Source organism: Aquarana catesbeiana, linkage group LG06, assembly GCF_042186555.1.
Source record: "Aquarana catesbeiana isolate 2022-GZ linkage group LG06, ASM4218655v1, whole genome shotgun sequence".
Lineage (NCBI taxonomy): Eukaryota > Metazoa > Chordata > Amphibia > Anura > Ranidae > Aquarana > Aquarana catesbeiana.
In genome coordinates, this window is record NC_133329.1 from 108,894,050 (window position 1) to 109,023,786 (window position 129,737).

Here is a 129,737-nt window from a genome sequence, read left to right on the forward strand (position 1 = left end):
GGACCCACACAAACACCACCCCATCTTAAAAAAATTTTTTTTTTTCTTCTTAATTTGCAAATAAGGATCATCTCTTCCTCATAGGACTTAGCAGCAGTACAAGCAACTTCCTGTAGGGGCGTGAATGTCATTCCTGTGTGCTGGCCACCGCTTTCCGAGAACCACATACCTGTGCACACACAGCAGTTGCGCATCTACATGCATTTGGCGCATCTAGCTGCAGAAACACAATTTTTATGGAAATTAATAGTAAAGCAGATGCAGATTTCCAGGACTGGACTAACAAATATTTCTAGTGAAAGGCAACTGTTGTTGTTTTCTATTAAACAAGGTCTAAATGGGCCATTGACATGCATCACAGTTGTACTTCAGAACGTGTCTTTGCAAAGTTCAACTAAATGAAATCCTTTCTTGTTTTTGCTTGGGGATAGAGTGCAGAAGGATTAGAAGTCTGGTCAGTTTTTGGGGATGTCTGCACCCCTGATAGGGTGAAGACACCTCCCAAATGTTGCCACTTTCTCCTTCAAATGAGAGCCTCTTGAGCCCATCGGGAAAGAGAGCCCTGACTGATGGGGGCATGGCCAGGGAGGAGTTGCAGGAAAATTGTTATAACTCAGGATTGGTACAAGGGGGAAAAGGGTTGGGCCTGAGCTCAGGAGTTTGGCACCCCAGGGGATTATGGTCCTTTTCGGACGGAAGCATGGAAGAGCTCGGACCTGACCCTGCGGCTCCAGCTATGGACACGGATCACCTCCTGGCTAAGGTCCGTGAGCTGGCCCTCAGGGGTCAGGCTGACTGGCTCTTTGCCCTCTTATCCCCTGGGGTGCCCTCTCCTGCCCCTTCCACTGCCCCTTCCCCTGTTCCTCCTCCCGTGTCGGATGGACGCAGGGCCCGCAGACGTGCCCGTCCACCTTCTCGTTTCAGCCCCAGCCCCTCTGCGGCCTCTCACTGCTCCCCCCCTCCTCCCCCCATCCATCCCTCTCCGGTTCGGGTTCCCAGGGCTCCAGCAGCCAGGAAGCGGGGGTCGGCCGCCCACTCTCGGCGTGCCCCCCCTCGTCGGTCGCCTTCCCCAGCCATCCAGAATGACGTGCGGCCCCCCCCCCTCGGTGTCCCCGTTCTCGTAGCCCCCGCTCAGCAGCCCTCCCCTCGCCCCCCTCCCCTTCCCTGTGTATGGCGCGAGGCCTGGATGGAGCTGGAGCACTCCGGCCCACGGCCTCGCGTTGCATGGTACCTGCTTCCGCCCCCGCTAGCAGCGGGGGGGGCGGCGGGTGGGCGGCCGCTCCGCTCCTCGGCCAGGCTGTCCTCTCGCAGGGCGGCTGGAGGGGGCCGGAGCTGCTCGCCTGCTCCGGCGGCTTTCGATCCCTCGGACGGCGGCGTGTGCAGCGGCGGCGCCTCGGTACCGGCTCCCCCTAGCGGCCAGTTCACTCCCTGCGCCTAGCCAGGCGGGAGTATTCGAACTGGCCGTGCACAACACAAAAAATGCACGCGCCCAGCACCCCTCTGCGCCCGGCTGGGCGGGGGGTGATTGTGGGGGCAATCATAGGGGAGCATATGGGTGCGGGCTGCCTCATCCTGCTCCCTCCTGGGTGGGGTCGCAGCTGGCCCAGGATTCATATGGCCAGGGTGCCTTGCAAAACGCGTCCCTTTCAGCACCCGGCTGGGTGGGGGGTAATTCTTCCCGGGACGGGAATCATACAGACGTGGCCAGGTCGCAAGGTCCCCCTGCGCCTCTATGGGCGGGGCACTCGGCGGCTTCTGGGCCATCGGGAGCGGGCTTTTCACAGGGCAGGACTCCCATTGCGCCCGGACGGGTGGGGGACAGGTCCCAGACCCAGGCCGCGCCATGCCATTTAGCATCCCGGATGGGATATGCCCCCTCTGCACCCGGCAGGGCGGGTGCGGGTTTTTCGGCCCTCACGGATGCCATTCCCCCCCGTGCTCTCGGACGCCCTCCAGTGCCCGGTCGGGCGGAGGGCTCGCGGATTCCCCCCCGCCAGTCACCGGGGTTTAACCCCTCCTACGCGGTCAACATGGCGGGTAACGCCAGTCTCCCTGCGCCCGGCTGGGCGGGAGATTCCGGATCCGGGCTGGCGGCAGCTTCCGCCCTGGATCAGCCGGTCAGAATCCAGAGACACTCCTGCACCTGCACAGTCACTGCCCTCGGCCAAGAGGACCCTTCAGTGTCCGTGGCGGGACCCCCGCCTTTGGATCTATCAGTCGGCCGAGACGGCCCGAACATACACGGCCCCGTTGCTCCTCACGGTGCTGGCCGTTCCAACCTGCAGTCTTCCGGAGTCGCATGGGACACCGCCTCGCCCGTTGATCGCCCGTCATCGGTGATGCCCCCAAGGATCAGTGAGTATGATTGTAAATTGATTTGGGGGAGGTCAGTTGATTCCGTATCGGGCCCTGAAGACCGTATAGCGTCGGTGGTTAGGTCGGTTCTCTCTAGTATGGGCGTTTCGGGCGCGGCGGCAAATTTTTCCCCTCCTTCCGGAGGGGCCTTGTGGGCTGTAGCTCCCACGGGTTCCCACATACCGGAGGAGACGAAGGAAAGAATATGGCGTCGGGATTTCGTTGATTTCCTCGCTCTAGTTCCGTCAGACAGGGAAACGGTCGACAAATCCCGGCGGGTAGACGTCGCTACACAGGGCGATAAGGTCAAGCAGCTTCCTAGAACATTTGGGAACTGGCTGCAAGGTTTTTGTGCCTACGCGGGTGTGCTCTGTGAGCGTTACCCAGAGTTGGCGACCTCCTTGTTCTGCTACCTGGACCTTATCTGGGGAGCGTACAAGGTTTATGGGGGTCAATGCTGGTTCCAGTATGACACCCAGTTTCGACAGAAGATGGCGGCGCGCAAGGAGCTTCGTTTCGACTGTCAGGATGGTAGCCTATGGTTGTTGCTAATGTGCCCTCATAGGCCAGCGTCCTTTCAGTCCGCGGTCGGCGCTCCTCAACCCGGAGCGTCGGCCGCCTCCAAAAAAGGTGTCTGTTGGCTTTTCAACGAAAGCCACTGTAAGTGGTACTCCGCCTGTCGCTTCAGGCATGAGTGCTCTAGCTGTGGGGGTGCACACCCCTCCAGCCGGTGCTTCAGGAAGGGAAAACAGACATTTTCCAGAGCGGGAGCCAAGACCGACCTTCCTAAGCCGGAGGACGCCGGTGAACGTCCTAGAGATGTTGCCCTGGCTAGACCGGTACCCCCTTCGTAGGGAGGCCCTGATCCTAAAGGATGGCCTGGATCGAGGTTTTTGGATACCGTTTTCCCCGTCGGACGCTCCTACCATGTCGGCTAATTTAAAATCGGCTGTGGAATTTGAATCCGTAGTGGCCGAGAAACTCCAGAAAGAGCTGGAGATGGGGCGCATGGCGGGCCCCTTTGATCTTCCCCCATTCCACAACCTGCGGGTGTCCCCACTCGGCGTGGTCCCCAAAAAAGCGAGTGGTAAATTTCGTTTAATTCATCACTTATCGTACCCTTCCGGCTCCTCTGTCAACGACGGAATTGATCGCGAGGAATCGCGGGTGCATTATGCGTCATTTGATAAGGCTCTTCACCTCGTCAGGGCAGCAGGGCGTTCCGCTCTTTTGGCAAAAGCGGACATTGAATCCGCTTTTCGCCTTCTCCCGGTCCACCCGGATTGTTTCCACCTCCTGGGTTGCTACTTTCAGGGAAGCTATTTCTTCGATATGTGCCTGCCTATGGGTTGCGCCATTTCGTGTTACTTCTTCGAGTTATTCAGTAGCTTCCTTGAGTGGGTAGTCGCCCGGGAGGCCGGGTCTCAGTCCATGCTGCACTACTTGGATGATTTCCTTTTTGTGGGTCCCTCGGACAGTGGGCAGTGTCAATGCTTGCTCTCTGTTTTTCAAGATGTTTGTCGGCGTTTCGCCGTCCCGCTGTCCGTGGACAAGACCGAGGGTCCGGTAACGGTACTATCTTTTTTGGGTATTGAGATCGACACAGTGGCCATGGTTTTTCGCCTGCCGAGGGAGAAGCTGACCAGGCTTCTATCCCTGGTTCGTTTGGCGAAAGGGTCCAAAAAACTGCAGCTGAAACAGCTACAGTCTCTGCTGGGGCACCTAGTATTCGCGTGCAGGGTCATACGCATGGGGAGGGCTTTCTGCAGGCGATTGTCTTGGGCCACGAAGGGCGTTACGGCCCCGCACCATTACGTTCGGATCACCAAGCCCATGCGGGCGGATTTGAACATTTGGCTAACCTTTTTGCAATCCTACAACGGACAGTCTTGTTGGTTGCAGGAGGAGGTACCGAACTCACAGCTGGAGTTGTACACTGACGCGGCAGGCTCCTGTGGTTTCGGTGCCTTCTTTCGGGGGGAGTGGTCTGCGGAATGTTGGCCGGCCTCATGGGCCCGCATGGACTTATTGCGCAATCTCACCCTTTTGGAGCTTTTCCCGATCATTGTAGCGGTGGAGCTTTGGGGCGAACAGTTGCGCAATCGTCAGGTGATCTTTTGGTCAGACAATATGAGCGTAGTGCAGGTAGTGAACAAGCAATCGGCCAGTCCCCCCCCGGTTGTGTCACTGTTGCGTTTTTTGGTTTTAAGATGTTTGCATTTTAACATTTATGTTAGGGCAAAACACGTTCCGGGAGTTTCCAATGACATTGCCGATGCTCTTTCCCGCCAACAGTACCCCCGTTTTCGTTCCCTGGCTCCGTCGGCTTCGCTGGAGGGCCTCCCCTGTCCGGCCCACTTATGGAACCTCGTTTCCGGGGATTGTTAGAACTGCTTCGGTCGTCGTTTTCTCCGCGGACGTGGGCGTCGTATTGTCGGGTCTGGCACGAGTGGTCACAAGCGTCGGGCGGTGAGTTCTCTATTTCATCTCCGGATGATAGACGTTTGATATTATTTGCTTACCTGGTCCAGTTACAGGATAAGGGAGTGTCGGGTTCCACTGTCTCTTCGGCTATGTCCGCCTTATCCTTTTGGTTTCAGCTCCTGGGATGGGGGGATGTCACAAAAGCCTTTCCAGTGCGTCGGATATTGAGGGGCTGGAAACGCATCACTCATCTGCCTGATTCCAGGCGCCCCATTTCTTTACAGATCTTATCGGATGTTTTGGCTATGTTGCCGGAGGTGTGCTCATCCGAGTTTGAGATTTTGCTGTTCCAAGTAGCTTTCTTATGGGCGTTTTTTGGGGCTTTTCGCATCGGGGAATTAGTTGCGAAATCCAGGTCTTCTACTGGGGGTATTCGATCGGAGGATGTTGCCCTGTCGGAGCGCAGTGTCACCATTTTATTGCGCTCCTCGAAGACTGACAGTCTTGGCAGGGGCCGCCGAGTGGTGCTGCACCACTGTGGCGGCCCATTCTGTCCTGTGTCTCTGGCCTTTCCTTTTCTTTCCGCGCGCCCCCCATCCCCTACGTTTTTCGTGCACGCTGACTCCTCCTCTTTGAGTCGCTTCCAATTTTTGAAAGTTTTTCGTTTTTGCCTCGAGGCTTTAGGCTTACCAGCGGGCGATTTTTCGACTCACTCATTTCGCATAGGCGCTGCCACCGCCGCTTCTGGCTTAGGGTTTTCCGATACGGAACTTCAGCGGCTGGGTAGATGGGAGTCGTCTCGTTTTTCGCTGTATGTTCGCCCTCACCTTTTGTGTTAATTTCAGGTTTCCCCCCGACTCAAGTATGGATACTGGGCGATTCCTTTGTCTTCTGGGCGGCTCGTCGCGCAGGGATCCGAAAATATGGGAGAAATTTGGGACTCTCTTCAGAAGTGGCAAGGATTCGCTGGCTGGGCCTGCGCGGGCTGCGTTGACATCAGGTACTGTGGGAATGTTGGCACCTCCGTACCCGCGTGTCCGGTCACATTGTCCTTGTGGTTCACGCCGGCGGGAATGACGTAGGTTACACCCGGTCCGTGGACCTAATTGCTGCCATAAAGAGCGATATTGCTCAATGCCTTGCGATGTTTACCAGCGTGACTTTCGTATGGTCAGAGATTGTCCCTCGTTCTATTTGGGCTAGAGAAGTTCCGGGACCCTGTTTAGAAAATTTTCGGAGGAAGGTCAACGCCCAAGTGTCCAAATTTGTTCGGAGGATCGGGGGGGTCGTTGTCCGTCATAAAGATTTGGAGGGAAATAACAATGACTTGTTGAGGAGGGATGGTGTTCATCTCAACGACATTGGCATGGACATATTTAACCTGGGACTTCAGAGGGGGGTGGAACAGGCGCTGGCTGCGGTGGGGCGCCCGTCAGTGGATCACTGACTGGCTGGTGGCGGTTTTGGTGACCTTGCCAGAAAATATGGAACCCCTTTGATGCCCGGATGGTAATTGGGAGATTGACGGCTGGTCCGGCACTGATGGTAAGGATAGGCCCCTCCTTCATCTCCCTTTTACATTTGTAGTTGAGTGCTCACAGTACAACTGTGACTGGCACGGTCCTAAAGGTTAATGTTGATTTAAATAAAGCTGTGGCCTTGCCCTTTCCAACGTTAATGGTTGTATGTGGTTTTTATTGGATGAGAAGAAGGGGTAAGGTATGACAAGTGGTATGGTTGGGACCTGGGCTTATTGCACCTCAGCAGTCATGAGAGCCTCTTGAGCCCATCGGGAAAGAGAGCCCTGACTGATGGGGGCATGGCCAGGGAGGAGTTGCAGGAAAATTGTTATAACTCAGGATTGGTACAAGGGGGAAAAGGGTTGGGCCTGAGCTCAGGAGTTTGGCACCCCAGGGGATTATGGTCCTTTTCGGACGGAAGCATGGAAGAGCTGCCCACCCTCCCGCCCTAATTTTTGATGGTATGTCACAGCGTGTTGCGGTTTTGGTGACCTTGCCAGAAAATATGGAACCCCTTTGATGCCCGGATGGTAATTGGGAGATTGACGGCCGGTCCGGCACTGATGGTAAGGATAGGCCCCTCCTTCATCTCCCTTTTACATTTGTAGTTGAGTGCTCACAGTACAACTGTGACTGGCACGGTCCTAAAGGTTAATGTTAATGTTGATTTAAATAAAGCTGTGGCCTTGCCCTTTCCAACGTTAATGGTTGTATGTGGTTTTTATTGGATGAGAAGAAGGGGTAAGGTATGACAAGTGGTATGGTTGGGACCTGGGCTTATTGCACCTCAGCAGTCATGTATTCACTTCCTGTCATATAGCCAAACAGGAAGTGAGGGTCAAACCCTACCAATGTCCTTCCTAGGGGACACATAGGTCAATCTAAATAGCACTCTAGCATTTTGCTGTGTACACCCCAAATTATTAGGTATCTTGGACTTTGGGGTTTATTTACTAAAGGCAAATCCACTTTGCTCTACAAGTGCACTTGCTGGAGATCCGAGGGGGACATGCAAGGAAAAGAAAAAAACACCATCTTTGCTTCTACATGATTGGATGTTAAAATCACCAGTGCTTCCTCTCAGATTCAGCGACTACACTTGTACTGCAGAGTGGATTTTCCTTTTACTAAACCCTAAACCAGTGTTTCTCAACTCCAGTCCTCAAGGCGCCCCAACAGGTCATGTTTTCAGGATTTCCATTATTTTGCACAGGTGATTTGATCAGTTTCACTTCCTTAGTAATTACCACAGCTGTTTCATCTGAGGGAAATCCTGAAAACATGACCTGTTGGGGCGCCTTGAGGACTGGAGTTGAGAAACACTGCCCTAAACTGCCTAATCATTTGTGGTGTACACAGCAAAGTGCTAGAGTGCAATTTGCTTAATGGGGACACTAGTTAGATTGATCTGTGTGTACGCGAGAAAAGACATTGGTAGACATTGGACCCTCACTTCCTGTTTGGCTATGTGACAGGAAATTAAGCCAATTTTAAGAAAAGGGACACAAAGCCCAACCTAAAAAAAGCAGGGGTTCTAACACTCACTTGGTTTCCCTCAAATGCCCACAATTAAAATAGGATTGCCTTGAGCTAGAGTTTAGCGCAGTGCTCTAAATCAGTGCTTATCAAGCCTGTCCTCAAGTACCCCCAACAGGCCATGTTTGCAGGTTTTCCTTCATCTTGCACAGATGCTTTAAATCACAGTCAATGGCTTGGTATTTTGGACAGCTATTCTAGAGAAGATAAATTCACAAAACATGTCCTGTCGGGGGTACTTGAGGACTGAGGCAGTGAACCACTGCAGTAAAAAGGAAAATTGAATACTTACCGCTCTAAAATTCCTCTTTCCTGGTGCCTATCCATGGCAGCATACACACAATCCATGCATATGCTACCGTGAAGGCACCAGGAAAGTAACTTAGACACCTGTTTTGTTTTGACATGCCAATCAGCCTAGTTAAGCTGCAGCTGGGAAATCTGTTGCATGAAAAACAAAAAACAAACATCTAAATTTGCATTAAATTTTATTGGTCAACAAAACAGGAAAAGAGCAAGGAAAGCAAAAAAACAAAACAAAACACACATGTATGTTACTTTGGGACACTAACAGAAAATGGTTTTTGAGAGGTCTGATCATTTTGCATTGGAAATTAACAGGAGATAAAAGGAAATGCTCTTTTTGCCCACAGACATGCTCTAAAATCTTGTGTAAAATCTTCCCAGAAGGGCAGGGGCTGTTAAAGCCGCACAGAGAAAGGCGAGGCCCATTTTCTATTAACTCCCATAATTTTTGAATTGGATGTCCAAAAAACGTATATAGGGGGAATGACTGGGTGTCCACAAACTTCTGGCCATATAGTGTATTTATAAGGTCTGATTCCTCATAGCATTCTCTAGGCGTGACCTTCGCTTCTCCTCTAGTTCCTTTTGGATTTTATAAATTTTCTCTGCGATCAAATGGTAGTAATGATCCTGGATGAAATGAAATAGACAGGAGGTAAACAGACCAGCAGAAAATGTAAAACTCTAATTCCACTATTGCACAATCATTATATTTAAACTCCATGGCTCCATGAGTAGAACACAGGTTCACTTTAAGCAGTTAAAGACCGCCTACCACAGATGTACTGCGGCAGGGCGGCTGTATTGCGCGAAACGACGTACCTGTACGTCATTTTGTGCAAAGGATAGCTGGGGCACCTGCACACCGCTGGAGGCGAGCCAATCAGCAGGTCCGGCAGAAGCGATGTTCGCCGGCACCCGCCGATTGTTCCCCAGAGAGGCAGGAATGAGATCTGCCTATGTAAACAAGGCAGATCGCCGTTCTGACAGGGGAGAACATGGATCTCTGTGTTCTCCCAACCAGTCCATCCCCCACACAGTTAGTAAGCATCCCCTAGAGACACAGTTAACCCTTTGATCACCCCTGGTGTTAACCCCTTCCCCGCCAGTGTCCTTAGTACAGTAACAGTGCATATTTTTAGCACTGACAACTGTAATAATGTCACTGGTTCCCAAAAAAGTGTTAAAAATGTCATGTGTCCGCCACAATGTTGTAGTCCCGCTAAAAATCGCTGATCGCCACCATTACTAGTAAAAAAATTAAAATGCCATAAAAATATCCTATAGTTTGTAGACACTATAACTTTTGCGCAAACCAATCAATATACGCTTATTGGGATTTTTTTTTTACCAAAAATATCTAGCAGAATACATATTGGCCTAAATTGATGAAGAAATTCGATTTGTAAAATTTTTTTATTGGATATGTTTTATAGCAGAAAGCAAAAAATATATATATTTTCTTTTTCAAAATTGTCACACTTTTTTTTTGTTTATAGCGCAAAAACTAAAAACCGCAGAGGTGATCCAATACCAACAAAAGAAAGGTCTATTTGTGGTAAAAAAAGGACATCAATTTCATTTGGGTACAGTGTCGCACGACTGCACAAATCTGTTAAAATAACGCAGTGCCGTATCGCAAAAAATGGCCTGATCATGAAGGGGGTAAAACCTTCTGGGGCTCAAGTGGTATAAAAATAGTTAGACAAACTATATAGCAAAAGTGGTATTGTATACTGTAGATTGCCGTGCTGAATGTGATACTGTACCAACAAACAAAACTTCAATCTAGTGATATGAAATTTAAAATCTAAAGTCAGTCTAAATGCATGTAAGTGAAAAAATATAAAAACAGTGATGAATCTTCAAAACACTGCTGTGACACTTGACAAAGACTGTAGTGTATTCAATCCAATTTTGTGATCACCACATGAGCCGTCATCATTTATAAGAAATTGGCTCTTACCAGAATGGAATGACTCCATTACAGAGTCAGATGAGCCAGTTAATGACAATCCTCTTATAGAGAAAGCCGGCTCACAATACTTGGCTGGAGTTCCACAGTGTAGCTCACTCTCCAAAATATGGTAACATTAATGGTAACCATATAGTACACAAAATTCCACATGAAATCAAAATGGAACAATCCACAGTGTAAATCCGACTAAAACCCTTAGGCTTGGTTCACATTAGTGCGAATTTCCCCGCATCCAATTCGCATGTCAGGAGAATGTGACCGGCTCTCAATAGAGCAGGTTCACACATCTCCGTGACCGCTACGGAACAGTTTGCAGAAGAGTCCTGTGCGTCTTCTGGTCCATTTCAGGTCCGAATCTAGCCAAAAATCCTGGCCTGATTGGTCCCTGAAACGGAGAACAGTCCAGAGAGGCGTGGCAATGTTTGGTGCATTAGCTCCGCCCAACGTGTTTCATCTTGGTTGACACCGATGTCATCTTTGTCAAGCATCATAGCTTTTTTTGAAGATTCTTGGACCGTTTTCATATTTTTTCACTCACATGCATTTATGTGGAATTTAGATTTTGTATTTCATATCACTAGACTAGAGTTTTGTTTGTACAGTATCACATTCAGCGCAGCAATCTATATAATACCACTGTTGCTAAGCTTATACACCCTGCACTCAGAGTGATGATAATGCTGGGGTGAAGAGGTTGAAGGAGGAGATGCGCTTCCAATCTAGAGTTGGATTTTAAACAGAGAGAAAGTCACAATTCTGCTTCATCAAATGTAGTCATGCATGTAGGGATCCCTGAACATAATACACCAGAAAAAAATCAGATACAAAACTGTATACTTAAATGTAAATACAGTATAACACAATATCCAGACTACTTTCAGAAGAAGGTCAGTATTTGAAGCCTTCATAGCTCTTTCATGACATTCTTATCTTAACAAAGCCCTGTAAAACACTGTAGGACTACCTTAACCGCTTCAGCTCCGGAAGATTTAAAATAGGGGATAGTTTTATGGCATTTTTATTAATATTTTTTTTTACTAGTAACGGCGGCGATCAGATATTTTTATTGTAACTGCGACGTTATGGTGGACATGTCGGACATTTTTGACACATTTTTGGGACCATTGTCATTTATACAGCGATCAGTGCGATTAAAAATGCACTGATTACTGTGTAAATGACACTGGCAGTGAAGGGGTTAACCACTAGGGGGCGGGGAGGGGTTAAGTATGTCCTAGAGGAGTGATTCTAACTGTAGGGGGGATGGGCTGTGTGTGTCACTACGCTGATCACAGCTCCCGATGACAGGGAGCTGTGATCAGTGACACTTGTCACTAGGCAGAACGGGGAGATGCTGTTTACATCAGCATCTCCCCGTCTGTCCTCTCCGTGAGGCGATCGCGGGTATCCCCGCGGCAATCGAGTCCGCGGGACCCGCGACCCCGACTCACGAAGCTCCCGGCCGGCGCCATCGGCGGTGCGCACGCAATGGCACGGCGGGGAATTCAAATGAACGTACCTGTAAGTCCATTTGCCCAGCCATGCCATTCTGCGCCGGTCGGGAAGTGGTTAAGGCGCTCTTGGAAACTTTAGGGCTAGGCCCCCACATGTTCCAATGGATTATGGCACTTTACACGACTCCCAGTGCGAAGGTCAAGGTAAATGGCCATCTGTCCTCGGAGTTCCCCATACAGAATGGCATGAGGCAGGGGTGCCCCCTCTCCCCCCTCATGTTCGCTCTAGCTATGGGCCTCTGCTTAGAACAATACGGGCGAGTGGTGACATCAGAGGGGTGATGGTGGGGTCTACGGAACACAAACTGTCAGCTTATGCCGATGACGTGCTCTTCCACCTGACTCAACCTCGCTGCCAAACCTTATGAGGGAACTCAAAATTTTCGGACAAATATCAAATTTTAAGATTAATTATACCAAATCCGAAATTCTACCCATAACCATTCCCGTGAAGATGGCCACTGATCTACAGCAAGCTTTCCCATTCAGCTGGGCCAAAACCTCTATTAAATATCTGGGTCTCCAACTCACAAACCAGTTCGACACCATATACTCTGCTAATTTCCGCACTCTTTTGAGCATGGTGCGAAGGGATTTGCAAAATTGGGCCAAGACCTCCTTCACGTGGCTAGGCAAACTTAACATACTTAAAAAGAACATCCTCCCTAGGGTGCTTTTCTACCTACAGATGTTACCTATCCCCCTCCCCAAAAGCTTTATTACACAGCTTCAAAGCTTAATGATCAATTTCATTTGGCACGGTAAAAAACCAAGGCTGGCCGTGTCCCTACTGCAGAAACCCAAAGAGATGGGTGGCTTAGGCCTTCCAGACGTACGACGTTATTACAGAGCTATTGCGATCCAACACATCCTAAACTGGCGCCACCATGCTGGCTCAAAAAATGTGGGTCTCCCTGGAGAAGAGCCTAGCCGGTCGCAACTTGTCATAAGCCCCTTGGCTCCCCCGCGAATATAGAGGACTCTCACAGACGTCTTCCCTGCTGACCACCCACACCCTATGGGTCTGGGACCGTACAAGCCCTCTGTATGCCCTGGCTCCCCACTGGCACCGCTGGGGGGATTCAGGTGGTTCCTTCCTGGGGAGCAGGTAGCCTTCTTTGGGTCCTGGGTGAACCACGGTAACTATAGCTGTGGCAAATTTGTTGATAAAGGTAAATTGATACCCGTAGATGCCTTGAGGGATAGTCACGGAAGATTCCCAATGGATTGGTGGAGACACAAACCGCTCCAACACTTCATTGCGACTCAGGGTGCTTCGATGAGAGGGTTAGACACTATCACTTCACTGGAACGATTGTTCATAGAAGAAGAGCCCACTCCCCATCTGATGTCTAAAATATATCAGCTTCTGGCATCTGTCTCTGCTGTCAGCAAGCCGGCTTTTATACGAAAATGGGAGCGAGATCTAGAGGTGGAGTTCCCACCAGACCAACGTTCGCACATGTTTAGACTAACACACTCCAGCTCCATAGAGTTCAGGACACAAGAAACTAACTACAAGCTTTTGACTCACTGGTACCGCGTACCAGCAGCCATATCACGCATTTATCCCTCGGTTACGGATCGATGCTGGCGGGGCTGTGGTCAGAAAGGCACTCTCCTCCATATTTGGTGGGATTGCCCAGCAATTAACCCATTTTGGGTATAAATACATACTTTTATAAAAAATGCCCTGCAGATCGAAATCCCATTCTCCCCAGCACACTTTCTCTTGCACCTCCCTGCCCTTCCTTTGAGCCGTTACAAGAAAAGCGTCCTCCCCCATTTACTAAATGCAGCTAAATGGCTTATACCTCTCTACTGGAAACATCCGCAGATCCCTACTATAACAGAATGGCTCAAAAAGGTGGACGATATTAGAGAGGCGGAGGAGTGGGTGGCGAGGTGCAAAGACAGGAGTGAGCGTTTCAATGGTGTTTGGGCCCAGTGGCGGAAATATTCTGCTGACACTAACCCTGTGTCATCTAGCCTGGACGTTGCGCTGCTGGAGTTAGCGGAGCCCTTCCTGAAGCTAAGGAGGCCTGTGAATGGTGATGTGCGTGCCTGATTATCCTGTCTCACTGCCCGGATGGTGAAGCGGTGACCTGTTCCCCTCTTTTTCCTTTGCGCGGCTCATAAGGTGGACAACAGAGGGTTAATTTGAGGAGCTACGCGCTGCTTGCGGTTAATGGCATGTTAATATGTTTTTCACCCTAGCAATCATTATGTGATTACCCGGCTGGGTGTATTAGACAAGGGTCCTGCCTGGCGATCCTGTTACCCCTGTGAAACCTGCAGCTGAGACGGACGCAGGGGAGACCTGGGGTCGTGGAGGCAGGAAATTTTCTATAATTCTTTTATGATGTGAAATGGTGTAGAGATAACCCTTTTCCACACTTCCCTCCCCCTCCCTTCCCTTATCCCCCCTTTTTTTTCACTTTTTTTTTTCTTCTTTCCCCTTTTTTTTTTTTTCCTTTTTATCTTCTCTCTGCCTTATTTAGACTAAGTTGTTGTACAACGTCTGACTCTCAGGTTTATAATGCACAGCCTACAATGTCATGTGATGGGACCTATTGTACATTATGTGTTTTGTATGTTCTATATAAAATAAAATAAAGATTACATAAAAAAAAAAACACTGTAGGACTATACATACCCGGCTATTGGCAGACTCAAACATGTCCCCCTCAACCTTCTTAGCATATGCCACCAGGTTCTCCATGCGCGGATCTCTAAGGGCAGCTGGATCAGGTATAGGGAAGATTGCCTGGACCCTGTAATTAGAACCACATTGATTTTACTATCTCAGGGAAATGGAGGACAATTCACTTCTTAAACCTACAGTATAGCCCAACATCAATTCTATATTGAGATTCACTTACAGTTTGTGAACAAGGTGGCTTCGAAGATCCTGAGTAACGTGTTGGTGCCAGGCTTTGCTCACCTCAGCAGTTGGCATAGTTCCCATGTTGCCATCTTGTCTGTGATTATTTCCATAATTCAGTAAAGAAGTGAAATGAGAAAAATGGACAAGCATTAGCTATGGGCATTTTTCATAAGCAGCAATATACAGCAGCCATTGTGAATAGATGAAGAGGACCAGTTACCTATATATAGATCACATGTAATAAAGGATGATTTTGGCAATTGTCTCAGGCTCTGCCAGGTGCTGTTGGGTGGGGAGTGTCAGTACACCCCTACAGCTTCATACTCTGCATTTGGGCCAATTCAGGGACAGAAATGGAACCCAGCCTTGATTTAGAGTCTGCAGTTGGCAGCTGTGCTGTGACTGCTGCAGAATATGAATCTGGCTGGCTGTCGTTTCCTCCCATTGTGCTGAATAAAAGAGGCTAATGCCGCGTACACACGGTCAGACTTTTCGGCTACAAAAGTCCGACAGCTCGTCCGACAGACTTTCGACAGACTTTTGGCGGACTTGCGGCAGACTTTCTAACGAACGGACTTGCCTACATACGATCACACAAAAGTCAGACGGATTCGTACGTGATGACGTACACCGGACTAAAATAAGGAAGTTTATAGCCAGTAGCCAATAGCTGCCCTAGCGTGGGTTTTTGTGTGTCGGACTAGCATACAGATGAGCGGATTTCTGGGTCCGGCGGAGTTACGATGTAAAGATTTGAAGCATGTTCCAAATCTAAAGTCCGTCAGATTTGCGGCTGGAAAAGTCAGCTGAAAGTCCAGGAAAGCCCACAAACGATCGGATTGTCCTCCGGATTTGGTCCGTCGGCGTCCGTCGGACTTTTGTAGACGAAAAGTCCAACCGTGTGTACGCGGCATTAGATTATAGCTGGCTGGATTCAGCCTGTAGCCATGCTGAGCTTGGGGCAGACTCTAAAGCTGGGTACACAGTATTTGTTTTTTTTTTTCTTCAACTCCTAGGGTTGAAGAAAAAAAAAAAAAGTGTCAGCTACGGTTGGAGTCGCTGTACTAACCATGTGAGGTTAGTCCAGCGATCTTCCCCGCTGAGCTGTTGTGTTCTGAGAGGGGGATAGCCCCCCCGCCAGAACATTCCGATCAGCGCTCTCTCTGCCATTGGCTGAGAGCGCTGATCAGGAGTCGATCGGATATTGGTTTTCCATCATGCACATCCGACAGAAGCCAGCCACATGACCGGCTTCCGTTGGACAGACCGGCATACACACAGGCAGAATGTTGGCTTTTTTTTCTGAACCAGACATTTTGTCCGTGTTTATGGGGCTTTAATGGAGCCTATTGCCACTTCCTTCAGGCCACTGTACAGACACCTGGAGTAAAAGGATGAAAGAGGTGTGACACAACACAGTGGTGCTACGGAAAGTGAGGCAACTGGCCCATGGTCACTGATTTTTTTCCTACCTTTCCACCTCCTTATTGAAGAAGAAATAAAGTAAGGGTAGCATGACGGTAGGGCAGGGCCTGGACTGGACATAGGTAAGCAAGACTAAGGGAAGCAGGGCCAATCCTAGGGTCACAGACGCCTGGGTGCAGAAATATTTCTGGCGCCCCCACGTGGGCGTGGTCATCTTACCAACTCCTCCCCTTTACAAATGTTACTATGGCAACGACTCAAACACAGAGATGCTCTCCTAAGAAGTCTTCATTACCCTAGGATCCTCCCATGAGCTTTTAACAATAAAGAAAATACAGGAAGAGCATACACTAATGAGACCTGGAGGGGAGTCTCTCTGATGCACACAGAGAGGGCTTCTGTTAGACAGTCTGTTAGAAAGAGCCCCCAGACATAGTACAGGAGATGGTCAGAGACTGCAGATATACTACAGGAGATGGTCAGAGACTGCAGAAATGATACAAGAGATGGTCAGAGACTGCAGACATACTACAGGAGATGGTCAGAGACTGCAGACATGTTACAAGAGATTGTCAGACAATTCTTAAGTTACTAATTTCCTTCCTTCTCTTCTATGCAAAAAAGGAGATCCTAATGAAATGGATTGACTCTTCCCCTCCATCTTTTTCAGCCTGGGAGGCACAGATTGAGGCAGTTATCCCCATGTATAAAATCGTGGTTGCCCATGGAAATTTGAAAAAGTGTGGGCTCCATGGATGGCCTCATAGAGGCGTTCAGTACATTTTGGTCTTGTGCTTAAATGGGGGGAGGGCTCTAGGGGGAGGGAGGGTGGACGGTGCTTGGTATGTATGGTACTACTACCCTTGTATGTTACCCTACAGGTTGTTCACACTAATTCTCTATGATAAGTATGTATTTCCTCCATGAAGTGTATTGTACTGTGTCAGTTGGTATTTTGTAATTTTTACCTCTTTTACAACAATAAAGCACCACTGTTTTTGTTAAAAAAAAAAAAAAAGGGAAACAATTTTTGAGAGATAAAATAGTTAATTTTATATACAACTATACAGATCAGACCAAAATAAGGAACAAATGAGGGTGAAAGAAGGATAGAGGGACTTTGTTCCCAATCAGGGACAGTCCCTCAAAATCAGGAACAATTGGGAGCTATGCCTTTGCACAGGGGTACCAATGTAGCAAGTAAATAAATAAACCTCCCAGTAATTATATTATTAGGTTGCAGCTAGAGGGAGCTCTAATGAGTTGTAGTGTGACTTCAGGGGACTAACAACACACAAGCTCACATTAAAGTGTTACTAAAGGCAGGGCCGGCCCTACCATGGGTCCCGGTGGGTCCATTGGACCTGAGCGGCACGTTCAGAAGGGCAGCAAATTGACGCCCAAGACAGTGGCGGAACTCCCGCCCGTCCACCCGCTCTGCTGCTTGTTTAACTGTGGGGGGACCGTTGCCTATCCCACTGTGAGGGGGCCCGGCGCCACTGCTGTTAGAGGTAATGGCAGAAGTCTGCAGAGCACTCGCTGCCATACCCACACAGCAGACCTCCCGCGCATCCTATCCACGGCTCCCCACCACCGCTGCTGCCTCTGTCTGTACCCCCCCACCACATCTGCCTCTGACTGAACCCCCCACCACCACATCTGCCTCTGACTGAACCCCCCCCACCACATCTGACTCTGACTGAACCCCCCCACCACATCTGCCTCTGACTGAACCCCCCCCACAACCATCACCGCCTGTGACTGAACCCCCCCACCACCACATCTGCCTCTGACTGATATCCCCAGCCACCACTGCCTCTGACTGAACCCCCCCCCCCCCCACAACCACCACCGCCTGTGACTGAACCCCCCCACCACCACACCTGCCTCTGACTGATATCCCCAGCCACCACTGCCTCTGTCTAAACCCCTCACCACCACTGCCTCTGTCTAAACCCCTCACCACTGCTGCCTCTGGCTGAACCCCGCCTACCAGCACATCTGCCTCTGACTGAACCCACCCCACCACCACTGCTTCTGACTGAACCCCCCCACCACCACCACATCTGCCTCTGACTGAACCCCCCACCAATGCCACCTCTGTCTAAACCCCCCCACCACAGCTGCTTTGGACTGAAACCCCCCCCCACCACCACCACTGTTGCATGTATATCGGAATTTCTGATCAATGTAATTTTAGTTTTAATTGTCATGATATAAAATAATGGATGTAGGGGTCTTTTGGTGGGCGTAATTTTTTTTTTTTGGGGGGGGGGGCAGCATTTCATTCTTGGACCCAGGCAGCACATTGTCTTGGGCCAGCCCTGACTAAAGGCATAATTTTTTTTAATTAAAATAAATATGTTATACTTACCTGCTCTGCGGGGCCGGATTTTTGACACCCTAGGCAAAACTTAATTTTGCCGCCCCCCTTGGCTCCACCCCTGACTCCACCCCTTTGCCCTGCCCATGTATACCCTACCTTTTTAATGAAGCACCCATCAAATGCAGCCCACCAGCACCCATCAAATGCAGCCTACCAGCGCCCATCAAATGCAGCCTCACCATTGCACATCAATGCAGCCTACCAGTGCCCATCAATGCAGCTTCACCAGCACCCATCAAATGCAGCCTACCAGTGCCTATCAATGCAGCCTACCAGTGCCCATCAATGAATGTTTGCTTGCTTCCATTCATTTGGGAGTCAGGACACAGACACAGTCCTCTGCCGCCTCTGTGCCTCTGACACTATGCGCAAACAGAGCAGCGGCTGCCTGCTAATGCTTGCTGCAGAGAGAAGAGAGTAGGAATACCAGTGCCCGGGCGCCCTAGGTGTCTGCCTAGTTTGCCTAGTGATAGCACCAGCCCTGCTGCTCTGTGCAGTGTTATTGCTCAGAGCAGCCCCTCCTCTTCTCAGGTCCCAGGCGGCGATCTTGGCTCCTCTTCTTTTGGGACCACCATAGCCGCTGGCTATGGGGAGAGCATAGTCCCGGCGCTCCCGACCTGTGTGTCTATGGAGCCGTGCTGCATAGACTTACACAGTGGGACTTAGGCCCGCCCCCTACTTCCTCCTCACTGCATTTGATTGACAGCAACAAGAGCCAATGGCTCCTGCTGCTGCTCGAAAGCTGTGTAAAGAGGAAGTAAGGGAAGAAAAGATGCAGCCATGCACAGCGCTGATCTCTTCTCCCTTCTCTTCCCCTTCAGATAGGGAAGGGGGGCACAGGGACACTGAAAATGTTTTTTTAACTTAATGCAAAACAATGCATTAAGGTAAAAAACATTTTTAGGTTTAGTGACACTTTAAACTCACAATGCAAGTGAGCAACTTGTGTTTTCTGTCTCCTGTTTGAAGCAGAACTTTTTTCCATGTCCTTGTTGCTGATCTCCTACCTTCACTAACTTTGCCATCCATGTTCTTTTGAGCTCTGTAGTTCCTCTGCAATAGCCTGCTGTTCTTGCTGAAAAACCGTTATTGCCTGCTGAAATCCTGTTTGTAAGACCGCTGGCTTCTATCCCTCCCCTAAGCTCAGCCAGTGGTCTGACACTCCCCCTTGTAGTTCAATCCACAGCGAGCAGGGAGTTCTATTTCCTGTAGTGGGTGGAGGGGTCTCACAGCCCCCCGGTCTGTGCCACCCATGGAGGTGGTGTCCTCCTCCTCCTCTGCTCCCTGCCAGTCTCCGCCCCTCCACTCGGCCCGCTATCTCCGTGTATAGCCTGATCGTTATCAGATGACCGGATGACACAGCATGGATCTCTGGCTGTAACAGGTATTGTATGCGAGAACACCGATCACTGTAATTACTGAGATTACAGTGATCGGTGTTCTCGCATACAATACCTGTCACAGCCAGAGATCCCTGCTGTGTCATCCGGTCATCTGATAACGATCAGGCTATACACGGAGATAGCGGGCCGAGTGGAGGGGCGGAGACTGGCAGGGAGCAGAGGAGGAGGACACCACCTCCATGGGTGGCACAGACCGGGGGCTGTGAGACCCCTCCACCCACTAGTGCTAACGATCCCACTATGCACTGGTAGGTCACTGATGAGCTGCACTGGGAGCCACTGAGGGGGCCATTGATGAGCTGCACTGGGGTCACTGATGAGCTACACTAGGTGACTAGGGGCCACCGATGAGCTACACTAGGGGCCACTGATTGCTGTTAGAACAATCTCAAAGTGGCAGCAGGAGCAATATTTCTAATACTGAATTACAGTACAGTGTGTATAATATATAGTTATAGGATGTGTCTACAGTTCAGTAATGATTACATTAATTAAGTAAGGGCAATATGATTATCTCCTGTTGCGTAGTTGCCAACATTGTAAAAAAAATTTTAGGGACACTTTTTTGGCTGTAGGCAAAGTCACATTATAATTAGGGGGCGGGGCATGTGTTAGTAGGTGCGGCATAGATAAAAGTAAAGATGCGGTGCGTGGGGGGGGGGAGTGATGGAGGGACAGCAGCTCCAGATCCTACACTACAATAGAAATGTGTATTCCAGAGTTTAACAATCAGCAGCTAAAGATACTCCAAACACCTGGTGTTAGCGCTTCAATCATCCCGGCATCATGGTTGTTATGGTGTCAAGATGATTGAAGCGCATTATTTCTATTACATTGTAATATAGAATGAAATCATTCAACTCACCATAATGCAGAATCAGTGGGACCCCTGAGTGTGTCACCTGCCACGTCACCTGCCACCAGGTGCCCCCAGCAGAGTCCGTCCTTGCATCAGGTGCCCCCAGCAGAGTCTGTCTTTACATCAGGTACCCCTAGAAGCAGAGGCCCTCCTTACAGATCTGTGTCCCTGGCAGCAGAGCCCCTCCTTACATCTGGTGTCCCCAGCAGCGGAGCCCTCCTTTACATCTGGTGTCCCTGGCAGCGGAGCCCTCCTTACAGATCTGTGTCCCCCAGCAACAATGCCCTCCTTACTTCAGTGTCACCAGCAGCTGGCAGCCCTCCTTAGAGCGATCTGTGCCCCCAAGCAACAGAGCCCACCTTACTTCAGTGGCCCTGGCAGCAGCAGCTGAGCCCTCCTTACGGAGCGATCTGTGTCCCCCAGCAGTGCGACAGCTACAGTTCCCGGCTTTCCCGTGTGTTCAGTGGAGAGGGAAGCAGCCGATTGGCTGTCCCTCCCCTCTCCACTGAACACAAGGGGAATGTTTTTTCCTCAAACAATCCCGATTTTCCCGGGACAAAGGCAAAATCCTGGGAAATTAATCGGGATGAGCTCCAATTGGGAAAAAAATAAGAAATTGGGACTGTTGGCAAGTATGCAGTCATCCTGACACCATACCAACCATGGTGCCGTGATAACTGAAGTGCATTATTTCTATTACATTGCAAAGAAAGAAAGAAAGAAAGAAAGAAAGAAAGAAAGAAGAAAGAAAGAAAGAAAGAAGAAAGAAAGAAAGAAAGAAAGAAAGAAGGACAGAGAGAAAGAAAGAGAAAGAAAGAACAGAGAGAAAGAAATGACCTAAAGGACAGAAAGAAAGAACAGAAAGGACAGAAAGAAAGAAAGGACAGAAAGAAAGAAAGGACAGAGAAAGACAGAGAGAAAGAAAGAAAGAGAAAGAAAGAAGGAGGAGGACAGAAAGCACGAAAGAAAGAATGAAAGAAAGAAAGAAAGAAATGACAGGAAGAAAAGAAGAAAGGACAGTGAAAGGAAGAAAGGACAGTGAAAGAAAGAAAGGACAGAGAGAAAGAAAAGGACAGTGAAAGAAAGAAAGGACAGAGAGAAAGAAAGGACAGTGAAAGAAAGAAAGGACAGAGAGAAAGAAAGGACAGAGAAAGACAGAGAGAAAGAAAGAAAGAGGAGGACAGAAAGAAAGGACAGAGAGAAAGAAAGGACCTAAAGGCAGAAAGAAAAAACAGAAAGGAAAGAAAGAAGAAAGAAAGAAAGAAAGAAGAAAGAAAGAAAGAAAGAAAGAAAGAAAGAAAGAAGAAAGAAAGAAAGAAAGAAAGAAAGAAAAACAGAAAGGAAAGAAAGAAAGAAAGAAAGAAAGAAAGAAAGAAAGAAAGAAAGAAAGAAAGAAAGAAAGAAAGAAAGAAAGAAAGAAGAAAGAAGAAAGAAAGAAAGAAAGAAAGAAAGAAAGAAAGAAAGAAAGAAAGAAAGAAAGAAATGACAGGAAGAAAAGAAGAAAGGACAGTGAAAGGAAGAAAGGACAGTGAAAGAAAGAAAGGACAGAGAGAAAGAAAGGACAGTTGAAAGAAAGAAAGGACAGAGAGAAAGAAAGGACAGAGAAAGACAGAGAGAAAGAAAGAAAGAGGAGGACAGAAAGAAAGGACAGAGAGAAAGAAAGAACCTAAAGGACAGAAAGAAAGAACAGAAAGGACAGAAAGAAATAGAAAGAAGGAAAGAAAGAACAGAAAGAAAGGAAGAAAAGAAGAAAGAAAGAACAGCGAAAGAAAGAAAGAGGACAGAAAGAAAGAGGACAGAAAGAAGGGACAGAAAGAAGGAAGAAAGAAAGAAGGAGGAGGACAGAAAGAAAGAAAGGACTGAGAGAAAGAAAGAAAGAAAGAAAGAAAGAAAGAAAGAAAGAAAGAAAGAAAGAAAGAAAGAAAGAAAGAAAGAAAGAAGAAAGAAAGAAAGAAAGAAAGAAAGAAAGAAAGAAAGAAAGAAAGAAAGGAAAGAAAGAAAGAAAGAAAGAAAGGACCTAAAGGAAAGAAAGAAAGAACAGAAAGGACAGAAAGAAGGGACAGAAAGAAGGAAAGAAAGAAAGAAAGAAAGAAAGAAAGAAAGAAAGAAAGAAAGAAAGAAAGAAAGAAAGAAAGAAAGAAAGAAAAGAAAGAAAGAAAGGACCTAAAGGAAAGAAAGAAAGAACAGAAAGAAAGAAAGATAGAAAGATAGAAAGAAAGAAAGAAGACAGAAAGAAGGGACAGAAAGAAGGAAAAAAGAAAGAAGGACAGAAAGAAAAGAAAGAAAGAAAGGACAGAGAGAAAGAAAGAGGACAGAAAGAATGGACAGAAAGAAGTAAGGAAGAAAGAAAGAAAGAAAGAAAGAAAGAAAGAAAGAACAGAAAGAAAGAACAGAAAGAAGGGACAAATAGAAGGAGGACAGAAAGAAGGGACAGAAAGAAGGAAGAAAGAAAGAAGGACAGAAAGAAAGAAAGAAAGAAAGAAAGAAAGAAAGAAAGAAAGAAAGAAAGAAAGAAAGAAAGAAAGAAAGAAAGAAAGAAAGAAAGAAAGAAAGAAAGAAAGAAAGAAAAAGGAGGAGGACAGAAAGAAAGAAAGGACAGAGAGGAAGAAAGAAAGGACAGAGAGAAAGAGAAAGAACGAAAGGACAGAAAGAAAGAAAGGACTGACATTGGGTGTGATAGGAAGCGACAGTGAGCACGGCCCTTGATGGGTTTATTTTTTTTGGGGGGGGGATAGGAAGTGGCAGTGGGTGACCCCCCTTATGGAGACAAATAGCTGATGGTAGCTCGGTTAATTTTTAAATACACAAAAATCTAACCGGGCCACCATCAGCTATTTGTCCCCATAGGGGGGGTCACCCACTTCCTATCTCCCCCCCCCAAAAAAAAAACAAAAACATCAAGGCCGTGCTCACTGGTTGCTTCCTATCACACCCCCCCCCCCAAAATGTGAAAAAAAGAAAAAAGAGGGGGTCCACCTTCAGCCATCCAACCGCATAAAGGCCACCCCACTGCCGCTTCCTATTACCGCCCCCCCACCTCCCTAGATTTTTGTGTATTTAAAAAAATAAAATAAAAATTAGGGGGTGGGGGGGCGGTAATAGGAAGCGGTAGTGGGTGGCCTTTATGGGGTTGGATGGCTGAAGGTGGACCCCTCCTTTTCTTTTTCCATTTTGGGGGGGTGTGATAGGAAGTGACAGTGAGCATGGCCTTGATGGGGGGGAGGTAGATAACAAGTGGTGGTGGGTGACCCCCTTGTGGGGACAAATAGCTGATGGTGGCCCGGTTAATTTTTTAAATACACAAAAATCTAACCACTTCCTATCTCCCCCCCCCAAAAAAAACAAAAACAAAAGAAAAACCCATCAAGGCCGTGCTCACTGTCGCTTCCTATCACACCCCCCCACCCCCAAAAACTGAACTCCCAAAAAAAATATCACTGTCGCTTCCTATCACACCCCCCCACCCCCAAAAACTGAACTCCCAAAAAAAATATATATATTTTGTACAAGCCTAGTGTACCTCCCACATTCATTATAATTTGCAAAGCATGATGGAAAATGTAGTCTGATTACAGTGTAAAGAGAGGAGAGAGGATATGATGCAATCCCTGTTCTAAGAGATCCTCCCTGCCAGAAAAGATGATGCATTTTTTGAATCACAGAGCTGACTTCCTGAAAATTCAATCAGTCATATCTCTTAAACTGTAAGAAATTTCACAAATGTAATAACTGTTTAGTGTGTAGCGCTGGTAGATTTTCAATCTACCGCTTATAGGTAAATTTAGTGGGTTACCTGTTCATAGATAGGTCAGATTTAGCCTCTGTTCCAGTTTGGCTGTGTTGCATGTAGTTTCAAACTGTGCCTGTGGGTGTCGTTGTTACCATGGGTCGGTGTTGGAAAGGCAACACATTAAAGTGTATGAGTGCTCCTCTGTCACGGAGATAACTCGGTGGAGGTGGTCCTCCGAGTTGCATTCTGGGAGAGGGTATTTATGGGACAGACGCCATGTTCTAGGGTCTTTCGTTCCACCTGCTGGCCCTCCTGGCCGACAGGTATGTGTTAGGAGAACTACCACGTGGTCCTCAGATCGGGAGGACCAGAAGCTTGTCTAGGGCCTACCACAGTGGCGAGGGAATGGTCCTGTGCTGTCTGTCCTATGGGAAGAAGCTGGACAACTGAGAAGATCCCAGGGGAGGACCCGTCATGGAAGGATCATGCAGAGTGCTGGTCTGGAGAGGGGCCTGGTGACTCGGTTGGAGGACGCATCCTAAAGTTAACTTACCGCATAGTGCTGCCGGGTCGGCCTAAAGGTTGAGTGCTGTGTTTTGCTATTCATCGTAAACCATTACATCCTGTGGCAGAGGATCGTACGGGTTTCTATTCCATTCAAGTCTGTGCAGAGACTTTTGTTCGTGCTGCGTATCGGCTGTTAGGTTAGTGAGAGAAACCTATCCGGGCGGGGCAAAGATTTAACTCTAAAAGGAGAGTACATTCATTTACAAGATTCCAATTCCTAATACTACACTAAGAAAAGGTATTTGAGCTTCCCTGCAACTCTTCTTCTACCTCTTTCCTGCTACTTCCTTCAGTTATACTTTATTAAAACATTGGAAAAGATACTCATGTGTCCAGTGCCTACATTGTCTGGTATTAAGCTCAACGGGACCCTAGACCCGGTTCTGGTGAAACTGAGGTAACGAAGGTGACGGTAACCAAGCCCGCTTTAAAACCGGCAGCTCCACCGAGAGCTATTGCTACATGTGGGGGCGTCGTCTGGGATTGTTAGCCATCAACCTCCCGCAACCCTGAGAAGTATTTCCACCGGGAGTTTATGTTAAAGAAGTTTTTGGACTTTGTCACTTTTTTCAGGAAAAAGAAGGGGTTAAGTTGCAGGACTTTATTATTGACTGCGTAGGCTGTGGGTGAGAAGTAAAAGCTCGGGAGCTACGTGATCAGGAGAACAAGTGGGAGGAGCCTAACCTACTTGTTACCGCGTGGGACGCGGGTGTGTGTTTTTGGCGCCAAAGGAGAAGAGAGGCCTCGTGATCATGCTGAGAGGATCAGAGTGCAGCCATGTCTTCTTTTCCATTGGTATCGTCAACTATGGAATATATGATGTTCCCTACAAGTACCGCTGCGGGTGCTATGCTGAACGGGACCCTGCTGACAGATACCGGCATTCGTCTGATGCCGCAGGGGCGGTTCGTGTTATACACTGTTGGAGATATCGAAGGGCTGGGCATGCTTTGCCACAAGTGTGAAGGACTGGCCATACATCTCTGTCCATTTGTTCGATGTTTGCAGTGTGGAGAATATTTATTCACAGTGAAGCAACCTACCTTGTCACCCCATGCTTTTCGTGTGGATTGGGCTACAGGAATTGCCACAGTGGAAACTCCTGCCATTGCTGCTGGAGAGCAACAGGCCGTAATCTCGCCTGCTACCGTGAGTAATTCCGAGGAAGATGTCGCTGTCACCGCTTCATCAGCAGACATCACCTTCATTTCTACTTCTACCACACCTATCCCCGTTGCACCTGTCCAGAGGAAGGTGGAATATGTGAAGGCTTCCCGCGGCCGTGGTCGAGGCCTACCCCAGAGACTACCCGAACCGGAGCCGGAGAAATACATGGATCCAGGGAAGTCCACGTCAGGAATGGGTGAGAGATCAAAGGGGAACATGTCTGGGACTCTTTGTAAATATTTGCCAGCAGAAGAGTTGAGAGACTGGGAGATAGATTCTATGTCAGCTCTCTCTGGTGATGATGATTTGTTTGAAACAATGTCACAGGAACTATTGTGGGCCCAGGGTGAAGATGTTGCTTCTGCCCTTACTTTTTCAGAGTGGACAGCCCTGGATTCTGGAAAGACATCACCTTGTGTGGAGTCACACAGTACTACCAAAGAGACATTGTCTAAAGTTGCTAGTTTGCTTCCGACACCCGTCGGATCTATGGTGAGTAAATCACCGAATTCTTGTGTGCCTCCTGGTTTGGGAAAAAAAAATAGACCTTTGCCTAAATTTGCCCGTTTACAGAGAGTGCTCATCAAACGAGTTGCCACAGAATATGTTCTGGAATTTCCCTATGTTACTCAGGAAATTATGCAGGAAATTGAGGCCAACCGGGAACAGTGGTACAGTGAAGCTGTTTGGGACTATTTGTCTGTGCCAAAACCTTTCCAGAGAGCTGGGTATTCTGTTGCCATGGATAAACGCTTCAGTGGATGTTTCCTACATTGGAACTATGGTCGGCACATCTATGCTGACAAAGTGGTCATTTGCAGACCAGGAAAAGATGATGTTGTGTACTTTATCACTACCGTGGATAAACTAGGAAAGAAACTGACATTGCCAGATCCCCGGTTTTATTGGTGATTATGAAAAGGAACTTTGGGGTATGTAGTTAGAAAGTGTCAGTGTTTAGAGATCTCTGTGGTCAAGAGATAATCTTCATCTCAGTGTTTTCAAATCCAAAGACTTTTTGCTAGCTGAATTTTCTTCATTGATAGAATGTAATTCACTTAGAGATAGGGATGGACTTTTTTCAAGTTACTTTAGTTTATTTCCATTAAATGGAAAATATGTGGGAAGAGAGTGTCATTTTTCTTTTGGAATGAGGCTTTGCTCCTAAGCTGTTTAGTGATTATACTGTACATATCTAGTATGTGTTTAACTTTGTTTTTTTTCAGGAACAATTGGATCTCCTATCAAGCTGTTAGGCTTTTCAGCTAGATAGATAGTGGGGTTTGTGACAGTCATAATGTGATTTTGTTTGCAGATGTGAACATGTTGTTGTATAAATGTTGAAACTGTAATATCTCTATACTGTTTTTTCTTCTTCCTTGCCCTCATCCAAGTTTTTAAGTTCAAATACCTACTCTCGGGCTTGGGAGTTATTTTGACAGACGTTGAGGACAACGTCTATTGTAGTGGGGGGAGTATGTAGCGCTGGTAGATTTTCAATCTACCGCTTATAGGTAAATATAGTGGGGTTACCTGTTCATGCATAGTCAGATTTAGCCTCTGTTCCAGTTTGGCTGCGTTGCATGTAGTTTCACACTGTGCCTGTGGGTGTCGTTGTTACCATGGGTCGGTGTTGGAAAGGCAACACGTTAAGTGTATAAGTGTTCCTCTGTCCCGGGGATAACTCGGTGGAGGTGGTCCTCCGAGTTGCATTCTGTGAGAGGGTATTTATGGGACAGACGCCATGTTTTAGAGTCTCTTTCGTTCCACCTGCTGGCCCTCCTGGCCGACAGGTATGTGTTAGGAGTTCAGTTTGTTCAGTTTAGTGTTTGTTCCGACACCCGCTTTCTCTTTTTAGTATCCTATATGTTAGTATTTCTCTTATACAAATTGATGCGCTTTTCCATGCGGCCTGCGCTGCCACTATAAAAAAAGTAATCATCTGTATAATGTGATCCATTTCTGTTTGACTCATTAAACTGGGAAAGCAAGAGAGCAACAGTGTTTCTGCCTCCTCTTTAAATACAGATACTGCAGGCTAAATCTTTGTCATAGTTCTCACTCAGATCACTGATAATCTGTAACACCAGCGTCTGCATTAGTAAAAGTAATTTTGTGCAGGTTCTGATTCCTCCCATTGCAGGATGTTAGCAGCACTTAAAGTGGAGTTCCAGCTGCAAAAAATGTTTTTTAAAAAAAAGTCAGCAGCTACAAACACTGCAGCTGCTGACTTTTAATAAGGACACTTACCTGTCCAGGGAGCCCGCGATGTCGGCCCCCCGAGGCTCATTTGTCCATCGGATCGGGTGCAGGCGCCACCATTCCAACTAAGGGAAACCGGTGTTCTGTCGAAGTACCGATTTGCCGATCAGCTGGAGTGACGTGACCAGGGCACAAACACACATCGTAGGAGGCATCTCTCAATGGGAGAAACCATTTCACCGGCCACAATTGAAACCTATACAAACAGCGAGGGGGAGGACCGTAATTCTCACATTGTGCCTCGCTGTTGCGGGGCGGCTTTACAGTGTGCTGATGGTCCTAGTTTTGTCTGTGTTGCAGGGCGGGGTTCACTGTGTTGAACGGCTTATTTTGCCTGTGTGAAAGGGCGGGTTGCAACACAAACAAAACCAGCTCTTCAACACAGCCACTAGCCACCCTCCAGCAGCAGCTATGCACAATCTGAGAACTACGGTCTCCCCCGCTGTTTAAATTGTGCCTGTGAAATGGTAATCTCCCATTGAGAAATACCTCCCTACGATGTGCGCATGCGCCCTGGTTACATCAGCCCAGCTGATTGGCAAATCAGCTGTTGTGCTGTTCATACAGCGCATGTGCAGTACATGCCGGCCACTATTCGATGGGGGGCACTTCTTGACAAAACACCGGCAGTGGAGCCTTCAGGCTTCACTGCTGGTTTCCTTCTGCGCATGCGCGACCGCTTCCTGAATGGCCAGTTCATCTTCTGGAACACAAAGGTCACAGAAGGCATCGGTGGGAGAAGAGGACATGACACACTGGGCCACAATGTACACCAGGTACTTCATAAAAGGTAAGGAGAAAAAAAAAAAATATATATATATATATATACAAAATCGAGTGGTGGAGGGGTTGTCATTCCTTTAGGATGAAGTTGTAAAAGTGGGTGGAACTCCACTTTAAACCACTTGCGGACCGCCCACCATACATATACTCCGGCAGGGCGGCCGCTCTGTGCCAGATCACATACCTAGTACGTGATGTGACACTTCCGGGTCTGGGGCGTGTGCGCCGGCGACCCACTCCCGCTGTGATCACACATAGTGGGAGCACAGCAGCAGGTACCGCAGACTCGAGGTCCGCTGGCACCTGCTGATTATACAGTAAAAAGGCAGAATGGCAATCTGCCTATGTAAACAAGGCAGATTGCCTTTCTGTCAGTAGGGGAAAGTATTGATCCTGTGTTCCTGCAACGCAGGAACATGGATCAATGCCTTCCCCTAGTCAAAGCACCTCCCACACAGTAAGAAAGCACAGGCTAGGCACACAGTTAACCCTTTGATCACACCTGATGTTAACCCCTTTCCAGCCAGTGTCATTAGTACAGTGACAGTGTATATTTTTTAGCACTGATCACTGTATTAGTGTCACTGGTCCCCAAAAAGTGTCCGATTTTTCTGTCACAATAATGCAGTCCCCCCTATAAGTCACTGATCGCCGCCATTATTAGTAAAATAAGTAGCTGAATACATATTGGCCTAAATTGATGAAGAAATTATATTTTTTACGTTTTTTATTGGATAGGTTTTATAGCAGAATGTAAAAAATATTGTTGTTTTTTTTTTTAATTGTCAGTCTTTTTTGGTTTATAGCGCAAACAATAAAAACCACAGAGGTGATCAAATACCACCAAAAAAAGCTCTATTTGTAGAAAAAGGGACACGACCAGGCAATGGTCAGTTAACGACATGCAGTGCTGTATCACAAAAAATGGCCTGGTCATAAAGGGGATAAATCTTCTGGAGGTCAAGTGGTTTATGTGTATATAATAAAGCATCACAACGTAATTGACAGGTTTGAAGGGGGCCAACATTAATCTACAACTGTTAGGTTTCGAAATCTATTATGATTCTCTTGTTTGTATTATGAAGGTCATAACTTGCTCTACACTAGTGATATATGATTTTTGGAGGGTTCAACTTCATTATAACAAACAGGTCCACCAAAACAGACACAGAGAAAGTGCTTTTGATTCTAAAAAATCTAATCTTAGTAGTTTGGTAATTTTACAAGCATATTTTACATACTACATCTAGGAAACAGCTGCTGAAATTGTGTCTCTGAAAATATGTTTCTGATGTGTCAGTGTGGTATACGTAGACTATAACCCTATGCAAGTTTCTGGTTGCAAATGATATCAGAAATAACAGGACAGCTTCTCACTAAGCCTTTCCAGTAGAGGTAGAAATTTTGGTACCGAAACTGAAAATGCAGGATGCACTTGGCCCAAGACCAAAACCGAAAATTACAGTTTTTAAAAAATATAATTTTCTTATATATAATTGTATTATATTCGACTTTTAAATTAACACCGTGAATTAAAATAAATATGAATTTATTGCCGGCCATTATTGGCACCTTTAGTGCAAGAAAAGCTCAAGAAAAATTTATTCCTCTAAATTCTATCTATGTCTTCTCATTGGTCCCTTGCGCTTCTCTTGTGGTAAGGCACGTCCTCGTAATGCACCCATGTTATGTTTTTGATGCAGGTTTTTGAGTCACATGATCTATAAAAAACACATTATAAGCACTGTAAAATGGTGGTAAAATCGCGCCCAAACCACGTGCGTTTTCATTGCCATTATTGGCACCTTTTTCTCTTATTGGCAAAATAACACTATTTTCGGCCAATATGTTTCCGTGGCCGAAATTCTGGTGCATCTCTACTTTCCAGGAGGTAACAGGGGATGGCCAGTATATCTAGGACTCTAGAGCAGTCTCAGTCCATATAGCATCTGCTGGCAAATAAAAAACAAATAAGTGGGGAGGGCGCATGTGTACGGTGTCCAAGATGGTCACCTGAGCTTGGAGCTGTGCAACTGGCTGTGGTGGCTCTGTGGACCCTGGAGAACCAGCACACTGAAAGATTCCGCGGGGGGGGGGGGGGGGGGACACTTCTAGATTGGCAGGATAGGCAGAGGAAACAAGCGCCAGGGCCGCTCTCATCCCCGCCAACCATATGTGCCTCAGCAGCCTCCAGGAAAATGGCACCTACATCTTCCAGGCCGACCTCACAGTGCTCCAGAGCAGTGGACGGCTTGAGACATGCCGGCCCAAGCTCACAATCTCCAAGCCCACAATCTCCTGGGAGCAAATCCTCGCCACCCCAGCAGTTTCCAGCATCCACTGTATCCCTGCAGGAGCCATCTGGAGCAGACTATGGAGGGTCTCATGCCCTCACAGCTCTCTCACTTCCCTGCAAGCCCTAGTGGATCAGAATTTGTGGGCAGTCTGGCTGAAACTGATCACCGGTCTCTGAAAAATGTTCTGAACTACTGGAGAGGGGCTTAGCTAAAACTGTGACTCAGATCACCATGGCAATCAAAGCGGATCTGCAAGAAATGGGTGTCAGGATTGACGCTGTTGAACATAAGATGGAGGCTACGGTTTCCCGCACTAATCAGAACACTGCATGCATAGAAAAAGCCTATGTGTTGGAGCAGCGCTAAATCAAAATACACCAATATGCATATTAAAACTCAAAAAACATATGCAAAAACAAAGACAATGAAAAAAAAATATTTAGGGCTGTGGAAATTAACGATTAATTCCTCGATTAATCGTTAATTTTTTTGATCGATCAAAATTCTTTTGATCGGTACTAGAGTACCTAGAATCCTAGAGTACCTGCAGGGGCTTGACCTTCCAGCGGTCCCTGAAGAGGAATTGGAGCTACTAGATGCCCCAATAACACAGGAAGAAGTCCTAAGAGCAATTAAGGATATGGCAACAGGGAAGAGTCCTGGCCCCAATGGGTATTCTATTACGTACTATAAGAGGTTCCAAAAGCTACTGGCCCCTAAACTATGTGATTACTTGAAAGCTCTAGCAGAAGGGGAAAATCTTCGGGAAGAGGCATTGATGGCCTATATTACTCTGATTTTAAAAGAGGGCAAGGACCCAATGGCACCGGAGAGCTATAGACCAATATCATTACTAAACACTGACATAAACATCTTTGCAAAAATAATAGCGGGAAGATTAAAACCACTTCTGCCTTGATGAGTTCACAGTGATCAGGTGGGGTTTGTAACAGGGAGGGAAGGGAAAGACAACAGTCTTAAATCCCTGTGCCTGATACATGAGGCTAGAGAGAGTGGGGACCCGGTCGTACTACTGTCGATAGATGCCGAAAAGGCCTTCGACACAGTCGACTGGGGCTTCAAGATGGGAACACTGAGGCATTTGGGAATAAAGGAAAGGATGATGCGATGGATATCCGCATTTTACTATCACCCAACAGTTAAAATAAAAATAAATGGAAGTCTCTCTCCCTCCCTGGAACTGTTTAACGGTACAAGACAGGGCTGCCCCCTTTCACCAATGCTATTTGTACTGGCATTGGAACCCCTGCTAGCCGCGATCCAGGAAAATACCGACATAAGAGGAGTAAGAGTAGGTGAAAAGGAATATAAGGTAGCTGCATACGCAGATGATATACTATTTTATATCACAAACCCCAGAACAACAATACCAATCGTAATAAAGGAACTACAGCAGGCAATTCAACCTACATTTCGCTTCGTTTGGTGTAGAGAAGAGCTTGGCTATTTAGGCGTAAAACTTACAGCATCATTGTCAACTCTCTATGCGGCTAACTATATCCCTATACTGAATAAGGTCAAAGACCAACTAAACTATCTGAGACACAAACCCCTATCGTGGTTAGGGAGGATCAATGCTTTAAAAATGTTCATCCTGCCAAAATTACCATACATATTCCAAATGGTCCCAATAAGAGTCCCACAAGATTTCTTCGCGAAATTAAGAACTCTAGTAATAAAATATATATGGAGGCACAAACACCCTAGAATCTCATATGCAACACTTGTAAAGGGGAAACAATTAGGGGGATTATCAGCACCGGATTTTAAAAAATATTATCAGGCAACTATTATCTCACGGATAACAGGTTGGATACATGATAAAGACGGGAAAGGGTGGGTGAATATTGAAAAAGCCCAAAGCAAAGTAGACTTAGGGAAAAGGGTATGGATCCCACATCAATATCGCGAATTATCAAATAGCACAAATCCACTAACAAAAAACACTTTTAGGATATGGGATGGTTTGAGTAGATTATATCACTGGCAATATAACTCCCCTTTAATTTCTTTACTAGACACAAATTATTTTAAACCTGGGAAAGATGAGCACATGTATTTTATTAGATGGGCAAAGAAGGATGACATAACTTTACAAGATGTAATGACGGGAAATAGATTATGCACTTTCTCTGAATTAACACAAAAATGGGGAAACAGACCACTAAATAGATGGAGATATGCACAAATACTGCACTTTTCACAGACACTCCCCCAGCCACTACGGGGAAGAGGTAATATAAGGCCTATGGAGAGGCTACTCTCTTCCCCGGGGTGCTTGGGCCAGAGTATATCTAAAATATATAAAATATTGGTAGAAGAAACAGAACCTAAATACCCACCCTATTTGGGGAAATGGGAAGAGGAAATAGGTGACCTGCGGGATGAGGAACATAGGTGTAAGATTCTTAGGATTCTAGGGATATTAAGACAATAAAAATGTGTTATAAACTGATGGCGAGATGGTATGTTGTCCCGCAAATAGTACAGAAGTATAGTGTAGAGACCTCACCAAAAAAGGATAAATGGCGCTAGAACATACAAACATGCATATAAAGAGTCCAAAGTAAATGTGAAAATAGAGACCTCACCAACATGCTGGAGGGGATGTGGCGCCCTGGGGACCTTTGCACACCTATGGTGGGACTGTGTGAAGATCCAGCCTTATTGGGAAAGGATCATAGATAACATTTACCAAATAACAGGAGAGCATGTTCAGAAAGAGCCGTGGATATGTCTGTTCCATGATACGGATAAAACAGTAGCTCAATACAAGAATACCTTGGTACCTCACCTTCTGAATGCAGCCAAAAGCCTGATCCCAAGAGTGTGGAGAACTCCTGATCCCCCCATAATTAAAGAATGGATAGTAAAAATAGATTGGTTGAGATCAATAGAAGAAACAATACATAGAAGTGAAGACTCCATTGAAACATATAACAGTGTATGGGAGAGGTGGCTAGAGTTTAAAAAATCATTAGAATATATGATGATGGTGGAGTGTTAAGAGGAGTCATGAGGGTGGATGCATGGGGGGTGGGGGGGAGGGAGAGAGAGAGAAGGGGGGAGGGAGGGGTGGTTATGGGATTTATTTAATTATCTACTAAACTTTGAAATTTTCTTTTCAGGTTATGTGATGAAGGATGGTATGTCTAATATAGATTAATGTATTGAAAATGTAAGGCGGAGATACCAACTTTTGTAAAAATGTAATAATTAACAAGGCTGTTTAACCTGAATAGCCTATACCAATAAAAAGAGAATATACAAAAACAGAACACTGCATGCATAGAAAAAGCCTATGTGTTGGAGCAGCGCTAAATCAAAATACACCAATATGCATATTAAAACTCAAAAAACATATGCAAAAACAAAGACAATGAAAAAAAATATTTAGGGCTGCGAAAATTAACAATTAATTCCTCGATTAATCGTTAATTTTTTTGATCGATCAAAATTCTTTTGATCGGTACTCACCTCTCTGCCGGCTTCCGGGTCTTCATCGAGTTCCGTCGAAGATCCGGCGACGTCACGGACACCGACGTCACCGGACTCCTCCCCCCTTCCCCAAGTGCCTCAGTCTGCTAACGAAGGGAACGGGGGAGGAGTCCGGTGACGTCGATGTTCGTGACGTCACCGGACAGCCTGGACAGTCATGGTAAATATGGATGTGGTTAACTAGAATCATTCAGTGAGCTAAGTGTAGGCAAATTTGATAACCTCCGTTTTTAACATTGTTGTCCTTAGAGGCTGATAAGCTGTGATATTTTTGCCGTGTGGATCGGCTTCTGCTGATGCCATGACGGCGGCGCTTGCTTTTGATTGACATGTGACGTCCTACCCATGCCCCGCTATGTCCATTGCCATAACAACGGTGCTATTTAAATAGACTGTAGGGTGACGCCGTAGCCCCGCCCCGCTGAGGAAGTTCTGATTGAACGTGATGTGTACGGGGGGAGGAGCTACGCATGACGTCACCCGCTGCTGCCCTACGGAACTAACACGATTGTCGGCTTTACATGCTGTGTTTTTATCATCTTTATGTGAGTAGTTTGTGTTTAAACACAAAAATTAAATCTTATACTTAAACGGTGAGCATTTAGATCTTTTCTTTCTACCCATGACCTGGCGTCCTTGCTGAGATCTGTATGTGCGTTATAATTAATCGAAATTAGTCGAATAATCGATTTAAAAAAATCGATTAATCGAACACGAAAATTTTAATCAGTAACAGCCCTAAAAATATTATATAGAAAATGAATCAGATTAAAAATCCAGTGCAAAAATTATTAAAAATCAAATGGCAATAAAGTGCAGTCCTTCTTCCAAGATAAATGGTGAATGATTATCAAACAAATCCCAGTGTCAACGATCATATATTAGTGCTGAATCCCAAAAAAGGCACAACTATGCGGACCCCACTCTGCTGTGGCTACTCGCATATCTTCAATTTCAAATGTAAGGCCCCTTTCACACGGAGGGGGGGTCCCCCAGCTCAGCGGGAGATCGCTCCGTTGATCTCCGCTGAGCCGGAGGATGACAGGAGGGACCTGTCAGCGCGCCGCTGATTCCTAATGAGAGATCAGGCGAAAACGGACAGCATGTCCATTTTCATCAGATCTCACCCGATCCACCAGATGGATGGCTGAACGTATCACCATACGCCTGTCTTAAGCGGATCGGATGGCAGGCGGGTGTCATCGGACACATCTCCGCTGACATCCGCCTGCCCACAGGAGTCAATGGGTGGCCCGCTCGGATCCGCCTGAAAAACAGACAGGTGGATCAGAGCGGGCTTGTCTTGTGAAAGGGGCTTAAGTCTAACTTTGTTTTAAATAAACCATTGTTTCATACTACACCATGAGGAGATATTTTCCTTATTACATGTGCGTTGACCATTGACGGATGAGACTGCTTTGGTAGTTTGGATTTGATCCTTGGATTTGACTTGAGCGGCCATTGCACATGGTGGTGGATTTTTGCCCTTTTTGGGATTCAGCACAAATATATGATCTTCGACACTGGGATTTGTTTGATAATCATTCACCATTTATCTTGGAAGAAGGACTGCACTTTATTGCCATTTGTTTTTATATAATTTTTGCACTGGGTGTTGACTCTAAGAATGACATCACACAGGTTAGGGGCCTCAATTGATTTCCACATTTTCGTTATGGTAAATCTAGCCACTATAAGAATATTCGCCACTAATATTCTGTATTGAAATGGGAAAGTGTCAAGGTGATACCTAAAAGGGCCATAGCAGGTGATAGTTTATCAAGTTGCCTGTGAGAGAGGCAATAAAGGTGGATATCGAGTTCCAGAAACTGGTCAGATTTTTACAACTCCATAAAATGTGGAATAAGGAACCAACTTGATCCGTACAACGCCAGCATAGTGGTGATGTAGATGGATATATTTTAGCTACTGTATTTATCGGCATATAACACGCACTTTTTCCCCCTGAAAATCAGGGGAAAATCATGGGTGCGTGTTATAGGCCGATCCCCGCCGATTTTGTGTCATTGGAGCGATCGTGGAAATTGCCGCGGTTGCCGCCAACATACACAGCCGTGGGTAGATTAAAATATGGCGCCAAGACTGCAGGGATTAGTCGGAGCCGAGATACACATACCCGAGTGTTCTCGGCACCGCTCACAGTCACGCCCAGTCCCGCCCTATGATGGACATAACACAGGTCCAAGGTGCGGGACTGGGCGTGACGGCGGCGCCAAAAAAAGACGAGAACACTCGGGTATGTGTATCTCAGCTCCGACAAATCCCTGCAGTCTCAGTGCCATATTTGAATCTACCCACGGCTGTGTATGTCGGCGGCGAGTGCACAAAGCTGAACTGACATGGCTGGACTGGGGCAAAGCTGCGCTGGAGCAAGGCTACACTGGGGCAAAGCTGCACTGGGGCAAGGCTGCATTGGGGCAAGGCTGCACTGACAAGGCTGCACTGACAAGGCTGCACTGACAAAGCTGCACTGACAAAGCTGCACTGACAAAGCTGCACTGACAAGGCTGCACTGACAAGGCTGCACTGGGGCAAGGCTGCACTGACACTGAAAAGGCTGAAGATGGACAGATAAGGCTGCATTGATGGGCATATTAATGTAAGTTTTTTTTTCCTTAAACTTCCCTCCTAAAAGTTTTTTTTCCTTAAAATTCCCTTCTAAACTTGGGGTGCGTGTTATACGCCGGCGCGTGTTATACGCCGATAAATACGGTAATTTGTAAGGAGTTAGGTACTATCTATTCAATATTTTCTGAGAGTTGTCCCAATGCTCTAAGCAGGATGTTGCAGTTTGGTTTAATTTCATAGCATTGTACCAACATTCGTCTGAAAAGGATTGTCCTAAATTTTTTTCCCATTTATACATATTAGGGTTTTTCTCATATTTAGGATACTGAGAAAAAACTTTATAGAAGAAAGCTATACTTTTATATTTTACAGGTTTGTTAATGGTGAGGTGTGACCAAATTAAAGATGGAATTTCAAAATCTTGATGTGGATTAAAGCTTTGCAGATGATTAAGCTTATTTAACTTATCATCAATCGTGGCTTTGTATCCTGAGGGAAGGTGTACGTAAAAGTTAAAGCCCTCAGCAATCCATTTGTTCATCGAGAGTCGGCCTCTACAGTAGTCAAGGGCTCTGAGTGGTATAGGTATCTTTTTTAAATGCCCTAGCGCATGGAAGTTTGAGACAAGAAACTTCCATGCTAACAGGGTAGCTTTAATGGAAAGCAATTTAGGAACTATGACCTTAGGGAATATCATGTAAGCCACTGACAGGGCAAATAAATCATTTCCCTTGGTGATTTCTCTTTCAATGGATAACCACAGCTTATCGTCATTTGGGAAGAACTAGTCTTTCATTTGATCCAAAAGTGTTGCGTAGTAGTATTTATGCATATCAGGTAAGTTCATACCCACTTTGTTTTTAGAAGATGTTAAAATAGAGAAAGCTACCCTTGGTTTTTTGTTATTCCAGACCAGGTTTCTCAATTTAGTATTTAGAATCTTGAAAAAGCTTGAAGGTATTGGAATAGGTATGGCTCTAAAAAGGTAGAGTATCTTGGGTAGGGTTTGCAGTTTAAATGCTGCAATTTTGCCTATCCAGGATAGGTGCGTTTCTTTTATATTTTGAAAATCTTTAGAAATCAAGTCTAATAACTTAGAAAAATTAGCTGCATATAGTTTTTTTGCGGGAAATGTAAGGTTGATACCTAGATAGGTGAACGAAGATGCATCCCAATTGTAATTATATATTTTTTTGAGGATGGTAGAGGTATCGTTAGATATATTCATAGGTAGGGCAAAGCTTTTCCTATTGTTAATTTTGTAATAAGATACTTTACTAAAGGAGTTAAGTATTGATTGTAGCACATGCAGGGATTTGTTGGGACTAGTTAAAGATAGAATGATGTCATCGGCAAATAGCCCAATTTTATGTATTCTATCACCTATCTTTATTCCTAAAATATTTTCATTGGACCTAATGGTTTCCGCTAAGGGTTCAATTAACAAAGAAAATATAATGGGTGAGAGTGGGCAACCCTGTCTGGTGCCATTCGTGAGGTTAAAAGTCTTAGACAACATTCCCGAGGTGGAAACTTTTGCTGATGGTTGTGTATAAAGTAGCATAATTGCTTCATGGATAAATCCTGAAAATCCAAACTTCTCAAGAGTCCTGGAGATATAGTTCCAATGCACTCTATCGAATGCCTTCTCTGCGTCCAGACCTAGGAGCAGAGAAGGCGTTCGTGTGTTCTCAACGTAGTTAATCAAATTGATCATCCTTCTCGTGCTGTCTGGGGCTTGACGACCCTTAACAAAGCCTACATGGTCAGAGTCGACTAAGTAAGGGGTAATTTCTAACAAATGATTGGCCAATATTTTGGTATAAATTTTAATGTCCGAATTGAGCAACGATATTGGTCGATAGTTTAAAGGAGATGTCAAGTCTTTGTCATTTCGGGAGAGTAATTATTACCGCTTCTAATAGTTCTTTTGGGCAACATTTGGCTGTAGCTATGCAATTAAACAGGTTTGTTAAGTGCAGAGCTAAAATATTAATGAATGTTTTGTAATATTCGTTGGATAGACCGTCATTACCTAGCGATTTATGCAGCAGAAGGTCTTTTATAACTTTCTGGGTTTCCATTAACGATATGGGTTGATTTAGTGCGTCAAGTGTATTAGAGTCAATTTTGGGTAAGTTCACTTTGTCTAAGAATACTGTAATGTCTTTTAACGTTGGTTGGATAGTATCCTTGTCATTTTTTAAGTTGTATAAATCTCCATAATAATCTGAGAAAGCATCTGCTATTTCTTGTGGGTTTATTAAAGCTTTCCCAGATTTATGATGAATTAGTCTATCAATTTTTTGTGTTCTTTGGCGGTGACGTAGTGCAGAAGCCATCAATTTGCCTGCCCTATTATTTTGGGAGTAATAATTCAATTTCAGTCCTTTGAGGTATTTGTCATGGTTAGTTAATAAAGTTGTCCTAAGCCCATTCCTTTTGTTGTTGAGTTTTTGTAATAAGTTAGAATTTTCTGGAGATTGCTTATGTTCTTTTTCAAGACTAGATATAGCTTTTAAAAGGGTATCAACAAATTTTAGCCTCTCTCTTTTATCCCTAGATGCCATCTGGATAAGGATACCCCTAATAAAGGCTTTGTGTGTACATCACAGATTTGTAGTGGATGTAGAGCCATTATCACTAAAACCAAAGAATTCTGTCAATCTGTTCTTCATTGCAGACACGTATCTCTCTTGAGAGAAAAGAAATGTATTATTCTTCCAAAGGGTTGATGTTAAGCCTTGTTGGCCTGTTGTAATTGATAAAGTGATTGGTAAATGGTCCGACCAAGTGATATTATGAATTTGTGCATCTGAAATTTTTTGTAAGAGCATTTTGTCTGCAATGAAGAAATCAATTCTGGAATATGTTTTATGTACATTAGAGCAAAATGTGTAGTCTTTTTCAGTAGTATGCAAACACCTCCATGGATCATATAAATCTTCCTCAGCGAAAATATTACCAAGACTCAATCTGTTTGTGCGGTCTCTTTTAGTAGTATCTACATTAGGATCCATTGGGGCATTAAAATCTCCGCAGATGATAATATGCCCTTTCTGTATTTTCCGTACCTTTCTCAGCAGCTTACGTATGAATTTTTGTTGATGCTTGTTAGGAGTGTAAATGTTGGCTATTGTGTAAGTAACATTGTCTATAATAGCAACTAGAATTATATACCGATCATGGTCGTCTATTACTGAGTCCAAAAGGTGGAATGAGACTGTCCCTTTGATTGCCGTTATAACACCTTTCTTCTTCTTGAGGTTGTTAGAGCAGAAGATATGTGGGAAAAGAGGATGCAAAAATTTAGGTGCTTTATCTTTCGCAAAATGCGACTCTTGTACACATATGATGTCACTCTGAAGTTTGATAGCATCAGTCCAGAGAGCTTTTCTTTTATGAGGAGTGTTAAGCCCGTTGGTGTTCAGAGAAAAATTGCGACATTTTTTAAGGTGTTGATGGTAAGTAGCAGCGACATCCTATTGTGGATAAGCCAAGATATATATTGATCATGTTCCTGAGTGGAGAGACCAACCTTGAAGGAAAAAAGATAGATTCTCATAGAATGTATGAGTAATTTTGAAATCCCGTTAGAAAAAAATATAAGGAGACAAAAATAGAAACAATCATAAAAATTCAGAACGTTGAAGAAAAACTTTGAGTCGCCATGCAACTGTAGGGTGCACTTATAGATAGGGGGAAATTTACCATTTCCTTCCGGGGTAAAAGTTTCCCTGAGAACAGATAGGTTTGAGGGTTTAGCAATATAAGCAGTGAACTGTAGTAATCCAGTGAGTTTAGGCATGACCAAGTCGCTTTTCTTGTGCGATTTATACTGCAAATTATTTGCTCTGAGCGTTATCTTCATCCATAGGGAGCAATCCCCATTTCCCCAACAACTTCAGGCCGTCATCCAGTGTATGGATATTGTAGGAAACATCATTACGATCAATTTGGTTGGGAAACCCCATCTATATTTGAGATTATGAGTACGGAGTAACTTAGTAATGGAATTCAGGTTTTTCCGTGCCAATAAAGTTGCTTGTGAAAGGTCTGAGTAGAAAAAAATACCTGCATATGGATCAGGTAGTGGGACATGTTGTTGTGCGCTTTGCATCAGGAGATCTTTAATATGATAGAAATGAATTCTCGCAATAACATCTCTTGGGAGTTTTTCTGATATATGCGAAGGTTTTGGCAATCAATAAACCCTGTCAATTGTGAGCTCCTGATGCGGGATTTTGGGGAGTAGGTCAGACATCTTTTTTTTCAAAAATCCCTGTAATTCAGTATTTTTGACAGTTTCTGGGATCCCTCTGAATTTTATATTATTGCGTCTGGATCTGTCCTCGATTTCTGACACTTTCAACTTAAGTTGCCTCAGTTCTTCTATTAGCTCAAAATGGGAGTCTACCAATTCATTATGCGCGTCAGCGACATCCTCCATTTTGTTTTCCATGTCATCAATTCTTACTCCTATACCTTCTATTGCCACATTAGTTTTGTGCATATATGACTGCACATCCTGTTGAATCGCTCCTCTCAGGGACAAAAGCATTTCTTTGATATCTGTATCAAGTATAGGCTGTCCAGATGTGGGGAAGGCAAGCAGTTTATCAGCACAGGGATTATTAACAAGTGGCTGGTCATAATCAGGCAGTGAACTACTGGCATGTTCATCTGAGGGGGAAAGCCTCCTTCTTTGTCTCTGAGGTCCAATAATTTCCTCCCCATGTCAGAGTCAGACACATATCTGCCATTTTCAGTGTTACCAAGTTCACTGTCTCTGTCACTGAGGCGTGCTGGCTGCTGTTCAGCCCTAGAGTGCTGAGGTAAAGCTGTGCCATTTTTCCACACAGAATCACTATAGTGATTCTTAAATGACCCCAATTTCCTGGGTCCTCCGCGTTCTTTCCTTTTCCCCATTGTGACACGTTATTACTCCAGATATTCTAGCATCTTTTTGTGCCCTCAATACCTCTTTTAGTTGCCATGTGTCGCTTCAGGGAAAGTCAGTGCTGCAGAGCTCAGATAGATAGCAGCCATCTTCCTCCACTGCCGGCCACGCCCCCCCTATGTTTTTTGAGTTTTAATATTCATATTGGTGTATTTTTTGATTTAGCGCTGCTCCAAGATATAAATACTTTATTTACAATATTGGTGTTAGTGACACTAGAGAACTTTGGCAGCTATATCACCATTCTTTTACACCGCACTTTATTATTTGATTATAGTTGTAATCTATACACTGAGTAGCGCATAAGTTAATTTTCATTTTTCGCATGCATAGAAAGTCTACAGCATCAATTGAACCAGGCCCTAGCTAAGATTGATGACTTTGAAAACCGTCCCCACAGTATAATTTCTGTATTCGTGGATTGCCGGAATCTATTAAGGATGTTGATGCCACGATTCGCACCTTCCTCATGGAACTCATGCCTGAGTTGCCTGATCATCGACTTGATCTGGATAGGGCCCATCATGCATTACAACCTTTGCACCCAGACAGGCCTCTCCGAGACATCATTGTCAAACCTCAAAATTATAAAACAAAGAGCTGGTGATACTGAAATCCAGGGCGACTCCCTCGCTCTCCCTGCTGCTCCATCCTATACAAGTCTTTGGGGATATTTCCCCCTCCTGACCCACAAAGCCAATTCCTTCAGATAAGCATTTCCCTTTCATCTATCCTTTATGTATGCCAATCGCCAACATTCCTTCTCTACCTTCCAGGAGAAAGAGGAACTATTGCTACGCCTCGGATTGACCTCTCATGACAGTTCGTCCCCAAGGGCCTCTTCCCATGAACCGTATTGTCCCGAAGGACCTTCTCGCCCTCTGTCTCTGTTTGGGGCATCAAGCTTTATCCAGGCTCACTGGATCTGTTAAGACTCCTTGAAGATAATGATGTAGCCCTGTATGGGAATCAGGGGTTTCCCTCAGTTCAGTGTTAATTTCGTAGACAAATACATTTTAGTCAAAATTTTCATCAGTGGCCTTTTTATAGTGACGAAAACTAAACAAAAAGTACACCACATTTTTGTCTACTGATGAAAACTATGAGGAAAATCAATTCCGATTTCAGTAACCTGTGTAGAGCCCGTGAGTGCTTCCACTCCCAGCAAGCAAGCGAGTCCGTAGCATGCTTAGCGCTGGGATGGTATCATCAGCAGGAGAATAAAAATAAAATGGAGGAGAGTAAAGTTGATTTATTTTTTTACTTGACAGGTGTCTTTACCAGGGGTCTCAAACTGGCGGCCCTCCAGCTTTTTGCGGAACTACAAGTCCCATCATGCCTCTGCCTGTGGGAGTCATGCTTGTAACTGTCAGCCTTGCAATGGCTCATGGGACTTGTAGTTCTGCAACAGCTGGAGGGTCGCCAGTTTGAGACCCCTGCGTTTAAACTGACTTCATCTGCAGAGCAAAGTTTTTCCCTTTGATCTATAGATGAAGAAAAACAGTAAGATACAAAAAGAAACAATGTTTCTTTTTATCTTTTGGCTGAGGCTGAGCAATGTTGTTGATAAACATTGCCCAGCTGCTTTTTTTTGACAGCTCCAACTGCCGGTGTCCTGTCGAATACTGCTTCCCGTCGAAAAATGCTTCTGATGGGTCTGCGCATGCGCAGTTTCAAATGTCACTCCAGGTGATATGTTGATCAGTTGGCGTGACGTTAACAGAGAGGATGCGCAGATCGTTGGAGGCATTATCCAACGCTATGCAAACAGCGGAGGAAGAACGTACTTGTCAGATTCTACCTTGCTGTTGCAGGGCGGGTTTTCTGTGTGCTGAAGGACGTGTTTTGTGTGTGTTGCAGGGTGGGTTTACTGTGTTGAACGGCGGGTTTTGCCTGTGTCTAAGGGTGGTGTCAGACTTCCACGTACCTGACCGATGAGCCCGATATAGCAGGGGGAGGTCTCCCTTACGTGTCTGGTTCATGGCCCCTGGTAGTATGAACAGGAGGCACGGAAGCACAGAATGTTATGAGAGCCTGGCGGGTGACTTGCGGAAGTAAAGGCCCAGGATCCTGGTGCAGGTGGGTTGGAGATCACTAGTCAGCTGGAGCACAGGCAGCAGATGCAGAGTGGGCAGTTCTGGTCACAGGCAGAGTTGGCAACAGGCGGGCAGCACAGTACAAAGGAGCAGGCAGGTTCAGAGTCCAGGTCACAGGCAGGGTTGGCAACAGGCGAGCAGCGTAGTACAAAGGAGCAAGCAGGTTCAAGGTCAAGGACAGGCTGGGGTCAGATGCTGGCAGAAGACATAGAGTTATCCAAAGGACAAGCTGGGTAGTCAGGAGATCAAACGTTTAAACAGATTAACGGGAACACAGATACAGGGAGCTGCAGATCGGACGGCACTGAGCAAAGTGCACAGACAGTTTAAATAGGGCGATTGGCACCAAGCGTCATGTGCGCCGATGCGCACACACACACAAGCGCGCCCGTACAGTGGCGAGCACCCCAGGGCGCCTGGTACTGAGTCTGTTCCGGGAGCTTCTCTGACAGGTGGGTTGCAACACCCCCAAAACCAGCCCCCAACAGCGAGGCAGAATCTGACAAGTACGTTCTCTTGGCTCTTTGCAGATCGTCGGATACTGCCTCCGATGATCTGTGCATGCGCTGTGTTGATCAACATACCAGCTGGAGTGACGTTGCATACTGAGGCATTTTTCGATAGAACACCAGGACTTCAGTTTATACTTCAGCTGTCAACAGGGGAACCCCACAGACAGCTGAATTTGTCATCGGTTGTTAAGGACGTGGCAGCCCCATTCCTTAACAACTGATAATTGCGGGGTTTTTTTTTACATTTCAACTGTCAGTGGGGTAATCCCACTGTCAGCTGAAAGAACCGAGCCTGAAAGTATCAGTTTCAGGTATCGGAGCATTTGCACGAGTACCGATACTCAAATGCTTAGTATCGGCACCGATACCGTTATTGGTGCAACCCTACCAATCACTATTTCCTTTGGTGAGCCTCAGCACTCAGGCTTAGCTAGTGGTATCAGCAGGTGATCCATAGACATTATTTCACTGCTCAATCTGTGTTAATTCCTGGTCAAATTGAAAGGGTGAGGAGGGGGCATTTTGGCACCTTTGCTTTGAGTGCCAGAGGACCTTGTCCTGGTACTGCATGTACAGTGGCTTGTGAAAGTATTCGGCCCCCTTGAACTTTTCAACCTTTTGCCACATTTCAGGCTTCAAACATAAAGATATAAAATTTTTATTTTTTGTGAAGAATCACCAACAAGTGGGACACAATTGTGAAGTGGAACGAAATCTTTTGGATTTTTGAAACTTTTTTAACTAATAAAAAAAATGAAAAGTGGGGCGTGCAAAATTATTCGGCCCCCTTGCGTTAATACTTTGTAGAGCCGCCTTTTGCTGCGATTACAGCTGCAAGTCGCTTGGGGTATGTCTCTATCAGTTTTGCACATCGAGGGACTGAAATTCTTGCCCATTCTTCCTTGCAAAACAGCTCGAGCTCAGTGAGGTAGGATGGAGAGCGTTTGTGAACAGCAGTTTTCAGCTCTTTCCACAGATTCTCGATTGGATTCAGGTCTGGACTTTGACTTGGCCATTCTAACACCTGGATACGTTTATTTGTGAACCATTCCTTTGTAGATTTTGCTGTATGTTTGGGATCATTGTCTTGTTTGAAGATAAATCTCCGTCTCAGTTTCAGGTCTTTTGCAGACTCCAACAGGTTTTCATCCAGAATGGTCCTGTATTTGGCTGCATCCATCTTCCCCTCAATTTTAACCATCTTCCCTGTCCCTGCTGAAGAAAAGCAGGCCCAAACCATGATGCTGCCACCACCATGTTTGACAGTGGGGATGGTGTGTTGAGTGTGATGTGCTGTGTTGCTTTTACGCCAAACATATTGTTTTGCATTGTGGCCAAAAAGTTCGATTTTGGTTTCATCGGACCAGAGCACCTTCTTCCACATGTTTGGTGTGTCTCCCAGGTGGCTTGTGGCAAACTTTAGACGAGACTTTTTATGGATATCTTTGAGAAATGGCTTTCTTCTTGCCACTCTTCCATAAAGGCCAGATTTGTGCAGTATACGACTGATTGTTGTCCTATGGACAGACTCTCCCACCTCAGCTGTAGTTCTCTGCAGTTCATCCAGAGTGATCATGGGCCTCTTGGCTGCATCTCTGATCAGTCTTCTCCTTGTCTGAGCTGAAAGTTTAGAGAGACAGCCAGGTCTTGGTAGATTTGCAGTGGTCTGATACTCCTTCCATTTCAAAATGATCGCTTGCACGGTGCTCCTTGGGATGTTTAAAGCTTGGGAAATCTTTTTGTATCCAAATCTGGCTTTAAACTTCTCCACAACAGTATTACGGACCTGCCTGGTGTTCCTTGGTCTTCATGATGCTCTCTGCGCTTTCAACAGAACCCTGAGACTATCACAGAGCAGGTGCATTTATACAGAGACTTGATTACACACAGGTGGATTCTATTTATCACCATCAGTCATTTAGGACAACATTGGATCATTCAGAGATCCTCGCTGAACTTCTGGAGTGAGTTTGCTGCACTGAAAGTAAAGGGGCCGAATAATTTTGCACGCACCACTTTTCAGTTTTTTAATTGCTAAAAAAGTTTAAAATATCCAATAGATTTTGTTCCACTTCACAATTGTGTCCCACTTGTTGGTGATTCTTCACAAAAAATTTAAATATTATATCTTTATGTTTGAAGCCTGAAATGTGGCAAAAGGTTGAAAAGTATAAGGGGGCCGAATACTTTCGCAAGCCACTGTAATTTAAAGAAGAACTATGGGAAAAATTGTTGTTTTTTTTCATTTTGGATAGAGAAAGATTTTGCCATCTGTGTCCCAATGCAGGGATTTGCCTTCACTTCTGTCCCATATCCAAACAGAAAGTGAGAGTAAATCCCTGAAAATTAGGGGAATATCTTGGGGATTCCCAGTGTCATGTTTCACATGCTTTGTGATATGCCTTCAAATGTTTTATGCATTCCTTGTCCCTGGTTCCTCCCCTTCCTGTAGCTCAGTTTTATCTTGTATAGATAGCTCCACCCTTTGTTCATATTTCCAGTAATGCATCTCAGCCTCATTTCTCAAGGAGTCGATCACATTATGATCTTTTGACCTATCCGATGTTCATTACTGTAAGATCCTCACAGTTTATGGATTAAACTTCACAAGATCTTCAAGGTGTCGTCTGGATTGAGTCACTGTCTGTTAATTCAGCTAAGATTGGGTTATCGATATCTCATCACAACTGTAAGTTACAGAGATCACAATTTTAAATGCTTAGATTGGAGAGGCAGAACACCCAGGCCTCCTGAACTAGTGTCCCCATTGGAAGATTTGTTAACTCTTCTGTTACTTTTTAGGGGACAACCCAAAATTTGGGATTCTCTTTAACTTTTACTTTCAGTGATAATGGTAAACAGGACAAATAGAGAGCGCGAATCTCCCTAATGGGGGAACAGGTAGTAATAAAAATTGACAGGCATTCTAATCCATCTCAACTCTGTCCAAAACTAAAAAAAATACCTGTTGCAAGATTTTATAACAAAATATAAAACTGTTTTGTATTTTTAACAAAAAATAAAAAACCCAGAGATGATCAAATACCACCAAAAGAAAGCTCTATTTGTGGGGAAAAAAATCATAAATTTCATTTGGGTACAGTGTTATATGACCTTGCAATTGTCGTTCAAAGAGTGACAACGCTAAAAGTTGAAAATTGGTCTGGGCAGGAGGGGGGGTTTAAGTGCCCAGTAAGCAAGTGGTTAAAGTGATATTAAAGTCTTGTTTTTTTGTTTTTATTTTAAAGATAACACATTATACTTACCTGTTCTGTGCAGTTTGTTTTGCACAGAGCAGCCCGGATCCTCCTCTTCTCTGGCCCCTCTTCAGCAATCCTGGCCCCTCCCTTCTACTGAGTGCCCCCAAAGCAAGCAGCTTGCTATGGGGGCACCCGAGCCAAGCTGCTGCTCTGTTCGCCCATTCAGACAGGGAGCCATGGCTTGGACCTGTCCCCTCTCCTCATTGGCTCATTGACTTTGACAGCAGCGGGAGCCAATGTCGCCCGCTGTGTGTCTTAGCCAATCAGGAGGGAGAGTCCTGGGTAGCCGAGTCTCTCGAGCAACATTGCTGGACTGCAACAAAACACTTCTTTTATGGTAAAGTGCGGAAGGTAATGATTTATCAAATGTCAAATTATAACTTCTGTCTGTATCTTCCTGTCACTGTCTCAGGCTGTCACAGGGACAGGAAGTAAGGGGAAATTTCCCCAAGGGGGTCATAGACAGTAAAAAAAAAAAAAACCTTGGCAGAATTAGTTATTCCTCTCAAGACTATCTAGGGCATGGACAAAGTACAGATGTGAACTACCTTCTTGGTTTAAGTAGCAGACTTTTTAATTTGTCAATATTCCTTAAAGTGGAGTTCCACCCACTTTTACAACTCTTCAGCATCCCTCACTAAACTGTGCACTGTAAACAAATTGGATATTTTTTAATTTTTTTTCTCAGCGCCTGCTGTATTCATTTTTCACTTCCTCCTCCCTGGCCGCGGCCCATCGCATCATTTCCTATTTGCAATGCCTTCTGGGAAGGAGCGGCAACTTCCTCTGAAACCTATCACACTGCTTGTGCTGCACTGAGCATGTGCGAGATCTGCAAGAATGAGACCCAGGAAGAAATACAGTCTGGCTTCAGATGCCCACACTTAAGATGGCCACGGCCTGCTGTAAGTTTATAAAATAACAAACTACTTCTATAAACTAACAAAACAGACCTTAGTTTACAGACTAAGTTTACTAGAATACATTAAGCTTGTGTATTATAGGGGTATTTTTATTTTAAAAGTATAGTTTCGTCCGGAACACCACTTTAATATGTGTGACATTTAAATCTCATTCACTGAGTTCAAATGCAAAAAAAAAAACAAAGTAAGCGTATTACTCCCCATCACACAAGACTGCTTCAAACTGGATGCTACGAACAATGATGATTTGTCACTTACAGGCTGGCCTGGATATGTAGAAGAGTAGACAGATTGGACACGCTGGTCTCCTGATGATCAGTTATTGCATCAGTTGGGGGGTTAGCCTACAATACAGTATTAAACAAATAATTGTTTGTCACAAACCCTCTAGAGGGGTTTTATTACAAAGAAAATTTGCTTTGCTTTTAAATCCTTACATGTATTTTGACCCCTGATTTCTCCATATAAAGGAACATGTATACACAAAGGTAATGTCACACCGTGAAAGGTCCCATTCACACTATGTGCAGTTACCTGTGTTTTTCCATGCAGAAAAATGCAGTTAACTGCAATGACACATAGAAAACAATAGGTCACATATAAAACAATAGCTCTGCATTGCAGAGCTGTGCAATTTTATGCCACTTGTTTGCATAATATCGCACCACAAAAAATAAATATTTCCTGACGCCAAAATGGCAGCATACATGTGATATAGCTCCGCCCCTATATCCACCCACAGGACTTGTTTAAATCAATAAAAGTCTGACTGAGAGCAACCTCTGCCATTCTCCTTTTTGCCCTCAAGATATACACCTGCAAGACCGTGATGTTGCGATGAGTCCCTACCTGCCGACTCTGTCTGTGTCCGTCTGGGTTTAGCCTCTCCCAGGCGCAGTCCCACATCTTAGGTTGCTAAATGCACCACCAAGGTGGGGAGCCCCTTCTGGTGGTCTTTTGGGCCTGAGGAGTTCTCTAACTAGAGATGTCAGAACCTCATGTGGTGCACCTGAGCTGGTGTTTGGTTGCTGGAGTTTATGCTGCATGTGTTTCTCTGCACACCTGAGCTGGTGTTTGGTCACTGAAGTCCATGCTGCATGTGTTTCTCTGCACACCTGAGCTGGTGTTTGGTCACTGAAGTCCATGCTGCATGTGTTTCTCTGCACACCCGAGCTGGTGTTTGGTTGCTGGAGTCCATGCTGCATGACTCTGTTTGCATCATCAGAAAGCAATCCTCAGTGGGACTTTGCTCAAGAGGCACTCTCCTTCGATAACTTCAAGGGACAGAGTCCCAGATCTGCAAGAGCTTGGGGCTACAGAGTCTACGTCTTACTCCTCCCGGACAAGTTGGGCACAGGCACCTTTTGTGCCCAAAGTGGCTTCATTTTTCATGTTGAAAACAAAGTGGTGGTTCCATCCTTTTCAGCAGAGACAGTACCTAACATACACTGGATGTACCAAGTGTCTACAATGCCTACCCTCAAGCAGCTTCCTAGTTAAAATCCTCTGGAGGGCTGTTTGTGTTTCCAACAGGCAAATTCAGAAGAGGAAGCTACAGCAAAACCTTGTCATCTTGGAGAGTCAGGTCATCCCGAAAACATACAGTGTGACCAGGCAGGAGCCTCCAGAAATGATAGAGGCTCATTCAGCTAGGTCAATTTATACATCTTTAAATTCTGACATTTGCCTATGGAGACATCTGCAAAGCAGCAGGCTGGTTGGTGCAGTGCACCTGCCCCAGGTGCTACAGGGAAGATCCAGGGGCTTGTACATCAATGGACTTCAACGGAATGACGGTCCAGGCTTCCATGTTCTTTGTAATAAAGTTTGATTATACATTTTAGCCCTCCCTGTTTAGCTCAATATGTATCACATGTATGCTGCCATTTTGGTGTCAGGAAAACGGAAAATTGTATCAAATACTTATCATCATTTTCCTTTCCTGATTCCAATCCATGGCAGCATACGAACCCTTCCTTTTTTGATCTTGTTATTTTTACGGAGAATGGGGGAGGTTTCTCTCAGTCAGACTTTTAAAAATGTAAACAGCTCCTGTGGGTGGATATAGGGGCGGAGCTATATCACATGTATGCTGTCATGGATTGGCTTCAGGAAAGGAAAATTACGGTAAGTGTTTGATACAATTTTCTGTTATGCCGAAAGACTTGCATAAAAATGCAAGAAGACGTGCAAAAATATGCATAAAAATGCGCGGAAACACGCCAAAACTTGTAGTGTGAATGAGCCCTTAAAAATAAATGTAATTGATTACAATTAAAAACATAAAATAATTAAAAAACAGAAAAAAAAATGATGCACACATAGCACATGTACAGTATAACTTACAATATATCCTATGCAAATTAAAGCAGAACTGAACCATCAGCTGGGTCGGTGCACACTTACCTCCCTATCTGCTCCTCCACTACTACCGTGTTTCCCCCAAAAATAAGACCTACCCCGAAAATAAGCCCTAGTGTGATTTTTGGGGTGGACTGCAATATAAGCCCTACCCCGAAAATAAGCTCATGTTCGGTGCAGCGCCGCATGGCGTTCAGAAGATCTCCTCTTCTCTCAGTGGGTAATCTCGGGCGGGCCATGGAAGACAGCTCGGGCGGGCCATGGAAACGCCGAGCAGGGCTCAGTTGATCTCCTCTTCTCTTGGGTGTCAGCGGGGGATTTCCCCCTCCCTCCTTCTGCAGTGCTCAGAGCAGTGGAAGACAGCTCAGTCAGGCCATGGAAGAAGGTATTTGCACTGTTGCATTGCAGAAACGCACACCTTTTGCATTATGTGATCCTGTGATAGAGGGGGTTCTGTCATTTTGCAACCACTGGGAAGATAGCACATTGCATGGCAAGCCCTACCCTGAAAATAAGCCCTAGTGTGTTTTTGGCTGACAAAATTAATAAAAGACCCAGGCTTATTTTCGGGGAAACATGGTAGTTGGTCAATATTAACTATCATCACAATGTTAATGATTCTGCCATCTTTTCCCAGACTTTGTTTAGGACTGGTGTCTTTTCTCTTTGGCCATCGGGCATGCACTGTTACTGTAACTCCTGCACTGATTTTGCATCTCGTGTGCTGAAGTTACATCATCCTGGATCCCACCTTGTAAGAAGGGGTTAGGATCCCTTTTAGTATGGTACCACCAGGGGCATAACTAGAAATCACAGCCTCCCAGCTGGCAGCTTCCCGTCCGCTCTCTCACCCACCCACCGAAACGCCCAGCTGTGTCCACTCGCACAGTCAGTGTGACTGTGCGAGCGCCGAGCAGACGGGCAGCTCATCCACCGCACCGCAGTCACTTACACGCGGACTTACAGGACCCCACTGGGCTGCGGTCCCCATATTGCCCACGTGTGTCGCTATGGCGGTAGTTTTGCCACTGGGTACCACCCTGTTACCTACTTGGTGTGGGCTGGACTCTCTTTTTTGGAAGAAGGTATAAAAAGGGGGAGGAGTTATGGGGGAGGCAGGTAGATAAAAAGGAAAAGCCATGGAATCCTCTAGTGAGTGGTAGGAAAAATGCCATGCGTGTCTCCCCCCTGCAGGCCCTATTTGGCAGTGATTGTCATTTCAGAGTCGGCAAACATCAATCCCATTGTGTCATATAAGGTATAGGAGGATGTCCTTGGTTCAGCATGTGGTGTTATTGGCACCACTAGGAGACCTGCTTACAAGCACCAAGGCACTGCAAGGGTATTTTTTCATCAATCCCTGAGTTTAGCTTTAAATTAGATATTCATTTCCAATTATATTATTGTAACCAAAATTGGTTCTTCCATCTAGGGACTAAAGTCATTTGTAAATGGTCAAATATACAAATTTATTTTTGCAATTTATCCTATTTTTTAATGCTAGAATTATGTTTCTTTGACAATATTTAAATTCACTGTGTAGCACTCACCACCCAGAGAGGCCACCCAGGTTTTACCAGTTCAGAGGCTGCCAGATTCTGTCTAGGGGATTTATTTTCTGTAAATTTATTGCAGCAATCAACAGAAAAGTGGATGGGGTACAGGATACTCCAAAATACTAAACAGAAACAAGGAAATATAAATATGGATGAATGAATGTACTATATGAAACAGCAATTAACCCATCAAAGCAGCGCTATTTTCAGTCTTCAATGCTGACTGATAAAACAAAGTCTTTGTAAATGCAAGCAAAACACATGCAGGCAGGTAAATTCCAACAAAGACACAGCGGTTGGAGCTCGGTCTGGATTCCCTTATATGAATAGTAGATCTGATGAGTGCACCTTTCACCATCTATTGGGACACCTTGTGCTGCACACACCCCATAGGGGTCCAAACTCACCGGAGCCAGGAGGTTAACAAGCCTTGGATCAAATCCTCTCTCTGTTTACTCCCGAAGTCCTCCAGGGTTGATGATCAGATAACAGCAACAATGTCCACATGTAAAAAAGAGACCCCGAATAGTCCAGTACCGTTTTGATAATTTATTGTAAGTCACAAATAAGAGAAAAAAAAAAAAAACTAATAAAGTAAATACACTGTAAAAATCAGTGGGCGCAGTTCCTTACAAAGGATAGCCTTCTAGCTTTCAGTTGGTTGGTAATAGTGGATAACTCAAACTGCTTCTCTCAAAGCACAAGGGTACTGGTTGCAGACTGGATGGATGTTACACACTCACAGCTGATCAGTCCTTCATTCCACTAGTATACAACTACAAGCTTGGAGCGCACTGCATGTCAGCCAGGCACAGCTGATCCGCACTTCCTCCCTCTCGTGTCTGAAGCTTCAGGCTAAAAGCACACTGCATCCTCACGTGATAACGGTTGCTGTGGTATCGTGCTCTGACTAGTTTCGTCAGGAAGACTTTTTCAAAGAGCACTTTGAAGGACTGATCAGCTGTGAGTGTGTAACATCCATCCAGTCTGCAACCAGTACCCTTGTGCTTTGAGAGAAGCAGTTTGAGTTATCCACTATTACCAACCAACTGAAAGCTAGAAGGCTATCCTTTGTAAGGAACTGCGCCCACTGATTTTTACAGTGTATTTACTTTATTCGTTTTTTTTTTTTTTCTCTTATTTGTGACTTACAATAAATTATCAAAACGGTACTGGACTATTCGGGGTCTCTTTTTTACATGTGGACATTGTTGCTGTTATCTGATCATCAACCCTGGAGGACTTCGGGAGTAAACAGAGAGAGGATTTGATCCAAGGCTTGTTAACCTCCTGGCTCCGGTGAGTTTGGACCCCTATGGGGTGTGTGCAGCACAAGGTGTCCCAATAGATGGTGAAAGGTGCACTCATCAGATCTACTATTCATATAAGGGAATCCAGACCGAGCTCCAACCGCTGTGTCTTTGTTGGAATTTACCTGCCTGCATGTGTTTTGCTTGCATTTACAAAGACTTTGTTTTATCAGTCAGCATTGAAGACTGAAAATAGCGCTGCTTTGATGGGTTAATTGCTGTTTCATATAGTACATTCATTCATCCATATTTATATTTATATTTTTTTATTAAGTGGCTGCTGAGAGATATCTCACTCAGAATATGGTGACATCAGGTTAAATCACTGTGGTTTATTACCATTATTATCTTCCATCTGTATATACCGAATATCCTTTAGCGCTGAGATAGGAGGATTGGAGTAGGGCGTATTGTCTCCTTTTTGTTTGTAGAAACAAGGAAATGTCTCTTAAACATGAATCATCTGGCAACAGCCATATTTGGAGGAAGCAGGGTTCACCTGTTAATCTGAGACTCTTTATGAGAAGTCCCAGTCTTTACAGCAACTTCTGGCATTTAGTTTCCTAAGGAACATGCACACTTGGAGTCTTAAGCAAGGGTCCTACTCACACTGTCCAAGGGGCTAAGAATATGCATGCATCATACATACTAGGGGGAGTACAACTGGGGGAATCAATGGTGAAGAAGGATCTGGGTGTTCTGGTAGATCATAAGTTTAATAATAGTGTAGCACCCTGGTGCTTAGGCAGGGTTGCTCCTAAATTTACCTGCCAGGTATAGCTACCTTGGCTAATTGTTGAGGATCAATTGATTTTACTCTAATGACCTGTACACATGATCGCACATTCCGACAACAAAATCCATCGGATTTTTTCCAACGGATGTTGGCTCAAACTTGTCTTGCATACACACGGTCACACAAAGTTGGTCGGAAATATGTACGACAAGCCGAGAAAAATTAAGTACAATAGCTAGTGCTGCTCTTCTGCTTGATTCTGAGCATGAGTAGCACTTTGTGCGTTGGAATTGTCTACACACGATTGGAATTTACGCAAACGGATTTTGTTGTTGGAAAATTTTAGATCCAGCTCTCAAACTTTGTGTGTCGGAAATTCCAATGGAAAAAGTCCGATGGAGCCTACGCATGGTCGGAATTTTCGACAACAAGCTCCGATCGCACATTTTCACATTTTTTCGTGTGTACACAGCATTAGTCTGTAATTGCTGCACTTCTCTCTTTTGCCGCTAGGTGTCCAGGCACTTGGTGGCATTAGATCAGACAAGGGCACTGCAAGGTCAGATTATGGGTATATGGGGTGTCTCAGCCAATGGAAACAGGTTTTCTTAAATCCCTTGGCCTGCTGGGAGAACCTATATATTTGGGTGGAGTCAGGTGATCAGTGTTCTGTGCCACCTGGACGGCTGTCTGGTTGGACATGTGTTGTATTGCACGGGCTGCTAGGCCGGAGTTTGGGCTTATCCCGAGCAAATCTGTTCTGTGCCACCTGGATTGCTGTCTGGGTGGATGTGTGTTGTATTGCCTGGGCTGCTAGGCCAGAGTTTGGGCCTATCCCGGGCACATCTGGCTGCTAGGCTGTCTGAGGACCTATCCAGAAGCAAGAGAGCAGCTCAAGGTTGGGACTGTGGCTTGAAGTCCAATCAGAAGTGACGGTTATGCCGGCCGAAGAACCTGTCATGGTCAGAGGTAGAGGGGAAGCTGTCGCCACTAAGGGACCAACTCCTTATTACCAGGGACCAAGTGATTAGCTGAAGCAAGTACCAGAGCGGAATTCTCACCAACTGGGGATGGTGAAGAATCGGGATACTGCAGCAGGTGTCAAGACAGGGACCCAGTCAGTGGAGGCGACGCTTGCAGAGCAGACTTGTGTGTCAAGCGAGGGACCGAGCAGGCCAGTGGGGTGACACTTGAGAAGTATCTTGGATGTAAAGCTCTGGCCCTGGAGGTTCTCATTAGACTGAGGGAGGCCGGAGACCTTGCTATATTTGGCGCCCAACGTGGGGCTAAGGCGTTATCCTCGCAGCAGTCACCCATAGCAACCAGCTTCAGCTTCATCGGGATTTCGTCTGGCTTTGTGGGAAGGTGGCAAGTAACATCTGTACTTCTTATAGACTGTGTCGTGTATACTACCAATGTGGAGAAGAACCAACAAGTCTCTTTGCTCATGGGAGAGGAACAGCCTGGTCTTTTGACACTTCCCGCCAGCGCTGTGAGGGTTAATTAGACTCCAAAATGGACTCCATGGCAGTCTTGGCACACCGCAGCATGAAGGAGGCGGGCGCAAAAGTTTCCAGAGAGTGTATGCACCAATCCATTGGCGGGGGAGGAGTTCCCACATTGCAGAGGAGGATAAGGAAATGCTGCCACGTGTGTTTGATTGTGGGTTGGAGAGAAAGATGGAGCAGTTCCTGAGCGAGATGGCGGATTGGAAAAAGTATGCGCCGGGTGTTTTGGTCTAAGCGTTGCGAAACCTGTCCTGATTGACACCGGAGTGCGGTATACACCGAAGGGTAAGCTTGCCCTGTATACGGCTAGAGGCTATGAGGCCTTGGGACTTATCTGTGAGAGATGTTCCGGTCTGACCACGCAGTAGGCCTTGGATCGTCTGTGGACGTCTGTGGATGTTGCGGAGAGTTTGAAGTTGTCAACCCCCGCGGATACTACAAGTCGATTTGGACAAGAATGTCACTATCCTGGCTGGGAGTGATATCCAGAGCCCACCAGCCATCACCAGAGTCGTGCAGGAAGCCGCTACCCCTGCCTCAACGACTACCCCAGGACCCAGCTCACCAGTCGCTACTCGAGGCCGCGGTCAGGCTCAACTGCTCGCCCTAATTTCCGAACCACTAGGGGAAAGAATACCAGTTGGGTAAGCCAGTGAGGAATGCAAGTAGTGTGCCTGTAGGGGAGGTGATGCCTGTGGCCACTAAAGGGGATAATATAGTTGTGCCAGTTAAAGCAAGCGCCGAGCGCAATTGTATCCCAGCCGAATAGTGTTCTACCATAATGGTTTCAGACGGTCGTCTGATGGGCTATCAGAACTGTTTTCGGACACTTTGCCCTGTACCAGGAAGTGGAGTGACAGTGATGAGCAGCCAATGAGTGATGTGCAGGAGGGTGAAGTTCTACTGCTGCTAATGTGAAAATTAAGCTGTCTGCCAATGCAGCTCCGCTGATCAGTATCACCAGATCTTTTGAGGAAGATTGTTCGACTCAATGGGTTCCCTAAGTTTGCCCTATTACGCCCATGATTGTAATTAAGCCTGATCATAAGCCAGATGTGGTTGCTGGGTGCTCGGTTCAGTGTGCTCCAGACGCCCGGGTCCTACCCGGATATGGAGAACTTAAGACATTGCCTCGGCTGTCCAAGATACAGCGGATCATAATAAAGAAGGTAGCAGAGGAATACGGGTACCTATACCCTTACATACCTGCTCACCTGGAATAGGAAATCTTGGAGAAAGAAACCCAATGGGTGGATGAAGCTGTGCGCAGTTTCCTCCGGATCTCCCTCAAATTAGACTTTTTGAAATGGTCACCCAAGGTGGCCGAAAGATACACCTGGGGCTATGGCCGTAAGATTAACTTGGACAGTGTAGTTATCCATAGGCCAGACCGAATGGATATTAAACGCTTTGTCACTACGATGAATGCAAAGGGAGAGACCTTGATCTTGCCCGCTCCTGGGTACTATTGGTGAATACCATACAGATGCACATATTTTTTTTCTTTCCTTGTGGATTACAAATGTGTGTTGTGTGACCAAGGACGCTACGCTGATAGCCACTTCGCACTCACATACAAGTTGTTGCTAGTGGAGAATATTCCAGAGGGCTGTACTGCTAGGATTGTGCTGGACTGAATGCTGCCAGCAGATACAGGGAGTGCCCACCTGAGCCACGTCGGTTAATGTTGAAGTTGCTGGGGTGCTCCACCCTGAAAAGTGACCTGTGATCTTCAGCAGGTTGTTGTTCTTCAATTGAAGAAGGAAATCTTCTCAGTCCCTGGCTGTCATACGGACAGATTGAGGACATCTTTGCAAGGGGACCTATGTCCCAGAGTGCGGTCCCTTGCACCATGGCCTGGCTGCTTGCTACTTAAATGCATCTGTGCCTCTTGTCCCCGGAGTTGTCACTAAAGAAGGGAGACTGCTGGGAATGTTGTCCACCCTAAGTGAAATTGATGGACTGTGACAGGTCATGGACACTGGGTGTGTAGTTAGGTAGAATAGGCTGTGGCAAAGGGGCAAATTCTTACCTTTCTTTGAATAATGGACTCATCTATGCATCAGGACTGTTACTTGATTACTTGATGAAACCATAACAAAGTTTATACTTGATTAGGAAAGGGGGTGGCATTCTCGGCTGAGAATGGGGCCTGCTTTCATTATGTATATAATGCAGATATTTTCTAGGGTGTATTTACACTGCAATGCTGTCTTCAGCTGAGGACAATTGAAAAGCATTTAATCACGTATGTACATATTGCACCATGTTATTATAGGATGTTATTATTTGCATTGCTGTTTAATTTCTTTCAGGTGTGGCTGCTTTGGTACGTCTTCCTTGGACAAGGAGAGACAGGGACCTAACCTGATGACAACACTAACCCTTTTATATCTCCTTATCACTGTATGTATATATTAGCTAGACCGAAATAAGGTCATTGGTTGTGCCTATCTTAAATATCTGGGTGATACATTGCCTTTAATGTTGTAAAAAGCGTTTAATATTTCTTTGTCATAGGTGATATACCATTTCATGTGTCTAATACTATGTTTATACCTTGTGGTACGCCACATGTATTATTGTTACTGTTACTCTTTCCCTGTTTACCCATCCATCCCAGTTTTGCCAGGACATTCGCTCTCAGGCTTGAGAGCTTAAATTATTTTTTCTGCAAACTCCGAGACGTAGTTTTGTAGGGAGGGGAAGGATGTAGCACCCTGGTGTTTAGGGGTTGCTCCTAAATTTACCTGCCAGGAATAGCTACCTTGGCGAATTGTTGAGGATTAATTGATTTCATTTTAATTGCTGCACTTCTCTCTTTTGCAGCTGAGTGGCCGGGCACTTGGTGGGATTAGATAAGACAAGGGCACTGCAAGGTCAGATTATGGGTATATGGGGTGTCTCAGCCAATGGACAGGGGTTTCCTTAAATCCCTTGGCCTGCTGGGAGAACCTATATATTTGGGCGGCGTCAGGTGATCAGTGTTCTGTGCCACCTGGATTGCTGTCTGGGTGGGTGTGTGTTGTATTGCCTGGGCTGCTAGGCCAGAGTTTGGGCCTATCCCGGGCACATCTGGCTGCTAGGCTGTCTGAGGACCTATCCAGAAGCAAGAGAGCAGCTCAAGGTTGGGACTGCGGCTTGCAGTTCAATAAGAAGTGACGGTTATGCCGGCCGAAGAACCTGTCATGGTCGGAGGTAGAGGGGAAGCTGTCGCCACTAAGGGACCAACTCCTTATTACCAGGGACCACAGTGATTAGCTGAAGCAAGTACCGGAGCGGAATTCTCACAACTGGGGATGGTGAAGAATCAGGATACTGCAGCAGGTGTCAAGACAGGGACCCAGTCAGTGGAGGTGACGCTTGCAGAGCAGACTTGTGTGTCAAGCGAGGGACCGAGCAGGCCAGTGGGGTGACGCTTGAGAAATATCTTGGATGTAAAGCTTGGGACCCAGCAGGGATAAGGGGGTGACGCTTGAGGAAGATACTGAGCGAGAAGGTTTGAAGAGCTCAGGAGATCCAGTGACAGTGGATCAGCAAGTCTAGTGAGAGAGACTGGGAACTCAGTTGAGTGAAGATCTACAACAGGAGATTGTAGAGGAAGTGAAATAGTTCATTGTGACCTTTGTTAGGAACTGTTCAAGATTGTTACATAGGAGACAGTGTGTCTACACATGCAGATGTGGTGTCCAGCTGGGTGCCTTTCCATGCATGGCTGTCTACCTATAGAAGTCTCGGAATCTGCCAATTAACATTGCAACTACTAAAAGGATGTCCTGGCCCTAACCCTCTCTCCCAAAGTTCTGTTCAAGAGAAATAAAAAATCTCTTTGCATTCAAGAAGTGTCTGGCGCCCAATTAATTTACCTTGCATTACACCCACTATGCCTTACAACCCACCACATACAGAAGGATGTCAGTTATCTCTGGCCCTGGAGGTTCTCATTAGACTGAAGGAGGCCAGAGACCTTGCTACAATAGCATGCAATGCCAAGCTGAGGTTTCCAAAGCGAGCAAAGTCCTTTCTTGTATTACGAGTGGTATGGACTCCAGAGAGGAAGCTATCATTTTGCATCTGTACAAATCATTAGAAAGACCTCATCTGGAATATGCAGTTCAGTTTTGGGCACCAGTTCTGAAAAAGGATATCAGGGAACAGGAGAAAGTGCAGAGAAGGGCAATCAAAGTAATAAGGGGCATGGGGGAGCTCAGCAAAGAGGATAAATTAGAGGAACTGAATTTATTCTTTTGAGAAGAGGAGATTAGGGGAGATATGATCAACATTATGTACAAATGCATAAGGGGTCCATATAGTGAATTTGGAGGGTTATTTACGAAAGGCAAATCCACTTTGCATTACAAGTGCAAAGTGCACTTGAAATTGCACTGAAAGTGCACTTGGAAGTGCAGTCACTGTAGATCCGAGGGGGACATGCAAGGAAAATAAAAAACAGCATTTTAGCTTGCACATGATTGGATGATAAAATCAGCAGAGCTTCCTCTCATTTCAGATCTACCCCTCAGATTTACAGCGACTGCACTTCCAAGTGCACTTTCAGTGCAATTTCAATTGCACTTTGCACTTGTAGTGCAAAGTGGATTTGCCTTTCGTAAATAACCCCCTCGGTGTTGAGTTATTCACGTTAAGGTTATCAAGGACAAGGGGGCACTCTTTACGTCTAGAGGAAAATAGATTTCATCTCCAAATTCGGAAAGGTTTCTTCACAGTTAGAGTTGTGAAAATGTGGAATAGACTCACTCAAGAGCTTTTCTGGCCAGCTCAGTAGATTGCTTTAAAAAAAATGCCTGGATTCTTTCCTAAGTAAAGTTGATCTAGGGAATATCCAGTTGCCTCTGAGGGGATCAAGAAGAATTTTTTTCTCTGCTGTAGCAAATTGGAGCATGCTTTGCTGGGGGTTTTTCGCCTGCCTCTGGATCAACTGTGGGTATAGGATTGTGTATATGGGATTGTATGATTTTTTTTTCTCTTTATTGGTTGAACTAGACGGACTTGTGTCTTTTTTCAACCTGACTAACTATATGACAGCTGTCACCCACCAGCTTCCATGCAACATTCTTCTGTGATAAAAAAAGATCTTTTTTAAGGTCAGCTTCCATGCCCTTCAGCAAATATCTTTCAATCTGGATTCCTTCAGGCCCTCAGCCAAACACCTGCTGAGGCCCAACAGAAGCTCTTTAGTACACAGGCTACATCCCAGGGGCAGCAGCCCCAGGACAAGAACACTCTGGGCAAGCCTCCCAAACAGTTATCTTCTCCCTCAGCCACATTCTGGGTGCCCCTCCCAGGGTTCAGCTGAGAGCAAAAAAATATTCATAACTTCAGTAGCTGGCCTTCCCATTCCATCTCTGGAAGGTTTTACTAGAGGCAGGTGGGAGCAATCAACCACCAAACCACCAAAATTTCCCCTTGAGAGGAGTTGATCTAATGATCACTCCTCTCTAATGGGATATAGGTAAATTTTTGTTCGATCAGCACTGTAGCCAATCGGCTGCAGCGCTAAGCAGTGTATTTTGACAGCGGAGGCGTCCTGCTGTCATAATACAATAGCGCAGCGGGGAGAATTCCCTATCCACCTCACTTGTGTTTGATCAGCCAACTTTGGCTTCCACTGGAAACCCATGTAACGGTGACAGCAAAGGAGCACAACTGGGAGACAGGAATATAGGGTTGTCACCTTATAACAGGAAGTGCCAAGGCAAGGACCTTCATGGCAGGATCACCAAGTTTATTTTAATAAAAACTGCAGATTTACAAATAGTGAAAATAACTTTTAAATTACTTGAGTACATTAAACCTTTAATGTGGTTTTAGCATTTTGGAACACAGATACTTTAGCAACCAACTTTTATTTTCTAATCTATGCTAGGAAAATAAAATAAGATAAGAATACTGGGGAGTTATGAGAGATAAAAAAGACCAGTGTACTTACAGATGATGTGTTTCCTGGGGGTCCTTCAGGACACTCCTGAGAGAGGGAGTCTCCATCTAATTAGGACAAAATCACAATATGAGTATAATACACAATACTGGAAGCAGCAAAAATAGGATTTTTTATAACAGCTTACCTGTAAAATCCTTTTCTTTTGATGTATATCACGGGACACAGAGCCTCAGTAATTACTGATGGGTTATATAGGGTATCACTAGGTGATTGGACACTGGTCATACCCTAAACAGGAAGTCCAACCCCCTATATAATCCCTCCCCTTGCAGGGATACCTCAGTTTTTTAGCAAAGCAATATAAGTCTATTAGACGAGGGGCGGGACCTCTGTGTCCCGTGATGTACATCAAAAGAAAAGGATTTTACAGGTAAGCTGTTATAAAAAATCCTATTTTTTTTCTCGTACATCATGGGACACAGAGCCTCAGTAATTACTGATGGGATGTCCCAGAGCAATGCTACCTGAGGGGAGGGGAACCACAACCAAGTAGAGTGTAATCAGACCTGAGGACCTTGTACTGCTGCCTGCAGCACACTATGCCCAAAGGCGATATCCTCATGCCTTCTCACATCCACCTAATAAAATCTGGTGAATGTATGGACTGAAGACCAGGTTGCGCCCCTGCAGATTTGAGCCATAGAGGCCCGGTGATGCACTGCCCAAGAAGCACCAATAGCCCTTGTGGAATGTGCCTTGATCTGAAATGGAGGAATCTTCTGTTTCAAACCGTAAGCCTGAATAATCAGTTGTCGAATCCATTTAGAAATGGTAGCTTTTGACACTGCCTGTCCTCTATTGGGACCCTCTAGCAGCACGAACAAAACATCCGTTTTGCGAATTTGAGCAGTTGCTTCCAGATAGGTCTTGACTGCTTTTACGACATCCAAAGAATGTAGTGACCTTTCTTCCGAAGAACAGGGATCTGGAAAAAAGGAAGGCAGAACAATGTCTTGGATTAGGTTGAAAATCTGAAACCACCTTCGGTAAAAAAACTAGGATGAGCACGCAATACCACTCTATCCTTGTGTACAATCAAATAAGGCTCTTTACAGGAAAGAGCTGCTAATTCTGATACTCTTCTAGCAGAAGAAATGGCTACCAGAAAAATGTACTTTCTTGTCAACAAGACCAAGGGAATCTGACGTTATGGTTCAAAAGGCTGTTTCTGTAACACAGACAGAACCAAATTCAAGTCCCAGGGGTTTAGGGGCGCCTTAACCAGAGGATTAAGACGCGTTACCCCCTGCATAAAGTTTCGGACCAAAAAATGTGAAGCAAGTGGCCGTTGAAATAATACTGATAAGGCTGAGACCTGGCCCTTGATGGTACTCAAGGCCAGCTTCATCTCTAATCCCAATTGTAGAAATCAAGAATTCTACCAATCACATATTTTCTGGGATGCCAACCCCTGGATTCACACCAGGATACATAAGCTTTCCAGACTCCATGATAAATTACTCTGGAAGCTGGCTTCCTTGCATTGATCAAGGTAGATATCACAGGACCTGAAAGCCCACGATTCTTCAGAATGTAGGTTTCAATAGCCAAACCGTCAAATTTACCGTTTGTAAGGCAGGATGGAACACTGGACCTTGAGATAACAGGTCTGGGCGTAACGGTAGGGTCCATGGGGAACCCACCATCATCCTTACTATTTCTGCATACCACGTCCTCCTGGGCCAAGCGGGGGCTACCAGAAGTACTGACTTCCTTTCCTGCCTGATCCTGCAAAGGAGTCGTGGCAGTAGCAGAATAGGGGGGAATGCATAAATCAGTGAGAACCGAAGCCACGGAATCACCAACACATCTGTCCCGCATGCAAGAGGATCCTTTGCCACAAATCTGTCTATCTTTTTGTTAAATCGGGATGCAAAGAGATCTACATCTGGAACCCCCCATCTTTGGCATATGGCCCAAAAGACGTCGTGATGCAGAGGCCATTCCCCTGGGAGTTACTGCTGGCGACTTAAATAGTCCGCCTGCCAGCTCTCTATCCCTGGAATGAAGACTGTCGATATGCATGGCACCTGCTTCTCTGCCCAGACTAAGATCTGGTTCCCCTCTCTTTGAGCAGCTCGGCTCCTGGTGCCTCCCTGATGATTGATATAAGCCACTGCTGTGGCATTGTCAGACTGGATCCTGACTGGGCAACCCCGTAGCCTGAGAGTCCAGGCTTTTAGAGCTAGATATGCCGCACGGATCTCCAGAATGTTGATGGGTAGAGTCCTCTCAGTTTTGGACCATACCCCTTGGACCACAGACTGTTCCAGAACTGCTCCCCAACCCGAAAGACTGGCATCCGTTGTTACCACCGTCCAGGTGACCGGTAGAAAGGATTTCCCTTTCTGCAAGCTTTCGGGTATTAACCACCAATTGAGGCTCTGATGCACTGCATGAGACAGGCGCATCGGAAAATCTAATGCCTGAACCCTCTTGTTCCAGGCCGACAGGATACTGTGTTGCAACAGTCCTGAATGAAACTGAGCATAGGGAACTGCTTTGAACGAAGCTACCCTCTTTTCCAGCAGCCTCATACAAAGGCGGATAAAAGGACCCTTCTTGGTCCTGACTACCAGAATCAGCTCCCTTAAGACAGTGATCTTTGCCTGAGGTAAAAATACCTTCTTCCTGGCTTGTATCTATGATCAGACCCAAATACTCCAGTCTTCTTATTGGTTTTAGGAAAGATCTATCTAGGTTGAGGATCCAACCTAGGTGTTCCAGATACTTGACTGTGGTCCTCAAGTTTCCGTTCAAACAGGCTACCGACCGGTCTATCAAGAGCAGGTCGTCTAGGTATGCTATGACAGTTATACCTTGAGCCCTTAATCTGGCTAGAGGAGGAGCCAAGATTTTTGTAAACACTCGAGGTGCAGTGGTTAGTCCGAAAGGCAGAGCCACAAACTGGAAATGGCGCCCTCCTATCTCGAAGCCTAAGAACTTTTGATGAGCAGGAAAAATGGGCACCTGCAGATATGCATCTCTGATGTCTATCGATGCCAGAAATTCTCTGCCCTGCAGGATGGAGACTACTGTCCGAATTGATTCCCTGCGAAAGGACCGAATCCTTAGGAATCGAATTAAGATCCCTTAGATCCAGAATGGGTCTGACATCCCCATCTGGCTTTTGGACCGTAAAAGTTTGGAATAGAAGCCCAATCCTTGATCCTTCATGGGAACCACCATAATGACTTCTTGCGACAAAAGCCGCTCTAACGCTAGAAGGAGCGACTGCTTTTTCTCTGGATCTCTGGGGACATTTGATCTGAGGAAACGAGGAGAGGGAAATTCGTGGAACTCCAGTTTGTAACCTAAGGTTACCGTGGAGATTACCCATCTGCCCTAAAATCCTCCTGCCAGAGCTTTTGAGAACTGTAGCAGTCTTCCCCCCACTCGAGCGAGTGGGGGCGCCCCTTCATAAAGAGGCCTTAGAGTCCTGTCTAGCAGGCTTCTTCCCCCAGGACTTCTTTGTCCCTGGGGTTGACTCTTGCCGTTTGAAAGAGGGACGCTTACTCCTCTTCTTAACAGGTAAGAGAGTGCTCTCCCACTAGAGAACCTTTGGATATAAATATCCAAGTCTTCTCCAAACAACCTTGCACCATGAAATGGAAATCCAGCCTGAAGTTTCTTACATGGTGCTTCAGCTGACCAATCTTTGAATCATAAGATTCTACGCATATGCACCAACCCAAGTTAAAGACGAGGGGTTTGCATGATAGAATCTCTAATGGCGTCAACAGCAAAACATAAGGCCGCTGGAAGGTTAGCCAACCCCTGGGCCTGCTGTTCAGGTAGAACCTTGATGACCTGCTTAACATGGTCTCTTAAGTATTGACATACTCCGATCGCTGCCACTGCAGGTTGAACTACTGAACCTGCTAAGGAGAAAATATCCTTCAATAGGGATTCCATCTTTTTATCCACAGGATCCCTGAGCATCTGAGCATTGTCTACAGGACAAGTCAGACTTTTATTTACAGAGGAAATGGCGGCATCAACAGCCGGTATCCCCCACATCTTTATAAACATTTCTTCCATAGGATAAAGTGTTGAAAACTTTTTAGGCGGAAAAAACGTTTATCTGGGTGATCCCACTCAGAATAAATGAGCTTTTTCAAGTAAATTATGAACAGGAAAAGCATGTGTTGTTTGAGGAGGCTTCAGTGACCCCAAAGAAGTAGAGGGTTCTTTACCTGATTCAGATACGGGTACTTTAAATGTGGAGCGGACCAATCCAGCAAGGATCTGTACTAAGACTTTCTCATCCTGAGAAGCGAAGAGGGCCCTTATCCACTTGATTCCTCAGAGAAGGAATCATCCGTCCCATCCCGATCCTCTGAAAGGGATTTTTCTCCCCTATCCCAGAGCTCCTCTCCTGAGGGTCCCGGGTAACAGAGGAAGACCTAGTGCGTTTTTCTTCCACTGAGTGAAGATGCAATTACGGCCATTAATCTTTCCTTTAAACCATTAATGGTTGAGGAAAAAAACCTCCTGTGTAATGTATACAGGGGCTGAAGTGCCAGAAGCAGGTGTAGCCCCTGAACCCAACGGCTCTCCCTGGCTAGCCGTCCCTGGCCCCTAAGGGGGGGAAGGTGCCGCAGAAAGGGAGTCCTCAGAACCTGAAGGAGATCCCCTAGAGCCTCTGGTTCTTGGGGTATTTGAACCTCTTCTACCCATAGTGCAAAGCAACAAGGTGGAGGTATCACAAAATGAACACTGACTGCTGAGCGATGTAGTCCGGCAAAAGCCCTGCTACCAAATGCCCAGTCTGGTGTTTCCTTAGTAAATGCTGCCTAGGAGAATACCTGTGTCCCACCTTACATGCGACCATCAGCTCTGTGTCCCTCCAAAGGCTGTGTGCACCTGTAAAGTGTGCTTCTTATAGCCTTGCAGCCGGCATGTGGGCGTCTGAGCACGCTGGACGCCGCGCTGATGCTCCGCCCCCCCACTCTACCGCCCCCCCTAGTTTTTTTTAAAAAAACGTGCGCTTCCCGCGCGAGCCGACCCTCCTGTACAAGTGTAGAGGAAAGGCTGGGGGTGGGGAAGGAAGGAGAGAGGCTCACAGACCACCTGCGGCCTCCCCCTATTCTGGGGGGAATATCCAGAGGAGAACCCCTCATCCCATCCTACCTGGAGCTTGGCTGGAGGAGCTTGTGCAGCGTGAAACACTGAGACAGACATCAGCATGAGAAGGTATGTGCTCTTGGCAGCCCCCGGTGGTCACAATAGGCATAGCATGCATTTACTTTAAAGGAGAAACCTACTAGAATTAAAAAATTCTGTGGAATCTCCCTTACCTTATCCAACCACAGGGTTCTGTTATACAGACCCAATCTTCACCTCTCACGGTGGGCTCCGTTTGGAAAAACCTTCAGAGACTGGGGCCCCCTACGGATAGGGGGATCCGCAGTTCTGGGGTTCTGTTCTGTTCTGGGGTTGTAAAGCACCCGGCCAGAAATAAGGCTAGAAAAACCATTTTCTGAAATGCGGGGTCCAGCTCTCTAAAAAGAGGAAGCGTTGCAGGTAAAACCTCGTTTCTTCAGGCACGAGGCCCGGGTACCATCCAATTCGGCCTAGAAAGCACACTTTGAAATGGATCCGGTTCGCCTGGCTTGCCCCAGCATAGGATATAGGATATTCCCTTTGGAGCTCAGCACAGGACATCTTTACACGTCCAACACCTAAGACACTGGCGTAAAAACTGAGGTATCCCTGCAAGGGGAGGGATTATATAGGGGGTTGAACTTCCTGTTTAGGGTGTGACCAGTGTCCAATCACCTAGTGATACCCTATATAACCCATCAGTAATTACTGAGGCTCTGTGTCCCGTGATGTACGAGAAAGAAATAAGTTTATGTTCACATGCTGGTGATTGTTAATTGGTGCGACTCTATCATTTGAGGCTGGAGAAATGGTTCAGCCTTGTGCTCAGTTCACACTAGTGCGTTCCGGTTGCAGAAATCGTCAGCCACCAATTGCGCGGTCATGCAACGCTGTACCCAAAACAAAATGTATATCATTTGTTTTCACACAAATAGAGCTTTCTATTGGTGGTATTTGGTCACCATTGTTTTTTTATTGTTTGTGATATAAACGAAAAAGACCAAAAATTTTGAAAAAAAAACCCCAATATTTTTTACTTTCTGCTATAAAACATATCCAATAATAAAAAAAATATCGAATTTCTTCCTAAATTTTGGCCAATATGTATTCTGCTACATATTTTTGATAAAAAAAACCCAATAAGTGTATATTGATTGGTTTGCATGAAAGTTATAGCGCCTACAAACTATGGTATATACAGTATCTCACAAAAGTGAGTACACCCCTCACATTTTTGTAAATATTTTATCATATATCTTTTTATGTGACCACACTGAAGAAATGACACTTTGCTACACTGTAAAGTAGTGAGTATACAGCTTGTATAACCGTGTAAATTTGTTGTCCCCTCAAAATAACTCAACACACAGGCGTTAATGTCTAAACCTCTGGCAACAAAAGTGAGTACACCCCTAAGTGAAAATGTCCAAATTGGGCCCAAAGTTTCAAAATTTTGTGTGGCCACCATTATTTTCCAGCATTGCCTTAACCCATGCTCAATAGGGTTTAGGTCTTGTGACATGCTTGGCCAGTCCATCACCTTTACACTCAGATTCTTTAGCAAGGCAGTGGCCGTCTTGGAGGTGTGTTTGAGGTTGTTATGTTGGAATACTGCCCTGCGGCCCAGTCTCCGAAGGGAGGGGGATCATGCTCTGCTTCAGTATGTCGCAATATATGTTGGCATTCATGCTTCCCTCAATGAACTGTAGCTCCCCAGTGCCAGCAGCACTCATGCAGCCCCAGACATACTTCCACCACCATGCTTGACTGTAGGCAAGACACACTTGTCTTTGTACACCTCACCTAGTTGCTGCCACACACGTTTGACGCCATCTGAACCAAATAAGTTTATCTTGGTCTCATCAGACCACAGGACATGGTACCAGTAATCCATGTCCTTAGTCTGCTCATCTTCAGCAAACTTCCTTCTGGGACGACAGCCATGCAGACCAATTCGATGCAGTGTGTGACATATGGTCTGAGCACTGATGTAGGGTGGTGTACAGAGGTCAGTAGTATGTAGGGTAGTGTACAGAGGTCAGTAGAATGTAGGGTGGTGTACAGAGGTCAGTAGTATGTAGGGTAGTGTACAGAGGTCAGTAGTATGTAGGGTGGTGTACAGAGGTCACTAGTATGTAGGGTGGTGTACAGAGGTTAGTAGTATGTAGGGTGGTGTACAGAGGTTAGTAGTATGTAGGGTGGTGTACAGAGGTCAGTAGTATGTAGGGTGGTGTACAGAGGTCAGTAGTATGTAGGGTGGTGTACAGAGGTCAGTAGTATGTAGGGTGGTGTACAGAGGTCAGTAGTATGTAGGTTAGTGTACAGAGGTCAGTAGGATGTAGAGCAGTGTGCAGGGAACAGTAGGGCACACGCTGGGGGGGATCGGGAGGGCATATACTGGGGGGGATCAGGAGGGCATACACTGATACACTGGGGGGGATCAGGAGGGCATACAGTGATACACTGGGGGGGGGAGAATCAGGAGGGCATACACTGATACACTGGGGGGGATCAGGAGGGCATACAGTGATACACTGGGGGGGGGGAATCAGGAGGGCATACACTGATACACTGGGGGGGGGAATCAGGAGGGCATACACTGATACACTGGGGGGGGGGGAGAATCAGGAGGGCATACACTGATACACGGGGGGGATCAGGAGGGCATACACTGATACACTGGGGGGGAGAATCAGGAGGGCATACACTGATACACTGGGGGGGGGGGGGAATCAGGAGGGCATACACTGATACACTGGGGGGGACCAGATGTAAACATCCCTTGTGACAGTAATAGGTGGTGACAGGTACTCTTTATGGAGAGATCGGGGGTCTAAAAGACCCCCCATCCCTCCTTTACACTTCAAAGTATTCAGATCGCGAAAACGGCGATTCTGAATACTGTGTACGTTTTAAAAACCGGCGCCAATGGCAGCCGAGTAAACGGGAAGTGTTTACAATTTGAAGGCTGGAACGAAGCCGCCCACAGCTTCGTTCCAGCCCGCCCCCAGCCGCCGGAGGCATCGGATTGGTCTCCGAGCCTCCGGATCGACCAGGAGGCCCGGTAAGAGCGGCGGGAGGCGGCGGGAGGGGGGGACATCCCCTCCCGCTGCTCCGGTATAACAGCCGAGCGGCTTTTAGCCACATCGGTTGTTATACACGGATAGCCAATCGCCGGCTCTAAACAACGGTACCGGGATGATGCCTGCAGCTGTGGGCATCATCCCGGTATAACCCCCGAAAGCCGAGTACGCATATCTGCGTATGGTCGGCAGGAAGGGGTTAATGTGTTTTTCTGCCCCCTTTATTAACTCCTGAACCTCTCCATTTCCTTCTTACTGCCGTTTGTTTGGAATGAGCAGTGCATTGTTATTTTTGATCTTTTGTACTGCTAAAGGTACCCTACAAATGCCATAATCTATAGTTTTATCAGATGTGGATATTTTTCAACTGATTCATGACAAATGTCACCATAAATGTGTAATAATATCTCTCACCCGGGGGCGTGGCCGACCATGGATTGCTGAGCTCCGTGCCTTCTCGACAGTGGCAGGCTATTTTAAACACACTGCGATCCTCATGGCAGTGACAAAAAGTCACAGCTAATGAGGTGGCAGTGTCAGCTCTAACTACTATTCAAGATGACCATGAGGCACGTTTAACAGCACTTGAATCCGCATCCGCGACACACCTCCGTCGCTTGCACCACCAGCAACTCCGCATAGAGGACAGCAAAAATCGCATTAGCAGAAATAACATCAGACTGCAAGGCATACCTGAAGCAACATCTGGAGTGGACCTGAAACCCACTGTCATAACCGTCTTCAATAAAGTTTTAGGAAGAGAGACCTCATCATTAATTGAGCTGGACCGTGTTCACAGGGTGGGGGGGCCCCCGAGATAGTCGCCCCCGAGATGTTCTCTGCGGGTCCACTATTACACCCTAAAAGAGGAAATAATGTGGAAGGCTTGGAGCCTGGGCCCAGTGGACTTCTTCGAATCCTCTATCCACCTGTTCCCAGATCCCAGATTGCAATATGCTGTATATGCGCCGCGTAGTGCGCCCTCTACTTGACCTCATACGGCAAGCTGGGGCTTTTCCTATACCTGGGGCCACCCCTTCAGCCTCAAGGTGACTCGAGGCGACAGCAGGTTCGTGCTATCAGACCAAGACCAGCTGCCTGACTTCTTCCTTGAACAAGAACCGGTTGATGTCCTAAACTGGCTGGATCCCCCAGACAACCAATCAAGACAGATGGGACTTGGCCCATTCCGCAACGCCGTAGACGTAATAGGTCTGGATCGGTATCCTCTGGCTCTGGAATAAGACAACTACCTCTCCAGAAGATTGACCCGATAGTACACTGGAGACAACTGCATTATCCTGTTCCTCCACACCATTTATTTCACCGGGGGATCCTAATGGCTCTGACGCATTCCTAGCAGGCTTGCTTTGCCCTCTGATCCCCTGCCTGTGTCATTTCCCCTGAGATCCATGCCCTCCAACATACTTGGTCAGGTACTGTTTGACTACATGGAGAGGGAACTATCAGTTCTTTTCCTGCCCTTTGCCAATACAATTGCCTGGCTGGGGTTCGGGAGAGAATACAGGTAATTGACACTTTTTGTTTTATACTGTGACGGGCGTCAGGTCACACCAGAATACACTAAATGTTTTTCATATGATGTTTCGCTCAGTTTCAGGTTGTTCTCCCCCCCACTCCCTATGTGATACATGACTGTTGATGTTAACTGAAGTGGGAGAATCGACTCGGGGAGAAGACGTGGCCTCCGATCCTAATGATTTTCAGCTGCAGGTGAGGCACGCATCCCACTTGGGCCTGGAGTGCCTCCCAGGATCGATCCTCCGATACCCCTTTCTTCCTTTTATTTTTTACCTGTCAGATGGAGCCAATATAATTACATATTGTATGTCCTCCGAAGTTAAACAATCGGAATTAATACTCATATTTTGTTGAATGTTTTTATTTGTTGTTCCTGTGACTGAGATTATATATACTATGTTAATAATTGAATAGGAGCCTATATGCAATTCCTAAAACACTGGGTAAATCTATTTAGTGAGACTAAGAGCCTGATGCTCCCTCATAGTTAACAGGGATCCCCCCAACCCCCTTTTTTGTAATGGTGGGAGCCAACACCGTCTTTTTAGGACAACTTCACTTGAAAGCAGCTGCCATATGCCTCATTCACAGATCATATATTAGGTGTGCCAAATACACGATACCTATGCCTGATATGCTGTTGGGATCACGACTCAGGTCAACCCATCTCGACCTTTCTCCCACAGTAGGACTGGCACAGTTTGTGCCTAAAGCATGACATTTCACACAGTGCTTCGCCTTTGCGAACACATTAGCACCCTTAGACACTTCTTCTTAGGTGTCTTTCCATCTAAAATTTACTTCCTCCTTTCCTCTCCCCCCTTCCCCATTCCACTTCTCTGATCTATACTCTCCCCTACTGCCTTCTTCCCTAACCCTCTATATTCTACCCCCCTTCCCCCCTTTTTTAAAGCTTTTCGCACTCCAGCATGGCTCACATAGTGATTTCTCGCCCGCAACTGAAATTCTGTTCATATGATGTAAACAGTCTCAACATTGCCTCAAAACGCGGGCAAATCCTTTACCAAATGCACAAACATCAGGTTAACGTGCTTTTATTACAGGAGACACATTTTTACTCTGACTCCACCCCTTCCTGCTCCAACAGATACTTTAATAGATGGATTCAAAGTACCAACCCGACACAAAAATCTAAGGGAATATCTATTGCTTTCCACAAGTCACTTCCTATCAAATTACTCGATCATATGGCAGACCCCCAGGGAAGATACGTTTTTGTGAAAATTTCCATATGGGGGACTAAATTTATGATAGCCAACATATACCTGCCTAATACACACCAAATTCCATCAGCCTTGCAATACTTAAGGACCTTGTCAGATTTCATGGAGGGCAAGCTCATATTCGGAGGAGATTTTAACACTCCTCTAGATCCACTTCTGGATTCTTCGACTTCCCGTTCTTCTATATCCTTTCCTAAGTTGCGGGCTCTGAAACGTGCCATCTATAATATGCATCTTATTGACATCTGGAGGATACTGTACCCTAAATCCCGAAACTACACCCACTTCTCTCACGTTCACCAATCATACAGTCGCCTTGATTATTTTTTGATCGACCATGGTTGTCTAGATTGGTCTCCGGAATGTGAAATTGACTCTATGGTTTGGTCCGACCACTCTCCCAGATACCCGACACTCTCGATCCCCTCCACCCCAGTAAAAGTGGACATGGCGGCTAAACGACTCGCTACTAACAGATCCAGGGTGTGACGCGCGGATCTCGGAGACCAAATCAAATTTCCTTGCGGATCACGCTTCTGATGACACTTCACCACCCATTAAATGGGAAGCATTAACCACTTCAGCCCCGGAAGGTTTTACCCCCTTCCTGACCAGAGCACTTTTTACAATTCGGCACTGCGTCGCTTTAACTGCTAATTGCGCGGTCATGCAATGCTGTACCCAAACTAAATTTGCATCCTTTTCTTCCCACAAATAGAGCTTTCTTTTGATGGTATTTGATCACCTCTGCCGTTTTTATTTTTTGCGCTATACACGGAAAAAGACCGAAAATTTTGAAAAAAAATTATATTTTCTACTTTTTGTTCTAAAAAAAATCCAATAAACTCAATTTTAGTCATACATTTAGGCCAAAATGTATTCGGCCACATGTCTTTGGTAAAAAAAATGTCAATAAGTGTATATTTATTGGTTTGCGCAAAAGTTATAGCGCCTACAAACTAGGGTACATTTTCTGGAATTTACACAGCCTTTAATTTATGACTGCCTATGTCGTTTCTTGAGGTGCTAAAATGGCAGGGCAGTACAAAACCCCCACAAATGACCCCATTTTGGAAAGTAGACACCCCAAGGAAATTGCTGAGAGGCATGTTGAGCCCATTGAATATTCATTTTTTTTGTCCCAAGTGATTGAATAATGACAAAAAAAAAAATTACAAAAAGTTGTCACTAAATGATATATTGCTCACACAGGCCATGGGCATATGTGGAATTGCACCCCAAAATACATTTAGCTGCTTCTCCTGAGTATGGGGATACCACATGTGTGGGACTTTTTGGGAGCCTAGCCGCGTACGGGGCCCCGAAAACCAATCACTGCCTTCAGGATTTCTAAGGGCGTACATTTTTGATTTTACTCCTCACTAACTATCACAGTTTTGAAGGCCATAAAATGCCCAGATGGCATAAACCCCCCCCAAATGACCCCATTTTGGAAAGTAGACACCCCAAGCTATTTGCTTTGAGGCATGTTGAGTCCATGGAATGTTTTATATTTTGACACAAGTTGCGGGAAAGTGACAAATTTTTTTTTTTTTTTGCACAAAGTTGTCACTAAATGATATATTGCTCACACAGGCCATGGGCATATGTGGAATTGCACCCCAAAATACATTTAGCTACTTCTCCTGAGTACGGGGATACCACATGTGTGGGACTTTTTGGGAGCCTAGCCACGTACGGGGCCCCGAAAACCAATCACCGCCTTCAGGATTTCTAAGGGTGTAAATTTTTGATTTCACTCTTCACTGCCTATCACAGTTTCGGAGGCCATGGAATGCCCAGGTGGCACAAACCCCCCTCAAATGACCCCATTTTGGAAAGTAGACACCCCAAGCTATTTGCTGAGAGGCATGGTGAGTATTTTGCAGCTCTCATTTGTTTTTGAAAATAAAGAAAGACGAGAAAAAACATTTTTTTTTTTCTTTTTTCAATTTTCAAAACTTTGTGACAAAAAGTGAGGTCTGCAAAATACTCACTATACCTCTTATCAAATAGCTTGGGGTGTCTACTTTCCAAAATGGGGTCATTTTGGGGGGGGGGGGGGGGTTTGCGACCTGGGCATTCCATGGCCTCCGAAACTGTGATAGGCAGTGAAGAGTGAAATCAAAAATTTACACCCTTAGAAATCCTGAAGGCGGTGATTGGTTTTCGGGGCCCCGTACGCGGCTAGGCTCCCAAAAAGTCCCACACATGTGGTATCCCCGTACTCAGGAGAAGTAGCTAAATGTATTTTGGGGTGCAATTCCACATATGCCCATGGCCTGTGTGAGCAATATATCATTTAGTGACAACTTTGTGCAAAAAAAAAAAAAAATTTGTCACTTTCCCGCAACTTGTGTCAAAATATAAAGCATTCCATGGACTAAACATGCCTCAAAGCAAATAGCTTGGGGTGTCTACTTTCCAAAATGGGGTCATTTGGGGGGGTTTTGAACTGTCCTGGCCTTTTAATGCACAACATTTAGAAGCTTATGTCACACATCACCCACTCTTCTAACCACTTGAAGACAAAGCCCTTTCTGACACTTTTTGATTACATAAAAAAATATTTTTTTTTTGCAAGAAAATTACTTTGAACCCCCAAACATTATATATTTTTTTAAAGCAAATGCCCTACAGATTAAAATGGTGGGAGTTTCATTTTTTTTTCACACAGTATTTGCGCAGCGATTTTTCAAACGCATTTTTTGGGGAAAAAACACACTTTTTTAAATTTTAATGCACTAAAACACACTATATTGCCCAAATGTTTGATGAAATAAAAAAGATGATCTTAGGCCGAGTACATGGATACCAAACATGACATGCTTTAAAATTGCGCACAAACGTGCAGTGGCGACAAACTAAATACATTTTTAAAAGCCTTTAAAAGCCTTTACAGGTTACCACTTTAGATTTACAGAGGAGGTCTACTGCTAAAATTACTGCCCTCGATCTGACCTTCGCGGTGATACCTCACATGCATGGTGCAATTGCTGTTTACATTTGACGCCAGACCGACGCTTGCGTTCGTCTTAGTGCGAGAGCAGGGGGGACAGGGGTGCTTTTTTTTTTTTTTTTTTTTTTCTTTATTATTATTATTTTTTTTTATCTTATTTTAAAACTGTTCCTTTCATTTTTTTTTTTAAATCATTTTTATTGTTATCTCAGGGAATGTAAATATCCCCTATCATAGCAATAGGTAGTGACAGGTACTCTTTTTTGAAAAAATTGGGGTCTATTAGACCCTAGATTTCTCCTCTGCCCTCAAAGCATCTGACCACACCAAGATCGGTGTGATAAAATGCTTTCCCAATTTCCCAATGGCGCTGTTTACATCCGGCGAAATCTAAGTCATAAAATGCATGCATGACGGGATCGTGGGGTGCCCGGCCAGAGACAGCCTTATATTGCCGCTGATATGTGGCGCGCTCACGCCAACGTCGTGCGCGGGCATGATGACGCGGTGAGGGGAGGGGAGGCCAATAGGCTGTCTCTGGCCGGGCACCCCACGATCCCGTCATGCATGCTAGACATCTGGCCCGGCTGGGCACCCATCACACAGGTAATTTCCTCACATTCTGTCACTTTGCTTTATCTATTACAGCAATGGTGTTTTGCTGTACACACTCCCTATCTCTCCAATCACTCTCACACCTGTTTTGTCTCAGTTCCCTTCCACGCACCCACGGCTATGCTTTGCCGCTTCCACCCATTCCATTCCCACCACCACTTATCTATCAGCTCACATACTTTTCCTTATTATCACCATTTTTCCTTAGTTCATCCACACTCCTTGGCCTCGCTAGACGTCCCTGCCTGCCGGTTTTTGTGGGTGCTTGTGTCACCTTGGCTGCCGTGGCTGACGATATTTGGGTGTGCTCTCTGCCTCAACCCCGGGCGAGACTCTATGGACCCAGACTAATACCGTATTGCAACACATAGATCATCATCAATTATTGCATAAACTTGTGAGTATACAGAAAATTACATTTTCAGTATATCTTTTCTACAAATATCTATTCACACATTAATAGATACATTATTGTTTTTGATACAGTTAAATTGCATCGGACTCCTGATGATTGGTTTAAAGCCAAGAAACGCGTTGAGTTTAGATCTTTTGATGCACTTACTGATTGTACAATGTATATGTGTTCTTGTAACTGTACAACCAATTCATGAACCCTGTTTGTCTATACATTGTTGTTAACACGTTTTACTATGGTCTCAAATGTGTCCCTTTTGATTATATCCGGCCCAAATACCTATGTCAATAAAACTCTTATACCATGATTATCTTCTATTACTATCCATGGAGATTACATGTATTGTTGTATTTATATTGTTTCATTTTTTATTTATTTGTACTTCAACACTTACCATTCAGCCCAACATACTCACCCACATGCCTCATACAAAGTCCCGTTTCTGTCCCCCCATATTTTTTTGCATATATTGGGATGGAGGCATGTTGGTGCTCTCCTGCAAAAACAGTGTGGATTGGTCACAACCCCCCTTGACGTATGATAACCAGGGTGGCAAACACCCGCTTTTTGTGACCAAATTATTCCACCTATTAATGCTCACACATTTTTATTATAATTTACCTGTCATTCATGCTCTGATATCTTGTCCCATTCCCCATCCCACCCTTCATTTGACACACTGCTACTCTCTGTTCCCTTTTCCCTTCTTTTCTTTCTTCTTTTTCTTTGTTCTTTTACTCGTCATCTTCAATTATCTTATTGAGACCTACGGTCCTCCTCTTGTTCATTGACTAATTGCAATGCAAGAGTCGTCTATATATAATCTCTTGCTTACACACCTCCACTCTGTGTAACTGCATCCGCATACCGATTTCATATAGTACTAAACATCAGTTTCATCCTTTGTCTTATCCACTGTCCCACCAACCTCCCCTCTTTTTCTCCATATTTTACTGTTTCAACACAGTACAACACAATTTTGGTCTTGATCTGTTCCCCATGTCATACAGTTTTTTTCATCATTGATATATATATGTTTACTTTTTTCAACCACTTTCCTCCTTCCTTCATTCTGCTACTTCCCCCTAGCCAAACCAATACCGATTTCTTTCAGGGCGTAAACTGCTTTTGCCTTCTTCAACTTTTTATTTATTTATTTATTTATTTTTTCACTCTTTGTCTAATTTCTTTACTTTGTTTTCCTTTAGTCAGATAAACTACTGATTCAATTCAGGGCTAAAGTTTTCATTCTATTCTATTTTATTTTTGTTTATTTCTTTAGCTAGACAAATAACTGATTCAATTCAGGGCTAAAGGTTTTTTTTACCTTTTTTTCACCTTTTTTTACTTTTGTTTATTTATATTTTATTTTTTTGTCATTTTTTGCTTTTCTTTAGCCAGACAAATACTGATTTAATTCAGGGCTAAAGCTCTTTATACCTTATACTTCCTTGCACAGAGAATGTATCCTGTGCAAAGATTGAATATATTATTGTTTTCTTTGCTACATTGATTTTATCCAAGGCAAAGACATGCCTGTTTCTGCTATTGTTTTTGCACTCATTATTGAGTTGCTTTAGCTTTTTTCCTCCCTTTCCAAGTTTATACATCTGTTATCTATTTGGTTCCTGCACACTTGTGATGCTGGGATCCGTCTTGTCTACTTCCCGGGGTTGCGACACGCCCAGCCCAGGACCCATCACCCTCTTGTCTATGACGTGGGCGGGCCCTGGCCTCGGCGCATCGGCGTCATGCTCCCTACACCCCGCCCGCGGCGTCTATGCCGCCGCATACGGGACATTTAGTGGTTTTCCTCCTCCGGGCTCAGGCGCTGTATGGGATGGTGGGTGGCCGCACCTATTGGCCTCCCCTCCCCTCACCGCGTCATCACGCCCGCGCACGGCGTTGGCGTGAGCGCGCCACATATCAGCGGCAATATAAGGCTGTCTCTGGCCGGGCACCCCACGATCCCGTCATGCATGCTAGACATCTGGCCCGGCTGGGCACCCATCACACAGGTAATTTCCTCACATTCTGTCACTTTGCTTTATCTATTACAGCAATGGTGTTTTGCTGTACACACTCCCTATCTCTCCAATCACTCTCACACCTGTTTTGTCTCAGTTCCCTTCCACACACCCACGGCTATGCTTTGCCGCTTCCACCCATTCCATTCCCACCACCACTTATCTATCAGCTCACATACTTTTCCTTATTGTAAGTGCTATGGTCCTTCGCGCTTAAGTGAGATAAAAGTGAATGTGGTGGCAATCACAAAGTGGATAAGATACAAACGAACTAGGGATAAGCGATTCTTATGATGATATCTAAAATGACTGCAGCGAAATCAACAAGTGTACACAGGGCACTCCGAAAATAAATAAAGGTAAAGGGATTTCGCGCATAAAATCTATCATAGAAATGGTGATCACACCTAACGCTAATCATGAATAAATGAATGTGAATATGCGGGATGACACATCCTAAATAAAGTGCATCAATAAAAGATAAAGTGCAAAAGACTGTGCTAGAAAATCATATGTCCTAGTAGCACATCACAGTAAATATCAAAATCAGATCGCATAAATGTGCAAAAATGCAAAAACTGTGCTAAACATTCATGTGTCAAAAAAGCAAAACAATAAATGTCAAAAAATAAATGTCAAAAATTGAATGAAATAAAATCACATAAATGTGCAAAAATAGCGAAACCTGTGCAGCAAGTGTGCAAAGCTGCAAACAGCGTGGTAAAGGATACTTCCAATAAATAAAGTTCATAAAAGTGACAGTAGAAAGTTCATATGAAAAATGACAGTAGAAAGTTCATATGAAAAATGCTGGTAATAGTGATGAAACTCTTCATAAAACCACTGGCGGCTCAACTAGGCTCTCTAAACTCTCACCTCAGAGCAGGAAAAAAACAGGCATCAATGTATGTCTTTCTATGTGATGACGATTAGATCAGATGATGGATGCGTTCCCCTCTGCTTACTATCAGGCACCTATAAAGATAAACTGGGAGTTTTGCCACCTAGGCTATGACAGCCCGGTGGAAGGAGGGGGAGGAGAGAGGAGGCCACTGATGGTGTAGTATTTCGAAAATATATTTATTAAGTAATAAAAACAGATGGTCTCTTACATAAAAACAATTCAATATAGCATAAAACAGGAAGGAGCGGCGTCCGAGGCGCCTCCTTACGTGACTTCCGGTATAGTCAGCTCTCTGCCACGCCCTACGCGTTATGTCACCGCTCGTGACTTCAACTGGGGAACCGGATTGGCCTGAGAGGAATGCTCTTTATGCAATAGAACCGGAAGTAGTGAAGCGGCCATTTTTGTTATGGTTATGTTTATTCTATGGGCCAGCGGCCATCTTAGAGGTGGCAAGCTACATAGATCGCGGCCGTTAGAGAGAGGAGTCAAGCTGAAACTTTAAAAAAGCACTATTTCTCGAATCCCAGTTAATATTGGTAATGTTACTTATCTAAAATACTTATGGACTCTAGAATCGATCCACATAAAAATAAACAATGCCGAGTAACTAATAGCTCAGCCATTTTTTTGTGGATGGTGAAAATATATATAGCGGTGGCCATCTTTATGGTGGTTGTCACATTCCCATCGGCGGCCATTTTTGGGTGGATCAAAAATATACACTGTCTGTGTTTTAAATGTAAAACATGTCAAAAAATGACCGAAATTTGGCACAGACAAAGGGAAAGAATAATGATAATATGGTTACATTGGTTGAATGATGAAAAATGGACATGAGGTATTGTAATCGGCACACCAACCATGAACCTCAGTCACCAAGGAGGAGCCTCTTACATAATATTATGAGGGGTATGGTATGGTAACCATATGGTATGGTTCATGGTTGGTGTGCCGATTACAATACCTCATGTCCATTTTTCATCATTCAACCAATGTAACCATATTATCATTATTCTTTCCCTTTGTCTGTGCCAAATTTCGGTCATTTTTTGACATGTTTTACATTTAAAACACAGACAGTGTACATTTAAAACACAGACAGTGTATATTTTTGATCCACCCAAAAATGGCCGCCGACGGGAATGTGACAACCACCATAAAGATGGCCACCGCTATATATATTTTCACCATCCACAAAAAAATGGCTGAGCTATTAGTTACTCGTCATTGTTTATTTTTATGTGGATCGAGTCTAGAGTCCATAAGTATTTTAGATAAGTAACATTACCAATATTAACTGGGATTCGAGAAATAGTGCTTTTTTAAAGTTTCAGCTTTACTCCTCTCTCTAACGGCCGCGATCTATGTAGCTTGCCACCTCTAAGATGGCCGCTGGCCCATAGAATAAACATAACCATAACAAAAATGGCCGCTTCACTACTTCCGGTTCTATTACATAAAGAGCATTCCTCTCAGGCCAATCCGGTTCCCCAGTTGAAGTCACGAGCGGTGATGTAACGCGTAGGGCGTGGCAGAGAGCTGACTATACCGGAAGTCACGTAAGGAGGCGCCTCGGACGCCGCTCCTTCCTGTTTTATGCTATATTGAATTGTTTTTATGTAAGAGACCATCTGTTTTTATTACTTAATAAATATATTTTCGAAATACTACACCATCAGTGGCCTCCTCTCTCCTCCCCCTCCTTCCACCGGGCTGTCATAGCCTAGGTGGCAAAACTCCCAGTTTATCTTTATAGGTGCCTGATAGTAAGCAGAGGGGAACGCATCCATCATCTGATCTAATCGTCATCACATAGAAAGACATACATTGATGCCTGTTTTTTTCCTGCTCTGAGGTGAGAGTTAAGAGAGCCTAGTTGAGCCGCCAGTGGTTTTATGAAGAGTTTCATCACTATTACCAGCATTTTTCATATGAACTTTCTACTGTCATTTTTCATATGAACTTTCTACTGTCACTTTTATGAACTTTATTTATTGGAAGTATCCTTTACCACGCTGTTTGCAGCTTTGCACACTTGCTGCACAGGTTTCGCTATTTTTGCACATTTATATGATTTTATTTCATTCAATTTTTGACATTTATTTTTTGACATTTATTGTTTTGCTTTTTTGACACATGAATGTTTAGCACAGTTTTTGCATTTTTGCACATTTATGCGATCTGATTTTGATATTTACTGTGATGTGCTACTAGGACATATGATTTTCTAGCACAGTCTTTTGCACTTTATCTTTTATTGATGCACTTTATTTAGGATGTGTCATCCCGCATAATCACATTCATTTATTCATGATTAGCGTTAGGTGTGATCACCATTTCTATGATAGATTTTATGCACGAAATCCCTTTACCTTTATTTACTTTTCCTTATTATCACCATTTTTCCTTAGTTCATCCACACTCCTTGGCCTCGCTAGACGTCCCTGCCTGCCGGTTTTTGTGGGTGCTTGTGTCACCTTGGCTGCCGTGGCTGACGATATTTGGGTGTGCTCTCTGCCTCAACCCCAGGCGAGACTCTATGGACCCAGACTAATACCGTATTGCAACACATAGATCATCATCAATTATTGCATAAACTTGTGAGTATACAGAAAATTACATTTTCAGTATATCTTTTCTACAAATATCTATTCACACATTAATAGATACTTTATTGTTTTTGATACAGTTAAATTGCATCGGACTCCTGATGATTGGTTTAAAGCCAAGAAACGCGTTGAGTTTAGATCTTTTGATGCACTTACTGATTGTACAATGTATATGTGTTCTTGTAACTGTACAACCAATTCATGAACCCTGTTTGTCTATACATTGTTGTTAACACGTCTTACTATGGTCTCAAATGTGTCCCTTTTGATTATATCCGGCCCAAATACCTATGTCAATAAAACTCTTATACCATGATTATCTTCTATTACTATCCATGGAGATTACATGTATTGTTGTATTTATATTTTTTCATTTTTTATTTATTTGTACTTCAACACTTACCATTCAGCCCAACATACTCACCCACATGCCTCATACAAAGTCCCGTTTCTATTCCTCCATATTTTTTTGCATATATTGGGATGGAGGCATGTTGGTGCTCTCCTGCAAAAACAGTGTGGATTGGTCACAACCCCCCTTGACGATTGCAGAATAGAATACAGTAAAAAAGAGCAGAACAATAGAGAGAATAGAGAGAGAGAGAACAATAAAACGACAACTATTATTTTTTATTTTATATTTTTGTGTTTTTTTTTTTTTTTTACACTTTTTTTTGTAACTAACTTTTATAACTGTAACCGGTTCCAGGTTCGGGTCTCTCAAAATGCGATGGCATCTTGGGAGACCCTGTGAAAGTGTGCCTAGTCTGTGCAATGCTATACCCTACGCTAATACTCAACTAGTGAATGGTAGCGTTCAAAACATTCACCAATGCAAAGACCAGGATTGTCAGGACAGGAGAGACAATAATAGCGGGTGTCACGCCTATATCCGCGCTTGCTGCAGACACGACATCTTTTTTGGGGGGGTTCGTTGGGTAGGGGTACTTGGGAGGACATAAAGAAAATGCCTCTCATGCAGCCGACTGCATTTGGTTGGGGATGTGAATGGGGGAAGTACGGGCGCTGCAGAAGTGGTGGGTTCCCAATTAGGATTGGCGAATGCAGCAGGAAGGGCATTATGGGCACGACGGGCCTGTGTTTGTCTTTTTGGTGGCAGCGGGACACTACTTGTGCTTGCCACCTCACCAGCTTGAACTGCACTTATGGGACTCGCCACGTCACCAAGTGTTACTGCAGTGCGGGTTTGACTATGACCGGGGTGTACTAGGCCGCTGGTGCTTGCCAGTTCACCAAAACGCTACAAAAAAAACTGTTAGCGATCGCAGGGATCAGGCCTGACTCTGCGAACGCTGCAGTTATGCGTTTAGTGTTTTGTAAGTGACAGTGATCGATCGATACTGCACTTGGGTGGGCTGGGCCGGGCGGAGGGGCAAAACGCAGGTGCTAGCAGGTATCTGGGCTGATCCCGCTAACACTGCGTTTTTGGGAACCCTAAACTGCTGGGGACGCTAGTATAGATCTGATCGGATCAGATATTGATCCGTACAGATACTATACCACTAAGGGAGGCATATGCTGCGTGCGTGGGTGTTAGCGGTACTGGCGCTAATCTGACGCTGCCTGGGGCGACGCATATCACCGCCGGGCGATCAGGGGGCTAAACCTTTATTCGGTAATAAACGGCGGGTGCCCTGACACTATAAAAAATAAACGAACTAACCAGCGTTACCCGTAACGGTTATACGGTGATCAGTGGTGAAAGGGTTAACTAGGGGGCAATCAAGGGGTTAAAACATTTATTAGATAGTATATGGGGGTCCCTGACGCTATAAAACGCTGATGGCGAACCTAAATATTTACCTCCCTAACTAGCGTCACCAGCGACACTAATACAGCGATCAGAAAAATGTTCGCTTAGTGACACTGGTGACAGGGGGTGATCAAGGGGTTAAAACTTTATTAGGGGGGTTAGGGGGGTACCCTAGACCTAAAGGGGGCTACCACTCACTGCCCTAACACTGTAACTGTCACAAACTGACACCAATTAGTAATCAGAAAAAAAAAAAAAAAAATACTGCTTGGTGTCAGTTTGTAAAAGGGGGGGGGGGGTGGTTGGGGGGCGATCGGGGGGGGGGTCGGGGGTGTTTTATGTGCCTGGCATGTTCTACTGTGTGTGTTTGTGTTTTGTGCACTTACATGTCTTCTCTCCTCGGCGCTGGAACGGAAACTGCCAAGCCGAGGAGAGATGACATCACATCCTCTGCCTGTGTGAAACTACACACAGGCAGGGGAGGATTCCGATTGGCTGGGAGCGATCGCGAGGGGGGGGCCACGATCGGATGGTCTCCCCCTCGCCTCCCAACGCTCCCAGTGAAATGCCGACCGCCGCTGGCACCTGGGGGGGGTCCGATCGGACCCCCCGCCCGCGGGAGGCAGATCACGTACAGGTACGTGATTCTGCCTGCCCGTGCCATTCTGCCGACGTATATCTGCGTTAGGCGGTCGGCAAGTGGTTAAAGGCGGTTTTGCGGGGCATCTTTATACAAATAGGAGCTTGCCTGAAGAGAGAACACTCGGCTGGGATAGATACTGCAGTACATAAGCTTAGGACACTGGAGACTACCCATAAGCGCTCTCCAACGGTGGAAACACTTACAGAGGTTTCTTCCGCCCGCACCCAGCTCAAGGAATTATACGAAGCATCAGCCCTTACGTTTGTGAACAAACTTGCCTTTCATCAATACCAATTTCGGGACAAATGTGGTAGATCGTTGGCTCGTACCCTACATACTAAACAATCTACCACCTTTATATCCCACATACAGGACAAATCTGGGGAAACCGTTTCCTCGCCTTCTAAAATGGGCAGATATTCAGGGATTTTTTTTACCAATCCCTGTATAACATACCTGCAGCAAGCCCTATTGACTTTCCCTCTACTACAGCGGAAGCCCAGGCCTCGTATATTTCACAGACTGCATTACCTACTTTAGATGACGCAACGATAGAGGACCTTGAAGCATCAATCTCGGAGGACGAAGTTGCTTGTGCCATTGCAGCTACCCCATCTGGTAAAAGCCCAGGCCCTGATGGCTTTACTCCAAAATTTTACAAACAATTTGCCCCCCTTCTTACCCCCGTCTTAACAAAAGTGTTTAACTCCCTCTCCGAGGGATCAGCATTTCCTCCGCAAACACTAGAAGCACACATCTCCCTCATTCCAAAGCCGGACAAAGACCCGACTTTGTGTGCGAACTATCGGCCTATATCGTTGATAGAAGTAGACCTGGAGGTGTTTGCTAAGGTGCTGGCAAATAGAATGCAGCCATTGTTGCCCTGCCTAATACATTTGGACCATGTTGGCTTTGTGAGTGGATGAGAGGCACGAGACAATACCCTGAAAACACTTCTCCTCACTGATTATGCCTGCACTCACAATATCCCATTTTGCCTCCTTACAGTCGATGCGGAGAAGGCCTTCGACCGCGTCTACTGGCAATTCCTCCGCCTATCCCTGCAACAGATAGGTTTGGGCCACAATATGATTTCCAGAATAATGTCCCTCTATTCTTCTCCCTCTGCTAGAATCAGACTAAATGGATCCCTATCTCCCAAGTTTACTATCCACAATGGAACATGACAGGGATGCCCCTTATCCCCCTCCTCTACGTTCTTGTCATGGAACATCTGGCCATTGCCCTTAGGAACAACCCAGCTATACATGGTATTAACTTAGGTCCTGTCCATACAAAAATTGCTCTTGTTGTGGGTGACTTGCTAATGTTCGTGACCCAACCGTAAGTATCCCTGCCCTCAATTATACAGGAGTTCCGGAGATATGGAGACATGAGTAACCTCAAAGTTAATCATAGTAAGTAGGAAATCCTCAATATCTCACTTCCAAAGGAGGCCCTTCAACAACTTTCATCTTCCTTCCCTTTCAAGACAAGCTCCACCTCTATTCGCTATCTAGGAATCCACATCCCAACAGACACATCTCAACTCTTTTCCAGTAACTTTACCCCTCTACTGCTCAGAACACAAGCAGATCTGAATATTTACACTTCCAAACGGCTTTCTTGGTTGGGTAGGGTGAATGCCTTGAAAATGGATGTTCTTCTTCGATTCTTATACCTCTTTCAAACCATCCCTATTTATATTCCCACCTCATTCTTTAAGAGACTCTGTCAGATTTTCTCCAAATTTATATGGAAGGTGGACCGTCCCAGGATATGATATGATACCATGGTTCTCACGAAGGCCCGGGGAGGAGCAGGGGTCCCAGACGCCTCCGTATACCACAAGGCAGCGGTACTCACACGTATCATAGATTGGTTTCATCACTCCTCATCCAAACTCTGGGTTCAACTGGAGAGTCATCTAAACGAGATTGATCTTTGCACTTTGCCGTGGACACCTATGGCCCAGCGTAAAGACGCCACGCTCTCTACTGCTCTTACTCATCAGACACTTCAGGTGTGGGAGCATATAGTCTCAACTAGTAAAATATCTAACCCACAGGGCCCTATAACCCCTCTCTTTGGGACCCCGGCTTTCTCCCCAGCTGTAAGTGGGAGGGGATTCGGACCCTGGAATAGGGAGAACCATAGACGGCTAGCTCAGGCCCTTCGCGCAGACCCATCTCTAAGAATGGACACGCCTCCCCGGACAGCTTTGAGACACCACACAATGTGGCTACAGAGAAGCCAAGTTGTGTCATATATACGTACCTTTTCTTCCTTATCAGATATCCTATCTGACCCATCGAATTTTAGTGAACTGCTGTTAAAACCCGACCCGCCGACGCACGTGGTATTCCTACTTTTCTCCCTGCTACTGAACATATCTACCCCTGACCTTCCACCATATATGCAGAAATGGGAAGAAGACTTACAACACTCTATCTCACCTGCTGATTGGCAAAAGTGCTTCGGCCTGACGCATAAGATTTCCCTAGCAACTAAGACTCAAGAAAAAGGGTTTAAACTGTTGACAAGGTGGTACAGATGCCCTGCGACTATACAACGCTTTAACCCTTCTTTGCCAAATACTTGCTGGAGATGCCTGTCCTCTAGAGGGACAATGCTCCACATTTGGTGTGCTTGCCCTTCTATTGGAAAACTATGGCAAAAGGTCTTTGACTTATGCAGCAGGCTGGTTACAACCTCAATTAAGCCCACCCCAGAAGTAGCCCTCCTATCTATGATCCCAGGACCCCTCAAGTCCATTAAAAAAGATATATTGCATCACTTTCTGGCTGCAGCTAGGATGGTGATTCCCTGTCATTGGAGAACAGTGGCCGTGCCTACCTTGGGAGAATGGGCTGTTGATGTGCATCAGATAAAAGATCTGGAACATCTGTTGGCGCAGGAGACCGGAAAGGAGGAACAGTTCTCCATCACTTGGACCTCATGGTCAATGTTTCATTACTCCGAAGATTTTACTTTATGGGCTGCTGAGGACCCAACCTCATCTACTGATTAGCCATGCTGGAGTGATCTTTAACCTCTTTAACCTCCCTTACCCCTTCCTTGATGTAACCCTTCTTCTCTTTCCCTACTTGCTCTCCTTCCCGCCTTGAACCTAACACCCAAGCATACGAACTGAGGTCATATGCCCAGTACAGAACCGTGAACTAGATATTTACCCTAAGACAATTAGGGATCCCTACAGCATATCATCCCGATTAGGATGGACCACATTACATCATAGATATGCGTTCAATTGGTATAGAATTGTAGGTTGGAACCCGCTCACATGTTGTTATTCACTGTTCTTTGTGGCACGTTATTATATTAAGATGCACCACTATTACACCAGAATACTAAAGATAGGATGCCTCAGATTATGCATAATCCGTAAAAGTTTACCTCACTGCTGTATGTAACTTATGCCGCGTACACACGGTCGGACTTTCCGGCATACTTGGTCCGGCGGACCAGAGTGTGCCGGACAATCCGCCCGTGTGTAGGCACCGGCGGACTTTTCCGGCGGACTTTTTCCCAAAAGCCCGCCGGACCTAGATTTGAAGAAAGTTCTAAATCTTTCCGCCGGACTCAGTTTCGGGCGGAAAGTCCGCTCGTGTGTGTGCTGGTCCGACGGAAAGCCCGCTCGTGTGTAGGCTGGTCCGACGGACCAGATACAACACGAGGGCAGGGTATTGCATCTCACGCTCGCTGCAATAGGAAAAACACATTTTCCTATTGCGGCGAGCGCGGGGCATACCAGGCCCTTAGGTCTGGTATGGATTATAAAGGGGAACCCCGCTACGCCGAAAAAACGGCGTGGGGTCCCCCTAAAATCCATACCAGACCCCGATCCGAGCACGCAGCCTGGCCGGTCAGGAAAGGGGGTGGGGACGAGCGAGCGCCCCCCCCCCCTCCTGAACCGTACCAGGCCGCATGCCCTCAACATGGGGGTGGGTGCTTTGGGGGAGGGGGGCGCCCTGCGCCCCCCCCCCAAAGCACCTTGTCCCCATGTTGATGAGGACAAGGGCCTCTTCCCGACAACCCTGGCCGTTGGTTGTCGGGGTCTGCGGGCGGGGGCTTATCGGAATCTGGGAGCCCCCTTTAATAAGGGGGCCCCCAGATCCCGGCCCCCCACCCTATGTAAATGAGTATGGGGTACATGGTACCCCTACCCATTTACCTAGGAAAAAAGTGTAAGTAATAAAACACACTACACAGGTTTTTAAAATATTTTATTAAACAGCTCCGGGGGGGGGATCTTCCTCCGGCTTCGGGGGTCTTCTTCCGGCTTCGGGGGTCCCTCCGCTTCATCTTCTCCCGGCGTCCGGTTGGTTCTTCTCCGCTCTCTTCTCCCGGTGTTCCTGTTCTTCGGCCGGCTCCTCTGCTGTCTTCAAGTAGCTCTCTTGCCAGCAGAGGTCCGGACTTCTGGGCTTCTGGGCTTCTGGGCTTCTCTTCCCCAGATGTTGACACGACGCTCTCTCCTGCTGGACTGCTCTCCGAGGGCTGCGTTGTGACTTATATAGGTGGAGACCCCGCCCCCTTTTGATGTCACAGTCCCTGGGCATGCTGGGACTGTGACGTTTTAGGGGGCGTGGTCAACATCACCCAGTGACCACGCCCCCTAAAACGTCACAGTCCCAGCATGCCCAGGGACTGTGACATTAAAAGGGGGCGGGGTCTCCACCTATATAAGTCACAACGCAGCCCTCGGAGAGCAGTCCAGCAGGAGAGAGCGTCGTGTCAACATCTGGGGAAGAGAAGCCCAGAAGCCCAGAAGCCCAGAAGTCCGGACCTCTGCTGGCAAGAGAGCTACTTGAAGACAGCAGAGGAGCCGGCCGAAGAACAGGAACACCGGGAGAAGAGAGCGGAGAAGAACCAACCGGACGCCGGGAGAAGATGAAGCGGAGGGACCCCCGAAGCCGGAAGAAGACCCCCGAAGCCGGAGGAAGATCCCCCCCGGAGCTGTTTAATAAAATATTTTAAAAACCTGTGTAGTGTGTTTTATTACTTACACTTTTTTCCTAGGTAAATGGGTAGGGGTACCATGTACCCCATACTCATTTACATAGGGTGGGGGGCCGGGATCTGGGGGCCCCCTTATTAAAGGGGGCTCCCAGATTCCGATAAGCCCCCCGCCCGCAGACCCCGACAACCAACGGCCAGGGTTGTCGGGAAGAGGCCCTTGTCCTCATCAACATGGGGACAAGGTGCTTTGGGGGGGGGGCGCGCAGGGCGCCCCCCTCCCCCAAAGCACCCACCCCCATGTTGAGGGCATGCGGCCTGGTACGGTTCAGGAGGGGGGGGGCGCTCGCTCGTCCCCACCCCCTTTCCTGACCGGCCAGGCTGCGTGCTCGGATCGGGGTCTGGTATGGATTTTAGGGGGACCCCACGCCGTTTTTTCGGCGTAGCGGGGTTCCCCTTTATAATCCATACCAGACCTAAGGGCCTGGTATGCCCCGCGACGGGGCTAGTAAGGTGTCAATCTCGCCGATAAAAGCGGCAAGATTGACATCCTTTTCTAGTCCCGTCGCACCTGAGTCACGTTCAAAATGAACGGACTTGTCCGTGTGTGGGCAAGTCCGTTCATTCTGAAAGTCCGCCGGAACTCCGGCGAAAGTCCGTCGGAAAGACGGGCGGACTTAGCCCGCCGGAAAGTCCCGGCGTGTGTGGGCAAGTCCGTCCGTTTTAAAGTCCGGCGCACCTGGCGGACAAAGTCCGTCGGAAAGTGTGCCGGACCAAGTAGGATAGAAAGTCCGCTCGTGTGTACGCGGCATTACATGTGTGTTTTATTTTGTAACTTGATTAATACATTTGTTAATCCCTCACCTTTCAATAAAATAAGGTTGAAAAGAATATCTCTCACCCACAGGTGGTTTAATGAGCTTTGACGTTGTGTCTTGCTAAAATCACTCACAAAAATGCCATAGGGGAAGAAAGAAGTCTGTTTCGGAGGAAGTCTGTTTGGAGCTGTGGACAGATGCAGCCAAGACACCTCATTGTCCTGTTATAGTTTATCCAGATATCCAGTGTAAGTTGTTGACATTCAACTACCAGAGATAAGTATTATTGGACTTTTTGGGATATTGGAATTAGGAGTATATGTTTAAGTCTTGTTATTTTGCGTAATGTTGCAGGGATATGCAATTAGCGGACCTCCAGATGTTGCAAAACTACAAGTCCCATCATACCTCTGCCTCTGGGTGTCATGCTTGTGGCTGTCAGAGTCTTGTTATGCCTCATTGGACTTGTAGTTCTGCAACAGCTGGAGGTCCGCTAATTGCATATCCCTGGATGGTAATTTTTATGTGTAAGAAACGTTATGTGTTTTGATGTCTATTAAAGTTTTGTTTTATGCTTTTTATCAAAACTGCTCGTGTCTGTTCATTTTAAACATTCACTAGATCTTTGCCTGTTGTTTCTCACTGTTATTTAATATTTATAATCTAACAGCAGCCTTATAGTGTCCACATTTGTTACAATAGTCCAGCCTTATAGTGTCCACATAGTTACTTTGGTTGAAAAAAGACACGTCCATCCAGTTCAACCAACATAGAAAAAAAAACCACACACACTCGCACAAATAGGAAACCTCCACATACCCACAGTTAAGTAAGGCAAATAAAAGAAAAATCCAATAAAGCATTAGTCAATTTGCTCTAGTGGGAAAAAAACTCCCTCCTGATCCACGACAGGCAATTGGATATTCCCTGGATCAACTTTACCTATAAATGTTAGTATCCAGTTACAGTATATTATGCACATTTAGGAAAGAATCCAGGCCTTTCTTAACCACTTCAATACAGGGTATTTTTACCCCCTTCCTGCCCAAGCCAATTTTCAGCTTTTAGCGCTGTAACATTTTGAATGACAATTGGCCGGTCATGCAACACTGTACCCAAATTACATTTCCTGGCCCACCTCACATCAGCACATAACGGGTTACCACCTCCTTTGGAGCCCCACATGACCACATGTTCCAAGCTGAATAAAAGACAGTCCCTCCCCCAAGTAAGATGTTCTTTTTTTTGGTCATGCTCCAGGCCACATGTTGATTGCAGTTGGTAAGTAATTTGTTTACTGCATCCCCCCTGCCAAACCTACTCCTCAATGTTCAGCCTCTCATGGAGTTGGAAGACCCTGAATACTGAAGGTAAATCCTTCTAAGAACTGGGTGCCTTTTTGTGTCAAGGCCGTGGACAAAATGATGCTTAAAGCGGAGTTCCACCCAATTTTGAGAGGTGGTCTTAAACGAAGACCACCTCTCCCCTCCTAATTTTTGGATATTTAAAACAATTTGTTTACTTTCTAATTTACCTTTTTTGGAAGTACTAAGAGTACTTCTGATCCAGCCGGGCCACGGCTGAGGATGTCACATCTTCTTCTGCGGCGAGCCCCCCTTGTCTTCTGGGACATGTGTGTGTCCCAGAAGACAAGCTGGCCATTCACAAGGCGAAGCGCGACTCGCGCATGCGCAGTAGGAAACAGGCAGTGAAGCCGCAAGGCTCCACTGCCGGTTTCCCTTAGTTGGAATAGCGGTGCCTGCACCCAATCCGATGGATGGATCGGCCTCGGGGGACCGACATCGCGGGCTCCCTGGACAGGCAAGTGTCCTTATTAAAAGTCAGCAGCTACAGTGTTTGCAGCTGCTGATTTAAAAAAAAAAATTGGGCTGGAACACCGCTTTAACCACCTCAATACAGGGCACTTTCACCCCCTTCCTGCCCAAGCCATTTTTCAGTTTTCAGCGCTGTCGCACTTTGAATGACAATTGCGCAGTCATGTTACACTGCACCCTAATGAAATTTTTATCATTTTTTCCCCACAAATAGAGCTTTTGGTGGTATTTGATCACCTCTGCGGTTTTTATTTATTGCGCTATAACAAAAGAAGAGGGACAATTTTGAAAAAACACAATATTTTTTACTTTTTGCGATAATAAATATCCAATTTTTTTTTTTTTTTTTTAACAAATTTTTTCCTCAGTTTAGGCCGATACGTATTCTACATATTTTTGGTTAAAAAAATCACAATAAGCGTATATTGATTGGTTTGCGCAAAAGTTATAGCGTCTACAAAATAGGTGATAGATTTATAGCATTTTTATTTATTTATTTATTTTTTACTAGTAATGGCGGCGATCTGCGATTTTTATTGTGACTGCGATATTGCGGCGGACATATCGGACACTTTTGACACATTTTTGGGACCATTCACATTTATACAGCGATCAATGCTATAAAATTGCATTGATTACTGTGTAAATGTGACTGGCAGGGAAGGGGTTAACCACTAGGGGGCGATCGAGGGGTTAATGTATGACCTAGGGAGGTGATTCTAACTGTGGGGGGAGGGGACTGACTGGGGGAGGTGACCGATCGGTGTCCCTATGTACAAGGGACACGCCATCGGTCTCCTCTCCTCTCTGACAGGACGTGGATCTGTGTTTACATGCACAGATCCACGGTCCTGCTCTGTTACCCGGCAATCGCGGGTGCCCGGCGGACATCGCGTCGCGCGCGCCCCCTAGTGGCTCAGGAGGGCGATCACGTCATATGACGTCCGCCCAGAACAAGAGAAGCCTCGTCCCGCCGTCATATGACGGTGGCTTAGTGGTTAAACAGCATTGACATTGTAAAAGTGCGGTATTATAAGAGCTCTGCAATGTCATCATTGCCTCTCCCTTGGGGCTTTTTCCTGTCTTTTTATATGCAGCGCACCGCACTGCTCTCCTGGCTTTATTGTCAGTCTGAGTGTGGCTGTGAATGGTGTCACAGGGTGCAGGGAGATGGGCAGCACAGAATGGGCCGGTCGCCATGCAATGGTGTAAATGATCTTGGAGGTCTGCAGTTAGAGGGGCTTCTCTCCCTCTCTCTCAGCAGTCCTGCCAGGTAAAGGACTTACCTCAGATTCTGAGTCTCCTGTCTGCCTCTGGATGTTCTGACCTGACTCCCTTGCTATGCTGTGTACTTCTGTGGGTTTGACAGTGTGACTGTTTTTTGTCTCAGACTCTGACTGTGTCTGCTATCTGCCTTTGGAAATGCTGCCTGAGCTCACCTGCGGCTGCTTCTGAAGTGAGTGGATGAAGGCAGATTACTCTTAGAGCCCATTCACACAGGGATGACTTGTCAGGCGACCTAGTCGCCTGACAAGTCACCTCCCGTTCTGTGCTATGGAACCGTTCTAAGGGGAGCGACGCAAGTCGCTCCGACTTAGAAAAAGGTTCCTGTACGACTTCGGGGGCGACTTGGGGCGACTTGCATAGACATCTATACAGAAGTCGTTTTGCAAGTCGCCCGGGCAGTCGTTTGCAGGTCGCCTCGCTGAGCCGACCTGCAAGTCGTGTTGCCCCTGTGTGAATGGGGTCTTAGGGTTGGTTCACACTACAACTTAGGATCTGACTTGTCATCCCTCAAGTCGCCCCAAGTCGCTTGACATTGGGAATTGCATTATAGTCAATGAGAGCCGTCTTAATGTACACTACTGAAGTTGCTCTGACTTCAGAAAAGGTTCCTGTACTACTTCAAGGTGACTTCTAGGCGACCTGTACCCATACAATTCAATGGAAGTCGCCTCCAAGTCTGATCTCCATCTATATTGAAGTGACTTTACAGGAAAAAAAATTAGTTTACCCAGGCAAACCCTTCCCTCCCAGAGAGCTGATTATTCTGTGATTGGCCACAGCCAAAGTCGCCTGGCTTGGAGGCGACTTGAAGTCGCGTTGTAAGTTGCTTAAAGTCGCACTGAAGTCGCGTTGAAGTAGCGCTGAAGTCGCCTTGCAAAGTCGTGCTGAAGTCTTGTTGCCCCTGTGTGAATTGGCACTTAAGGAGACAGAGTACCTGTTTTTTGGTGAGAAGTAATATGCTTTTCTCCACATATTTTGTGCAAATATGAGCTTGCCACACCTGTTAGTTGCACAGAAGATTAGCAAAGGTAAGAGGGGGCAATGTGGGACATGGTTTTTAAAAGAACGCTCAAGGAAAATATGCAAATTAAGGTGTTTTGCATTATTTTAGGAGCAGAAACCCGGAATACAAATGCTCCAAAAAAACATAAGACTAGCCAACGATCATCTTATCCTGACCAGGATGAGGACACCTAACAGGTTGTTACATTCATTAAGCGGTCAATACACTCTAAAGGAGTCCTTTCCACTTACCCTGTGAAGGGACAGGATCCAGGATATTGGCACATGCATTTATGCCAACATGATAGAAGATGCCTCACACAGCTCAGGGTGCATTTTGGGCCTGCATGCAGTCTGCAGTGGCAGAGAAATGAAATTGCACAGGTTGCCACACAGGAATGTGGTTGTGCAAAATTCTAAGCCCTATTAAGGTGGCTATAGCAGAAAGTATGCTGCAAATATCCACGCCACAAGCAACACCCATAATGATAGAGCGTATATAGAGATGGTCTTTTCCCATAATGATAGAGCGTAAAGCGCTCGTTGACGAAGGATGGTCTTTTCCCATAATGATAGAGCCTAAATCGCTCATTGACGAAGGATGGTCTTTTCCCATAATGATAGAGCGTAAAGCGCTCATTGACGAAGGATGGTCTTTTCCCATAATGATAGAGCGTAAAGCGCTCGTTGACGAAGGATGGTCTTTCCCATAATGCTAGAGCGTAAAGCGCTCGTTGACGAAGGATGGTCTTTTCCCATAATGATAGAGCGTAAAGCGCTCGTTGGCGGAAGATGGTCTTTTCCCACAGTGATAGAGCATAAAGCGCTCGTTGATGGAGAATGGTCTTTTCTCACAGTGATAGAGCGTAAATCGCTCATTGATGAAGGATGCTCTTTTCCCACAGTGATAGAACGTAAATTGCTCGTTGATGGAGGATGGTCTTTTCCCATAAGTATAGAGCATATATCGCTCGTTGAAGGATGACAGAGACCTTGTCAGAAGACCAATTTACAGTAACAGGTTCTCTAAGCTTTATCCATATAAGATGGCTGATGTATGTTTATGCACTTCACTTCCAGGGGTGGATGCTGCCTTCTAGTGTTCGGTGCAGCAAGTGTCTTTTTATAACTCGGTTGCCTTCAGAGATCCTATGAATGAGAAAGTGGACTTGTTCACACCAGATGCAGTCCAATGCGTTTTTATTCTGCATCAAGAACGCATGGACGGTGTTTAACTTTGATTCCAATTACTTAGTTCACACCAGTACAGCGCATTCTAGTGCAGTTAACAAAAGTAGAATGTTGCATTGTTTCTGTAGGGAACACATCTGGAAAGTGGCAAAACGCATTGAGAATGCATCAAAAACACTCATGCAGAAACACATCTGGAATACAGAAATTGTGGTGATCTGGTCATCAGGCTTGCACAGAATCTATACAGTGACAGATTTTGCCTGCCAACCAGCAATAGAGTTAACTTCGGTATATAAACTTTAGAAATGGCATTACATTCAACACTGGAAACTGCGAGATTTGGCACAGTTTCTGGAAATAGTGGAACCTAGCAACTGACTTTTGGTTGATGCTTTTGATACACCTAGTACAAGCGCTGGCGTACTCAGTCACTGCTATAAGAGCATTGTGGTTACGCCACTGGAGGGCAGGCGGAACTTCTACACAAGCCTTTGACATTTCCTATAATGGGAGGTTATTGTTTGCCAAACACTGAACAACGCAATTAAGCGAATGACAGGAGGAAAAGTCTGGACCGTGGCCACAGACTAGTAAGAGGAAGCCGCCATCCTTCACTCAAGCCCACTGAACTTCAGACGGTGCAGGAGGCCAAATCTTATAGGACAGGCTGTAGATTTAATAGATCACAGTGGAGGTGTCTCAAAGTTACTTTTGACATGAAATCAAGTCCAGAGCAAGCTGCTAAGATAGCTGGAAAGTCTTTTTTGAAGGTGCCTCCAACCAGTCTCTTCCAATTGGGGCTAGGGGGCCTGAGTGAGGTTGATGATTGTCGTCCAAACCCTCCAGAAGGAAGCTACAATCATCAAAGACAAGTGGGTCCAGACAACAGGTGGGAGTACAATGGAAAATTCCAAAGCTGACCACTGAATCCATTTAATTTATGTCCATCAGATCTTAGAAGAGAAAGATGTTTGCAAGATTTTTATACTGCTACAAGGCCACCATGCCAGTGAAGAATCATCTGGGGGCCTTTCTCCCCGGTTTTTATAGTACCTAAGGCAGAAGCCTACTGGCCTGTATCAGTTTGAAGGAATCGAGGTTCAAGATGGAGTCCATGCAGACAGTCACAGGGACAGTTCAGCAGGACGACTAGTTGGTATCAATCGACCAGCCGACTCATACTTCCATGTACAAATCAATGCCGAGCACCAAAGGCGTGTGAGATTTGCGGAGGCCAGATGTCACTTCCAGCTCAGGTGTCTGCCTTTTACAGAATTGGCACAACCCCAGGAATCTTTTTGAAGATCTTGTTGGCAGTGGTGGTACCTTGGGCCAGGTGGCATATGGGGGGTTTCAATTTGCCTTCTTTAGCCTATAAGCTGGGCTGTCTATGAATCAGAAAATCTTTGTGCCTATACAAATTCAACAAGAACTGGAATTTTGGACATCGCCACTGTGCTTCTTTAAGAGGCATTTCTCTCAGCCCAGGAGATAGGATGATTCTGAAAACAGATGCCAGTCTCTGGGGCTGTGGAGTCCACAATCTGAAGAAACAAATGCAAGTCCATTGGAGAGCGGTGAAGCGCAGACTCCCCAAGTATCTTGAATGGAAGAAAGCCTTTTTCTAGCACTGCAAGCCTTTCAGGATCTTCAAGGAGGCTTGAGTAAGGTTGACAAGACAGTAGTAGCCTACATTGCCTGACAAGGGGACACCAAAAGTCTTTTCTTGTTACATCTTGCAAAGAAACTTTTCGTGGGGCAGAGAACTACTTACAGTCAGATTGGTCTTCTTGCCAGGAAAGCAAATCTGGATTTCTTAATCGTACATCGGGGGACACAGAGCCATAGTAATTACTATGCGGGTTATAGGCCACCTTCAGGTGATGGGCACTGGCACACCCTAAGACAGGAAGTCCACTCACTATATAACCCCTCCCACTACTGGGAGTACCTCAGTTTTTTCACCAGTGTCTAAGGTATTGGTCACGAGTAAAGATGTGCTGTGCTGAGCTCCAGTTCCTGAAGGTTTTTTAAACGGAGCCCACCGTGAGGGGTGAAGACTGGGTCTGTTGGTTTCTTATGAATTGTCTCCTTTAAAAAGTAAATGTTGTCATGCCTAAAAGTCACCACTGGGGAGCACGAACCTTGTCATGCTTTCTCAGATCATGCTGTGTCAACAGAAGCTGCAGCTTCCTCTGGCTAGCAGTCACAGGACTATGGTAAGATGTTGGGGGGGATTTTTCTCTAAAAATACCCCCCACCCGGACAAAAGCTCTCCCCCTCTCTCTGAGTAGAGGGAGAAGCCAGAACGATCGGTGGATGTCGCTCCGTTCCCCACCGCCTCTGTACGGCGGTTTGTCACAACCCTCTTCCTCGCCACCCTCCCCCCACACACACGCCGATCCCGTCGGATCGGAGGCCAGCACTCCCGCGGGAAAAACACTTTTTTTTAAAAGGGGGGGGGGCCCGGTGGGAACATGGAGTGGTTGTGGCTTAGCATGGCGTTGGTGTGCAGCAATTCTATGGAGGAAAAATTCAATAAGAGGTGGGAGATACCAGCAATTGTCGCCTCTATATCCTCTGTGAATGAAAGTTTGACTTGTCCGTTAGACAAATCTCATATGCTTAGGGATCCAACGGATAAGAAGTTGAAATTCCTATTATTAAAAAAAACTAAAAAAAAACAAAACTTTTTTTCTGATGACTCAACCTGCGCTAGCAGCAATTGGTGTATGTCAATCATTGAGAGACCAGTTTAAACAGGTGCTCAAGGTTATTCCTGATCAGCAGGCCAGGATTTAGCTGAGTTACCAGCGGCATTGTGTTTAGCAATAGACGCCATGAGAGATTCTATTCTTTAAGCCTCGCGCCTTACGCTTGGGCTGGTACATAGGCATAGAATCTTGTGGTTGAAAGATTGGTCAGCCGAAGCGTCATGCAAAGCTCCTGGCTAGTTTTCCTTTTCAGTGAACAGTGGCTTGGGGATGATTTGGATAAATACATCCAAAATATTTCTAGTGGAAAAAGTACCCTTTTGCTAGTTAGGAAGAGGAGTAATCGTATCTCATTTAAACAAGCTCCTTCTCCAGTGTCAGGAGCATCTGCCTCCAGGCAGTCACGGTGGCCTCCGCCGTCAAGTTCAAGAGGGGACCAAAGTATTATCCACAGTCACTACCTGGAATACATAGGTTGGATTTTCAACCTAGAGAAATCCTCCTTAAAAAAACTATCAAGGAGATTAGAATACCTGGGTCTGATTGTTGATACAGCCCAGAAAAGGGTATTCTTGCCCCAGGAAAAGATCAGGGTCATAAAGGAACTGATACAGGTGGTCAAGGCAAAGAAGAATCCTTCTATTCGGCTTTGCATGAGGTTGTTGGGAAAGATGGTGGCTTCATTCGAATCCGTTCCTTATGCTCAGTTTCATTTGAGGCTGCTGCAAAACAGTATCTTATCAGCTTGGAACAAGAAGATCCAAGCTCTAGATTTCCCAATGTACATGTCTCCAGGGAAAATCTTTCCTACCAGTTACCTGGAAGATGGTAACAATGACCTTGCCCATCAACATTCTAGAGATCCAGGCAGCGCGCTTGGCCCTGAGGGCCTGGATGTTCAGGTTACGGAATTGTCCTGTCAGGATCCAATCCGACAATGCCACAGCAGTGGCCTATATCAATCAGCAAGGGGGCAAGAGAAGTCGTGCGGCCCAGAGAGAGGTGAATCATATCTTAACTTGGGCAGAAAACAATGTACCTTGCCTATCGGCAGTCTTCATTCCGAAAATAGAAATTTGGCAGGTGGACTACTTGAGTCGCCAGCAGTTGTTCCCAGGTGAATGTTCCCTTCACCTAGATATCTTCCTGGCAATGCGCAGAAGATGGGGGATCCCAGACGTAGATCTGTTTGCATCCAGTTTCAACAAGAGAATCGACAACTTTGTGTCAAGAACAAGGGATCCGCTAGCATGCGGAACAGATGCCTTAGTATTCCCGGGAATCAGTTCTCACTGATTTAGGCATTTCCTCCGATTCTGCTGCTTCCACGACTGCTTCGCAGGATCAAGCAGGAAGGGAAATCAGTGATTCTTGTGGCCCTGGCGTGGCCCAGAAGATCTTGGTATGCAGAGATCATAAAGATGGCGGTAGGGGATTCATGGACCCTACCACCACGTCCAGATATTTTCTCGCAAGGTCCGGTATTCCATCCTACCTTACAAACGCTAAATTTAAAGGTTTGGCTATTGAGATCCACATTCTGAAGAAGCGTGGGCTGTCAGGTCCAGTGGTATTTACCTTGGTTAATGCAGAGAAGCTGGCTTCCAGAATCATAGATTATAGAGTCTGGAAAGTATATGTCTCCTGGTGTGAATCCAGGGGTTGGCACCCCAGGAAGTATGTCATAGGTAGAATTCTTGACTTCTGTAGATGGGGTTAGAAATTAAGCTGGCCGTGCGTACTATCAAAGGCCAGGTTTCGGTCTTATCGGTATTATTTCAACAACCACTTGCTTTGCATTCTTTGGTTCGTAGCTTATTCAGGGGGTAATGTGGCTTAATTCTCTGGTTAAGTCACCCCTCAGCCCTTGGGACTTGAATTTAGTTCTGTCGGAATTGCTGAAACAGCCTTTATGAGCCGATACAGCATATTCCCTTGGTCCTTTTGACAAGGAAACTAATTTTCTGGTAGCCATATCTTCTGCAAGAAGGGTATCAGAGTTGGCTGCTCTTTCTTGTAAAGATCCATACTTTATTATTCGCAAGGATAAGGTAGTATTGCATCCTCATCCTAACTTTCTACCGAAGGTAGTGTCTAGTTTTTATCCGAACCAGGATTTTGTTCTACCTTAATTTTTCCCAGAACCCTGTTCTATGGAAGGGAAATTACTACATTCTCTTGATGTGGTGAGAGCACTCAAGGTCTACTTGAAGGCGACTGCTCAGATTCGAAAAACTGATGTTTTGTTGTGTTGCCTGAAGGTCCTAAAAAAAAAAAGAAAAAGACAGGCAGCATCGAAATCTACTATTTCTAAATGGATTCAGCAAGTAACTGTTCAGGCTTATGGTTTAAAAAAAGAGGATTCCACCCTTTCAAATCAAAAGCGCACTCCACTAGGACTGTTAGTGCTTTGTGGGAGTGCAATACCAAGCTTCCATGGTTCAAATCTGCAAGGCTTCAACTTGGTCTTCAGTCCATATATTTACCAGATTTTATCAGTTGAATGTAAAAAGGCATGAGGATATTGCCTTTGGGCATAGTGTGCTGCAGGCAGCAGTATAAGTCCTCTAGTCTCATGTTGCCCTAATTCTGTTGTGTCTCCGTTGGCATAGTAATTACTATGGCTCTGTGTCCCGTGATGTATGATTAAGAAAATAGGATTTTTATAACTGCTTACCTGTAAAATCCTTTTCTTTAAAGTACATCACGGGACACAGAGATCCCTCCCCTCTTTCTGGTATACATGTATATTGCTGTGCTACAAAAACTGAGGTACTCCCAGTAGTGGGAGGGGTTATATAGGAAGTGGACTTCCTGTCTTAGAGCGTGCCAGTGTCCATCACCTGAAGGTGGCCTATAACCCACATAGTAATTACTGTGTCCTGTTTTGTACTTCAAAGAAAATGATTTTACAGGTAAGCTGTTATAAAAATCCTATTATTGGTTCGGTTAGGCAGAATATTTTTTCAACAAGTGCCTCATACCAATACTGGCCCTATGGGGCATTCCAGCAGTAGTTTTCAGGGAGACTTCACTGAACATGCAGCTTCTGATATTTTCAACAGGATACCAATGCAAAGACTCCGTCATACAAGATAGGTTCACAGTGCCATGGAATTTTCTGTTTGATCTTTGTCTCTGCTCAGATGAAATCTTTTATGGCAAGGTCAGTAACAACACCTCAATCCAATGAGACTACCTTTAAGACCCCTTTCACACTGGGGCACTTTGCAGGCGCTACAGCGCTAAAAAATAGCGCCTGAAAAGCGCCCTGAAAGAGCCGCTCCTCACACTCCAGTGTGAAACCCGAGGGCTTTTACACTGGAGCGATGCGCTGGCAGGACGGTAAAAAATGTCCTGCTAGCAGCATCTTTGGAGCGGTGAAGGAGCGGTGTGTATACCGCTCCTTCACCGCTCCTGCTCATAGAAATGCGCAGCTATACCACCGGCAAAGCGCTGCTGCAGCAGCGCTTTGCGGTGGTTTTAACCCTTTCTCGGCCACTAGTAGGGGGGTAAAACCGCCCCCGCTAGCGGCTGAATACTGCCACTAAAACGACGGTAAAACAGCGCTAAAAATATCGCAGTTTTAACGCCGGCGCCCGCACCGCCCCAGTGTGAAAGGGGCCTAATAGCTTGGCTATGGAAAAGTCTACACTAGAGGTGCAGGGAGCGCTTTGCGGTGGTTTTAACCCTTTCTCGGCCGCTAGCAGGGGGGTAAAACCGCCCCCGCTAGCGGCCGAATACCGCCACTAAAACGACGGTAAAACAGCGCTAAAAATATCGCAGTTTTAACGCCGGCGCCCACACCGCCCCAGTGTGAAAGGGGCCTAATAGCCTGGCTATGGAAAAGTCTACACTAGAGGTGCAGGGATTCTCATCTGAGGTTGTTCAGACCTTGGTGACCAGAAGATCACCCATGAACGCTACATAGGAGAGGATATGAAAGAAGTCTGTTTTGTCTGCTTAGCAAAAGCTTTCTCTCCTGTGTTCCCTGCTCTAACCAATATCCTTCACATTTTACAGTCAGTGCTAGAGGTTGGTCTGACATACAACTCCATTTAAGGTACAGATCTCTACTTTATCTTTTCACAGGCTGCAGATGGGTGCAAAAGCTTCTTCCAGATGACAATCCATATGACCTTGAGGGAAATCCTTGTTCCCTCTGTGGGACTTAGGCTTGTATCTTAGAGCACCCTTCAGGGGCGTAACTAGAAATAGCAGGGGGGCCCCATAGCAAAATGTTGTATGGGGCCCCCCTGCAAACAGCCCCCCCCCCCACAGCTGCCCTAGTGTCAATGCAGCGTGAGCTGTGCCACATACAGCGTGACCTGTGCACAATGCAGCGTGACCTGTGCCCAATACAGCGTGACCTGTGCCCCACACAGCGTGACCTGTGCCCCATGCAGCGTGACCTGTGCCCCATGCAGCGTGACCTGTGCCCCATGCAGCGTGACCTGTGCCCCATACAGCGGTACCTGTGCCCAATACAGCGTGACCTGTGCCCCATACAGCGTGACCTGTGCCCCATACGTGACCTGTGCCCAATGCAGCATGACCTGTGCCCCATGCAGCGTGACCTGTGCCCAATGCAGCGTGACCTGTGCCCCATACAGCGTGACCTGTGCCCCATACAGCGTGACCTGTGCCCCATACAGCCTGGTCTGCCTATGCCCCATACAGTGTGACCTGTGCCCCATACAGCGTGACCTGTGCCCCATACAACGTGACCTGTGCCCCATACAGCCTGGTCTGCCTGTGCCCCATACAGCCTCACCTATGCAGAGGAAGAGGCAAGCCACCCGGATCAGCAGAGAACGGGATTGCCCGCTGTAATAGCTTTCAATTGAATTTCCCGTCTTCCCGGGGCTCATCGTCACATAGCCCCACCTCTTGGCCCGACGCCTTTGATGACGTCACATGTCCCGCATTGGATCGGCGTTCTGTCTATCAAAGGCGCCGGGCCAAGAGGTGGAGCTATGTGACGTGAGCCCCGGGAACACTGGAAATTCTAATGAAAGCTATTACATCGGGCAATTCAGCTCTCTGCTGATACGGACAGCTCGCCTCTTTCTCTCCTCTCTCTTCCCCTGGCTGGGAGACTGTGCCGGCGGTGCTCTCATCCTCACTGGGTCCCACTCGGCTGCGGGCCCCATAGCGCCCGCATGGGTCGCTATGCTGGTAGTTACGCCCCTGGCACCCTTTGCTCCAATAGGTTTCATTTCCATTGAAGTACCTCACGGTAAAACTAGTTCTCCTAACAGCAACTACTTCAGACAGAAGGATGTTGAAGATTGCAACACTTTCCTGCAAGGGCCCTTTGGTGTCTTTTTTTTTTTTTTTTTTTCCTTTTTACCAGAGATAGGGATAAAATGTCTATCTCCATAGTTCAACTTTAAAGTGATATTCAGTTTCCAGAAAAACTGGGAACTAGTTCCTCTGAGTTTTCACACGAGAGTCACTGATTGCACAACAGGAAGACTTCAGTTTTCTTACCCATGGTCGACTTAATAACAGTGTACTTGGTCAAATGAGCAAAGTGTAGAATCTTTTCATTTAGCCATCAGGCCCTCAGTCATCCACTCTTGGGTTACCAGGGTAATTAGATTGGCATGCAGGAAGTACACCTTTCTGCTCTAAAAGAATTGCAAGCCTATTTGACTAGAGGGGTGGCAGCCTTTGGGGCAGTTATGCCAGTATTTCTTAGAAGATATAGGTAAGGGCTAGCTTGAAGGTCTGGTGCGGCCTTCATTCAACCTTACAAACTAAATATGCGACCAACAAGTTTGGAACAAAAGAGATCAATTCTATCTGGTTTTAGTAGCTTTTCTTTGATTGTCAGTGTCTCTTTTCATTGGTTCTCTCCCGCCCTCTATTAGCTTTGGTATATCCCGTTAAGTGCTGACATGAGGTGGGCCAGGAAAACGGGTGGTGAAAATGTTACAAAGCGGTTGCCACATACAAAACTTTTTTCTTCCACCTCTCTCCACAAACTCTGGCAATTCTTGTATCAAACCAGGGGTACCACACAGCCTTCCCAGATTAAGCTCCAAAAATAATTGTCCTTGACTCAGACCCTCTTCTCTCAGGAGCACCCTGGGGCCTACCCAGGGTATTTCTCCAAACCCTTAAAGCCTCACACGTTGGTATTGCCTCCCATCCTGCAGGGGCAATATATATGCCAAAATGTGACTCAGTCCCCCAACAGCTCTCCTGGGTAAGGCTTACACATAAAGGGCCTTTACCCCTGCCTACAAGAACTTAGGAAATCAAGTGTTATTACACACTTAACGAAAAAAAGGAAGAATTAATTTAGCAGCATATCTTACTTCATCATTGTTTTCTGTTCATATTTTTGTGCTGTCTTTGCATCATAATGATTTTGGTGCTCAGCCTTGCAAGGTCTCCCTGGAGCCACCTGTGTGCACTCCCTTGAATCTTCGCATGCCGATTGGTGTCATGCTCTGAGGTCACATGCACTGTGGTTTTGTGCTCGAGGGACGGCAGCGCATTATGGGCAGCATGCTGGTTCTGTGCTTGGAGGACACATGAGCAGTACAGACAGCACTCTTTCATTACTTTAGCAAAGTATTCAAAAATGCTGACCGTTTGGACAATTATTTACTAGTAAAAATATCAAGTGTTCTTGGGAGTGGTTCTCAGGCCAGGAATACGTGAGTAGCCAAGATGGAGGAATTCCTCTATAATTCAAGTATTTGGTATCCTGCCTCGATCCTCATTCAGAAAGGTGATGGGAGGTGCCCTGGCCTAGCATGGCAGATGCTGGTGGCCAACCAGGGACCTGCTTACACTTGGTGTAGTCAACCGGATGGGGTATGTCACCACCAAAGGAGGATGTATCAGCTTTGCGAATTGGGCCTCGATTAAAAGGTGGAGTCAACGGGGAAGTGGAGAGAACACAGTAGTGTGACAGTTTGTCAGGCAGAGGCATATCTAGTGAAAATGGCGCCTATGGCAAGAACTGAAACTGCGCCCCTGTCAAAACATTTGAAACCTATCTTTCAGATAACCTTAACAAAAAAAACAGCTAACAAAACTACAAGTCAAACTCTTTAATCTTCCAATTAACAAATGATGGATTGGCACTACATAAAAATTACAACTGCACCTTCCTTGCTTTCACTGATGCAAACTGGTCTATGATGTGCTCAAAGTCAGTTTTTTCTGTTTATTCTCTTTCTACACTCAGCAGAGCAAGATCACAGAGTCTGTCTTGACCCATGGAGGCTCTCAAATACGAAAGTATTAGTTTTAACTTGCTAAATGATCTCTTACAGCTGGCGATGGAAACTGCAATAGTTAGCATTATCTGAATAGCAATGCGAAGATTGGGGAAGACACTCATCTCCATACTGAACAATAAATTCGAGAAGCTCTTTAGGTCTTGATATTTTCATGTTGGCCCGACTTAATAGCAACATTCTGTAATCCAAAATTTCTTCATATAGCTGCTGTGCATCAACATCAGAGCTGTAGAATTCGCCCAAATGTTCACACTTCTTTTTAAGATCATTATTGTAAGTGCCGTAACACAGTTCCTCGACATCGAGAAGGAACCCAAACTTGGCGTCAGTGTCATGCAAACAGGTGACCCTTTCATCCATTTCTCTGTGAAGACGGTCGAGTGTTCCCTTCATGACTCTTTCCATCGCCTCCTTGGCTGATAACCCAGCATCTCTTGAGTTCTCACCAGGCATTCGTTTCCTTCGTCTCTGACGTCTTTCAACTTCAATATTCCAGTCTTGACAGAGACTGAATCCTTCTTCAAGTGACTCACTGACTAACACTTCTCTGTCATCATCAAAATGATCTCGGAGGGCTTTCAAATCCAGGGCAGCATCGTGGAAGTTCATGCTGGGATCCTGCAGCCTCTTTTGAATATGGTCAATGCGAATGAGCACTTTGTTCCAAAATCCTAGCAAAGTCAGAAAATCGTAACTCAACATGCGGTTATACAGCTGTCTTGCATCACTTCTTGTCTCACTGGTCTCGTTTTCATTGTCTGTCAGGTCCTGGAGAACTTGAACTATCTGCTCAAAGTAGTTGTTGATGGGCTTCACTGCTTCTGTCCTTGTTTCAGACTCTGACTTAAGAACCATAGGCACAGCATTTTTGAGTTTTTCCCAGCGCTGTGTTGAACGAGAGAAGAACACATAGAGAGCTTTGATGGTGCCAAAAAACGTGACCATCATTGTATCCTGCTTGGCTGCATGTACACCCACCAAGTTGAGAGAGTGATTGTTGCAATTCACAAACACTGCCAGGTTGTTTTTTTTCACTTATTCTTTGATGAACACCACTTTTGTGTCCAGCCATCACAGCAGCGTTGTCATAGCACTGTGACAGACAATCTTGTAGCTCCATTCCGTCCTTCTCTGGCTGTTTCAAGATGTCTTCAACCAAGCTCTCAGCATCCTTCTGGCTTATCTGTATAAATCCACGGAAGGTCTCTCTAACACGGACCGTTTTCCTCTCAAAATCAACTTCCATGTACCTCACTACTTCTGACATCTGCTCACGGTGTGCCTGATCAGGAGTTGAGTCAAACATGAGACCATAGTACTTGGACTTACGAATGCTTCTCAGTAAATTCTGGCGAACAGTAGATGCCATCATGTGAATGAATTCATTCTGAACACTTGGTGAAAGGTAAGACGTGGATCCAGGATGACTTTCCACATGACTGAGGTGTTCTTTCATGACAGGGTCAAAGATGGCCAGTAGTTTCAGTAGGCCAAGGAAATTTCCAACATTGGAGTCATCATCCAGCTGAAGCGACTCCCTATGTCCTCGCAAAGCCAGGTTCTGAGTCGCAAGGAATTTTATGCAATGAAGGATTCTCCTCAAGATATCACGCCACTTCTGCTTTTCCTTCTCAATCTGTGACTGAAGTTCCACGTCAATAACTCCTCTGTTTTCAGCTAAATTTCTTTCCATTTCTTTCCACTGTGTAAAGCACTCCCGATGGGTCTTAGCATTTTCATGAACACTAATCCTTTCAGGTGCTTTCCATTGCAGGAATCCACTTTCCTGCTCCAATGAGGATTGATGGTCTGACCGGGAATAGAGAAGACAACAGATACAAAATGCAGACTTTTTAAAAGGAGAATAGACCAGCCAAGAGACACTTCCTCACCACGACCATTTCCCAATTTCCTCTTGAACCAAGTTTTGTTCATTGAGCGGTTATTTGTTGGTAGAAAAGGCCCCTCACTGTTCTGGAAATACTCTGAACCCAGCTTTATTATTTTTGTTCTCAATGCATCAGGCAGAATTGCTTTTCCAGATTTCTTGTCGAACTTCAGAAGTCCAATGTCATGCTGTTCAATAACTTCTGGTAAGACAGTTTGAGGCTCTTCAACACCATCCAATTCACCAGGTTCAGCATCGTCGAGTTCAATCTCATCAATAAACACAGCATCGCCGCCACCATCGTCTTCCCCTCCTGTCATGTTCAAGTTCTCTCTGCTCTCCTCACTTCTAATCTCTTACTCATACTCAGATTTATCTGACTTGATTCCTCCTCGGCTTGTGATGCATTTGTACTTGATCTACCTTCAGATTCTAATAAACTTGTAGCAGGTACAGGGGACTCCATGGAAGGTGTCAAACAACTTGTTCCAGGCTTTTCAAAGAAAGTCATGAAGAACTTGCTTGACTTCTTGGCTTCCTCTGCCTCCAACTTTTGTCTCTTCCGTCCTTCAGCTCCACTTTCCTTCTTCTTCATCAAGAAAGGTTTCATGGTTTTGCCATACACCTGAAGATTGATAGAAGTGGGCTATCAGGCCTGGTGCATACATATAATTATTATACTCAAAGACATACACTTTCACTGACAATGACCCATACACTCAAATACACATGCTGACTGGCACACACACAATGGCCCGCGGGCACACACTGATACAAAAATCACTGATGATGCCAACCCACTGGCACACTCACACTCATTAAAATACATTGGTGCACACAGTAACTCATACAAAAACAATGACACACACTAACACACAATTGAGGGACACTAGAGACAGACAGAGAGGGATGCAGTATGACAAGGACAGAGGATTTTTGACACCCCAGGCGAAACCTCATTTTGTCTCCCCCCCCCCGGCTCCATGCAGTAACATCAGCACCCATAAATGCAGTAACATCAGCACCCATAAATGCGACCTCACCAGCACTCAAAAATGCATTAACATCAGCACCCATAAATACAGTAACATCAGCACCCATAAATGCAGCCTTACCAGCACCCAAAAATGCAGCCTCAACAGCACCCATAAATGCAGTAACATCAGCACCCATAAATGCAGTAATATCAGCACCCATAAATGCGGCCTAACCAGCACCCATAAATGTGGCCTTACCAGCACTCATAAATGCAATAAAATCAGCACCCATAAATGCAGTAACATCAGCACCCATAAATGCGGCCTAACCAGCACCCATAAATGCAGTAACATCAGCACCCATAAATACAGTAACATCAGCACCCATAAATGCGGCCTTACCAGCACCCATATATGCGGCCTTACCGGCACCCATAAATGCGGACTAACCAGTATCCAAAAATGCAGTAACACCAGCACCCATAAATGCAGTAACATCAGCACCCATGAATACAGCAAACATCAGCACCCATAAATGCGGCCTTACCAGCACCCAAAAATGCCGTAACATCAGCACCCATAAGTACAGTAACATCAGCACCCATAAATGCGGCCTTACCAGCACCCATGAATACAGTAACATCAGCACCCATAAATGCGGCCTAACCAGCACCCAAAAATACAGTAACATTAGCACCCATAAATGCGGCCTAACCAGCACCCAAAAATACAGTAACATTAGCACCCATAAATGCGGCCTAACCAGCACCCAAAAATACAGTAACATCAGCACCCATAAATGCGGCCCCACCAGCACCAAAAATACAGTAACATCAGCACCCATAAATGCGGCCTTACCAGCACCTAAAAAAAGCAGTAACATCAGCACCCATAAATGCGGCCTTACCAGCACCTAAAAAAAGCAGTAACATCAGCACCCATAAATGCGGCCTCACCAGCACCCAAAAATGTGGTAACATCAGCACCCATAAATTCGGCCTCACCAGCACCCAAAAATGCAGTAACATCAGCACCCATAAATGCAACCTTACCAGCACCCAAAAATGCACCCATAAATGCGGCCTCACCTGCACCCAGCGCCTCTGACACTGTACAGTAGGACCACCAGCGGCCGGGTGCCCTAGGCTGCCTATTTAGCCTAGTGGTAGTGCCGGCCCTGTCTGCTTGGCACACACGCAGAATTGCACATGATGACTTTAAGACCCCTTTCACACTGGAGACTTTTTTCAGGCGCTACAGCGCTAAAAATAGCGCCAGCATAGCGCCTGAAAAAAGCCTCAGCTGCAAACCCAGTGTGAATGCCCGAGTGCTTTCACACTGGGGCGCTGCGCTGGCAGGGCGTCACAAAAAGTCCAGCCAGCAGCTTCTTTGCAGCGGTGGAGGAGTGGTGAATACACCGCTCCTCCACCGCTCCTGTCCATTGAAAACAATGGGGCAGCGCCGCCATCCCACTGGCAAAGCGCTGCTGCAGCGGCCTTTTGCAGGTGGATTTAACTCCTTTTCGGCCGCTAGCGGGGGTTAAAACCGCCCCGCTAGTGGCCGTATAGCGCTGCTAAACCGACGGTAAAGCGGCGCTACAATAGCACCGCTTTCCCGCTGACGCCCAGGGCGGCTCAGTGTGAAAGGGGTCTAAGTCATCATCATGTGCGATTGTGTGTGTATGCCAGGCCCAAGCAGAAGCAAGTAGCCAATCAAATATAGTGCTCAATATGGTTTAAATAAATATGCTTAGCCATTGATATCATAAATAAAGTGTAATAAAGTGATTTGTGCAACAGCAGGTACTACTAACACAAATCACTTTTTTACACTTTATGATATCTATGGCTAAGCATATTTATTGAAGAAATATGATACAGCGCTGCGCTACAACAAACTAAGTAAGCAGCCAACACACCCGTAGACTCAGGGAGAAAAAAAACAACTAAAAAATGCACAGTGTGGCGCTATTATGTGAATACAGTATGAAAAAACTAAACATAAATTATTCAAATCATAAACATCTCATGTGAGCACTTATGACAGTGACTAGTGAAAGAATAATACATATGTGTGTTTAGATGAATTAAACATCAAAGGCAAAATCAAATACAGAGTCCATAACACCAAAAAGAAAAAGTCCGTGATAGCAGTGTATAAATGGTATGCAGGTGTATTTCCTGTATATACAGGAAGATCAATTAGACCCGGTAGCCTGGTAGATGAATGGACCATAAACGACCAGAGGTGCACAGAAATTTGAAAACGGTGCCAGGACCATCACCAGAAGATATGGAGGCTTACCAGAAGTAGTGGCCCGAAATAGCGTATGCTAAAACAGGTCAAGAAGGCTTGGTGACCAACTGGTCTAGATGTATTGTCTGGTTAGATGTCATCACCACACCAACGGAGGGAAGGGGGGGAAGTAATCAGCACGATTTCCTCAATAATAATCACACCACCAAGCCAAGCGAAAGATTCGTGTACCATGTGAGGAATGAAAACACTCACATAGTGTAATAACGTATTAACTTGGATTTATTAAAAATAACAATAAAAAACAAACTCACATTTTATGCAGATCAAACAGGCATGTAAATCGTATAGCGGTAGTTGTGAGGGGTCCACCCAACATGTTTCAACTAAAAAGTCGTCTTCTGGGGAAGTGTGGTGTGGTGATGACATCTAACCAGACAATACATCTAGACCAGTTGGTCACCAAACCTTCTTGACCTGTTTTAGCATACGCTATTTCGGGCCACTACTTCTGGTAAGCCTCCATATCTTCTGGTGATGGTCCTGGCACCGTTTTCAAATTTCTGTGCACCTCTGGTCGTTTATGGTCCATTCATCTACCAGGCTACCGGGTCTAATTGATCTTCCTGTATATACAGGAAATACACCTGCATACCATTTATACACTGCTATCACGGACTTTTTCTTTTTGGTGTTATGGACTCTATATTTGATTTTGCCTTTGATGTTTAATTCATCTAAACACACATATGTATTATTCTTTCACTAGTCACTGTCATAAGTGCTCACATGAGATGTTTATGATTTGAATAATTTATGTTTAGTTTTTTCATACTGTATTCACATAATAGCGCCACACTGTGCATTTTTTAAGCATATTTATTTAATCCAAATTGTTTGAGCACTAGATTGCTTGCTTTGCAGTTGGCGCTGGTTACTGGTACACTGTACACATGCACATGATGATCAATATCGTGGTGACAAGTGCTGTACTAGTACCTGCTGCTGCTGCTGCTGCCTGGGGGGGGGTTCCAATTGTTTTTCTTCTCTCTGACATCTTTTTCTTTTCCTGGTCTCCAGGCTCCATGTTCCCCTATAGAGTCCTCACCGTCATCGACCACGTCACAGCACCGGGCGTCAGCACGTCACACAGACCCGGGAGACCCACCAGAAGAGAAGCTCCCCTGTTCCTAGTCAGTCTGGGCTGGTGGAACAGTGGGCAGATTCCTCAATCCTTTTCAGAGTTGAGTCGGCCCATGGAGAGCCCACTGAGATGGAACTAGAATAGTTGTGATCAGCGCAGAGTCAGTCACAACTGTGTCCTCGGCCTCAAGTACGCCACAGTTGGGAGAGGTAGTGCTGGAGAAAAAAGTTGTACCACTATAGTAAAGCATCTAAAAAGGCCGACTGTGTGGACAATCATTCAAAGAACCAAGAACCTCTCTAGTTTAGGAGGCAGGCTCTGTGAAATGTGTGACACAGCAGTGCCTATCAACAGAGCAAAGTGAATGTGTGTCCCAGAATTCAAGCAAAGAAACGTGTGGGGATTTTCACAAAGCAAATAAAAAAAACTTCAAGATTGTTCAGATTAATTGGATTAGGCTAGAAATAATTTAAATACAATGTGGAAATTGTAATGGTCATGCATACTGGGCACACGACAAGCTGGGTGTGTGGCAGCCATGTTGTTCAGAATTCAGCCATTACATTTTATTTGTCATTGTGTTTTTTTGTGCTGTACCAGAGACATAGCTGCAGTGACCTTCCCCCTCCCTCCTCCTTCAGTTTATACAATGCACAACCTCTTATTGGCACCTCTTATCAGTTTGTTAATAGGACTGGCAGAATCTAACCCCAGTACACGCTCTCAGCCTCTTGGCACTTAGATTGTGGCCCCGCAGGCTGGAAAATCCTTGTGCAGGGTGAGGCTAACAGTAGATCTGTTGCAAATCAGTGACAACGCATGTGAGGTTGACCAGAAATTAATACATGGTTATACATTTTGATCAGATACCCTTTAAGGGCTCTTTCACAGCTGGGGGTGGCAATAAAAACAGATGGCTGAGTCGTGACCCCAGAATGTGTTTAATGTGTATCAGTAACATACCATCCCCTGAAAAGTGATCCACCGTGGATAGCTTTTCAGAAGGCGGTAAGCTGTTACAATAATGTCAATGTGAAAGAAGCCCAACACTAAGATGACTTAACCCCTACGCAGATCCCTAACACTAGATGATCTACTTAGGGGTGCGAGCACGCCGCCCCGCCCCTAAGGAGCCAATGCTCTCCACCGGGCACCAGCGATCGCTCCTGACAGAGCGAGGACGGGGATTTGTGTGTGTAAACACACAAATCCCCGTCCTGTCAGGGGAGAGGAGACAGATCGTGTGTTCCTAGTATATAGGAACAACGAACGGTCTCCTCCCCAAGTCAGTCCCATCCCTCACAGTTACAACACACAGTAAGGGAACACATTTAACCCCTTGATCGCCCCCTAGTGTTAACCCCTTCCCTGCCAGTGACATTTATACAGTAATCTGTGCATTTTTATAGCATTGATCGCTTTATAAATGTCAGTGGTCCCAAAAATGTGTAAAAAGTGTGCGATCTGTCTGCCGCAATCCTGATAAAAAATGCAGATCGCCGCCATTACTAGTAAAAACAAATAAATAAAAATTAAAATGCCATAAATCTATCCCCTATTTTGTAGACGCTATACCTTTTGTGCAAACCAATCAATATGCGCTTATTTCTTTTTTTTTTTTTTATTACCAAAAATATGTAGAAGAATACATTTCGGCCTAAACTGATGAAGAAATTTGTTTTTTTTTATTTGGGATAATTATTATAGCAAAAAGTAAAAAATAATGTGTTTTTTTTTTTTTTTTTCCAAAATTGTTGCTATTCTTTTGTTTATAGAGCAAAAAATTAAAATCACAGAGGTCAAATACCACCAAAAGAAAGCTCTATTTGTGGGAAAAAAAGGACATAAATTTTGTTTAGGTACAACATCGCACGATCGTGCAATTGTCAGTTAAAGCGATGCAGTGCCGTATCGCAAAAAAATTGCATGGTCAGGAAGGGGGTAAATCCTTCTGGGGCTGAAGTGGTTAAAAATTATGATTTAAATCGAGTTGATTTAAATAAAGCCTTTTTACTAGTGATTTAAATCAAATCCACCCCGACAGGAACAGAATAATAAACAGAATACATACCTGATATCCCAGTTTTCTCCTCTTCGCTGTGCCTCCTGTTCTGCTTCAGATTAGGCCGCTTTGGGTGCTTTCCTCTGCATTCAGGGCAGGTATATCTACCCCCTTCCTGGGTGTCCAGTGCAGTCTCTATGCAGTCGCGGCAGAAGTAGTGACCACATCTCAGTGATACGGGGTCCCTGTAAACGTCCAGACAGATACTGCAGGTCAGCTCCTCTCTCACAGTAGCAGACGCCATACTTAACACTCTAAAATGAATGTGAAAAAATTTCTAAGAAGGTCAGGTGACTTCTCAAAAAACCCCAGAGGGTGATTAATACTTACTGAGTCACTGGCCTGGAATAATGGATGGAGGAAGTAGGAATGACATCTGCATTCTCATCTTGAATTGCTGAAGATATTCAGAACATACTGAAGGAGACAATGAATACTGAATACTTTGAGCAACTGATCGAGGATATGAATGCAGATCACATGTTAAAGTGTATCTATAGGCAAAACGGTTATCAGTGTTAATTCTATCTCTGCTGAGATGTACCTATAGGTAAGCCTATAATAAGAAAAATATATATAGTTGCGCTACTAAAAACAAAAGGTATAAAAGTGATAGCAGCCAGCATCAACAGTCTAGTAAACCGTGCAATGAAATAAAAATAAATATAAATGCAGAGCTATGTGTTATAAAGAACGGGGTGGTAAACTATCACCCTGTATATAGTAAAAAATTACTTGTGACAGTGATTATAAACCAAAACATATACAGTGAAGGAACAGTCCCCAATAACTGGAGGAGGTATCCATAGTGGAATAAAAGTTCATCGACAAGTGTAAGGCTGACCGCAGGTCAGCTAGGGTTGCCACCTGTCCGGGATTCACCCGGACAGTACGGGTTTAGAGTAATTTTGAATCACATGTCCGGGTCTCCTGCCGCCTGGAACCCGGACAAATGATCCATACCACACTGTGGATCAGGGCTCCATGTGTTCAGCTGGGGGCCGGGGCAGGAACATTAATAGGTTTTCAGGAAGAGGTTCTTATGCTAATACAGCAGTTTGGACAATTTAATCAGTCCCAACGCTGCTTCTATAGTATCCTGACGATCCTTTCTCAGGCAATGCACAGGATCCTACAGGAGGAGAAAAGGTGCCCGGCAGACACTGAGAGTGAGGGCAATCGAACCCTGGAAAACTTTACAGAGGAGGAGACCGCTATAGAAGAAAGAGTCTGACCAGCAGTGCCCTGTCAGTGTTCGGGTGTCAGTGAAGAATTGGAGGAGCATGCTGGATCGGGGATGGGAGCTCCATGATCGGCCGATCAGCATGTCATTTATCACACAGACAGCTGACCGTGAACAGACCATGCAGGAGACCAGCCGCATAATCAGCTACAGCCACAATACTTGGCTGGGTAAGAAAAACTGAACCGAGGAGGGAGGGGGGAGAGGGGGAATTCTTAGGATTCTTTGCTATCACCTCTGTGTTGTATGTGATGATCGGGAGTCAGGCCCAGTGCCAGCATAATACAGTGTCCTGCATAGAATAGTGTGTCCACTTCACAGGTCCTCCTATCATCCTGCCCCTTCTGTCACCCCCCCTCCAGTCACTCTGCCCCCTCCTGTCACACTGCCTGCCCCCCTCCTGTTACTCTGCCCCCTCCTGTCACACTGCCTGCCCCCCCCTCCTGTCATCCTGCCTCTCTCCTGTCATCCTGCCCCCCTCTTGTCACTCTGCCCCCTCCTGTCACACTGCCTGCCCCCCCCCCTCCTGTCATCCTGCCTCTCTCCTGTCATCCTGCTCCCCTCCTGTCACTCTGCCCCCCTCCTGTCACCCTGCTCCCCTCCTGTCACTCTGCCCCCCTCCTGTCACCCTGCTCCCCTCGTGTCACTCTGCCCCCCTCCTGTCACCCTGCTCCCCTCCTGTCACTCTGCCCCCCTCCTGTCACTCTGCCCCCCTCCTGTCATCCTGCCCCCCTCCTTTCACTCTGCCCCCCTCCTGTCACCCTGCCCCCCTCCTGTCACTCTGCCCCCCTCCTGTCACTCTGCCCCCCTCCTGTCACTCTGCCCCCCTCCTGTCACCCTGCCCCCCTCCTGTCATCCTGCCCCCTCCTATAACTCTGCCCCCCTCCTGTCACTCTGCCCCACTTCTGTCATCCTGCCCCCCTCCTGTCACTCTGCCCCCTCCTGTCACTCTGCCCCCTCCTGTCACACTGCCTGCCCCCCTGCTGTCACTCTGCCCCCTCCTGTCACACTGCCTGCCCCCCTGCTGTCACTCTGCCCCCTCCTGTCACACTGCCTGCCCCCCTCCTGTCACTCTGCCCCCTCCTGTCACACTGCCTGCCCCCCCCCCCTCCTGTCATCCTGCCTCTCTCCTGTCATCCTGCCCCCCTCTTGTCACTCTGCCCCCTCCTGTCACACTGCCTGCCCCCCTCCTGTCACTCTGCCCCCTCCTGTCACACTGCCTGCCCCCCCCTCCTGTCATCCTGCCTCTCTCCTGTCATCCTGCCCCCCTCTTGTCACTCTGCCCCCTCCTGTCACACTGCCTGCCCCCCCCCCCTGTCATCCTGCCTCTCTCCTGTCATCCTGCTCCCCTCCTGTCACTCTGCCCCCCTCCTGTCACCCTGCTCCCCTCGTGTCACTCTGCCCCCCTCCTGTCACCCTGCTCCCCTCCTGTCACCCTGCCCCCCTCCTGTCACTCTGCCCCCCTCCTGTCATCCTGCCCCCCTCCTTTCACTCTGCCCCCCTCCTGTCACCCTGCTCCCCTCCTGTCACTCTGCCCCCCTCCTGTCACTCTGCCCCCCTCCTGTCACCCTGCCCCCTCCTGTCACTCTGCCCCCCTCCTGTCACCCTGCCCCCCTCCTGTCACCCTGCCCCCCTCCTGTCATCCTGCCCCCTCCTATAACTCTGCCCCCCTCCTGTCACTCTGCCCCACTTCTGTCATCCTGCCCCCCTCCTGTCACTCTGCCCCCTCCTGTCACACTGCCTGCCCCCCTGCTGTCACTCTGCCCCCTCCTGTCACACTGCCTGCCCCCCTGCTGTCACTCTGCCCCCTCCTGTCACACTGCCTGCCCCCCTCCTGTCATCCTGCCCCCCTCCTGTCACACTGCCTGCCCCCCTACTGTCACACTGCCTGCCCCCCTCCTGTCACACTGCCTGCCCTCTCCTGTCACTCTGCCCCCTCCTGTCACACTGCTTGCCCCCCTCCTGTCACTCTGCCCCCCTCCTGTCACACTGCCTGCCCCCCTCCTGTCATCCTGCCCCCCTCCTGTCACACTGCCTGCCCCCTCCTGTCACTCTGCTCCCTCCCTGCCTCCTGCATTTGTCAGGCAGGGAGGAGGTGTTATATCACCTCCTTACCACCTGTTTAAACCCCACAGCATTGCCCCACCATTTAATGCATTGCACATGGATGCGGGGATCCCCCATTCACTTGAATGGGCCACATTCGGCAGTCAATACTGCTCGCTGAACCCAACAGTGCAGACATGTTTTGTTGCACTGTGATGCAAAACATTTTGGCTGTGGCAGGTATACATCCCCCTCTGTTGCCTTTTCAGCTTGAGGGGAATGGTTGGGTAGCAGTAAAAACACAGCTCAACCTCTAATTTTTACTGTCCCCCCAACCACAAGTGTAAACGGAGTCGCAGGGCACTCTGAAGAGTGATCCATAGTGGATCATGTTTTGAAGGTATTTTACAGGTGGTGAAGAAGCATTATGTTGCCTCCTCACCACCTGTTTTTAACCCCTAAAAACCCATGCCACTGTGCTTTAGCCATGTGCATTGCACACGGTTGCAGCGCAGCCCCATTCAAGTGAATGGGTTGAGTTAAGCAAGCGCAGTGCCGTGCACCACTAAAATGTCCGGGTTTGGCTTGAAGAAAAGGTGGCAACCCTAAGGTCAGCCTGTTATTGTAGGAGGAGTCAGGCTGCATAAAGCCTGCCCTCCTTCTTCTCCTTCTTGTGGTCGTAGGATCTCGTGTCAATAGGTCACTTCCGGGTTAGGGCAGGTCACGGCAGATCACTTCCTGTTTTCGGCTTGCAGGGCGGCAGCATGGTCGGCTGCAAGGTTCTCTTTTGGTTCTCTCTCCCGGTGGTCGCGGTTCCGGTAGGTGTCGGCGGGTGGCATCAATGGAGGATCCACATCAGATGCCACCCGTCCCGCTCAGGTGCCGGCCTGGGCTGGGGGGGGCTGGAAAGAGGAAGTGTTAGATGGCAGATGGGATGTAAAGGAGAGAGAGAGTGGGATGCTCTGTCTCCTTATGGCCAAAAGATACGGAAGACTCCCGGGGCGCTGCGATCCGAGTCTGCTTGTATACACCGCACACCCGCCCAGGTACACCACCAGTGATACCGCCAACCAGGTATTGTGTATTCTGTCTGATCGCATACAGGACTGAGCACTTACTATCAGCTCCAGCATCCGTGCTTTGTACTACTGCACATGGGTTGTGTCAGTGGGCTCCGGGTGTGTGCTGCTCCGGGGCTGCCTGTCCGCTCCTTCCGATGCTGATGTGGGGGTAATCGGCCACCTGTCTGCTCCTCTCCCTGTGCAGATCCAGCTCCACGTGGGAGCCGGCATCCCGGTACTCACGCTGTGGGGGAAGGGGTTCAGCTGTTTGTTGCAAGGTATTTAATGTTTTGGTGCGGTTGGGGGTGTCTATGGTACAGTTGCAGACAGGGCAGCCTGCGGATGCTGCCTTTTCACCTGCATGGGGCCATGTTGCTAGCACCCGGTTACCTCATGCTACGCATGTGTTAGCACAGAGTTCAGGGGTTAATTCAGGCTGTGGGGTTGTCATGACTCTTGCTCATTGCCTGTCATCTCATTATTTTCTGTGGGGGTCCTTTGGGGGCATGCAATTTACGATTTCTCATGTAATTTTTGGTTTTTCATGCGATTTACAGTTTCTCATGCATTTTACGGTTTTCTCATTCATTTTACGATTTAAATTTACGGTTTCTCATGCATTTTATGGTTTCATGCGATTTACGATTTCTTATTCATTTTACGGTTTTCATGCTATTTACGGTTCTCATGCATGTTAGTTTCGCATGCATTTTACTGTTATCGTGCATTTTACGGTTTCTCATGCGATTTATGGTTTCTCATATAATTTATGGGTTCTCATGCATTTTTTACGGTTTCATTAAAAATGACGGTTTCTCATGCATTTTACACGTTTTTAATGCATTTCACGGTTTTATTAAATTACGGTTTCTCATGCATTTTTCAATCTCTCATGCCTTGGTACGGGTTCTCATGCTATTTACGTTTTCTCATGCTATTTACGTTTCTCATGCTATTTACGTTTCTCATGCAATTTATGGTTCTCATGTAATTTACGGTGTTCTCATGAAATGTTCGATTTCTTATGTAATTTGTCACTTCTCATGCCTATTCATGTTTCTTATATTTCTCATGTTTTCCCATGTTTCTCACGTCTTACATGGTTCTCACGTTTTCTCTTGGTTCTCACGTTTTCCATGTTTCTTACGCTTCCCACGTTTTCCCATGCCTCTCACATTTGTTCATACTCACGTCTTCCCATGTTTCTCACGTCTTCCCATGTTTCTCACGTCTTCCCATGTTTCTCACGTCTTCCCATGTTCTCACGTTTTTCCATGTTGCTTTCGGGTGCTTCTCTCGTTTTCCCATGCTTCTCTCGTTTTTTTCCATGTTTTTTTCTTATTTTCACAGGTCTATTACGTTTCATGTCATGTGTTTTTTATGTCATGGTCTGTCATTTGTTTCACAGTGTTTTCATGCAGTTTACAGTGTTTCATGCAATTTTTTACAGTGTTTTCATGCAATTTTCACAGTGTTTTCATGCAATTACGGTTTCTCGTGCAATGTGTCACTTCTTGTGCCTTTTCATGTTTTCTTACATTCCTCATGTTTTTCTTAATTTTCTCATCTTTTCACGTTTTTTCCCTTGGTGCTCACGTTTGATTCTCACGTTTTTCCTTTGATTCTCGTTTTCCCAGGCTTCTCTCGGTTTCCCATGTATTTTACGTTTATGTCATATGTTTGTCACAGCTTTTCGTTCGCTGCATTTCCGTTAGCTAGTGCTCACATTCAGGGTCTGTCACGTCTACAGATCTGTACAGGCTGAGGTTTCGTTTTTAATTGATTGTTGTCCCACAATCTTCTCGCCTGTTTTCCATACGTGCACGTTCACCATTACACATTTACTTCTACCCACCACGGTCTGCGGGTATCTTAGCCCTGAGTGTTCGTTTTTAATTTCCTGTCCAGGCGCTGCAGGTTGCTCGGGCTCACTCACTGCATACAGTAGGGGGGTGTCATCATTAGGTTCACATTCTTGCGCTATTGGTCTTGCCATTCCTACACCCACATCATCATTGTCAGGTACCAGGGGTGTTTTGTCTTGGGGCTGGTTGTACGTAATGTTATTTGGTTGCTGTCAATCAGCTGGGTTGTTCATGTTCTAACACTGCAGATTACCCATCACGTCTATGGGTTGACAGATTGAGGTGATCGTTTTTAATTGGCTTGTTCGGTGGCAAGTCTCCTCATCTGTTCTTACGCTGTTTATGTTTCATAAAAACTCACGTCTCTTATGCAATTTACGTGTCTCATGCAATTTACGTGTCTCATGCTATATACATGTCTCATGCTATATACGTGTCTCATGCATTTTACGTGTCTTTTGCAATTTGTTGTTTCTATGATAATCTCACTTTTATGTTTCTCTCGTTCTTCTAGGTTTTCTCATGTTTTCCCAAGGTTACTCTCGTTCTCATGTTTCTCACGCTGTTCATCAATTCACGTTCTCGTGCTACCGGGGTTTTTCATGTAGTTTGCGGTTTCTTGCAGCTTCAGTGCTTAGGCTGCTCACGGTTCATAGCTTGCATTGTACATGTGTTTCATTCTTTCACGCAGCTTACGTTCCTGGCGCAGGTTCTCAGCATGCTCACGTTCTTTCGTAGTTCATGTTGCTGTCCCAGTGGCATGTCACTTACGCGGAGTAGGTTACCCAGGGGTCTGGTTTTTCCCTCTTGTATGCACACAACCTTTTATTTCCTAGTTGCTTTTGGCTAGGGTTGGCAGAAGCATGAAACTATGGTAAGTCAGCATGGCAGCTCCAGCAGCTTTTACAGGCTCAGGGGGTTAGTGGATTCTGAATTTTCTCAGTCTCTAGGTCAGGATCAGTAGGCTTCCTACTTGGTTCGGTTTTTGCCCCTTTTATCTCATATCGGCATGACATTGTCAGGGCGTATCTGGTTGGACTCAGCATTTCATGTTGTTGGAAACCCCGACAGACTTTCTTTATTTGCTGCGCATTCTATAAGCAATCCTCAGGGTTCTTGAAGAGTAGCCCTCCTGCTGTGATCAGCGGACTTCTCATCATGGGTCATTTTTTCCGTGTGGTATCTATCACATTCTTATGGTCTCCTTCATGTTTGGTACCAGCTCGGTGCTCAGGGCAGGCTTATACCCGGTTTGGGTCATAAGTGATAGGAGCAGGTTCGGTGTATTTGTGCCAGGGACCCCGGCCCGTTTGGGTAGGTGGAGGTCGTCTTGTTTCTCTGGGTTTGGCCCAGAGCCACTTTTTGAGATACCATAAGCGGTTGTAATTTGATAGTTTATACGTTATTTCAGTGGGCTATAATTTGGCATCATATTCATCCTACTGGTCTTTTTTGCCCCCTTTCAGGCATACTGACCACTTGACCAGGGCACAACTCAGGTCTATGTTTTTGTTGCTTTTTGTTCCTTTGTTACACTATCACAGATTGACTCCGAGTACAAGTGTAAGGCTGACCGCAGGTCAGCCTGTTATTGTAGGAGGAGTCAGGCTGCATAAAGCCTGCCCTCCTTCTCCTTCTTGTGGTCGTAGGATCTTGTGTCCCACCCACCCATTCCCTTTTTCTTTTCTTTTTCATTTTATTTCAATTCATACTTGGGTATGCCCCCTTTCAGGCATACTGACCACTTGACCAGGGCACAACTCAGGTCTATGTTTTTGTTGCTTTTTGTTCCTTTGTTACACTATCACAGATTGACTCAGAGTACAAATGAAGCGTGGTATTTCTTGTGAAGAAAAAGGGAAACATATGTGGATGATGCTCTAAAATCAGGACCCTGAATATATGAAGACCATTTATTGATTTTAGAGCATCTATATACAGGGTGATAGTTTACCACCTCATTCTTTATAACACATAGAGCTGCATTTATATTTATTTTTAAGCCTATAATAAGGCCTACCTATAGGTAGCAAAAATATCTCCTAAACCTGTACAGTTTAGGAGATGTTTACATTGCATGCAGCCACTGGCGCATGTTCTCTAAAGGAACGGCCCACAGGTGCCGTTCCTTGCCAGCCTGAGCCGTGAACAGCGGCTGCAATGCGCATGCGCTGGAGTGATATCATCGTGGCTCTGGCCAATCACAGCGCCGGAGCTCGCGAACCCGGAAGAAACTCCAGGGAAAATGTCAGCCGTCTTAGCGATGTGGAGGGACCGCTGCAACAGCTTCGTTTTAGGATAAGTATTTCATAATGAGCTACCCAGATAGCAAGTAATTTGCTGCAAGTTTGAAAATGACTTGCTAAGCTCTTGCTAGCATGAGACCCCATTCACACAGGGACGACTTGTCAGGCGACCTAGTCGCCTGACAAGTCGCCTCCCGTTCTGTACTATGGAGCCGTTCTAAGGGGAGCGACACAAGTCGCTCCGACTTAGAAAAAGGTTCCTGTACGACTTCGGGGGCGACTTGCATAGACTTCTATGCAGAAGTCGTTTTGCAAGTCGCCCGGGCATTCGTTTGCAGGTCGCCTCGCTGAGGCGATCTGCAAGTCGTGTTGCCCCTGTGTGAATGGGGTCTGAGCGTGCGCACAGGTTGTGCTGGGTGTGCCTGGGCACACCCTAATCATCCCGTGTGCAGTAGCATTATAGCTCTGTGGGCTGGCAGTGAGATGGGAAAGATCTCCCTCTTACTGGCTCTGCCATAAGAGAAGTTCTTCCTTACTTCTCCTTTATTGTGCTGGTGGGTGTCATGGTTATGCAGTGATGTGTGTCTGTCAGCTTACCTCCTCCATGTGTTTCTTTAGAGACCAGTCACCCTCACCTGACTGTTTAAATAACTTTCCCTCAGCATAGCTCCACCCCAGCTTCTAATTAGGAACACTATATTAACCTGGGCATTGCAAGCCAACCTTGCTGATCAACCATTGTGTGTGTGTGTGGCTTCCTGTTTGCCTCTGTTACTGACCTTGGCGTGTTCCCGACTATTCCTATCTGCTCGTGACCCTGACCTTTTGCGGTGTCCCTGACTATCCATGTTTGCCTGTGACCCTGAACCTTTGGCGTGTACTCTGTGGTTCCTGTCTGCTAGTTGCCCTGACCTCTGCCTTATCCCTTTACTATCCCTGCTGCTTCCTTTCTTCTGTAGTCTACTGTGAGCGTGAGCTGTGAGACCCTGGGGGCCGCGATCTGGAGCCAGACTGCAGCCCAGTCCACCATCACCACTAGAGGCTCTGGTGAATCCCTGCTGGCTCTTAGACTCCGCGCCCTGGGGAATCTATGCTATAGCTCCCACTGAGATCTGCGTTAGTGATCCAGTAGACCTGCTTTCTGAACCTCCCTGGGTACTATCCGCAGCAGTCAGTGCTAGGGTCAACGATCTTAGCGGTGCACTTCCGACTCCTATGGAGTGCATCTGTCACCTGCTCTCAGGTGACCTGACAGTGGGGAGGTGGGAAGAATTTCTGATTGGCTCTGCTATACATATATATTTATGTGCGCACACGTGTGTTTGAGCTTTGGGGTGCACACCCTAATGCAAAAGGGTCCGCACACCTATGCTTGCTAGACTTGCCAAGCTTCACAAGTTTGTTGCACAATTGCAGCAAGTCTGCATTGCATGACTCCAGGACAACTTTCTTTGCAAACATTCTGCAAGTCTGCTGCAAGTTCTGGTTCAGTTATGTTGTGTAATAGTCATCACACCACAGGGGGTCACTTTGGATGAATTTTTAATCATTGCTCCCTGCTGTGTGTAAGGTTTTTCTTTAATTGGTGCTGGGGCGTGGTGTGCAGAGGTGAGTGGTATCCATGAGATCTGATATGGAATTCAGAGCGGCAGAAATCAAGGAGTGACTAACCCTAATATCCCATTGGTGGAGCACAATTTGGAATGTTTTATTTTTCCTTATATGCTAGCAGCTCTCCTTAAACAAAGACCACAACAGGTCTAGTGGTGCTTTTAGGAGAGGAGAGTGGAATGGAATGTGATTTTTCCATAAAGGATCCATATATTAAAGCCTTGTCAGACCAGCTGTGGATTTCGATGCAGGTGAGGAGAGGAGAGTGGAACGTGATCTGCCATTAAGGATTTGTATACCAAAGCACCACTAGACCTGTTGTGGTCTTTGTTTAAGGCAGTGGCGGCTGGTGCTCAATATTTTGGGGGGGGGGGGGGGGGACGCAAACAAAAAAAAACATCAAACGCTGCCAGTGTGCCCATCAAACGCTGCCAGTGTGCCCATCATATGCTGCCAGTGTGCCCAACTGCCCATCATATGCTGCAAGTGTGCCCATCAAACACTGCCAGTGTGCCCAACTGCCCATCAAATGCCAGTGTGCCCAACTGCCCATCATATGCTGCCAGTGTGCCCATCAAATGCTGCCAATGTGCCCCGCGCCCACTCGCCCTCTGCCTGGCACTTACCCTGTGTCTGTGGGGCATCGGGTGATGGCGACGAGCGGGGTCCTTCATGCATCTCCTCTCCTGCCTCATCTCCCGTCCTCTCCTCCATAGGCGTCCAATAGCGGTGCCTGTCGTTTCAGCCAATCAGGTGACAGGTAACAGACCCGAGCACCTGATTGGCAGAGAGGTGGTTCAGTGTTAGGAAAGCGAATAGTCATTCGCTTTCCTAACACAGCTGAGTGGACTGCCAGGGGGCCGGCACCCGTGCGCCCCCCTATGGTGAGCTGCTAGGGCATACTCCAGGTGAATGCCTGGATGGCGGGAACAATTGTGTTCAAAGCTTTCAAGAACTGTTTTTTGAGCACGTAATCTTCACATCTCATCACGTTTTGATGCACATGAGCTATATTATTTGGGACTTATTTTATTGTTTTTTTATTTAAATTCAGATGAATACCTGCTTTTGATTTGAGCACTTTTATCACTGTTTCACATATTATTGTATTGTTTTTTTTGTTTTTTCTTTAACCGGTTCAATACAGGGCATTTTCACCCCCTTCCTTCCCAGGCCAATTTTTAGTTTTCAGCGCTGTCGCATTTTAAACGACAATTGCGTGGTCGTGCGATGCTATACCCAAAAAAAATTGACGTCCTTTTTTACCCACAAATAGAGCTTTCTTTTGGTGGTATTTGATCACCTCTGCGACTTTTATTTTTTGCGCTATAAACAAGAGTGACAATTTTGAAAAAACCACAATATTTTTTACTTTTTGCTATAATAAATATCCCAATTTTTAAAAAAAAAAAACTAATTTTTTGCTCAGTTTCGGCCGATACGTATTCTTCTACATATTTTTGGTAAAAAAAATCGCAATAAGCCTATATTGATTGGTTTGAGCAAAAGTTATAGCGTCTACAAAATACGGGATAGATTTATGGCATAAATTTTTTTTTTTTTTTTTTTTTAAATATTTTTTTTTTTTTTACTAGTAATAGTTTTTACACAGATCCACGGTCCGGCCCGGTTAACAGGCAATCGCAGGTGCCCGGCGGACATCGCGGTCCCCGGGCACACGCATCGGGTCCCGAGCAACACGGCGGGTGCGCGCGCCCCCTAGGCCGCCAGGAAGCCCAGGCCGTCATATGACGTCCACCCAGGATGGGAGATCCCATCTGTGGACGTCATTTGTCTATGGCCGGGTAGCGAAGTGGTTAATTAGGGATAGTCATTTATGCATATTTGTCTTTTTGCTGTTTAGCTTTTTGAATTAGTGCACTTTATCACTGTTTCACATAGTATCGCTTATTATTGCATATTACTGCAATTTTTGTTTTGTGTTTTTTTTTTTTTTTTTTTTTTTTTTTTTGTATAGTTTTTATTGTTTTTGAGACTGTTCTTTTTTATATAATAAATGCTCTTTTTATGTTTTGTTAAATGTTCACCCTAATAAAAAAAAAATAACTAAGATGTAATCCAGTGTTATGTATTAATTTTATTCAAATATCGGGCCAAAAAAGCTGAACTAAAAATACCGTATTTATCGGCGTATAACACACACTTTTTTCCCCAGGGGGAAATCAGGGGAAAATCGTGGGTGCGTGTTATATGCCGATCCCCGCTAATTGTGAACTATCGGCAGCGATCGCCGCCGACATTCACATAGCGTGTTGTTTTAAATATGGCACCACGGAGTTCGGAGGGACTCGGCGGAGCTAAACGAGCGCAGCCGAAATCACAGTGAGCCGAGATACACATAGTCGAGTGTATTCGGCTCTTTCCGGCGCCGCTCAGTCATGCCCAGTACCGCCATTGGACCTGGGCACCTTATGTCCATCATAGGGCGGGACTGGGCGGGATTGTGAGCGGCGCCGGAAAGAGCTGAATACACTCGACTATGTGTATTTCGGCTCACTGTGATTTCGGCGGCGCTCGTTCAGCTCCGCCGAGTCTCTCCGAACTACGCGGCACCATATTTAAAACTAAATGCAGCTATGTCGGTGGCGATCATGGACACTGGGGGCAAGCATGGACACTGGGGGCAAGGCTGCACTGACCACTGGGGCAAAGCTGCACTGACAAGGCTGCAATGGACACTGGGTCAAGGCTGCACTGACACTGAAAAGGCTGCAATGACACTAACAAGGCTGCAGATGAACACTGATGAGGCTGCATTGATGGGCATTTTAATGTAAGTTTTTTTCCTTAACCTCCCTGGCGGTATGATTATTTCAGATTTTAGGTGCTGAAAGCGGTACCATTATTTTTGCATGGAAATGTGGCGTTTTATATTGTAGGCCTGTAATTCTTAGGAATAACTCACTGAAATCTGTCCAAACAAGAGTCTAGTATACATCCTGGGTATGATAAAGTTTGAAACACAAAATCATAAATTATAATATAATAAATAACTATAAATAATAACAAATAATAATATAATGGTAATAATACTTTTTATTCAATAAATTTTAGTAAATAATATAAATCAAAAACACTGACATTTTTTTTGGCCAAACAAGAGTGCAATATTAGTAGTCATATTGCTTTTAGTAAACGTCTCGGGTATGGTAAATTTTAAAACAGGGTACAGCGCAAAGTCCGACGTCACAGTCAGGACAGTAGAACCGGGTTTCTTTTCTGACTTTCCTTCCTGTGTCGTCACGTTTAGAGCAGCAAACCACACACATCCTTGTGGGTGCTGCCTTCTTTTCTGTTGGTGGAATGTGGTCCACAAAGTGTCGACCTGTCAGACGTTCCGGGTTCACAACGCCAGCAGCACGACGTCCAGATCGATTTACAGTGGTTGGTGTTTGGTGCTTCAGAAATATGAGTTCTGCAACTTTCCAAACGAAGTCTGCATGAATCACAGGCCTGTCACTCTTTTTTTTTTTTTAGAAGAATGAAAGCGTTCCACAGGCACTGTTCAAGAAGATGCCTGAAGATTTTTTTATAATATTTTTTTGTTGCTTTCTCATAGCAGGGTAAAAAGTCATGGCCTGGTCAGCTCTGTCAACACCTCCCATTGTGTTGTTGTAGTCCATTACGAGTTGAGGTTTCATAACATCTTTTCCAACTTTTGTACGTACCATGACAGTAGAGGTGTTGTGAATGGTACTCATTAGGCACACATCTTTTTTATCTCGCCATCTTAGTGCCATCATTTTGCCTTTTTGCCAGGCAACTATTTCTCCTGCCTTGAGCTTTTTTTTGGCAAAGGTTGGTGGCATGTCACGCCAGTTAGCTCTAACAGTCCCGTAAGCATCTGTCTTGTGTTGTAGAAGGAACTCATAGAGTTCTGGAGAAGTATAAAAATTATCGGTGGTTACACAGTACCCCTGATTCAACAATGGCTCAATCAAAGTGAGAACAGAAGCGGTTGCCATTCCATATTGACTGAATCTGTCGTGGAATTTCGTCCCTTTCCCGGTGTAAAGGACCGAATTCCATATATAACCAGTGCTGGCTTCACAGAGCATGAATGATTTTATGCCGAATCGCGCTCTCTTAGACGCTATGTACTGTATCCAGCTAAGTCTTCCTTTGTAGGCCATAAAACTTTCGTCGATACTGACGTCTCTGTCTGGTATATAGGTCTGCTGGAAATTTTTCTGAATAATTTGATATAAGTCCCAAATTTTTTTCAGTTTTGGAGCTGGATGAGAAGTCTCATCAAATTCGTCATTATTTTGAAAATGCAGATATTTCATTATGAGTGAAAATTTGTATTCCGACATTATGGTGCCAAAAAAAGGAGTGGCTAATATTTTGTTGGTTGTCCAGTACCACTTTTGCAGGGGTTTCCCCACCACTCCCTGGAGAATAATTAGGCCCAGAAACTTCCAGATGTCCTCCTTGGTCACTGGTTCCCATTTTCTGCTCCTTGAAAACCTCTGCGATATAGCAGCTTGTTGTTCCTGGTACCGATTGGTCTCTGTAACAATTATTTCTATGACCTCATCAGTCAAAAAGAGTTGGAGGTATCCCAAGGGGCTGTCATCTTCAACCTCCACTTTTATACCAGGCGCTCCGGT

The 129,737-nt window shown here is 45.8% G+C and overlaps 1 protein-coding gene across 3 annotated transcripts; it reads right to left on the reverse strand.

Annotated features, from left to right (window-relative positions):
• Positions 1-8,306: 8,306 nt before the first annotated feature.
• On the reverse strand, positions 8,307-115,312 carry LOC141148855 (histone lysine acetyltransferase CREBBP-like). 3 transcript variants are annotated; one of them, XM_073636656.1, is made up of 7 exons: positions 115,041-115,312; positions 83,623-83,703; positions 62,680-62,735; positions 49,517-49,602; positions 14,516-14,614; positions 14,290-14,407; positions 8,307-8,771 (listed from the first exon to the last, which is right to left on the reverse strand). In XM_073636656.1, the coding sequence occupies exons 1-7, from the start codon at positions 115,273-115,275 to the stop codon at positions 8,664-8,666; spliced, it is 783 nt and encodes a 260-aa protein (XP_073492757.1). In that variant the 5' UTR covers positions 115,276-115,312; the 3' UTR covers positions 8,307-8,663. The 3 variants fall into 3 exon arrangements, with proteins under 3 accessions (XP_073492757.1, XP_073492758.1, XP_073492759.1); XM_073636657.1 differs by lacking the exon at positions 83,623-83,703; XM_073636658.1 differs by lacking the exons at positions 83,623-83,703; positions 115,041-115,312 and adding an exon at positions 78,071-78,098.
• Positions 115,313-129,737: the final 14,425 nt, after the last annotated feature.

What these genes read in the sequence shown, in the direction of transcription:
- LOC141148855 (XM_073636656.1), bottom strand. Translation starts at nt 115,275, where the DNA reads ATGGCGTCTGCTACTGTGAGAGAGGAGCTGACCTGCAGTATCTGTCTG. An exon ending in GGAGAAAACTGGGATATCAG is followed by an intron (nt 83,704 to 115,040) that starts GTATGTATTCTG and finishes CTGTTTTTGCAG; the next exon opens with GAGAGCACCAACATGCCTCC. An exon ending in CTACATATCCAGGCCAGCCT is followed by an intron (nt 14,615 to 49,516) that starts GTAAGTGACAAA and finishes AAATAATCACAG; the next exon opens with ACAAGATGGCAACATGGGAA.